This window comes from Folsomia candida, unplaced genomic scaffold (genome assembly GCF_002217175.1).
Source record: "Folsomia candida strain VU population unplaced genomic scaffold, ASM221717v1 Fcan01_Sc063, whole genome shotgun sequence".
Lineage (NCBI taxonomy): Eukaryota > Metazoa > Arthropoda > Collembola > Entomobryomorpha > Isotomidae > Folsomia > Folsomia candida.
This window is the reverse complement of record NW_019091255.1, coordinates 253-140,477: the sequence shown is the minus strand read 5'-3', so window position 1 is coordinate 140,477 and position 140,225 is coordinate 253. Positions and strand designations below refer to the sequence as shown.

Here is a 140,225-nt window from a genome sequence, read left to right as displayed (position 1 = left end):
TGGCTACTGCTTCGAAACCTTTGTGGACAATATTATGGATTTACACACTTATGAAATGGCGTTGGAGGGCTTGTTCACTGCTATGGTTCTCAAGCATTGGTGAGTAATTAACTCGCTAAATTACTAATAGTAAAATGCAACGCGTCTTAAATGCCAATTTGAAACCTTTTTTTTCAAGGCAAGTTCCCGTAACTTTAAAGCAAGACATATTTTGGAATAATGTCCTAAACACGAAAGACATTCAACAAACTATGAGAAGTTTGGACGCTTGTGTGATCGGTGGCACCAAAATGTCTCCATTTACTAAACGCTTAGATCGACCTTATGTTGGACAGTGAGTGAATATATGTAACCACATTTTGAATATGCCAATGTAATAATTTTGAATGCTGTTGTTATTTGCACATAATTTCAGGGAGGCCTCAGAGAATCCAAAACCCGACACGTCGACCAGCACAGTAGACTCGGGGGCAGAATCATCATCAAATGATACACAGAAAGGGTGGACCAAAGGTATCGAGGCTTACTGGGAGTGGTACGAGTCGAAAGGAGGATTCAAAGAAATTTCGAAAAATTTTGGATTCTGTATCAACAATGCAAATCTTGTTGGGAACAAGGATGAAATGGAAGATCATGTTCAGTCGTACAAGGAGATTGCGTGCCCTGATGCACAACCAGAAAGTGGTGGCACTGCCGCCCCTCCAGCTGCACCACCACCACCTTCAGACGCTTGAATTAGTTCATTTTTTTATAGAATTAAAAATTTATTAACAAGTTACATATACTAAATATTTACTTTCGTGGAACCATGCACAAGTTGAAGGGCTCATAATTATTTAAAAATACACGGCCAGGTTTCATCTTCAATTTTGCTCCTTCCGTGTCCTCAAATCGGAAACTCTTCAATATGGATGCCATCGTCATTTGAATTTCTTCCTTGGCAAACCTCATCCCGATGCAGTTGTGGGGACCTTGGCCGAAAGAAAGGAACGCGTATTGGTTCATGCTTTCCTTGTTTTCTGGAAGAAATCGCTCCGGTTTCCATTCGTACGGTTCGGGAAAGTTTTTCTCGTCGAAATGTACAGCAAAGGCAGACACTGGAAAAAAGTGAAAATATCCAGAATATTAATCTTTGCGGACAATGTAGGCCAAGTGGGGGGCAAGCCTCACTATTAGTGCTTCGCTGCTTACGGGTTTGTTAAATTTCAAAGTAATTAAGAAACGCAAGGTGCAAGAAATATGCGCTCTCCAGCCACGCGCCGTATAGCGGCAGGGCATAGTTTCTTAGCGCCTTGCATTTCTTGCAGGTCAAAATAGCTACAAGAAACCACTTTCTTGCACTTATTTCTTGCAATTATCACCTTGAATTGCAGTATCCTTCTTCACAGTCAAACCGCTTGGTGCATGTGTCCAATCCTTCTGACAGACGCGTTCAATTCGGATCAATGCCGGGTTCATTCTGAGCGTCTCGTTCATGCAGGCGGTCAAATAGACCAATTCACTGAGGTGGTCATGCTCTATTTTACCGTTGTGTCGCTTATAAAAATCATCAACTTCTTGAATAAGCCTGTCCTGAATTTCTGGGTGCTGCGAGAGTCTGAACGCCATTAAGGTCAAAGTTTCTGCAGTGGTTTGGAAGCCGGCTAGCAAAAATATCATGGCCTGGCACATCGCAGTATTTTCGTCTATGCCCAACCGTTTGTACTCTGGATCGGTTTTGCACTTATCAATCATGTCATTCATCACGTCGACAAAGTCGTTTGCACGCTGTTTGCTTTGTCTTCGGGTGGAGAGGATGTTTTTCAATAAATCGCCAAAAAAGTCCATAACTTCTTTGGGGAAAAATGGCTGAAGGGTTGCCAAAAATGGGAACATTTCTACGTATAAAAAAATAAATGCGTAAAAACATGTGAACAGGAAAAGCATTTCATTTTGACCACTTACGGATCGCACTAAACATCCAGTTGGGCTCTACATCATCAAATGACATTTTTCTCACATAGTTGAAAAAAGGATCGTTTGGGTCATCTAAAACGTTGATCTTTGTCCCAAAAGCACATCGCGCTATCACATCGACAGTCAGCGCCGTGAAATCGCTAAACAATAAATATTTATAACTTAAACCATAATTTCTCATATTTTGAACTAAGTTTATTTGAACACATACGTTCTGAGGTCAGCCGTATAACGCGTGCCATCCGCCTTCTTAATCATCTTCTTCATCCAATCATCAATTGTCTCATGCATTTGATAACTCATACTCTTAATCTTTCCAGTTGTGAGTTGAGGGGAAAAATAGTTTCGAACGACCTTCCATTTATCATCTGAAGGGTGTACACCAAGTTATAATTAAACAAGTTACGCAACTCTGAGATAACAAAATATATACGTATTTAGAGATAAGCAACACACATGGCAGAATGTCCATCATATCGTTGATTAATTCGTGTCCAGTTTCAAAAATTCGCTTGTTTTGGAAATGGTCAAAGTCTTTTATGAAAATCAATCGAATAAGTTCTGGGTCGGTGATGTAGATATGTGGAGCCCTACAAAAAATAATGTATTAGAGGTTATATTGGTCACAAACGCAAACCATTTGTACACAGTGGCCTCGGAAGTCGTGGGGACATCTGGGGACATTAACATTGTAGGATAGGGGAGGGAGGGGTTTGTATAACATGGGCAGATGATGGGGACATGAAATAACCATGGGGGCATTGTCCCTCCGTCCTCACACTTCCGCGGCCACTGATTTTACATATGTATGAACCTTTACCTGCCTTCGTACATCTGCAAATAATAAGTATATGTTTGTGAAGTGGCTGTTTTTTATCAAAAATAGCTCGGATGGATGGATAATAGCTTACCCCATAAATAGGACCGTACATCTTGGCACGTCTCATGTCATCCTCACAACAAATACTTTTGTAAAAGAAGGGATCACTTCCTCCCACAAAATATGGCTGTATCACTGCTGGAAGGCCTTTTGTGCTCTCCAAAACTCCATAATTCCACCGAGTATAAATAATCGCTGTTGTGACCACCCCCACCAAAAGGGTAACAAACAGGTATCCTGCCCAGGTTAACAATTCCAAAATCATGATGGATGATAGCAATATGCACAACCAGTGTTCACGATCTGTTGAATTAGATTGAAGTCGAGTATCGTTTGATCTGTATTTATATACCAGCAAACTCTGTAACTCCAATCAAATTAGCGAAGAAAAAATCTGCCAGTCGACCCATTCAGAAGATTACTTATTATGCAGCATTTGGTCAGCCTCTATATGCACTTAAAACCAGTGTCCAGTGTTCACGTTCTGTTGAATTGGATTGGGAGGTTGTTCTTTATTTATGTACCAGCAAACATGCAACTCAAATCAAATCAGCGAAAGAAAAAATCTGCCAGTTGACCCATTCAGATAAAGTTGAAGGAGAAGGGCTCATTTTTGTAGTACTTCGAAAGGTCCAAATTAGGTCCTTCGAGAGTGAATCTCACGGATCAACAACATGTGAAATTAATCCCTCGTCAAGAAGACCCCAGAGGTCGAAACGTTGAAAAAAGGTCTAATTTAGACCCTTCGAAGTACTAAAAAAAGTGACCTTCCCCTTACACTTTATCCTATTGTTATCCTCTATCCTCGCTGCACATTTTTTCATATTATGTACATATACCATTTAGAAGATTACTTGCATATTAGCATTTGGTCAGCACAAGCCACTCATCCTCAGTTCGGTGTCACCTTGAAAATCTCAAGCGTCATTTTTTGTGTATAATGCTGCATGAGCCCAAAATCCTCTGGTTGTTTTTGCATGATACTGCTTACTGCAATTTTCTAAATAAGTGATGTTACTGGATATGTTTTGTATGTACATACATAAATTAAATACATATGTATGTATGTATATGCACAAGGTCATACACATTACTGTACGGATTCATATTCAATGTGATCAAGTAGCTAAATTGTGCTTTATGAAGATAAATTGAAAATAAATTAATAGAATATTCCTTCATTGTCCATTTAAATGAAAGTAAATTGTATTTAAAACGTGACGCAGGAGTGAAAGTGAAAAGATGCTTATCCCTGGAGATGGTGTAAACCGTCTAAATAAATTGTGAAATTTGTACTTTCTTTATAAAAATTGTGTTATATATTTTACATGTCTTTACTAACCTAACCTAACTATTTATCATGCATTTATTATAATTTTTCTGACGCATGCAACATTTCTAATAAATTTAACTAACACAATTTCATCTACATATGTACTTCATGCATCCATTGCATTTCCAATTGTTACATAATATACTTACCTACACGATAGAAAACCATGTTCAGTCTTAATTTGGGTGACGTCATTTAAATATAACTATATTTAATGTGTTAAACTAGATAACTTTATTTCAATTTGAATTTTATTATACCTTCCAAACGTCATTGATAACTAATCTTGTAACATTTCACATTTTACCAAGAAGCGTCAGCTACTTATTGTGATCGCTTCGTTTTTAGTGATATACATGTCAGGTTACTTTCTTTACCTTTTGTATATTTGCAGTCTTTCAATCATCCAAAGATTCTCTTTGAATTAAAAAAAATTGCACAAGTTGATCTCAGGAAAATTAAATAAATATCTAAATAGCCAGAACCAGTTCACTACTCTTTTTGTGAATATTTCGAGCAGGAATATTTTACAACTTTCATTTATTCTGCATGGATGATTGTTGAGTTGATAATTAAGTTCATTTGAGATTTCATCAAGTGAGATAATCAGTATGATTTATAATTTCTTTAAATTAATTTATAACCCAGTGTTTGGGTCCGGTTACTTGTTGGGCCAGGGCTCCTATGCCCGATAACTCTCTTCAGACTTACTCAATTAACTTAAAATATGGTGCTACACTTATTTATTGCATAAATTGTGAGATTAAGTTTAAAGATGTCCAAAAAATCCCTCGATAAAGGTTACCTTGTATAAACAACCATTTCTATTTTTGTTCACCTTATTTACATATTTCGTTTTACAAGATTCACAGAGAAAGATCCATAATTGTTGATAAACAAGCGTCCTGGTTTAATCTTTAACTCTGCTCCAGGACACTCTTCAAATTGGAAATGCTTAAATATTGAAGCCATCGTGAGCTGTATTTCTTCTTTGGCAAACCGAGTTCCGATGCAGTTGTGAGGCCCTTGTCCGAATGCGAGAAAAGCATAAGGATTTAACTTATCCTTGTTTTCTGGGAGAAATCTGTCCGGCTTAAATTTGTATGGCTCTGAGTAATATTTTTCGTCATAATGGACAGCAAAACAGGGAACTGCAAAATAAAGAACAGGATAAAGTGTGATTCTGGACATAGGTCAACGCCGCCGACAAATATTATTTCCTAGGGGCTGTTCTTAAATTACGTAACGCTTGAAGGGGGAGGGGGTTTAGGCCCCAATGATATCGTGCCTATGTACGCCATGTTAAAGGGGGGAGGGGGGGGGGTCGAGAAAATCAATTTTTAACGTTACGTAATTTAAGAACGGCCCCCTATGGAACGCCATGCCGCCAACGCCGTCGAAAAATTGGGCCTGACGCCACCGCAAAATTGGTCGTCGTTGACCTCTGATTCAGGAAACAATTTCTAGAATATGTATGCAGTTTTACCTTGAACGGTTACACCCTCTTTAATATGCAGCCCAGTTTTTTCACAAATCCAGTCCTTCTGACAAACCCTTTCAATTCGAATCAGTGGGGGATGCATCCTCAAAGTTTCGTTCATTACCGCATTGACGAACACCAATTCACGTACCGTCTCGTGCTCAATTTTTCCATCGTGGCGTTCCAAATACTCATCCACTTCTTTGATAAGTTTGGCCTGCACTTCTGGAAATTTGGCGAGATGAAACGCCATCAAGGACAGAGTCGTCGACGTAGTTTCGAATCCTGCCAAGAGGAAAATCATCGCTTGGCCCATGATAGTAGATTCCTTAATGTTCAATTGAATATATTCCGGATCTGTGGAACATTTTTCTATCATGTCATTCATAGCATCGACGAAATCATTAATTCTTTCGCGACCACTGTCCCTCCTCTGCTTCAATATCCCTTTGAGAAGGTCGTCAAAAAATTGCATAACTTCGGAAGAAACGAATGGCTCTAATGATGCGATAAATGGAAATGTAACTGAAATTAAAAATGATAAGTGTCGACTTATATCTAAGAATCAGCCAATAATTATGGTACATATATCATTCTTACAAGTCCCCGTGAACAAAATATTAGCATCACCATCATCAAAGGACAATTTTTTAACATTTTTTACAAAAATATTGTCTGGATCGTCAAAAGTGTTGATCGTGGTACCGAACGCGCATCGAGCTATGACATCAGTCGTCAGCGTGGTAAATGCGCTGCGATAATAACAAAAGTTAAATAATTTGAGCGAATAAACAACAAGTGAAAAAAATAATTGTCACAATAAGAACTGAATAGTAACAAATAATATGTATGTTTATTATTACTGCTTGGGCGTAAAGGTGTAATCTTCCTCATCCATTTTGGCCTTGAGTTTATCGACCCAGTTATTAATCGCTTCCAGCATTTGATAACTCATCGCTTTTATTTTGCCCGTTGTTAACTGCGGAGACAGATAAGTCCGTACCACTTTCCATTTGTCGTCTGAAATTCCAACCACAACAACAAAATCCAGTAATACATACAAAAATATAAAACAGATTCATGTGTATGTATGTCATCTTCACGCGTGTCATATCATGCAGTGGATATAATTTTAGAGGAGAGTATGACATACAAGGTAGGACATCCATCATCTCTGAAATCAGAGGGTGACCATAATCCAGAATCCGTTTGTCATAAAAATGGTCAAAATCCTTGATGAATATTGATCGAATTAAGTCGGGATCAGCAACAAATACTTGCGGGCTTCTTCCCTCGTACATCTGTGTTTGGATTAGTAATTAATAAAAAATATTTCAAAATTTATAATTATATTTTCAAAAAATAAAACTTACCCCAAAAACACGACCATGTTTCTGCACGCGTTTAATATCTTCTTCACAGCACACACTTTTATAGAAAAATGGGTCACTTCCTCCAATAAACCAGGGTTTGATAACAGCCGGCATTCCAATGGAATTTTCCAATGAGCCGTAATGCCATCGGGCGTAGATTATACTCGCGCTAATTACCACGATTAAAAGACTTGTTGAAAAATATGCTAACCAAGTTAAAAATTCGACCAACATTTTTAAAAAGACGCGAAATACAGAGACTTGGAAAGTTTGTAATGTATGAATTAAATCTTGAAATGAATGTCACACTTTAAGTGAAATCTTCATATATTCGGTTTACTCGGCTCTACAAATACATAAAACAAATACACACAGTTGCAGACACAAACATTATGCAAGTCCTTATCAATTAGAATTCCTTCATAACACTTAAGAAAAAAATTAAAAGTGTAGGAATCATTCATTCAAAGTGCGTCAATCCCGAAAGGTCAGGTCACTCCTGCTCCACAAATTATCACGGATTGCATAAGGTGACAATAAATCAAGTCGTCCATATCCACTTTTTTTTAGAAATTCTTTACATGTTTAATTACATTGTGCATATGTAAATATGTATGAGATAAGCGTTTACATAGTTTTTAATAATTTTCCAATTTATAATTTTATTTATTTGTGCCTTATCGGGATTATTGATAAATACAATGCAGGTAGATATCACACTCAGAATGTATGCATTAAAGTGATTATCATTTTTATTCATATTCCAACAGGATGTGACATCAAGTCTCAAGTGTGAACGGTGTTAACAGTATTAATCGAGTCCCCATTTATCACAACACGTGGATTTTAGATAATAATGTGCGTTTAATGTCTCTTTTAGCGTTTGATTCAATGGCAGGACTGGGTAATATCGGACATTTAGAGGACAAGAGCTTATTTAGTCGCAAGTCGGATATTGATACCATTTTGGTTTTACCAGTTATCAAATTCGTATGGATTCACATTTATGTAGCGAAATAGGAAATTTCTGGCATTTAGCTTTCCATTCGAATCCTGCAGATACATAAATTAGACAACTCGCATTAAGAAATCGATAAATTTTACTTATGCATATCACATCAATGTCGCACATGTAACAACAAGGCCGTATTGATTAAGAAATGAGCAGGGCAACTTATTAGCTAAAGCTCATTAACACATTGACGTCATTTCCACAGGAAAAGGGAAGATAAGCACATTCTGAGCATCCACAAACTGCATTATTAACTGATGAACCGAACCATTAAAGTTATAATTTTCTCACTCACAGACACCACGATCTGTGAGATGAGCTGTCAACAAGTTGACATGTTTAGTAATAAATCACTGAAAACAAAATCGTCTTCTTATTGATTACAGGACCAAAAAGAGCTGCAAATTGAACCTGCAGCGTGGGCTTGATTGACTAAAATAAAACTCCAGCGTTGAGACGGATTGGTTTGAAAATTGCAATCTGCTGCGTGTAAAACGTGGTTGTCGCTGTTGTTAAAAAATTAAATTAGTTTAATTTGTAATTCTGAAAATGTGTTGTAATGCAACTGACAATGGAGGTGTCCCAGCATATGCTCTCAGATTTTGATCAAATAAGTCTCAATCGATCACAAATTTAATTAATATGAAATTAGCTAAAGACACGATCTCCCAATGGACACGTTTGGCAGAGATATTTGCATCTAGAGAGGAGAAAACGGGTCCTCACGTTGACAAATTTTACACTTTCTAAATTTACTGCGCGTTTTCTCCTCATCAGATGCAAATATCTCTGCTAAAGCGTATTGGGAGATCGTGTATTTTGCAAATTTCATATTAATCAAATTTGTGATCGATTGACACTAGTTTGACCAAAATCTGAGAGCATACGCTGAGAGACCCCCATTGTTAGTACAATTTGACAATTTTACCCATCGCTTTGCAAGCACTTTTTATCCCCAGTGTCATAAATGGCATAATACTGCGTCATGTTTTTAACAACTGAGAAGAACTGGACATGAGTTGGGAAATAAATGATAAACTCTCCACGAAGCTGGGCATTCAAGTCCCTATCCAAAAGCTGAGAGTAGAATGATCTCAGCTTATATTTCCTTTTAACACCGAACGAATCGCCTGAGAAAATTTCATACATGCACAAAGTGAGGATTATTTCAGACGCATATGATAACGCACTTATTCCCGTGATAACCCACTGCTGGTCATGACTATTTGTACAATTTGACGAAATTGTGAGACCTCGTTTAAAAAGTTCCACCTTTTCGCTGCTAAGTATTGGTCCAACTGTGATACACTGAAACATCGTAATTATTACAAGAATGCCAATGAATAACCAGCAAAATTATGCATGTACCAAATCGTCTTGTGCATTTCGTATGAAATACGCTGCATGGTCCGCCAATCCCAAGGAAGGTGGAAACTCGGTGTAAAATATTAATATCAAAAATAGGACACTGTGAAAGGGTGTCACTTTAGTCATGTTATATTATTAAACTTATTTCAAGCTAAAATATATTTCAATAGAATACTCAACACACACTGCGGCGTCTATCTCATTTTAAAGCAATTGGAAGTATGAAATTTCAGTAATTTCATTATCGCATGTTGGCCCACTTAGCAAGTTTGAACACGAACCTATGTACATACATACCAAGACAGATAGATACATTATTATTTCACCCGTATATGTACATGCATATTATTATATGGCCACCACAACCTACAAAATATTGTCGATAGTACACATTCATTTACGACAAATTGAGACGACTATAATTACGTATTATTGCATATTTTCTATACTTTGTCCAATTTAGGAAAAGCTCTCATCGAAAATTTTTCGGCATCAATGCATGCATATTTCAACCGAAATTATTTGACCATGCGGGTGTAAGTAAACAAATAAATAAATATTTCCTGGTGACAAAGATTTCATAAATCGATATCAAAATTTCTCCGTCAGGTCTTTGCACTAATAAATTCATACCGTTGAAAATGAAAGGTCAAGCAACCCAATAGTTTAATTTTGGAAATAAATAAAGACGATTCCTCCATCCAGACATACATGCACCATTTACAATAAAATATTCATATTGTCCAGCAAAACTGATGACAGTCTACGTACGTATGAATGTATAACTTTCTCCGGTGCTGTATGAATGTACATACTTTCCCCACGTTGTCAATTTATTTGAGCTAATAATTGGCTCCACGCTTTCCACATGCATATTTACATACTATCCAAATTTCCTCGGTCTGATATTTCATTTTTCTAATCTGCATCAGGGTTCGGAAAACCCCGGGGTTTTTCTAGAAAAACCCAACCCCGCGGGTTTTTCCGGGGTTTTTGGGGTTTTTGTGGGTTTTTGGGTTTTTGTGGGTTTTTGTAGATTTTGGGGCAGGTTGAACCAAAATTCTTTAAATTATATATTAGATAAAAAGTAATTTAATATACGATTTTGACATGCAATTTTAGGCGTTATCATTGAGTTGGACTGTTAAATCGAAAATTCATATTTCGCATGCAAACTTGGAAATATGCAATAAAACTTGGAAATTCAAGTCGCACATGAAAATTCTCAAAATTTTATGATGAATCCGTCAATTTAATTAGCATTGATTTAAGTTGTAGTTTAAGGGATTTTGTTTCAATCTGTCCCAAAATCTTACAAAAACCCCGGAAAAACCCACAAAAACCCCATTAAGCATTAGGGTTTTTCCGGAGATTTGATACCCCAAAAACCCACAAAAACCCCAAAAACCCCAACCCACAAAAACCCGGGGTAGCGAACCCTGATCTGCATGCAGAAAATGGGACGTTCACTTGAACCCGGTTATTGCCCACGTACTCGTACTCGTACCTAACCGCTGTACACAACTTGTGTAACACAATTGTGCATGCAAACTTTGCATCACGTCAAAATTAAAAAAAGAAAACTTTTAAAGTAGATCCTTCGGCATTTGCTGAATGATTTCGGCACAGAAATTTTCTACCATTCCTACGCCCTTGTTTGTCTTGAGAAATGCATAACTGCTCCAGATTAATTTCTGTGTCACCACAAGAATCGTGTAAGCGTTCGATATTGGAAAACGTCAACAAAGTGCAATGGATTGGCAGCAATGCAGGCGTCGCTCAGTATCAGGCTTATCAATAAAGTGTCTTAAGAGGACTTTATTTGCATTGAATAATGAAGAGGTATTGATTCACACTTTTGTACCAAACCATTAAACGGTTATCGGTTAATTCTCCTTAGTTTTAGTGCAAGTTCTGAATAGGCTAGACTGTCAACTGCAAGTAATAAAACCCAGCATTGGGAAAATTACTTTATTAGATGAGTTTTCTCTCTGAAGTTGAACATGTAACTTTCACACTATGCTTTTGACCTGGAATTAATCCTTAGCGTCAAACAGTTCCTCCAGTTTCTAAGAAATTCTCTCTGCAAGTGTTTTTGATGTCAAATAATCAAGGACATTGTGTGGCAAGCCTGACCGAATTGGATTCTTAATATCACGACTTTGGTGGCACGATTCCACGAAAGGTATGCAATTAATTTCTTCAAAAAACTTGCGTGCAAATATTGTCGCTGTTACATAATTATTTAAACATTTAGCCGGAATGTTCCCAATCACATCGGCTCGTGGCATTATTCACATAATTTCCCTACTTTCTCCGCTCATTTTTCTCTCAAATGTATCATCTGCAGATGAGACGGTGGGATTTGGTGAGCGTTGCACAACACCACAACGCAAATTGAGAGCAGTAAAAATACAACAGAGGCAAAGTCCCATCCTGAAAGTTCAAGTCCACTCTGATAATCATGCAAAGTTACAAAACTTGTTCAACAAGTTGCAATCTAATCGTGATGATAACCACGTGACGGATGAGAAAGTTGGAAATGTAAATATCAAGTATTTCGCAGAGGAACAGCTGGAACAAGCAGCTGATATAAGCCCATTGAAACAAAGGGATTCATATGATGAACCCAATTACTTGACTGATGATGAGACAAGGGCTGGGTCGTCGCAATCAGATTTTGATGATAATTTTGAACAAAGACCAATGCACCCAAGTTTATCGAGATCGTTGTATAATGGAGAAAATTTTGAAGCAAGGTTCGCCAGTAATGCTGCAAAAATGGAAGATTTAACCACAAATTCTTCTCAAGATTATACACCTTCGCCTCAAAATTCTTCCCCATTTGTTCAAATGTCACTTGCAGATCCAATTTCAGAAGAATTGACCACTAACGGTGATGCAGCCACTTTCACAACTTTGCCTCCTGATGTCACGCCTACTACGTCGTCCACTGATTCGACAGTGAGTGACACTTTTAAATTAATTTCTTTGACTCAAAACCAAAAGTCAACGGAGGAAACTAATCGCAACGCTGATGAGACTGGGAGTGACACTCAACCACAACAGGAGACTTTGACAACTGTGATGATGAGTCAAACTGAGACGACGACGAGTATTTCGAGAGAATTTAGTTCTCAAGTGAGTCTTTTTATTACCTATTTATTTACATGAATATATGCACAAAATTAGAAAATTGCCTAATTTTTGCATGCAGCAGCTTATGACTGATGGCATATCATCATCCACATGGATGGGACAAGATGGGACGACGTCTCAAATCATTAATACGACGCCCATGGAACTTGTCACATCGCCAAAAATGATGGAGACAACGGCACAAACTGTTTCTCAAGCGGGGGTGACAGCATCCGGAGAAAGTTCTAGCTACACGAGCAACGAGGCAGTGCTAAGTTCCACTACTCAATCCATGGGTACTGATCAATTTAGTTCAGCGTCTCAAATAACGACAACGATACCTACGACCTCACACATGCAAGATGACCCTGAAACAACAACCTCACCAATGCCAGACTTGGCTAGCATCACCACCACCGAATCAATTATGGGAACAACTCAGGTGCAAATGTCAACGTCTCCAAATTCTTTATCAACATTCGTCCCCGAAACTTTATCCACTACATTGCCAAGCATTACTACAAACACAAACAGGGCAGAACAGGATTCTGTATCCACCACTCGAGTAATGGAAACGACGACTTTTTTCAGCCCAAGTTCAACGATATCATCAACATCTGAGTCAGATTCGAGCGATTCGAGCCCAGAAACAAGCTTATCTGCAAAGTCAACAACAACTCCGCTGGCACCGGCGACGACTAATTCACAAAATACTGATAAGTCAACGACTGATTCATCCATAACGCATGATAACAACATCAATCCTACACAACTAACCACTTCATCAGAAATAGTTCCTGACCAAAAAACAAATTCTGATCATGATGATATGTCCACTACTCGAATGTCAATCATCACCACATGGCAGTCCTCATCACCACATGCTGCTTCCCATGCCCCCGAAACTTCAACCTTAAATCCGCCCCAATTTTATTGCAACGTAGCCCAGTGGTTGCACTGCGATACAACTAATTTCACTTGTAAATGCGGCGAGGGGATGAGATACGACGAGGAGATGGCGACATGCGTTAGCGAAGTGGGGAAAGAATGCCAAAACGGTGGTGAAAGCAAAAATAGCACCAAGTCGTGCATTCACACCATTTCACAATTACAAGCTTGCCACTTAATTTTGTATAAAATTCAATAATTATTCGCATCCGTACTTAAAAATGTTGAAGGTTTCGATTCTTCTACTGCTTGGCTGGCTGGGGTCAATCATCGAAATCATCGAAATCATCGAATCGACTCGAATATCACGCACGTACACATGCGAAAAATGATCTGTGTGATGTTTGATCTGAGTTCTACAATTGAGCTCGTCACTGCCATCCTAATTAATTCTGACAAGATTTATTAACTGAATGTGTAAAACTGCGATAATATCAATAAAGAAAATAAGCATCTTTACCTGGCAGTCAAAGTTATAACTTATTCAATGGTACATATAGTTATGCAAAAATTGAACAAAGATACATTTGTACTTTATAAATGAAAATGTGGTAAATTAAACAACTAATTCATATGTATACAACTATTGCTACATAATGGTTCATAGCTTAACCAAACAAACTAATAAGTCATATGCATTTTTTTATAACAAAGTTAGAATTATAATAACAGACTTAGAATTATAATACTTGGGATCCGACGTACTTCAAATTTTTATAATACCGTTTGGCGGATCCAGGACCGTTGTATTGGTGTCTTACTATTCCTATATTCGGGAAACATGTTTTAAGTTCCATATTAAAGAAGTTTATGCTTAAAGGTTTATCATGTCCGAAATTTTCAACGTACAACGGGTACACATCACTTTTTAACACTTCTTCGTTTTCCTCCATGGTAAAGTTGCGCAAGATCCAATCGTGTGTTAGAACAGTTGATGTTATTTGACGTGACGCACGAGATGATCGTTTGTCCATATCATCTCGCTGGACATATTGGCCATCCAAATCCGACAACATTGCAGTAGAGTCGGCTTGGTTTACCTCCACTTTTTCAATTCCCTTATGCTTGGATTTTCCATCCTTTGCTCTCGTCGCGTGTATCTCTTTAAAGGTTTTACCAACCTTCCTACCGAAAGCCATTTTACTAATCGTAGTCTGATTTCTTGTTGAATTCTTGTAATGAAAATACACGTCATTCTTATACACGAAATGATCTTTGGAAGCAATGTAGTTCGTCTTCAACCATTCTATAATGGCACAGTTTTCTTGATCGAGGAGGTTTTGTTCTTTTGTTTTGTTTTCCTTGATCGCCTGTAAGACTTGTCGATCTTCAAAATTATTCATATGCATTAATTGCTGGCTTGTCTTTGAAGCATCAAGTAGGATGTCACTGAGTTTGTCAAGATGGAAATTCCATGGGGTGTTTGGCGTCACTTCCGATCCACGAATAAACAAACCAAAGTTTGCGATCGAAGCGACGGTAAAACGTGAGAAGGGTACTTTTCGGTTGAGTTGGTCCAAAGTAGGGAGGATGACTCTGATTTCAGGGATGTTTTTCAAGACGTCCAATATGGGTGCGAAGTACGGCTTAATATCAAGAAATCTGCGACATGGTGAGTGAATACACACAGCATCTAGAGCGGCTATAAATTATTCATAAGCATTAGTTGGTTATATAAAATTAATGTACACCTGGGGAGTGTACCTCTTAAGCCCATTTTGAACGTCACAGCACCATGGTTGGATGTCATATACACGTTTAGAGGCTTCGAGTCATCACCAAAGTAGATCATCTTACCACTTTGTAGAAAATATCTACGTAAATACAATCAGGTAAAACTATGAGAATGAGGACTTGTGTTACTCTTATCATGATATACATAAACATGGAAATAGTCCCAAGAAATTGTTACCTAATGCCGCAACCTCTGGTTTTCCCCTGGCCGTGACCAAGTGACTGGTGCAAACATGCGGATGCTCCGTGGCATACAGATTCGTAGGTTGTGAAGCCAATCAGAAGATGACCGTTGTACTTTTTATCTTCTCCACGGAGGGGCGTGAAGTACAGCTTGTGTACTGCACATAAAAAAACATGTTTCGATGTAAGTTAAATTAATGCATATGAATTATTTCCCTCAAGCTTACTTTCGTCAAAGGAATCGCCTTCTTCATAAAATATTACACCATTTTCTCCCCATGGTTTATGCAAGATTTGTCTACATTTTTGCTCCTGGTACTCTGGATTCTCCATGCAAATGAATGATGTAGAGTTCACCGTGATCTGTTCGTTTGAATCTACGTAATACGATTAGCATGTAACACTTGAAACTAATTTCCTTCCATGTGTATACTACAATTTAATAATTACCGGAGGGTCGTTTCCAAAACCCGTAGTTAGAGATTGAAGCTACTGTGAACTTTGAGAACGGTTGCTTGGTTTGAACAAAGTCAGCAGTCGGAACAATTTTCGCAAGATTGGGGTTTTGGCCTAAAATATCCACGAGTTGTTTCGCAAAAGGCAGGCACAGCATATAGTCCTCAGATGGACAGTGGACGCAAACAGCGTCCAACATTCCTTTTAAATGAAAAGATTTATATTAATTTGAGATTAACCTATGGGTATTTAAATTCAAGAAATACCTCTGAGACCCATTTTAACATATGTAGCCACTGCATTCGTCGTCATGTAGATATCAACGTAGTAGGCTTCTTTAGGATTATAATCCATGCTCCCATTTCTTAGGAAATAGCTAAAGTGACAAAAACATTTCATAAGTATATCTTGCATTGCATAATATTAATCCACGGTAGTTTATGCAGGAATAATTCGTATGCATTATTTTTACCCAACGCCGCATCCGGATGAACTTTCATCATCGTCAAGATCGGCACTAGAGCGGGATTTTCTGCTGTTCGAAGCCATGAGACATGAAATACTTGTGTTCGAAAAATTTATTAGAATATGCCCATTTAGTTGCTTGTCCTTTCCTCGGAGTGGTTGGACAAAAATTCTTTGATCTGTAAATTCATAAAACATAGCATGTCATGTATGTCGAATCTGTGACACTTTTATACACATACTTGCAATAAGTTCATCCCCCTCCTGATAAAACAGGAGCCCATGCCTTCCATACTTCATACATTTGAGGGAGCGATCTGGAGCGATCTGGTTCGATCTGGAGCGATCTGGTTCGTTCTTGTCGGGGGACAATGTTTGTTGATTGATACATATAGATGATTGTTCTTCTTTCGGCAAGCGCTGAGTAACCTGTGGTTTTACTAAAGTACCTACGTCTGGTTTAATTTTGGAGTTTGCCGATTTTTTAGAACTTGCGTCATTGTTCTCCTCAGAACCTTTCTTCCGTTTAGCTCCAGACAGGGTGTGGGAGGTTCGATGTGGCATAAATTCAATCCTATTTGCTTTTGAACTTCCTCCAAAGTTAGGTTTGCCACCCTGGAATCAATATTACTTATTCTTATGCATGTTTCAATTAGTTTAATCTATCTTATAACCTGATTTGGGAGTTGGAAGTTTTTCTCCGGCTTAAAATCTTCCTCATCGTCGTAGCCTGTCTTTCTTGAATTTATTAGTGTTCGTTCAGCCTCCTATTTGCAATCAAACACTTGAAATACTTGTCCAATGGTCATATATTTTTAAACATTTCTCTCACCTCCGCTTCTTGCTCCCATTGTTGTAGATTCTTGAAATTCCATATATTGTCGTCGTTATCCTTATCCGTGAATTTTCGAGTCGACATTTCTTCTAGCTTAAACAATTAATTTTGTGGAGGAACAATTAAAAACATCCAGAGTGTTCGTGGTAGTGGGGCTGTGATTGGGAGCACTTGTTAAAAAATACTGCACAGCAGTTTGACAGGATACAACACGGAAAACCTGGTTGCTTGCTTTCGACTCACTTCTGGCGTCCATTTTAAGCAATCCGTCAAACGTTTTGTTATAATTTGGAAAATATATTTATGCATGTACAATGACCATACCTTTGACTGCGAAGTAAAAATGTTTATTTTCTATATTGATATTGTCGCAGTTTTACTTTTTGCAAACAAAGAACACATTCAGTTCATAAATCTTGTTTGAATTAATTAGGATGGCAGCGACGAACTCAATTGTACGGTTGGTAAGTTGGTAGAGCAATATATTTTCTTATTGGGTTATAAATTAACTGATTAGACGAATCTGAGACTTATACAATCTTATGCAAGTATTGTCATCGTGTCAAGTGGCGTCTGCGTCTGGTGCAATGAAACCATGAAAATGTTTGCAAAAGCACCAACTTTCGCATACATACATACATAAGCACAGTTTTGTAAATTACAAATGATATGTAAGTATTTTTTTTGCAAATTATTTATCATAATAAGCACCACAGCAGAGTATGAATTTCTTATGTACTTTGCCAACCAGGGGAAATATCCACATGTACGCATTCTCTTTATCATTAGTTGATGAAAGACTAATTAATACGCATTTTAATAACTGAAACTAGTTCAACAAAGTTCAAAATTCCTTGGCAAGCGCAAATGCATATACACTCATTCTTTTCATATTTTGTCATAACCCACCCCCTTAGGATGTGAATTTCGCATGGATGCCAGCATGGAGGATTTATGAGATATACATAAAAATGAAGAAGACTTGTACGATTTTTTAAAACAAATTCCACAAATCCTCCATGCCGGCAACATGGTAAAAATTCAGGCCACAGAAACACCTTTGTCCCTTAACAATCTTTCTTGGGCGACGCAGATGCATGCAAATTCATTTTTTTCATATGTACATGCATGATATTGCCTTCACTAATGAAAATATGTTATATAACTATTTTATAGTAATTTTTTTTTAATTAACAAAAGATTTGAGTCATTTATATTACTCAAATGGGTGTAACGTCATTAAGAATGCTGCCTGCATCGCCGAGAATATTGGTCAGGTGGGAATTTGCCAATGTAAGGAAGGATTTTTACCAGGGACGGGTGGAGATTGTTTGGTCGGGCTAGGGTTTCCTTGCGTAATTGTAAACGCGTCAAGTAGCCTGTCGTCACCCCCTTTGTCCTGCTATCCGGGAATGAAATGTACTAAATCCCACGAAAATGGTACTACTGGTCGTACATCTTGTTCTTGTGAGGAGGGCTATACCCCCGGAAAGCCAGGAGAGTTGAAATGCCTTCTGAATTATAATGCAAAGTGTGATTTTGATGATAATCCGTGTAACACTTTCACATTTCTAAATTGCTCAGCCGCCACGAACGAGTGTAAATGCCAGGATCCTTCTAATCAAATGTGGGACGAGGTGGGACAAACTTGCGTCGCAATTTCGGGTGCCAAATGCATGCTTCAAAACGACAGGGAAGGTAGACGGCTTAATTGTGTTAAAAATGCGGAATGTAAATTACAAGATGGAGGAGATGATACTAAGAAGGGCCCAATAATTGCAAGTTGTGAATGTGTCAAAGGCCATGAGAATGACTGGAAGGGAAATTGTCAAGCTAGAAATAGCGGAGAAAGTGGGGCAAGAATGGGAGGATTTTTTGCAATGTTACTTCTGAGTTTTACACAATTAATAATTATATTTAATGGAATGTGATCATGATTCAGTTAAAATATTTACTTATTTTTATCGTTAAAGCTTATTTATTTACCCTGCAAGCATGAGTAAGCGTTTTATTTTGCATTATAATGTAAATTATCAGACTGAATAAAATAAATCCTCATCGGACAAATGATTCATACTGTTTTATTTGTCGAATAATTATTGCGAATCGCAAAATGCGAATTTATGCTATTCCATCAATCCGAATATAATAATTTTCCAATTCCGCCCAAGTCCAAGCAGTGATAAGATAATTTGCTGCTTTATCTGATAAGTATGGATGGATGGCATAATTATGAAGCGAATTGACGCTCCTCACCTCAGTGATCGTTCACTACACATACGTTCAACAATATCCCGAAACGATTTTCATCATGGAGAAAAAAATCGCAAAATTTGTAAGCTAATATTTACTAGCAATAAGTACATTATTCCAATTTTAATAAATTTTAAAATACACATGGAAAAAATAATTGTTCTGTTAATTGTGATGAAGCGTTTTTGGCAGCTCAAGTTGCAATTTTCAAAAGAATAAATTATTCATAAACTCGCATTCATTTTTGAAGTAAAAAATAACTTACCCATTTTTTATAGGTTTTTGCAACAGCTTTGTTATTCATATTTGTAACATCCATCTCTGGCGTTGAGTTTGGAGAAATCTGCGATGCTGATGAGCTATGTAACGCCACAAAACCTTACAAATGTTCCCTCGAAGACCCACCCCCCGAGAACCCGGTAACAAAATGTGGTTGCCTTGATAAGGCTACTATGCGGTACAACAAGGATAGGCAGACGTGCCTCGTAAATGCGGAGGAACGCGGGTGTGCCGAACATATCAGTGGAGGACACCAAATTCACGTGCATTGTACAGAACATGCAATTTGCGATGCTCCCCCGTCACCACCGGATCAAATAGGAACTTGTCATTGTGACAATGGGTTCATAAAGGACGACCCTTATTGCAAACTTGGGAATGAGGCAGGACCTTGTACCAACAGTCAAGACTGTGCATCTTCAGCTTCCCTCGTATGCTTGGAATCTAAATGCGTATGCAATAGTACACACATTTGGGACAATGCAAAAACAAAATGTTTAGGATTAGTGGGAGGTAAATACATTGTTACATTGGTACCCTTACTTATTAAGGGGTGAAAGCCATTTATAAGATCGTTATGTCCGTCTGTCTGTCCGTTGGTCAGATAACTCTTGAATGCAATGATATAAGGTCAAAAACAGTCAAAAAGATTAAATTGTGCATAGATATATCAATTTGAACGGAAATTTAACCCAGAATTCAATGGCGACCTCCAAGGTCACGAAATGTGAACGAAGCTTTCAATCAACCTACCCCATATTCCGAGCCTTCACCCCTTTGTTATATGCGTTGAAACGGTTTATTTCATATTGACCTCAATTAAATCATAAATCTGATATCAATTCCGTACTGATTTTATACAGCAAGCTGCTTTAATGAGACCGAATGCTCTTCCAACATGGAATGCACCGATTCAGCGTGCAAGTGCTTGACTGGGTATAATCTATACAACGGAAGATGCGTGCATACTTACGACGGAGCCTGTCAAACTGAGGCCGACTGTCACCCTGACTTTCCTCGATGCGAGATCCTCCCTGAAGGACCACCAGGAAAATGCAGATGTGCCGAAGGTCAAGAACACAATGGGGGCAAGTGTCTCATCCTGATTGGCCAGACCTGCAACCCTGCCGACGACAAGTGCACCACGTATTCCCACTGCAACGAAACGTCTTCCCTTTGCGAATGCTTGGAAAGCTATACCGAGTCGAATGACCACCACTGCAAGGGGAAACATGGAGCAAATTGTACCCTGGCACCTGGCACTGATTGTTATGACGAATGGAATCTGCAATGCAACAACGACACGAAGGCGTGCACCTGTAAAAATGACTTCAAAGTCACCACTGAACTCAAATGCTTGAAGGATTATCAAAAAGAATGCGACACTGCGGCCGCCTGTCATCCAGATTTTCCAGTCTGTCCTGCCGCTCCTAATAATCAATGTAATTGTGACGAGGGTCTTCAGTACGACGACAAAAGTCTCAAATGTGGCATCATTCCGGGAAATAGTTGTACCTCGGGGGAAGGAGTGGAAGATCGTTGTTTTACTTATTCGCATTGCAACAGCGACACCCAAGTTTGCGAATGTGACACCAACTATGCGCACGTGGGGGATGCATGCGTCGGAAATCTGGGGGCTGCCTGCACAGTCAGTACGGATTGCAAGGCCGATTCGTTCCTGGTATGCAGCGAGGATACTAAAATATGCTCTTGCGAAGCTGAATACACTGAAAATGATGGGAAATGCAAAGGAGGATTAGATAAGCCTTGCATCGACGGTGATAACTGTCTGGTAGGGACTTGTCTTCCAAATAATGTTTGCGGTTGTCCCGATGGCACGGTCGCAGCAGGGAGTAAATGCGAATCTACGTATGGGAAAAGTTGCGACCTTGGCTGTTATGCCCCATTCTTTCTCGAATGTGACAACACAACTAATCAGTGTGGATGCATAGCAGAGAAGTATTACACGCCAGGTAAAAATTCGTCCATGTGTTTGACCGGGGTGGGCGGCAACTGTGTCGGGGAGCCTGATTGCATCGAAAATGCGTACTGCATGTCAGAAGGGAACAGTTTGTACGTGTGTAGATGCGGTAATAACTTTAGGCCGAGTGGGGGCCTGTGTGTGGCTGGGGGGGCGGATGCTATGGTAAAATTGCCGGCTTTCTTGACAATTATGGTGCCCATTTTTATCGCTATTTTTAATGTGAAGAATCAGTAATTTAGAGCATGAGGTATGATTTATTAGGTATACATAAATATTTAATACAATTATATTTACAACTTTCTTTTCAAATTATTGTATTTGATGTAACTTATTTACGTATCAATAAAATGTTTTCTAATAAAAAACCTTCGATTTTGTGCTTTATCTGCATGCACTAAGTGGCCGCGGAAGCTGTGGAGACATCTGGGGACATTGACATTATATGATAGGGGAAGGAAGGGTTTATATAACTTGAGCAGATGATGGGGACATTGTCCTTCTGTCCCTACGCTTCCGCGGCCACTGCATGCATTTATAACAATTCATATACATAAATATGAGAGATACATACATACAGATATACATTTGCAAGTCAAAGGTTACAAAGCATTCTTATAAAATATGGAACAATTGATTTAACGATTTATTGTTTACAGGAATGCGAAAGTCTTTCATAAAGTTTTCTATATTTAAATAAATAATTAGCTTATTCATTTTGTACAGGTCGTAAAACGAAGAATATCACCTCTAATCTACTAACAGGCCAAAAATTACTGGTTGCTACAAGTATTTTCTGTACAGTGTTCCTCCGATGTCTCCAAGTCCACGGAATTCACTAAGCTTTCATCCGATCGTTCCGTCAGGTCGGACAATGAGTCTGAAAAACAGCGCCTCCTTCTCGACCAAAGCGTTTGCGACGGATAATACTGCGGGTGTAGGAGGCTGAAGTTAAAACTGTGCTGGGCCAATCTAATCTTGTACTGATCAATCCCTTCCTTCTTCTTTTTATGCTTATTCTTCTGTGTATTATTGTTCTTGCTGGGCACACCCCGCGGAGCCTTTTCTGAGAAAAATGGGCACTTCTTATTCCGATTCGTGAAGAATGAGTAGCTCTTTTCTTCCTCAAAATCGGTAGAAAGGCAGCAAAATAACCGAATAAACCAGTTACAAATGATTTCCAGGGAGGATGACATGGTTTACATGTGTTTATCAAGGTTTGCTGAAATTGGAAAAATGATCTATAAGATATTTGCACAAATTGAACTTTGAAAAATGTTAACAGCATGAAAATTATTACCAAAACCCGAATTTTTGGTAATAATTCGAAATTTTATCAATAATTCTAAACTTTGTTAATAATTGGAAATTTTGTTAACAATTCTTTAAAAAACAATTCAACTTACCAGGATTAGTCAGTCAATTTCGTGCAGAAGGTTGTTTGTCTCGACCTCCTTTCAATCACACCATTTCGCCAGTAAAGTGCAACTTTAGAGAACTTTTCGTCTTTAATCGGATGACTCTTCTTCTTAACGTGACTTTGATAAGTCAAGTAGTGACAGCGGCACTCTAGACATTTGGACGACTAATGTTGCATGAGCTGGATTTGGAATTTATGTCTCATCACTAAAAATATGTTTCATTTTATGCGATAAAAGCTTATGTAGTTAACTGAACTCCTCAAATAAGTGAATTTCACTCTTTTACCTCCACACTATCTCATCATGCACTCCACAGGACGAAATGAACTTGAAGCTTATCAGCAAGATGGAATTGCTTGTGATCTCGTTAACTTTTTTCATACAACGGTTTATGAGTTGACTGAACCAGTATTTATTAATCCCGTGGTCAAATTATCATCGCTGTCATTTTTATAGATTCCAGCATGAGAGCGTGGAAGAGATGTATGTATGCAAGTGGTTTGAATAAATTGGTTAGACTATACATACATACGTACATATTGCAATATCCTACTTTAGTTATAATGACCAAACAATATACAAAATGCGAATAAAATGCATTGTAAATTAAATAGGAATAGTTACAATTAGTTTATGTAGAGTACACACTGTTAGAATCTGGTATAGTCACACAGTTATTGAATTCTCGGTATTAAGTTGCTACCACTTGGTATTAAAATTATACCGGACAGTAAAAATTCGCTACAGGTATGGTAAAACTTTAATACCGAGCTATTACTACACGGTATTACTTATCAATACCATATTTGATATGTAGGGTCATATATGAATGCCTGTTGGTATTATTTTAATACCAAATTTCTAAGAGAGCAGCTCTGAACATAAGTAAGCACCTAGTTTTCATACAAATCATGTTAAGTCGAGGCATAATATGAGTTATGAAATATGCATTTGACACACCTGCCTGCACAACCAGGTAGATGTTGCAGAATAATCCTTTTTTGAAAGGCCCGAAAGGCCAAGGTTAGATTAAAAGTATGGAAGTGTATTTTTTACTCGGCTCATTCCTTCTATTTTGTGTTTTATTTACCCTACTTAAGTGATCCCTGGATTCCAGTTTCTTTCTAATATTCCACTTCAGGGTCCATTCCAAAAAGGTGAAGGGTAAATATTTAAAACATGTAACAGAGTACTGGCAGTTGGAAAAAAAATATTAAAAAGAACGAGGACAAATGAAAAACACACCAGTCACTCGTTTGCATCCAGATACATTCATTCATTTCGGATTTTAGTAACTAAACAAAGTCTAAAATGCTTTCAAAATTCACAATTTTTTGCGTCCTCGTCGTATTTGCTCAACCAAGCCACGGATTAATCAAGGTGTACGAAGACATCAATTTTGGTGGTAATTATTACATTTTTTCTATTTTAACGCAACAAATTTATTTATTCTACTTACTAAATACTTGATAAACAGGTGCATCCCGAGTCTTACCACCGTTCAAAGCTTGTCTGGAAGTGAACAATCTGTGGAGAAATCGGATCTCATCCGTGAATACGGGGGGAGGCTGTGTCATCCTTTGCGAACAAGTCGGATGTCGTGGGCACTGCGAGAAATTGTATCCAGGAACTGCCAGTCACAATAATCTTGAAGTATTAGGTCTAAACGATAAGGTCTTATCGTACAAACAGTGCGAGAGTAGAAATGAGAACAGAATTCCAGCGTAAAGCCATATGTAATTTTATTAGAATTTTTATTGAGACTTGTTAAATCAGTTGTATCTCGTTTTTTTAGAAATTAAATAATTTTAGGTATTTATTTATTATGTTTTATTTACTTAAATAACAGGCAACATTAAGTACGCAGTGAATAAAAATGTTGAAATAAGCAGAACTGAGACAAATACTAAAATCGGTAACATGATGACGATAAAGTGATTATTATTCACATTTTGTCTCAAAAGCTTCGGATCCGACGGCTGACCGGCTCTCTTTGTGGAGAGTGTATTTTACTTTACATTCGCTATTTTACAACACATATAGTCAATTTCAGCCTTAATTAATGACAGGTATCGCCACCATGCATGTGTCGACCATCTATTATTTAACCACGAGTTTGACTTACATTTCGGACAACCTTCAAATGATCGATTCCTGTTCCTCCAACCCTGGTTTTGAAATCACCTTTGTTGCTTTAAACGTGTGTTGTGAAGCTCGTCTATGTTTTAATTTCTTCCTGCCACTCGTACCCGTGCTATTGCTGCATCTTTGACCGTCGTCGTCCTTTGTACTGGCGAAATCGTGATTGGAGTTGAGAGTAAATATGAAGCCGACCAGAATAGCCACCGTTACAAGGATGTTGCAAAAACCTTTCCATAGGAGTGACATTGATATCTGATTTTCACGACTAAAACTAAAACCACTCTCTGGAAAACCCACCCACACCCACACACACGAAACAAAATGAAATAAAATGATGGATGAGTCTAAATGACGTGTTGTATCGTATTTATTATCATTAAGTGTATAGAGTTGACAGTTAATTACAATCTCCAGGACGGACACGCAACAAAAATATGCCAGATTTTTATTAATAGTAAATATTCTTGCCAATCGTTGTGTGACCGTTTAATCTTGGTGTGGGGCACGTAAAAAAATTAATGCTCATTAAAATGTTGATGAAAAGTAAATAAGTAATTTTATATTATCAATTATAAAGTGGGAGGTTGTATCCGGTCGGTCGGACAGTTAAAAAATTATGTCATTAGTGCTGCCAACCACTTGTGGTAAAACTTATTTTTTTCAGATAACACCACCATTTGTGTCAGATAGCGTTTGCATTCATTTGAATTATTGGTTTTGTCAGGATATAAATACAAGTTGTACAGTAATACCCGTCTTAAGTTGCTCTCTTTCTTTGTGTTGTTGAACAGTGGCCGCGGAAGCATGGGGACAGAGGGACAACGTCCCCACAATTATTCCATGTCCCCATCATCTGCCCATGTTATATAAACCCCTCCCTCCCCTATCCCACAATGTTAATGTCCCCAGATGCCCCCACCGCTTCCGCAGCCCTTGTGATTGAGCATATATATTCATACATACAAACAATATCACATTTCTCGTCGAATCTCTCATATGCAGATACATAACATACAATAGAAAAATCTGCCTTTATCCATACATTTCTGCTAGATTACTTCCACCAGAGGAGATTAAATGTGCAGCGATGTAGACAAATTCGATCTTTCTTTAACACCGAGTAACTCACCCGGAACTTGTTCTCTTATTGCGTGGATCGAGGAACATTACAAAATTCTCTAAATATTTCTCCCAGTTTTACACATTTAGTATGTGCATAACAATAATGAAGCGGATGTACAATGAGTTGTTGCAACCGAGTCGTTGTTGCAATCGGAAACTAAAATAGTGCATTTCGCATTTCGCCATGAAGTGAGCATACATATATCAAGCTGACTTTTCGCATGAATGGTTCAACTCCCAAGACACTGCTCGTCGTCGTCGTCGTCGTCGTCGTCGACTGTTTTGGCCTTGGCCTTGCTTTGTGTATTTTGTAATTTCTTGCCAAATTCTTCTGACTTTCTTAGTACAAGAACGAGTAAATATCATTTTGTGGTATTTTGTCATCCCACACTCCTCCCTCGCTCCTCCCACGCCCCTTCCTCGCTCCTCTTGTTGCTATCTTCTTATCTCAACTTCACTTATTGATCGTTTAGTGAAAGGCTTTGTGAGAGACTTTCTCGGAGAGAAAGTACCAAAATAAATATGCCTGACGTACACGTATTCACGATGATCGCCTCCTTCATTCATTAGGCAAAAAAAATTTTAACTTACGAAACCATTTTTATAAAGATTTCGCAAAGTTGCAATTATAAATTAGTGCATCATTCAAATAAAATGTTGGGCAATAATTTGATGATGGTGATGATGTTGTAATCACTTTTACGTGTTTAATTCATTCAAAAGTTTACGAAATGCAAAAAGTGATATCAAATGATATTTATACAAATTATGAGGCAACTTTTTTGTAAAACTGAAATAAAATGTTGTCAAAACTTTTTGCATTTGCTGCATCGATAAATTTATTATTTACGAGATGCATTGAAGCAATTTTTGCATTCAGAACTTGACACGAAATCATCATTACTGATTTTGCGTCACTGTAAATAAAAATGACAAATAACATTAATTCCTCTCTCATCTCCAATTCCAAATATTGGCAAAAAATTGTGTCTCCTCAAGGCCAAGTGGACCATATCTCGTCCATTCTGAGTGACACCTTAACTCTTGGCTTAACTCTGTGTGTATGAATCTTAGAAAAACCCGAATCATCACAATCGTACACTCAGCCTCACTTCACTTCACTTGAGACTGGACAAAGAGAGATGTACATAAAAAGCCGAGTAAAGTAGTGCTGTCAAAAAACAATTGGATTAGTTGACAGCGCAGTAGATCCAACAAGTGTTACAGTTATTACTTAGGCTATCAAATTCAGAAGAAGAAAGTTGCTCTTGTCACTAGTAATGCATTCTTCGTGTGCATTCGAGTTACAGAGGTGTAGATGAAACTGGAGAGGAAAAAACTGACCCATATTCGTCTCTGATCAAAATGCAGTATCACATTGCCTCACATAGCAGAATAGACGTCAGCCTTAGGATGTGTTAAGGGGTGAAACCCGTTTATAAGATCGTTACAGATGTCCGTCTGTCTGTCCTTCTGTTAGTCTGATAACTCGTGAAAACAACGACAAACAGACTTAAAATTTCGAATGTAAGTTCCAAGGGACACCTCAACAACCGTGTGGATGAGGTTAAAGCTCATAAATCTCGAAGACACGTTCAAACGTGTCAATATGAAAAGATTTTTGACATGCAAAAACATTATGGTATTCATTTTGATGCATGAATGGCACTGTCTCACCCATTAGTTACACGCGTTGCAACAGTTTATTTGCGTCGATGACGATAACTCCACATTATTAATGAGTAATGACGCCTTGATTACAAAATATTGATTGCAACATATTTATCTTTTAGCAAGATTCGTCTGGATATTTAGTAGTGCTTATATATTTATAAATTTTTTGCACCAGTACTGCAATACTGTTTATTTTTAAGAATCACTCATCCATCCATCCACCTTAGCCCGCAGATTATGTATTCCCACCCTCCGTAGAAGGAAATGTTTATTCTTGATAACTCATAAATATTAATGCATACGTAATCCTTTTGAATAATGGCATTCAAAAATGTATGTAGCGTCGTCCAGCTGTCTCGCAGGGTTTAAAAAAATATGGCTGTTGTTACCACATCGTACACGAGGCTTGACTATGATGAAGTGGAGTTTGGAAACACCACAGACGAGGAAAAATTATGTATTTATTTACTCTTTGGACTGTTATTTCATTCGAATTTTGCCCAATTTACTCACCAATTCTGTCCTGATCAAATTTCAATTTATCAAATTTACACAAGATAAATAACTTGACTCATAATGTAAATTGTGGCAAACTCCGTCTTTACCCACTAAATCTCGTCGTGATGTCAGAGCGAAACCAAACCACATGAAATGCACCTACTATTTACTTACGTAAAACAACTCTTCCGAAATTGTGGGAATGATTAGGAACATGGTTTGTCCTTGAGTGCAGAAGAACAGCGGCGTGGCGTCTCGATTTGCACACTTTATAGCAAACCAAACACCACCAACTTGTTTAATCAATCTCACTACAAAGCTGGTTCACAGTGGAAGGAAATACAGATTTGTAGCTGAATATCAATTAACAAAATCAAATATTTTGACTTAATTATTACACACAAAGTATTTTCCAAAATCAATCAGCTCTATTGAATCGTCTCACAGGCTTTACATGAAGAACAACTTGTTGTTAAATCAAAACAGCAGTGTTTCGTTTCTGGCAGGTTTGTTACATTTCGTGCAGATTTGTTACATTTCGTGCGGATTTGTTACATTTCTTGCGGATTTGTTACATTTCTTGCGGATTTGTTACATTTCTTGCACTGCAAAGCAAGAAATGCAAGGTGCAAGAAACTGGGAGAAAGTGCAAGAAATAAGCGCCATTTCTTGCAGGTCAAAATACCTGCAAGAAACAACTTTCTTCCCGTTATTTCTCGCAATTGGTTACTTGCACCCGAAACACTGCAAAGCATTATATAGCATTTCAATGATGCGGCGTAGATGTACACATGATTTATTTCCGTACCATATTATTCTGGTTAGATTAGCTAGCACCGCACACCTTCCTTCCTTCAATTATTTGAACCTTAGGTTAAAACGGTTTTGGTTGAGGGAAATTTCGTTCTCTCAGCAAAGTTAAAACTTCTGCCCCAGACAGGGCAGAGTTTTGTCCTTGAATTTGACGGGTCTAATTTGTCGGGAGGTTTACATCCTGGGCCGAGTGGGTGGTGAAAATTGTAACGCGACACCTAAAAATCAACCGAGCAATTAAATTCAGGACGAGAAAATGAGAAAACTTTTGTTTCCTTCATTGTCTTTCGTTTCGTGGTTCAACCCACATCGTCTGCACGTTCCGGCATACCCTTAAAACTATAATGGAAGATAGGTGCGAAACTATTTTGAAACTGTAAATGAAGAATAATGATTGGACAAACGTGGTTAAAATGATCAAAACAATGGGCTAAATATATTTTCAGGAAGTAAAAATGTATACACGTGTCCCTGACTTTTTTCCATATTCTATTTTCGCCACGTCCAAATAAATAAAACTTAGGGTGCAGATTAAACCAGCCAAATTTGCATTTTATATACTTTCACCTTAATCTAAAACAAAAAGCCTGCCCTGATCAAAAAACTTATCGAATCTCCACCAGGTCGTGTATACACAAGTATTTATAAATCACCCCGTAATGACTTATGCCGTGTCACCACCATCCCCTGAACTTCTCGTCTTTGATAATTAAAACATGGTATACTTTAATGGATTATATTCCACTTGGAGATTACACAAGCGAGAAGTCTGCCACAACGTGATATCAAAAATCAGTTCCCGTCGGAAACATATTATCAACCACGAATTGTTGTCATTGTGTCGCCACGCACGTAGCGAGCAGTCCCACCCCGAAGATTTACTCAGATTTGTGCCCAAGAAAGAAAGCAAGTAGAATAAGAAATGGAGAAAATAACACAATAGAATTTATGTAAAGAGAAGTCTGATAAAAGATGCTAATTAATCCGAAGACAAACTTCATAAGCTCTGGAGCTTATTCAAATGAGCTAATTAATTTTCCTCTCCATCCTTGCTTTCGCTCCCTCAAACACAATCGAGCCCCAGTAGTTTAACTCTCTCCAAATCTTTTGTTCCTTGTTCCTTGGCGAAATGAACTTCTTCTCCTCGAGAGAAGAAGCAGCGTCAGAAAGCAATGATGGTTGGGTGGCAGTCCTCTCTCTCTCTCCTTGAACATTTCTTCTTCTTTTTTATTCACTAGAGAGAGACAAACATGCCACCACATTTTCCGTCCTTATAGCTTTCTCCCAATTCAAACAATCTATCTGTTCCTCCTCCGGTAGAGAATTTATACAAGTCAGTCGTCTCTCTCAACTAAGTAATCTCTGCATTCTGAAGCGTTCATTTGAATTTTTAGTTGTAAAAGTAATAAGAACTAATAAGAATTCCAGAAGGTAAATACCAAGTTGGAAGGGTTTCGTGGAAATTTCGCCGACTTGAAGGTTCAGTGGCGGCGGAAGGAAGGGGACAGGGGGCCATGGGCTTCCCAGAAATTCGGCAAAATTGGATCTTTGCCTTGTGTGGTTTGAAATGTAAGTGGTTTTTTGTGTGGAAAAAGCACATTCGTAATTCGATACCATATTTTTATGGAAAAATGTGGGTAAAAGTCCCTCCATCTCCAATCCCACAATGCTAATGTCCCCCTATGTCCCCCCAACTTCCGCCGTCAATGTGTCCAAATGTATAAAACTGTCTGGTGGATATGTATAATAGACACCGCGATGGAAAGGTGGGAAACCAACTAATGATGTTTTCCAACCGTCCTCGTCATCCGTATAATCATAATCATTATCACGACCAACTTTCACCGCAGTGCTAACTACATAACTCATCTCTCACCTTAATGTGTAATCCAATTAGTTGCATTGGCTAATTTTCAAAGGACGCGTGGAACCACAAATGGACAAATGGGGAAATATTTTTCTGTCTGTCGCAAGGTCCGTTTATGTCTCGATATCTTTTCTTCACTGGTCTGCTGGGCTGCAAATGAGCAAAACCCTTACAGAACTTTCCCCCGCACCAACGACGAGTGACATTTAGGATTTCGGAACAATAAGAAATAACAAGAAAGGCGAGTGACGAAGGAATAAAGCGGTCTTAACACTAGAGCAGAGACAGACAAACAATTAAACTCTGAATTCACCAAAAAGGTCAAATTCGCCGCCGTAATTCAATTAACCTTTGGGGTGGATATCGAATAAATATTTTTTTAATTGGATGATTATTTGCATAATTGTCAGTAATATTTTGTTTATGTGTAATATACCAACTTAAACCTGTAAAACTAACAAAATTGATTATACGACTTCTCAAGTAAAGAATGGGCACCTGATTGACACCCAACTTTGCATCTCCATCCTGCCGAATTTAATTAAATTCGCACAATCCCCAATAATTTCTCGGGAACGTTTGTTTTTGAACTTGTTTTTATAACTGTAGAGAATTTTACGCTTCATAGTGCAAGATGTCAACCCGGGGGATACGTAATATCGGGAAAAGTTTTTCGTCGCTCTATTTTCTATTCAGTATGCAATGCAATCGTTAACTATCAGAGGAGTGCATGCCTGTTTGTACACGTCAACTTGTGCACTCCATTAATCTTGCGAATGCAGAACAATCCCAACATTTGTAAAGAGAAAAAGTGAAATAGGAAAAATGTGTGTCACGAGAAACTCTGTTGTGCAACAACTGTTAGCAATGCGCTGTTTCACTCTCATGCATACATAAAAGTGAATCCTTGTTCGATTTTCAAAATTTTTAAAAGATCAGACACAATTTCTGTCCAGTGAAAATTACATACGCTGGCTGGGTCTGGCTTACCTTTACATACATACATACAACAGATACCTTTAGATGTTAAACCGTGTCATAATCAGTGGCCGCGGAAGCCGTGGGGATATCTGGGCCCCAGTAACATTATAGAATAAGGAGGGGTTTATACAACATGGGGGACATCGAATAACCTTGGGAACATTGCCCCTCTGTACCCACCCTTCTGCGGCCACTGAATGGTGATCGCTCATGTGAAGAGATGTTACTTAGGATTAGTTGGTAGCGCAAGAACAATACCGCGGAAGCCGTAGGGACATGTAGGGAGTGGGGACATTAATATTGCAGGATAGAGTAGGGAAGGGTTTATATAACATGGGAAGATAATGTGGATATCGAATAGATAACCGTGTGGAAATTGCCCCTCTATCCCCACACTTCCGCAGCCACTGACTCGTAATATCTGTCCAATAATAAATAGCGAGGTGAGCAAACATGACAAATGTTTACACAGTTTACTTTCACCTGATTCAGCAACACGCTCCGTATAAGAAATGTGTCTCTGTTGAATTTGCGAAGGGTCCAGCTCGCTTTGTGAGGTGTAGTATATACCGAGTGGTAAAAGTAAGGACGCACTCATATCGGAAATTGGTTCTTGTTTTAAGACAACATAAACAAATCCTCAGGGACACTTGTGTCTGTTTGCCGATGTATCCTTGCTGGTACATAGAATCGCATTTTTACACGATTTTACACGTTTAACCACTTCATCGCACCACTTTCATCCACCTCTCGCCGGGTTAAAACTGTTGGATGACAGCTTAAAGCACTTTCACTCCGAGCGAGCGAACCTAACCCTCCAAAGTCCCAAAAGTATCAAAGTAAATGCTGGTTAACGATTAGCCGCAAAAATTTAGGGATTGCAGAGAGGCTTTCATCCGCTTCAATGAGCTCAGTGCTGAGCAACACTTTAGCACCAACCAGAGTATGTAAAAGCTTAAAATGAAACTTTATGAGAAAAACAAGGGGGATAAATATTTAGAAAAAAAGTCTTGTTAAACCAGAACCACGAGATAAACACCTACCTCAAAATTATTGGCATTCTTGGTATCATTTTACCAATCTGCGAATTATTTCGGCTCATGCAAAAACAAAAAACACTTGACTATGATCAATTTTGCATAAAAACTTGAATATTTGCAAGTCGTACAGGTAAATTAACGCTGTATCTCACGTATGTATGGTGTTTAGGAACAATTCCATCCAGCATTTCCTATTGTTTTCACCAATGCATGCTTGCAAAAACTTTTACAACTGAGTGAGCTAGCTGCACGTGAAGTGAATCGTAGTAACCAGTAAGTTTTAGTAGTGTCATCCAGCCCAAAAAATCGGAGCTTTCACTCATAAAAGTGATTCCGTCCGTGGAATGATTGCATGTTTCCATTTGCATTATGTTACGTTTTTGTGCACGATATAACATGCAGATGGCCGAGACCAGTCTAAATATTTTGCTTTGAACATCAAGTGCACTTGCATTTGATAAGCACGCGATTGGGAATAAAGCATACATTTGATGCATGTAAACATTCGTGTCAATAATGTTTGCCTATTCATTTCACTTGAGCTATTTCTACGTTGTTACATAGTTCCACTTATTTCTAGAGGTCTGGTGGTATCGGTTCAAGGCATTAATTTACCGGTATACATAATTATTCAACCAAGGTTTAATATTGTGTAATATTTACGCTTGTCAAGATTGTATGATGGAAAACAACAAGAGAGGGTAAGGTTTAGGTTTATTAAGACGATAGAAACGTTATTCTCGATAATTTATCAAGATTGAAAGGAGAAATATTGAAGTGTGTATTATTTAACCAAAAACCAACAAAAACTACTTACATAAAGTGTTGAATGCAAAATATTATGGTCAACTACAAGAGAAATTGTTTCTCTAACGATAAGAGGAATGAATGATATTTATAGCATTCCAACTTTATAATGTGGTTAAAGGTGATCGCACATGTATGTGAAGAGATGTTATTTAGTTGGTAAAACAATAGTCAGTGGCCGCGGATGTGGGGACATCTGGGGACATTGCCATTATAGGATAAGGGAGGAAGGGTTTATATAACATGGGTAGACGATCGGGGCATCGAACAACCCTGGGAACCTTGTCTCTCTGTCCCCACACTTCCGCGGCCACTGAGGTGTAGTATTAATTACCAAGAATTTATGTTACGTATACCACTAATTAATTAAGATTACCATGCGGTTCAACACATTCTTCCAGAGATTCAAAATTCTCTGTAATAAAGCTGTTACTTTAACACCTCTAATTTGTAACACTCGACCAATTTGTCAACATCCTTTATATTAACGTTTGTCCCCAACTTTACCGCCCAACTAATTAACAACGCACGTAGGAGAAACTTCTAACTAAATACTACTCAGAAATGAATTATCGTCACCTCCTACGTATTTACATATCGCCTTAAGGTACCACAAGAGGTTGAATATTTCAATTTTTTATGGACTTAGCAACATGATTTTTTAGAGAACATGAGTCAAGACATGAAGTACAGCTCTGCATAGAAACAAGGGCATTGGGGTATTTTTAAGAGCTCCCCGAGATGGAGGGGGAGGACTTTGAGGTCATACTGGTTGTTATTTGGAGTCACTATATATTTCTGCAGGGTGTATAATCGGTTTGTGGGCTCATTTGTGTCGGGTAATGAGATGTGAACCATTTTGTCCTCAGAAACATAAAATAATAGGGAGGGGCAAGTGTAGAAATACTATTTCGAAAAGTATGGAGGGCAATATGGAAATGAGACCCATTATGCTCCCCATGTAAAACTATTTCGCACGATATGGGAATCGTCGCACATTTGTGCTCCGGATGGTTTTGACGCTAGGACGTTTTAAAAAAATTTCATCACTTTATACTATTTTGGCTATAAATACTTAAGTATAAGCAACAGCAGAAGGGGGCATTTACCAAAATTTAGAGCAGTATATTTTTTACAAAATTTCTATTTGAACCAAATTTCTACCTACCATAATTTCTGAGAAAATTACAATCAAAGTGAGTGGTATAATTCCTTGCCAACTCTCTTGTGGTACCTTAACCTCTTTCGTACTACTGATTTTTAAATAAAATTTCCCTTCGGTACGATTTTGATTTCATAATTATACCTGATAGCAACCAATTAAAATTTTCCACCAGTTTGCAATATTCGAGTTTTTGACCAAAAATACGAAAAAAACATTTTTTAACATTGGTCGGTATAGGGAAAATTCCAAAATTTTGGGTGAAAAATATCGAAAAAAATCCACTTTTCACCATCGAGTTTTCCACAAAATACCGAAGAAATATTCTTTTTTTAAAGAAATTTTGGTGTCAAGGAAATTTCTGCAGTACACACATTTGTGTATTTCGTCGTCAACGGAAAAATAAAATAACTACACAAATGTATGTACTTCGTCGTTAAGAGGTTAATTGCTAACATAAATCCAGGAATGAGTTAGTCACAGTCGAATTGTTATTTATGTACATATGTACGAATCTAGTAGCTTAACAAGTTTGGCTTTGATTTGAAATGCACACGTAAAGTAAGTAAACATCAATCTGACACGTTCAGCAGTTTCAAATTTCAAAACTTCACCAACCAAAATACAGAGATCACCCACACAATTGCTTCATCCTCCATCCCCAACGCCCACGAGGTTTGACCCGAATGATTCTAATTCAAATTAACCCGTCAAAAATATTAAATTAGAATTGCGAAACTTTAATAATACTACATACGATTTCCACATTTCCGCAGCATTTGTGTGTTTGTTAACTTTTTTGAAGTCATGCATCAAGCAAAAATCGTTGGTAAAGGACAGCACTAGTCATCAGAAACTGAAGGTTGGGTGGTAAAAGTGGCCTTGAAGTTATAAATGTACTACATTTCAATTTAGGCGTAGTTTGACAGTCAGATTTCATTTGATGTCTGCATTTAACCCAAATAAGCCCAGTTATGGGGAACGCTGCTGACGAATGGAAAATTAGTTTCTCCGTATGTAACGTAGATACGTGGTGAAAGTAATTTGTATTTGGCATGCACTACATACCTCCGTTTCATTTCATTTCATACTCGGTGCGCCATAAGTGTCAAAGACTTTCTTCCTGTTTCGGCACGGCTTTGAAGTTTTTGACTTGATGCGTGGAATTCTCGTGAATCGAAATATTTGAGTGAGTGAGAGCGTCTGCTGAGTCGAGAGAGAGAGAGGAACCCCGTGGCGATGGTAGGTGTTGGGTCGGTTTCATTGCGAAATGAAATTTTTGGTCATTTAGTCCATAAAACTTTCTCCGAGTGTGTGACTTTCAATCTCTTGCTCGACGACTTCATAATGAGACACATCATGAATACATAAGAAAGAGTACAAGAAAATGAGTGACAAGGGAACTTTGTAGGTTGGCAAAAAGTTTTATTGCACTTTTGAATTTTGGGCGACGGGGGGAGATGAGGCGGTTGAGAGAGAGAGATGACGTTAGGCCATGGTTTAGCATCATACATACCGCTCGACTGTCAAATGTGGTAAGTGTTCCAGGGCGGCCAGACCAAGCAGTCTGTGAATGTCTGGCCTGGGTGGTTTTAAATATGCAGAATTGAAATGAAATTGACAACCTTCTCACCACAGGAGTTTAGGGCGTGTGCATAATTATCAAGCCTGATTTGTCTGAGAAACCTTGCGTCATTCGTAGGTAGCAAAGTATTTTTGGTTAATTTGCCAATTTTTGCGAATGGTATGCGAATACTTACGTTGCATTAATTGTTTGATTGATAAGAAATTCTGGGACAATTTTCGTTTGTTCTTTTCCGCTAAGTTTCTTGTGTAAGATGTTCAAGGGCACGGCCAATTAATTACAATGACGTAAAATATAGGTAACTACTCCACGTGGCATATAATTAATACCTTTTTTGACAATTTCGCACTTCCGGACGTGAGTGGTATCAAATATCTGATAAAATATGACTATAATGTGCACGAAATATGGCCAATGCATTCTTTATTTTGCTTTATTTTTGTACTTGTTACATGATAAGTAGTCCCAAAAACCCATGAGACAATTACGGAATATTAATATCGCAGCTTTGACATTCCGTGGCTGCGTCGTCATTGTGTAATTTATAATTTGATGCCGGTTACCCACTCACTTATTTATTACTCTCTCCGAATATCACCAGCATAATCTGTGCAGATGTCCGGTTTTTGAAACGGCGAAGTTTCCTTTCTCCCAGTGAAAGCGAGACAGTCTGGCTTGCAAGGTTGTGCTGGAAGGTGAGGCGGATATTTGAGACTTCTGTAGGGGAAAATAGCGTCCGTGGAATGCAAATTCTGAAGCCCTGGTTTCTGCTTGAGTCTCACGGCTGGGATGAATTTTCCAAATCTCGGCGTATTGTGAGGTAGTTGCATCGGAGTTCGCTTCTTCGGATACTTCAACGCGTGTTCAATCGCATGGCAAATGCAGGCACAGCTGCAATCCGTGGTACAAGGTTCCACTTTGCATTTGGAACAAGGGTCTGGCGCCCTGATGAGCATCATGTCTTCATTCTCCCTCCGAATCTGTTTCGAGGCAGCTCTTCGACAGTGGACGTAATGGTCAGGGTAACGCGGAGGAGGAAATTCCACCTGATGGCTCGTCGGGTTGTTTGCATACACGTCCCAATCGTTCGGCAAGAGTGGGACTTGGGGTGCTTTGCGGTACCCGAGCTGAGTCAAATTTCCAAATGAGACGGCATTATCTCGCTCAGGGAACCAAGTAGCGTCCATTACGAGTTTCCACTTTCTCCAAGGTTTCGCCTTGCACCCGGCTCGACGAACCTCCCAGTTGTGCATGAGGTCAGAGGTGGTCGTATAGTTACGCAAGTAGTCGCAGTAGTCTTCAGTGTTTTTGAGGATGTCGGGGTCCGTGGGGCCTTTGTCTCGCATCTTTTGCGCGTAGACGCGAGGTGGGACAACATCCGAGGTGGTGTGACACCATGGCACGTAGTCCGTTTTGGTGATGGTTTGTCCGGTGAAGCGTGGGCAGAGGCGCATGTAAGCGCGGCGATCCTCGTACCAATTCCCGACCAACGCGGTGGGATTGTAGAGGGGTTCAGCCCCCCATTTTTGGGAGGGAGGGACAGGTTTTTCTAGAAAGGAGAGATCCGGTGGTTTCATCCCCAAGGCGCAGAAACGGTCTTCAGCCCCGTAGATTGCCATGTCGGATTTAGTGGGACTGGACGGATGGATGGGTGGATGTGGATTCGTGTAACTCAATAACGCGAATCTCACCAGGTTCGGAGAAGTGAAACCTGTAAGGATATCGTATGGTGATATTTTATCCAATTGAAATCAATACTGAGAGGACAGCCACTTCAAACAGAAGGAACGAGTACATAATATATTGCCACGACAATATAATCGTATTCGTTTCACTCAACTCTTTTGAGAAGAATTTGTTGCTCACATTTCGTGTAAATGTGTATGTAAGCCATTGCCATTTATGCAGCGGCTCATCCTCTCATCTCCTCTTGACTCCCTCCGCCAGCCCTACTTGAACAAGAAATGTTCCCCCGCAATATATTTTTTAAAGAAATTTGAACGTATATTCCCAACGTCACCAAACTTTGATGAGAAACCCACTCAAAATATAAATTGAAAATGGGCCCTTCTTTCCTGCATATTAACGCGGAAAGGTGTGATGATATATACCAACCAGTGGCCGCGGAAGTTGTGGGGACATTTACATTGTAGGATAGGGGAGGGAGGGGTTTGTATAACATGGGCAGACGATGGGGACATTGTCCCCACACTTCCGCGGCCCCTGTATCCACCAACCCAATTTTTTCCATCATTCTATTAAACCAAGGTGTTTTTTTCATCCTGCTTTCGAACGATAACTGCTGCTTTTTTTCCTCCGTACAATGTTCTTCCTCCACTTCGATACGGAAAGAATGGTGTGTCGTGGTCCGTTCGTGCCCGCACTCACCCTCTCGCAAAGTGCTTGGTGTGGTGATGTGATATGAATAAATTGATCTGAAATTTGAGCCATATTAAAGATTTTGGTTAAGACAGGCAGAAAATTCTCAGAAGAAGAATTTTCCTCCTCTCCCCTTCAAACCGGCCGACCGACATGACATACTCACTTACGTCTTCTTCTAGAGGAGAACACCATCCAATCTTTCAGACTGAATTCAATACGTTCTCTTCCCAATTCGGCTGGATGGATCAGAGCATTTTCGCATTTTGGTGGTGCTTGCTCTAGGTTTTTGCCGAAACTCCGACGTACATACTCAAGAAAGTACATACACTAAAACACGATGGTGTAGCTCCATTTTAGTTCTGGGACTGAATCAGCTCGGTCAGGAGGTTTTCTCGCTCGCTTTTCTCTCACATAAACGCGTTATCCCTTTTCCTCTTCTCATCCACCTTGAGTGCATTGGTGGTTTGGAAGCTAGTGCACCCTTCTCCTTGTCCCAGTCAGTGTCAAACACAAATCATAGTCAGGGTTAGCTTACCTACTACCTACCACTTCACTTTCCAATACGAGTAAATCAGTCACACCAAGATTATAATATATTAATACTTGAGGCAGCTCAAGACTGTGACTGCTTTCTTTATTTGGTCGCACCTTGATAAATTTCAGTAATCTTCTCTTTCGAGAGAAGAACTAAATTGAGACGAGAACATCTGTCAGTCTCAGAATTAGGAAGAGAGTCGAAAAGAGAGGAAAAAATATTCTCAAATTGCTCATTTTCGGGAAGTTGAGACGACATTGGAGGAGGACGAGTAGAAAGTTGCCCCAAACTCCTCAATCTTCATTCATCTTCAGAGAGCAAGGTTGCTGCTGCTTTCACTCTGCTGTTCAGATCAGCCCACTCTTTTTCAGCAAGATTTCCCACAACGCGACATAATTGTTACTAAATATTAGTATTATTATTTAGCATCGTTTTTCATCGAGATCTGACAATCTTCTATTTGATTGCATACATTCGTGTCCAAGTGTGGAATGAATAACAGTTTTGCAACTCTCGGTGGGTTTACTGTCAGGAAATTGTGGTCGGTGAATGAATAAAGTGGTGATTTATGGACAAAAATTATCACTGTAAATTATATAACCACCCAGAAAATCCATCCAAAGGAAAATCGTACTTTACACAGATCCTTGATTGCCGTTTAATTTGAAACAAGTGGTACACAGTTCAGTGACATTGTAAAAGTAGGACAAACAATATCCTTTTAAGAACAGGGAGTGAGAACGTGATAAAACAGTATGAAATCTCTTCCTGTGCGAATTTATCAGATAATTGCATTGTTTTATATGGACATAAATTATTTATCCGCGTCAACTCGTCATACAACTTGAGACTCTTTGTATTGCAAGATTATATTTGCATGCATAAGCATACCGGGTAAGTTTGATAAGACATTTGCAAAAAAAAAACATTTTGTGCAAAATCAACCATCCAGAATTAATCAAACGAGGTTCTCCACCCTTTCCGTCTATATGAATTGTTTATCCAGCATATAACTCTAATCCTAAGGATTTCTTCTTCTCATTTCACTCCATGATCGATTGAGGAAGAAGAACCTGATTGAAAGAAAATCACAGAATCCATCCCACCACAACTTGCTGACTCACTTTTCTTCTCATCACCAGGTAAGAAACTCACATCTTCCTTTTCATAAAAATTGAGTCATAAGATACATACATATGCGAACAATTGTAAAAACCGTTTATAGAGATTTAAGCATATTTTACCTCATAATCCACCAACACTGAGGACATTTTGCAAACATGTTGTTTGGCTTCCCAATGATAAACACTATTATAACGAGAAACCTCATTTATTTCATGCATCGTTAATTTCGCAGCATGTTGTAATAATTACATTTACCATAATCCAACTCTACACAACTTTCTCCACCAGAATTCACATGCAATGCTTAACTCATTTCCTCACTTTAACCACAACACATTTCCTCCGCATTTACTCTGAAGACGTTGCAAATATGTGTTTTGGTGGTGAGAGGGAGGAAACTATGTAGGACAGAAAATAAGGCAAGAAATGTTGTATGAATGATCACCCGGCAGACCCAAGATTCATTAATTTCTGCATTTTGTACAATGCCCACGTTTTCTGTAAGAGTCTCAAAGGAGGCTCCTTTCCTTCCGGACGGACAAAAACATAGCAACTCAACATCTCGACTCGTATACACATGATGATAAACGAGTAACCACTTCACACATGACTTGGCCTAAATTGAAATGCCTACTTGGGGGATGGTTGCTAAAATGGGTCCATCTTTTCACCTCGTTTGTCTCCATTTACTTTAGTAGGATTAATAGCTTGTTAGCTATTCGCCTCGAGTTATCAACTTTCCAGGTTATGTGAGAATCATGGATTGGGGCACGTTGAACTGTGTCGGACATGGCATTACACGATGGATTAACATTTCACTACGTAATAACAAGCTAGGTACTTTGTTTATTATGTAATACACCCACGAATTATGAAATTGCCTCGGAAATTTTGAAATAATTCGAAAAAATACCATCGATGGCCACTCCTACCTCTGAAATTCATAGATACTGCGTATAAATGACAGTGGATGAAAAAATTGCCAAGAAAACGGTAGTTTTTGACCAGAAAGAGAAGTGAAAGTAAAACCATGTTGGACATAAGTGCATGACATCACAGGATGGAGTAGCATTTCATTACGTTGCAACAAGCTAGACTGTTTCTTATGCAATAAACCCAGTAATTATGAAACTGGGTCGGAAATTGTTTAAAAAAAATACCGTCAATGGCCACTCTTGCCTTTGAAATGCATAATTTAATACGTTTAAATAAAACTCAATGAAAAAATTCCCAAGAAAACCGTAGTTTTGACCTGTAAGAAGGCGAAAGTGAAACTAAAAAAAACACGAAATGACAGGATCGACTTCCAAATGACACATAGTTTGCGGTTCCCAGTAATGACAAGATGATGAGATAAATATCATCATTGGGAAAGCAATTCATGTTTTTATAGTGAAAGGCCCGGTTCCGGATCAGTTACTTTATTTGCCTCCTTCCTTCCGTCCGTTCGTAATACATAGTTTGTGTTATGGCATGTGTAGCAGAATGGATCTGGCTGGATGATGCTACGCTAAGTGACGACTAATGACCTCCCCTTTTCTTACTTAATGTGTGATATATCTTGTTATTGCGGTTCTTCCCAGACAGACAGACCCACTGACCGACCAATACGTAATAGACATTGGGGATTGATACATAGTCCGTGTACGTACTTACTTTCTTCCTTTTCATCTCAAACGGAAGGATACACATAGATGAAAAATAAATGGTGGTCGTGATGCCCGTTTCTTTCTGAGATGGACGCGCAGGCAGAAAATATAGAAAACTTGAATTGCTGATGGTCGTACTTTCACTTTTGTGAGAGAACCTAAAGTGAAACTGATGATGATACCCAATAGCCCACAAAAGCTATTTTGGCCACAATATGGACTTGCATGAGGGTAATTTTCACGGGGAGTTAACCCTTTCTTTTCCTATTTCAATAACAATACAGCCCGTTTCAAAATAGAATTATATGTTCCAAACGAATATTTACGAACGTACATAAATGGTAGTTACTTATTTGGTATGAAATTGAATGAAGTGGGATTTTTTTCATGAACTGAACATTTTTTCTAAAAAAAATGATAAAAAACCACTCCACTTAACACTACGTAGAGCGAAGCAAAACAATAAACCCAACTTTTTCCCCGAATCCCTCAAGGTATTCAAAGCGCAGACATTGATATACTTTTTACACGGCGAGATATATTCTTATCCAAAAGTGTCTCCCAGTGGCCGCGGATGCGTGCGGGCAGAGGGGGACAATGTCCCCACGTTTATTCGATGTCCCCATCATCTGCCCATGTCATATAAGCCCCTCCCTTCCCTATCCTTCAATGTTAATATCCCCACATGTCCCTCCAACTTCCGCGGCCACTGGTGTCTCCCTTCCCGCAAGATGAAAACGTCCAAAGTCATCGTGGGTGGAGTAATAGTTTTGACCGTCATCATCCATTATCATCTAATCATTTATTCGTCTATATCATTTATTCGTGTGTTCACAGCCGTGTGTGTGTGTGGTCTTGTAATATTTCGCATTGGAGACACACGTGCACTTCCAATTTGCAAGGGCAGACGCGACACAACAGCAGGAAACGGGTCTGATCTGGTTCTAAAATAATATAACACCTCGGTCTGATCGATTTTCGAAAAGGTGAGGGGAACATGCAGGCTGGAAATTTTGGTTAAATTAAATTCTGTATGTGCAACAACGGGAGCTCACCCCACGCAGGGTAAACTACCGTCAGAACATGTCACTTGTTGTTGTTTTTTCAATTTGATGTCGGCGTGGGCGGGCGTAATGGGACTGGAACTAAAATACTTTTTAAACTTGCTTTAATTCACCCAAAGAGAAACAGTTTGACATAATTAAGATTTATCATTATTGGTTGTCAGCTCTGGGAGTAAACTAACAAGTCGAAAAGCGTGTAATGACCTAAATTTTTTTAGACCAAGAAGCAACACCACTTCGCTTCGGTCTGTCGGAGGAAATTCATATGAATGAGTGGATGATGATTTTGGGGGTTGGACCACTTTAAAAAAATGTTAGACTATACTTTCATAGTGACCGCGAAAGCTGTGGGGACGTTAATATTGCAGGATATGGGAGCGAGGGGTTTATATAACATGGGTAGACGATGGGGACATAGAATAACCGTGGGGACATTGCCATCTGTCCCCACACTTCCGCGGCCCCTGTACTTTTATGCCTCTGTAACATTTACGGCGTTGTTAGTCTGGGTCGAAAATTTGTTGGTCGTTAAGTTGAATTGGCGCACACACGTGACGGACATAAACATGACCATTTACAAATTTTATTTTGTTATGATTTTGATTTCAACACGGCATAAAATAATGCTATATTTAATACTAGATTCCAGGTCAAGTCTCGCCTTCATAAAACATGTGAAGGCTGACATCGTTGGAATGTCAATTTACGTAGATAACCCATACTCTAAACATAGTCTTATCTCAAGGTGACTACATACATGCATGCATACACACGTACATGACGAGACTTCTGAATGACTGAAGTAAGTGAAAGCTGAATTTCTAATTTTGGAGTGCGGACTGAACCCTCAAAATTCGTTCTCCATGCAACTTGTAGAGTCAGACAGAACGGAAACCAGGCTTCACCCACAAGTATTGAATACTAGTACAAGCCTGATTGGAACTGAAGATAACGCCTGATTCCAAGCTAGGCTGCATGGTTAGGTAGGTAGCAGTAATAGTAGTCTAACTTTCAAAGTTTGCTGAAGGCAGGGGAGACCCAAATCTGCATGGAAATTCAATGGCTTCTCCACCAAGTTAAGTAAGTACAGGATAGGATTCCTACTTCCCAAACTTTAGAATTCGTAGTAGTCTCAACTTTGCGATGGAAATGGGTTGGAATTGCAATTGAATTGAGAGCAGGAGACAGTTGTCCATACAAATTCTGAAATTTTGACGGCAACAATACTCGCACCGATTGGTAGTGACAGACCGGAAATTTTGTTTTGTACTTGAAGCATGCTCTCCAAACTGTGCTCGTACGTACATAAATAATTTCTGCTAAAATGCCAGCCAGCCAGCCAGCCAAATGACTAAAAAGAGAGAAAGCAGGATAGAGAAAGTATTCAGTATATAAGTATTTTTGGCTAGATTATCATTACGTAATCTTTCCAACGTAAAAGTTTTTCCGTGTAGAAATAATCCTAACAATGCGATAGGTCATAAAGGGATTTGATAATGTGGGCACAAGCAATAAGTGATTATTTTTTCTGCTGACTTCATGCCCTTTTCTACGCACTTTTACAAGGAGTTTGCTAAAACCCTGCGAGATGTGCAAAGTCAACCACAATCTGTACAACTCCAATCAACTAAATGAGTTTGGCAACAGTAGACATTTCCGACGACAACTTTTCCACAGAAGGAAGATGACGAGGGTGGATGTTCATGGTTGTCTCTTTCAGCTACATACGTACATCCGACCACGGCATTCTTTCTCCTCTTTTGTCTGTTGACTTTGACCCTGCCGCCGTCCACTCGTATTAATGGGGAGCGGAATTAGGTCTTTCAAATACAGACCCCACCACCCGGTTACCAATGACCAATAACTCAATTACTTCAAAATAATCGATAACACACAATCTGTCACACAATCACAGAGGCAGAGCGTGATTGGGTTGGCAGTAGCATAAGAAACCAAATCACATCCAGCTGCCAAACCGAGAATGGAACAGTGGAGAAGAAGATAGATACAAAATCCTCCTGCAAAACATGAAGAAGAACGCAGTTGAACAAAGAGAGAGACTTGTAAAATCCCTATTGACAAGGTCTGGAAAATCAGATCTGCTACGAGGCCATCACAAAATTGTAGTCGACTTTGAAATATGTAATCCACGCCAAGAAGAAAGATATGTATGCATCGAAATGTATCTTCAATTTGGTTATGCTGGATGGCTGAGCACATTTTTATGTATAAATTCCGTACGCATTTCGGGAGAAAAAAGAGATTTAAATTTAGAATTGTTAGTCGAATGCTACCTTCAATCAACGTGAGAACGTAGCTTCGTGGTAAATTCAAAAATAGAAAATTTTCCCTATTTCTGGCCTGGCTGCATGGTGACCAGATTACAACTTTCTCCCAGCAAGGCGGCACCATCTGCGCTTGTCATTTGCCAATCCGCGCGTGGTGGTGAAAGCGTCGAACTGCTTTCTCTTCGAAGCAATTACGATTACTTGTCTCATCATCACCGCTCACTCATCCGTCCGTCCCGCAATGTTGAATTGTTGTCATGTAGCTTCGAGTGTTGTATGTACAGCACTCGTGAACCTGGTAAAAAAAGTAGTGAAATGCAAGTCTGCACAACACATTTGCTCAAGACTTGAGTGTCATGTCGACTTGTTTGCTTGCTTCCTCCCCTGCTTTTACTCGTGGGTGGGTTGTTGGTTTGCAGATACAGACCTACACAAGCATCAGACGTACGGAGAATGCATGGGTGAAAGTTTCAACTAGTCTTAATTTAACGCCTCAACACTTTCTCGCAGACAGAAAAACTTACCCCTTCACTCAAAAGATTAAATTGGCAGGAGCCAGAGTCAATACCGGCTCAATAGTTGGAATAAAGTAGAAACTTTTCCAGGAACCTCTAAACTTTTTCCTTCTCACGTCCTGTTGTACCTCGCATGGAACTAAATTTATACCTGTGCTACTAAATTTAGAGAAAAAATAGACATTTCCGTCATAAGTTAGTCATTTGGTCAATTTCAATACTTTTTTTACCTGAAAAATGTGATGTTACAGTCTTAGCTAAATGGTGTCAAATCACTACCGAATGGAGTATAGATATGACTTTACCGGCACGGTAATAATTTGGTAATGAGAATTTACCAGTCAGAAATAAACTATTACTAATCGAAGAGGAATCACATATTCACAAATCTATACCACGGAGGTATATGCGACTCCACCACATTTTAACAGTGCAAATGTATGCAAGTTTTGGTATTCGACTAGCATCTGATAGTCTTAGAGTCGAACCTTTATCCCCGATTATTTTCAAATCCTCAAGTGTTACGCCTCCTGTTATTAGTATTTACTGGGAAATGGATGGAGTGTGGCTTATGCCAGGTCTTACGCTTCAATGCTTCACGTGGCATCTCATGCTTTCACCCAAACTGAATTACTGACACCTTGGCACGGAATAGGATTTTTAGATTTTATGGACTAGAGATTTCAAATCCGATCTAAGAGATGATAGATCCCGGAATACTAATGAACCATTCTAGCAGAGTTTTCATTCACGGTTCGCAGCCAGAATTTTTGGCACATTATGTTTCATCGGTGTCACATGGACGCCCAAGCTGTCTTAAGCTTTACCTGTTACAGGAGCAAAGGACATATTAAGAAAGTGAGAGTAGTCGTGACTCTGCATGCGAACCAAATTTTATCATTACTTTTTTATCCGTTTTTTAACCTTCGGGGCTGATCTAGCCAATAATTTAATCTCTCGCGTCCAAAATTACAATTTGTCTAACACGTTTTTCTACTTCAGGCTTTCGTAATAACCTTGGAGGCAGTGTTTCGAGTGTGAGTAACCACTTGCAAGAAATAACTGCAAAATAACCGCAAAAAAATCATCGCAGTTTAATTGTAAACCTTGGCTGTAATTTGTAATCTGCTAATACATTTTGTAATAGTAAAGAGAAAGCAGTGTACAAGTTACCACTTGCAAGAAATAACCGCAATACAGTGATTTCTGATTTATTGAAGGTATTTTAACCTGCAAGAAATTCAAGAAACTACTTCCTGCCACTATACTTCATATGTGATTAGATGTGATTAGATGGCACATATTTCTTGCACTTTCTCCCAGTTTGTTGCACTCGCATTTCTCGCATTTCTTGCTTCCCACTGCAAGAAATATAGCAAAACCGCAAAAAACGAAACCCTGCTTATTTATCGAGTACCTATAATGACCAGCTTTTTGCCACGTTAAGCCATCATCATCATTTTTTCATCAACCCGATCAACCAGACATACAAAAGTCATATATCGGGTATCGAATCCACACCGAAATCAGAGATCGAGAGATGAGTGGTCTGGTGTGTAACATACCTCGCGCAAAAGAAAACATATTAATAATCTGATATTATTTCCTCTTTAACGAGGCTCAAGTTGAATAAGCTTCTCCTCACAACAAAGGCTTCTTCCTGCCTTTCTCTCTCTCTCTTTCTCTCTCGGAGTGTGTGTAACTGAGTGAGTGAGATGATTTCGCAGTTACTGCAAAGATATACAATATCTCCGAGTGAGTATTAGTATTAGAAATATCGAAAGAGTTGATTGGTTGCAGTGCAGGTTTTTCCCATCACCAGCCAACGGCATCGGTGAAAGCTGTGCTTCTGACGTACTTACAAAAGGTTTCAGTTCCAGGAGACTGAAGGTCGCCGTAAGCCATCCGACTAACCGACTAACGAACTTTGAAGTAGATCAACTCGTGACTAGGTTATCAAAGTGAGTGAAGTATTATTCAAAGGCGCACTGCAGCAGCAGCTTTGTTTAAGTTTTTCATAACAGTATCATCACATGTCAGTCGAGTGCATACGTATAAATTTATCGAGTTTTGAGTGAAAGCAGGGATCAAATCAATGTGTAGTTCTTGTCAAATAAACCGTGTCCTTTGAATGTATGGGACATACATACGGCTAATTTTAGCAGGCACAAATGCAGTGTCGTTCACAAGTGTTTTGTCACTTTTTCAATGGAACTGTTCCAGAGTTGAAACATCAGAAGGACTTGGCAGGACAATAAAGTCGTGTCTTTGTCACAGAAACCGGGTTCTGTTTATGTATGCACCTATTTGCATAGCCTGGTCTTTACATTGTTGTTTGGACGATACAAGTAGCATTTCTCCAAATAATAGGAGGAGATAATCGAGCCCTGTAATTAAAGATGAAAGGCTGATAGGTCTTGGAGGAAGAATTTCGTTCTCAGACGGTTAGCTGTTCTTAATTTAATTGGCTTTGCAAATCCCTTTATGTGGGGGTTGCGCCCAATGTAATGACTTTCTCCGCCAGATATATACGTTGTAATCCACACCTTATAAATATAAAGAGGAATCTTCTCCTCCTGGTAATTAAGATCAGAAAAGGAATGGTTTTATATCTACTATCTGGAAGCTCGGCTTAGGCTCAAACTCTCAAACGTCCCACTCGTATAACATCCTTTTAAAATAGCAAACGTTACATCATACGTATTCAGAGGACTGCTTAAATATTGGTAGAAAATTATCCTCCTAGTTGATCATGTATAGTAAATATTTTCACTGTAAAACACAACAAGTATGGATTAGGTACTTACATTAAATTTCCTTGTTAAATGATGATGATGAGAATGTCTATCATTAGGACGACCTCGAAGTGAAGAAGTAAACACTTAAATCTTGCATGTAACAAGGTATCGTTAGGCATGAATTAATCCTAGGTACGCAATTTCAAGAATTTATTAGCCTGAAACATACTAAGCTATTTACAATGTAAACCGTTTTTTGCTTATTTATGTTTCAGATAATTATTCGACTTCCGAGATCAAATTCTCATTTAGCAATAATGATGCCTACATACGTTACAAACAGTTATCCACTAATGATTCAATTGGAAACATACCACTAATGAATCTGTCGGCTTCTGCTGTGGAATGACATTGACATTGCCAATCCCATTTCCACTCAACCGGAAAAAACCCCTTATAATTAGGGCCAAACCGTTTGTTTGTACCAACCAAACCGACGCTAGGTACAAGTTTAAACTGATAAATATGAGGATATGCAGTAACAAAGTACATATTTTAGGACGCACATACGTACTGCCAGATTTCATGAAATAAAGATAAGGCGGTATGTGTACTATTACAAAAAGTGCTGAGGGTGGTCAAACTGACAAGCAGGAAGGAACTCTCTCACTCTCAATTGTTACATAATTCATTCCTTACCGGAGCCAAAATCCCAGCCTCCCTGCATGTTTCCCATTCTGACCAGAATCCTTGAATGAAATCAACCACATTATCAATGGCCCTGTCAACTGGTAACGATCAAATTCCAGTCATCATCATACATACCACACCACAAGCAAAGTCTGCCAATTCAGCACCACCAACCAACCTCATCTGGTTGGTGCCTGCCATTTATTACAATTACTGGCTGAATGACTCTCCCGCTCGCGATAAGTCTTATCACCAAGTTAAGTTTAGCATAACAGAGTTCGTAGTGAAATGATGGCTGAAATCAATTAACGCTCTTTGGGTGAGAAATATTATCACTTGCAACCATACGGAGTGGCGTAGAGGACTGGGTGAGGTTGCCAAGATCGAGTGTAAAAGGACCGACAGGAAGATGAGGAGACGATCCAATCCAATCCTGCAACAGAGAACAATCGCGTTATCACCCCATCACGTAAACAATAGGGATTCCACTATTCTTCTCCACACACATGCGAACTTGTTCCTGGTGAGTGAAAGTAAGTGAAGCGATGATCTATACTGCCAGCCAGCCAACAAACAATTCGCACAGGGGCGGCGGACAGAGTGGCAATGTCCCCACGATTGTTCGATGTCCCTATCGTCTGCCCATGTTATATAAACCCCAGATGTGTCCCCAGAGGTCCCCAGGCTTCCGCGGCCCCTGAATTTCGCATCCAATCCCATGCAACCTCATCTCTAATCTACTCATCCACCCACCCACCCACTCACCCACTCCTCCAAAAACAGGCCTGCATTATACTACGTACTAATTCCTAAATCTTTAATGAAACTTGCAGCAGCAGTATCCGACAACAGGATTTTCTGTTAGATGCGTCTGAAAATGACTCTGGTGCACACATTGTTTACCTGGATCAAAGTTTCATTCATATTTTTAGCTGAGGAATTCATTCTGCATGAAGAAGCAAGCAGAATACTTTAATACTTTAGTACTACCGAATGAATGGAGTATTAATGCTCCAGCTTATCCATAGCTTGCACTGTTTTATTTGTTCATTGAATTACTTCTGGTCCAAAAATCTCCAATTTCATTCAAACTTAAGTATAAGCTCTTTTTTGTGAGTCAAAGGGAAATAATCGATTCCTTTTTATTTCGAGACGACCTGGGCTCCAGTTTTTGTCGTGTTTACGGATCACCGATCTTACTTACGGACATGAATTTCCCTTATTCCTCCCACCCACCCACTCGTTTCGAACAAGTTTTGACAACTGACATCTCTCTCGAGTAATTCTTCTTGGCTGGGTCGCTCCATTTAACTGATGGATAAGGTGGAAGAGAGAGAAATTGGGTGGACACTTTTCTATCCAACTAGCTCGAATACGTAAGACTATAAAACACGTGGATCTGAACGTGGACATACTTTTGTATCCAGGTTTTCCTTTCATTTAGTTGACAGGGGGAAATTCACTCGTATGGAGAGAGAGACATGATGTCGGATTATGGTTTGTGAGCAACAAAGGGAATCGTAATTTGTGTGTCATTACGACAGATAAATGTTACACATCGCATACTCATTAAAGGCACATGGTATAAAGATAGAAAGTAACAGTGGAGGTCTCCCAGAGGAGGCTCTCCGATTTTGAGAGTCTACTAGTGTCAATCGATTCCAAATTTAATTAGTATGAAATTTGCAATAGATACGACCTCCCAATACTCAGGTTTGGCAGAGATACTTGCACCCAAAGAGGAGAAAATACGTCATAAAATTGACAAATTTTATATTTCCCAAATTTACTGCGCATTTTCCCCTCTTCGGATGCAAACATCTCCGCCAAACCTGCGCATTGGGAGATCTTATCTTTTGAAAATTTCATACTAATTAAATTTGTGATCAATTAACACTAATTTTGTCAAAATCGGAGAGCATTCGCTGTGAGATCTCTATTGTAAGTCCATAAATATTCAACGTTACCCAGTAGCATGTTAGCTAGTACATATGTATGTATGTATGCATTAGTATAGCAATATTACTGCTCCACAAATTCCACAAAGCAAAAAAATGTGGTCGTCTCTACTGGATGAGCACCAAAATGAAGGAATTACGAATTTTCGCCTTCATTCCACGACACTTGAGGACAGATTTATAGGTTCTCTTAACCGGCAAAAACAAGCTTGAGAGATGACACGTAGAATAAATTATTTGTCGTTTGTCATTCCTCTGCTCCCCTTAACCTCTAACGCAGAATGGATAAGACTGTGAGTTCACTTAGGTTCAATTCAACCGTCTAGTGCACAGACAGATAGTGGCAATGGCAAGAGTACAGTATGTGCAAAAAGTCCAAGGTTAGGTTAGCATGATGATGCAAAGTGTACGAAAGATAGCGAAAAAGAGAGAGAGCCGAGAGGGTAAAAGCGTTTTAATAGAAAGTGGCAAAAGATGTGAAGAAGTATTTAAGGATTTCTTGGTTGATTTCGTGGAAGCAGATAACTTCCACAAAAGGAACCATTACAAGTATCTCTGAACAAGAAGAAAGCCTCCTAAAACATACAAAATTACTCTCAGAGTGGTAGTCTTATCTACCCATGAAAAAAGAGAGTAGCATTTTCAACTTTATGCAGACAGACATACGTACACTCTTAGAAATCTAGATAGTCAGGCAGGTCTAGAATTCTTCGGTATTAAAATTTCTACCGCTTGGTATTAAAATTATACCGGACCATAACAATTTGCTGTGTAAAACTTTAATACCGAGATATTACTACAAAGTATCACTTACTATTACAAAATGCTACCGCTTTGTATTAAAATTATCAGTATACCGGTATTAAACTGAGCGACTGCCGCACAGTATTACCGCACAGTATTACCAACCAATATCAACTTTTATAGAGTCACATATGATTATGATAACCGCTTGGTAATATTTTAATACTAGATTTCTAAGAGTGTAAGTTTAGATATATGCATGTATCGTCTTATACATACCAAAATAAGTTGACAGCTCTTCTCCTACTGCATGCTGCATCTGTTGTATTTCATTTCCTTGTCTAAAACAAAATGATTTATTTTTGTGGAAATTTTATGTACAAGCTTCTTTCCAACTTGAACACGTTCCTCAAACCAGTGAACATTTTGTTATCAAGGTAATCCACGCCTCTCCACAGTTCACATACTTATTCTCCCGGTTAATAAACCACTTTTCACGAAATGGTACAATATACATGTATGAATTTATTTATGACGTGCAGAACTAACGATGTATGATCCTTGATACAAATGCATGTATTATTTTAACCCTTCGTACATAGCAATAATTTAATATTTAGGACGGCAGTGAAATTAAATGCTACCACTAAAAATAAAACAACCCAATATGCATATGAATACATGTTTAGGTACATGTGCAAAATATGTGGAATAATGCGCTGAATCGGTAATTCTACTCTTTATTTTACGATTATAACTCTTTATCTAATAATTTAATTGAGCCAACGTTAAAGAAATGTAACCATCACCTTCTTTAATGCGGGGACATGAAGCGGAAATTTTTATTGGAGATGTGCCTATAAAGTCGAGAAATTCGAGACGACATTGATTGGCAGAGGACCAAAAGGAAGTGTGTGTTTCAACAATAACAATACGTCCAAAATGCCATCATAGCGGACTCAAGATGGTAAATATGTGGCTGGCTTTTAACCACTGGGAATAGCTTTGCTACCCGAACGGCAACATTATTTTTGCTTGTAGAGGTGTATCCAATTACACAAGTATTGCATTGTGTTATTGTTGTTGGGTTGTATGTCGATGCAAGTATTTCAATTAATTTTCCACCTCATTACCATTCCCTGACATATTTAAGTACATGCCATGATGAATGAGGCAGACCTAGCAGCCAACCAAATCATATAAACCATCTCGTAAAACACCGGCACAAATGGAGGATAAAAATACATAATTTTAAAATAACTATGAGGAAATTTCCCACAAAAGTTTTAATTTTTACTAAAATTATACATATTGATAAGGATCTTATCTATACAATATATAAGCAAATTTTGTCTGAATATGTTTCTGAGTACGATTCCATTAGCAGTGGCAGTTTCTAGAGGAATTAAAGTCGTTAAAATTCGTCTCAAATTTTTATGTGTTCCAAACCTAAGAAATTCCAAGTAAATTTACTAACTAACAAGGGAGGTCTCCGAGCGTATGCTCTCCGATTTTTGGCAAACTAGTGCCAATCGATCATAAATTTTATTAATAAGGAATTCGCAAGCGATACTATCTGTTAATTCACAGATTTTGCGAAAATATTTGCATTCGAAGAGAAGAAACAACACCCTAAAGTTGGCAAATATTACGATTTTAAAATTCACTGCACGTTTTCTCCTCTTTGGATGCAAATATCCCTGCCGAAAGTGCCGATTGGGAGATCGTGTCTTTTGCAAACTTCATATTAATCAAATTTGTCATCGATTGACACTAATTTGCTCAAAATCTGAGAGCATACGCTGAGATACCTCCCTTGTAAGTTAGTCAGTCTACCAATAAATACGCGACATATTCATACCCCAGTCTTGATTTATGTCCCATGTCACTACGATACTTACCAAACAATTAAACCGTTCAGTAATTAAGTTGATCATATTATTTATATCGAAGCAGTTTGATTTATTATTGTCGTCGCACACACAATGCCTCGGCAAAAAGGATGTGCAGAGTTATGTGTAGGTATGTCTCAATGAAATTAAAAGCACAGCAAACATTTTATTGCTAATAATACGTCGCAGTAGGTATTTAGAGAGTGCATGTATGTTATTTGACAAATAACTTAACATTGATTTTGACATTCTCGTCTTATAATAAGTCGTCTCTGGAATTTAATAACAATAATTCATTGTGTAAGGCTGCATATTCGTGCTCCTGTTTAGTCTCAACTCTTTGTTATTCAATTTCTGCAAAATATTGGCATTGTCAATCAAGCAACACTGATTTTCATGTTGTTCTCTGCTTGACAATGAATTTTTGCAAGGAATTTTCATGTTAAAATACCAGCCCACTTAAACTTGTGCAAAAAGGGTCAATCTCCCGATACGAGGTTTTGCCATTTGCCAATAATTGTGCTCGTGTTTAGCAAGGCTATCGAGTTATTGACACCAAAGTCAAGTCGAAAAGTAGATATTTTCTCCGACGCCAATTTAAAGTTTCATCACAGATACTGCACTCGTGCAAAAAGCGCTTTATTCGATGACTCAAAGGAATTGATTAGTTTTCTCTTACGAAATACTTCCATTGAAGTTCTTTTGAAATTTTATCAGCACTGCATGCACTGCATTTCTCAAAGCAAAGTGAAAATTCGAAAAGTGAAGTGACAGCAGGTTTTAAATACGTGTATTCAATTCAGAGGCAAATGTTTTGGATTTCAATTTTAACGAGTATGAAAAACTAGTCGTATTTCTATCAGTATTATTAGTTAACACTATTTTACATCGGTACGGGACACCTTTGTATCAATCGATATATGCAGTAACTGCTTAGTTCATTGTGTTTTTCATCAAAATAATTTTTGTCGTCGCGTGGCGCAACTGTAAATAAAAAAGGTAACAAGTGGCGTGAAGAAAGGAATGATGAGACTTCATACTTAAAAGGATTACTTAATTTCACTTCCAACGAACTAAAAAGTCAAGTGACAAAAAATACAAGTTTGTCACCGTTCGATTGCACAATGTGATTTGTTGAGAGAAAAACATCTAAAAAAAGCGAAGCTCAAAGTGAAACTCAAACTAGCAACCTCCTCCGCAGTGAAAGTTGATGAAGCCTTTTTTTACGTAAGTGATTTATACAAATTAAGTTTTTAAAAGTTCAAAGTGTGGGAGGCCTTTTAAGTAATTTAATTCGGGAGTAAATAAATTGTAGCGTGCAACAAACGACCAACTAAAAATGTTTCACAACATATAAATTCGATTGTACGACTATTTTAGAAATGCAAATTAAATTAAAGTACCGTGGGCTGCGTGATTGTATTAATTTGGTTCATTGTACAGAGTTGTGAAATGCCACGACCCTTATTTCTAGGGGTGAATATCTACGTCACAAAAGTAGCATGATTTTCGCAACATGCTACAAATCTAATAATGAATATGATACCTTGATAAATATGCCGGAGAAATATCGTGGTCGGATTTTTTTTGTACAAATGAGATTACAAACTTAAAGTGACAAGTTTCTAGAATCCGTTGAGTTGAAGGATTTTCGGGGATGACAAATTCCCCGATTCGTGACAGGATTACTAGGATTAACTCGTAGGTTTTCGCACCCGTTTATTTGAAAAATTGCAGAAATGTTAATCTAAAGATATGACGTCTCATTTGTTGCTAACTATCAAAAAAATTGGAATATTGGGATTTAGAAAAAAAGATTTGGGGAATAAGGTTTGACGTCAACCACACATTTTTTGCATATGTAAGAACATTGTATAAACAGTAATCCCCAAAATTCCAGCAAGTCCCATGCGAATCACTGCTTTAACAAGATCATAAACAAAATAATTGTGTATATCACAGAGTCGAAAGTTTTCTTAAAAAATCAGCAGCACAAATCACTTCATCTCGCCCCAAACTGCATAATTATTGTTTTTTAATTTTCTTTTCGCTGGCAAATGTGCAATTACTCTGGACAAGAAGGCGTTATGCAGACGTTTAGAAATACGGCCGAATGGTTATTGCCTACTTGCCTGGCAATGGCAGTTAAAGAAAATTGGATCTTTAGAGCACACTAACAAGAAAATATTGTGCATTTGTGTCGGAAACCGTGGTCTGGGTGGCATTTCCTTGCTCCTAATGTTGTATGCATGTTCTGCTACATTAAGAATTAGTATTCATTCACAGTGAAAGAGTTTACTTTACAGGGCAGAAAAGTCATAGTGCGCTCAATGTGGGAACCATTTATTCACTTTTCCCCCTTCACAATCCTGTCTTTTTGAGCAGTGGCCGCGGAAGCGGTGGGGACATGTGGGGACGCTAACATTGTAGGATAGGGGAGGGAGGGGTTCACATAACATGGGGAGATGATGGGGACATCTAATAACCGTCGGGACATTGTCCCTCTGTCCGCGGCCACTGCAGTTTTGATGAGAAACACACAGAGTCGAGTGAAACGGAAGAGTGACATCAAAAAATCTAATTACATTTATGTCAAAAGACGGATTGACATTAAACTTGAGGGATGACGACAAAGTGACAATTTATTCATACTCTCATGCCCTTTCTAACCAGTAAACAACCATGCAAAATAGGATTGTGGGTGACTGCTGACATAATCGAGGTTGCGAGATGACTACCCCAGTCAGATTATTGCATTCAAGTGTAAAATTATTGGTTGAAAAATATTGGAAAATTTGGATATTTTCGAACAAAAAATGGGTAAAAACGGGTCCAATGGGTACATAGTGCATATGTGCAATGACGTTGTACAGTGTGGCTAAAAAAATAGAGAGCTATGCACAAGTTTGATTGACCTTAAATATATAGCACACTTTTTATAATTGATTAATTTCCAACAAAACATAATTGCAAGAGTGTTTCGCAACTTGGAAAATTAAATATTCAGTAGCGCATAGAGCTTTTAGTTTGCAAGCTTTTTGCAATGACATTCTATTGTGTGTGGATATGTACATACGTAGAAACCGGTTCGGTCAGAAGAAGAACCGAGGTCTCAATTATTATATTTAACAAACCACCACCAACCAGTGGGGAAATTGGTTGTTAGGAGGAGTAGGTGCATACATGTGTCTATTTAATATGGCAACAACGAAAATTAATAATAAGCCAGACCAATTTGGCTTTCGTTAGTAATTACGTATGATGGTCCAAGATGTATGTATCTACAGTGGCCGTGGAAGCCGTGGGGACATTAACATTGTAGGATAGGGGAGGGAGGGGTTTATATAACATGGACAGACGATGAGGACATCGATCAACCGTGGGGACATTGTCCTCCTGTCCCGCAGCCACTGAACACGAGAAATTAAAGTCCAAAAAATATAAGAACAATGTAATAAGTCATGTTTTCCGATTGCTTGGCTTCATGGAGAGTAAATTCCTCTTCAAAATTAACTCTGTAAATTAACCCTCTTCAAATAAATACCTTAAGACAAACATTAATTAACTCAACAGTTGAAACCTGATAAATTATACCTAAACATTTAACTCATTCAGCTTAAATCGTCGTGTCCATGAAGAAGTAATAAATAGGCTTCCTTCCGCCATTTGCAGTGCGATTCATTCTCTCCTCGAGCAAAATTCGATCCATTTATTTTCTTGTCACAATATACAAAACATATCTGAGCCACCACGCTTGTCGTAAAGTTTTAAATTAGTATCCAATTCAACTTTAGTGATCATCGTTGATTCTGGTAATAAAATTGGGAGGCTACAACAGGGACGGATTACGATTACGCAGTGGTACAAGCGATTTGCAACTTTACTGTGTTGTAAACCTGCTAGGCCGATTCTCCTAGACCACAAATCGGTCGTAAATAACTCTGTCTCAGTGTGCCAGCGTCAACTGGAGTGAATTACGTTTTTACGCGTACGCAGGTTGTCTAAATATAAATAGATTGCAATTTATCTCGGCGAAAAATGTAATGTAAAATGTGTGGAAAGAATCCAAAAAAGCTGTAAAAGTCGAAATTACTTGGTGAGAGAGGGACGGAGAGCTCACGAGATTATTATGATGATCGGTATACACACTGGAATATGTACAGAATAACGTCACTTCATTCATTCAGCTAGGTAATAAAAATATCTTGTCATAGGAAATATTTAAAAACAGTGGCCGCAGAAGTAGTGGGGACATTAATATTGTTGGATAGGGGAGGGAGGGGTTTGTATAAGATAGGCAGATGATGGGGACATCGAAAAACCGTGGGGACCTTGCCCCCACGTTTCCGCGGCCACTGTTTAAAAATTCCACAAATGGGAATTTTTGGTTCAATGTCTGAGGAAATCGAAATCCGTCGCGAAATTCATGCCGAAAGTTTCCATTAAAATGCACTGGATTGACTTTCATGATAGTTTTTTGAGTAGATTTATTCAATACGTACGCCATCCTCGTTTTTTGTTCTTTTCTCACCACCACAAAAAAAACCAATAACATAAGTCGCAGGGTTACATAGGTCCACAATTTGCATAAAACTCTACACTGAAGAAAGTGGTTTTTCATTGCATTTCTTCTCGAAAGTAGCAGCAGTTTTATTCTTTGATGTCTTATTTTTGACTTTATTGTGCGGAAAGGTTTCGCTGAGACATGATGATCTAACAAAGTCGACCGAGTTTTCATACATGTCTGAGAAGGAAATTTACGGGAAAATTGGGGGAAATAGGTGCAGCAGAAAGAGACTGATTCCATTCTAGATATGTATTCCAGGAAACATATTACATATTCCATTATTTGTTCTATGTAAGCTCACTTAATTCCCCTTTCACGTGATCAAATGCATCAACAATAAATAGCCCATCGTCTTTTAGGTACACACTTTCCATAAATAATGATATCAGACAACTCCAACTGCAAAATACTAATCGATACAACATACAAGTTATAAATCAATTCAGTTCAGACATACAAAAGATGTTCCCCAGAAGCCAGTGATGCAATACATGAAAATATTTACTAGTTCAAGCCCACTTTCCTTCTCCCAACAATAACAATATAAAAAAATAATTTCCACTGTCGGCCAAAGAATGGTTTTCAGAAAACCCACAAAAACGAATTTATTCATGGCAAGTACACATTCAAAATGATAGGTGTTGCCCAACATGTTTACCGTATAACAAACATGTCCATAAAAACTTGCCATTTATAATTTATTATCTCCTCCGACACGATCAGATAGACAGGTCAAGTCAATCATCACAGTCTAAAAAACACCTTAGGAAAAAAATACTATGCATTTTTAGGAAATTTAAGCTTCAAAATGTCAACACATGCACTATATAAAACCATAAAGCCAAGCCACACAGGGTCATAAATTCGAAATAACATTTTCCTATTATTTATTCCAGACTGTCGAGCGACGACAAGCCCATCATCATCATCATTCGGGTCTAGTCATCTTGCAAATTTAAGCCCAAAAGGAAAACAACGAAGCACATGGAGTGGGAGGAATCCGCGCATCGAAACATCTCACAAACCCATCATCGTGTAAAATTGTTTTGTATTCTGAAAAAAGACAGTCGTACCACGACCACCTTATTTCTTGAACCAATATTTCCATAACTTTGAGTTATGCAGTACATATGGACGATTTGGCAAATCTGATTTGACACATTTGGGTTTCTCTCCAGTGAGTCAGAAATAAAACTTTCGTGATTTTTTTTGTTGTTCAAAAATTGAGTCTTTGATCTCAATGTCAACATTGCCGCGACCAAGTTTCGACACGAAGTAGGAGAGAAATTGACACTAACGAGTATCCAATCTGGTGTTTCGTAGAGGGAATGCATCCCAGCCGTACAGATTCCGAACAGTATTGACTCAACCCATCATCATCATCATCACCATCACCATCCGTCGCGGTGACGAGGAGACTTTACATCTTGTGGAGTTTACAAGGCTTTCAACACCTTGAGAGTAAGTAAAGATACACACAATTTACTTTAAACTTTTCATGCGACAAGGAGAAAAGGTAGGTAAATAACACGGCAAACTAAAAAGTTACATCATCGTCCATCCATCTTTAGTCTTGGGCTGGGGTTCGGAAAAAAAACAACAATAAAAGTGAAAAGTTTCGATGTTTACGGCCTCATTGTGGGGTGATGTTTGTTCTTTGGAGATAACAACACTCTGATGACTTTGCTTTGCGTTGGATGCAGTACTTATCGGCGCTGTTCGTGCAAAAGTTGTCGGTTGAGAAATCAGTTGGTAACAGAAGTCGTCGGGTGAAAATTGGGGGACAACGTGACACCATGTTATAGTTACGGTGTCTCATATTTCCCAAAAATTGAACCAATGATTCCCTTAACCAACAGCTTTTGCACGAACAGCGACAATATGTATGCATACCCAAAGTCAGTATTACGTAACTCACACGGCATACATTATATGATTCCGATACGTGGTTCAAGTTTAAGTTGATTCACTCACCAACTTATTACTTTGGGAAGAAAAAAAAGACGCCACGCCACGGCTCCAGGTTTTTCTTCTTTTCTTACTTAAAATTCTTTCCCGCAATCCAATAAGGGAGCCAAGAAACCATGTTCAGAACTGCGGGGTGCGTCTTTGTAATTTGAAATTTGCACCAATAACGATTGAAGGACAGATCAAGAAAGATTCGACCCTCTTTTTTTGTGGAGTGTTTTACTTATAAAGCTCACCGAAGCGGAGCAATGTTGCTTGTGGATTTCGTTGGGTGTAGACATTTTAAATCCAACCTTGTCCCAACACCTTAGAATTCTAGTCAGGAGAGACACATCCTTCGGCTCAGATTGGCATGGTTTTGAACGCATTATAGCAGAAGAAAACTCATTCGCCTCTCATCGTCATTGTCACATTTTCTCCGGTCTGGACAGAGAAGAAAAACTGCTTCGAGATGTGACTGCTCTTTCTCCCGAATGAAATGCGGCGACAATGGTGAAAGTGAAAGCATATACTTTTTCATGGAAGTGGGACCCAGTTCAAGAGGCAAAGTGAGAAAGGAGAGCAGAGATTGACGGTCCACTAAATTTCTACACGTAGCCGGTACATAGTTCTCGACAGGAGCGGCGGAATCTGGGGGGACATTAACATTGTACGATAGGGGAGGGAGGGGTTTATTTAACATGGGGAGATGATGGGGACATCGAATAACCGTGGGGACATTGTCCCCACCCTTCCGCGGCCACTGTTTCTCCAGCTTCGAGTAATAATATATGTAGTAGTGCCACTTCAGCTCCTTTCATTTCCTCCCCATAGTGAAAGTCACAGAAGAAGCCCCAATTGTCCGGAAGACACAATTCATTCGACACATAACTTGTGTGTGTGCCATAATTTTTTGCTTTTGAAAAATATGAAAGTTTTTGTGATTCAAGTTTTTTTTTCTTCTTCCCCACTTCCGAGGCAAGGTTTATAGTACAAGTGCAAATTTTGGCAAGCAGAGAGATTATTTGATTCGAGTGAAATATGCTGTTTATATTGAGGCTGGATTCTTTTTTTTTGCGGCTGGCAATTGATTATCTGTCAATGGATCATTGTATAAGAAGAGTAATGCGAGAAACGAATTAATTGCAAGCGTCAATCCGAATCCTCGTTGCTTTATTCAGTATTTTAGTTCGTTCATTTCTGTGAGAAGTGAAGCAATTATAAAAATTAAGGACAATCATGATACACGATTTTGCTGTATGTATGAAGCCGTCATCATTCATCAGAGATATCAACTTTCAGTTCCGTGTCATACGAGATGTTGCATATTTATTATGATCCAGTCTTGGTCTATTTGTTGTGCATAAGTAGCACAAAATATGAAACTTTGCGCCGGCCATTAATAATAATTACTTACTTGAAGGTAGATATGGACGGCCGTTGATGTTTTCCTTTGTCTAATTACGCAGACCTTGTTTTCTCTGCCGGATAACGTGTTGATGGTGCGAATGACAATATGGCTATTGAATTAAGTAATTAAGCACCGATGTTGACTGATGAGAGAATGGATGGAAACTTGATCCATGTCGTTGTAATGGGGGAACCTATAATAAAATCCAATAAAACAAAGAGTACCAGGCCGTACGGACGGTATCTGGTGACCAGTGGCCGCGGAAGCTGTGGGGACATTAACATTGTAGGATAGGGAAGGGAGGTGTTTATATAACATGGGCAGATGATGAGGACATCGAACAACCGTGGGGACATTGCCCCTCTGTCCGCCGCCACTGAAGAAGACGATAGATTTTCCTGAATTTTCATTATCTTTATGAAGACATAATAATATATAAACTCTTCAATTCTCCTACGTATTTTCTCCCTGTGTGGGAAATATTTGGTTCGAATTCGTCGCAGACGGGACAGCAATAAACCCACTTTGTTTGGCCTTAGCCTCCAGCACAGATGCGTATGAAGGGTTATAAAAAAAGTGGTCTGCTGCTGCTGCTGACCCTGCAAATGCCAAAGTTTTTCAATAACCCGACGACTCCCAGTGATGAAATGGCCAGTGCTACGAACGGATAGTATTGTACAACTATGTTCGTAATAAGAATGTTGCTTAACGATGAATGCAACGCACTTGTCCTAATTCTGTACCCACTTTTATGACGAAGCACAAACGAAGTGCCAAGGAAAAGGATATCCCATTTGGGAATCAGACGAATTTCCCAAAAGATGCAGACAGCCAGGCCCCAATTTTGGGATGGGAAACATGACAATTTCAAATTAGCATAAAATCTGCCACAGCGAGATTTTGCTAGCAAGGATGTAAGGAGGTCGATTTGATCCGTGTAAAAAAAAACTCGTGACATCGTAGAATCCTTTGTCGGATCATATCACTCTGCTTGACGTCCCGATTTTTTTCCAGTATTTGCAACAATACTCCAAATATTTTACAAGTAGGATTCGCAATAATTGTCAAAGCCGTTGTTTGAGCAGGGAACTTTCTTTGTATGGATTTATTTTTTCCCAGATCCGCGAATTACGTACTTACTTACTTACCTATCTCCTTGCACAGGATGTTACAATGAACCAGTTTCTTTCCCCATTCCGTCCATAAGTAGGGTAAGTATCAGAATAAGTCATTTTCAGAACGTGTCTTATCAAGAACATGTGTCCGTATTGGAGGAGGAAGAAAAAGCAATTTCCGCTTCATTTTAGCCAAATGTATTTTATTACAACTTGACAGTGCAAATGACAGTGCAAATGCATGTGAAGCAATAGGCATGAGGAAATTGACAGGTGAAATCTCACGATTATAGGACAGAGGAAGGTCAGTTCTGAGAAAAACGGGGCTTACATTCTTCTTATCGTGGAGCCTTCATTTTGGTGAAAGTCTGTCATTTCGTTGTCCTAATGTTCTTTCATTACTTGCACTCTTTCTGTTCTGTCTTCTGCAGCTGCACGAATTTGATAGGTTTTGTGTATATAGGAACATTGCATTACAAACTGCACCGCAAAACCTGTAAGGCTTTAATTGTCCGTTATATTCCTTTATCCTTGACAATTCCATCCCGAGGAAAAACTGTTAAGCAAACCAAATGGCCAGTTCAATTGAATCGAGGCTTGTTGTCTTGTCTATCGCCACAAATTCAATCGCTTTGAAGATTGTGGACCAATAACAGACACAGGCTCTAAATGACAGGGCAAATGGACACATTCCCATTGAACACAAATGAAATACTTTGTTGTTATTTTATCTCGATAAAAAAAACAAGTCGAGCGAAATCTTGGGCATTTAATCTTTCCTAGAATTTAGAAATGGACAATAGTCTATGAAGAAAGGAAGGTATTTACATACATTGGGAGAAATAAGCAATAAAACATGACCATGGATTCAAGGTTAGTTTGGCGAAGGTCAAATTGGCGAAAATAAATTTTAAAATTGTGATAAAAAATATTATGAAAGTACCGTGAATGAGCGAATTTGTGCAAAATGAGCGATTTTTTTTCGCCAAATGGGGTTATTTTGTGGTGAAAGTTTTTCGCCAAAAGCGTTTTCGCCTTTTCGCCAAACTGAATGTCTTCCTGCAAAACCATAAATATTCGAAGCATCCTCTTCCCCCAATATTATAATATTTGTGTTCTTATTACTCAAACCAGATCAAAGGTTGAGGTTGCACAGCACAGCTTGAAATTAATATCTGACTTTATTGAATTCTACTACTATGCAGATTCCGATAATAATACCGATAGAATAATATCAGACCACAAAGGTGCATTTTGATGAAAGGTCGTCGTCAGGCATTATTATTATTATTACACCATTAGTTTTCAGGTATGGTAATTTGTGTGAAGTGAGTTATATTAGTCACGATCTCTCCACCCTACCTTCATTGATGGCGAAATGTTTACTTTTCATCAGGCAATTCTCATTTTCTACTTTATTTAGTCTTCAAACAACAGGAAAATCGTATGTGAATTGAATAAATGTGTACCTATATATTCTTCATGAATCGATACCTTCATGAAGAAGTGACGCAGGCATACATAAATCTAAAAATAGAGGATGCAACTGCTTATTGACTGCAGTGGCCGAGGAAGCCGTGGGGACATTAACATTGTAGGATAGGGGAGGGAGGGGTTTATATAACATGGGGAGATGATGGGGACATCGAACAACCGTGGGGACATTGTCCCTCTGTCCCTACACTTCCGCGGCCACTGCTTGACTGATCTCCCTACATACACACATAACTGACTGAATGTGATGAACTTTCACTAATGACTGTACAACTATGTACATTCGACATGCCCAGGTTTTTACAGAATAGGAGAAAGTCATCCCTTTTTTCCACGATGGTAATTTGATTAACCATCAAAATTACTTCTCGTTCAAAACTTTTTACTTATTTATTAGAATTGTACGTCACAAAATGATAAAATAAAATGGGCGAAAGTTTTGCACAACGACATTAAGATTATTATAGCTCGAGTTGGGCCTCCAGAAGAGTTTTAGCAGAGGCGGAAAAATATCTCGCGGAAATCTTTCCCCTCCTTCGGGTATGCCTCCAGTTTTGCTTTATAGAGCCATGTGCCCAAGAAGTGATGTGATGATGTCATTGAATTTTCCACCGTATTTTTTTTTATATGCGAGAATAATAATTTTGCACACGTACGTTTTGTACCCAATTCGACATGGTGTGCATAACGAAATTAAATTTACAGCAGTGTGAGGCTGAAGCAGCACTTTATGTTTATTTCGTCTCAGGGTTTTTAGAGAGTTGTTGCTCGCTTTTAGTAAATTTATCCTTGATCATTCTCACAATTTGGAGTTCAGCATAAAAAGAAAGCCAAGGAGAGGAAAACGTTCCGTCTTTTGCACTTTCCTTTCCATTAGGCTTTCTCCACCAAGTTTTGCTTAAACTTTAGAGTCAGGAAATAAGTATATAAATTCGTTATAGGTAGGAATCTGATATTTTGTAAACCTTATAATATATAAGGCTCGTAGAAAAGTAAGTTCATTAGTCGATACGATCCCATTTCTTCGATCTATATTGTGAAAATTCATGAATCGCGAAAACATGTATTGTGCGAAAAAAAACTAGAGCAATCTTTTCCATTCGCCAGTGTTTCGTTTTTTGCGGGTTTGCTAAATTTCTTGCAGTGCAAAGCAAAAAACGCGAGAAATTCTAGGTGCAAGAAACCACTTTCTTGCAAGTGGAGATTTGCACCCGAAACCTGCCATTCGCTTTTTGGTCACTATTTTACCAAGCATCTTGAAGTTAAATCTAAAGACTCTGAATAAAATAACTTGCAGCAGCAAAAGGTAATGTAAATGCTCGAATGATTACATTTTAAGGATTCGAAAAATTCCAAATAAAAGTATCAAATTAAGTATAAGCGGAACAAATTTGTCCTTTGTTCCATCAAGTAGTCAACAGTATCACATCCATTCCGAAACTGCGTAGGCACAAATCGCTGCACTGTAAACATGCAAAAGACAAAAGTGAAAGTAGGACAACGTAGCAAGACGAGAGGAGATCTGCTAATTGGATTATTTTCTTTCCATGCTTTCTAAAGTGCTTAAGTATACCAGCGAAAATAATAGCAGTTGATACATCCAAGAAATTCAAGTTATTAGAGAAAATATTCTCTCGAAATATTGTAAAAGATCGGATTCCATCACGAACCGGACTAACAATAAGAAACATAAACTGACTGGTGGAGGAATGAGACGTGACATTGTGCTGGGAAACCTTTTTTCTACATTATTATGTACAAAAAAACCCTTTCCTCCGTAATTCGGTCTTTCTTAATCTATCTCGTTGCAGCTTTCACCGCCCTGAGTATGAGGCCATCCATCCAATAATTCGATAATGTAGCCTTATTGATTTTTCTGAAAAAAATATGGAAATTTGATACGTTCGTGTTATCTTATTTCTCTTATGTAATCGACAAACACTCATCGTCAGACTAATCCTAAGGAGGTATCTATTTAGACCGGGGATTTGCAGGTGGCCAAGTTCCCAACTTCTTCATGGGTGCCTACGTACGTACATACTTATGTACACATATTCTTGGTTTATGTAGATAATGCATGCATGAAGCAGATTATCCGTCATTTTTGCAATGTCATCAAAGTCAAAAGAAATATGAAGCCCAATTCGTTTCAACAAATTTGTGTGACTCGGCTGCACTTTGAGTCAACACGGACTCCGAGGTCGAGCCACGAGTTCGTCGCTCGTGTCGTTAGAACACATCTAATTCAAGACTAACCAGCTTTCACTTTCATTTAGCATTATTATTTTACTGCAAGATTAGCACGTACGTACATGCATACAGAAGATCCTGTTCCCTATATACATACACACCAAGACTTTATATCATCCCTGCTAGTCAGCGTTTTAAGTGTACAATAAATTTTCCTTTGGACATTGTAAATGGAGAAAGTAGAAACTAGACTACTTTTGGTCACGTTATGGGACGAAATAGCTCGTTTTGGCTACGATTTCAGCCGATGGACCAAGACTTGACTTCTTTCAAGTAAACTTTCACTTTTCCAACTTTCCACAATCACCACCACCATCCTTATACGTACCATTGTAGAATCAGATCCATCCTGTTGTACAAAATGGAACGACGAGGGGGGGATGATTGTGAACGTACTTACTTGAGCATAAAGTTAAGGTTAAGTTAAATTGCTGATTTGCTTAGAAAAGTAAAGTAAAGTTTTAGACGGAATAAAGTTCCACCACCAGTAGCGGTTGAAAGTTGAAACCGTATCCAAATTTGGAAAATTCAACACGGATCAATGTTACACAATCAAATGACAAGCATCATGAACCCGGCAGATTTGGTGGTCTGGTCTGGTCTTTTGCGGTGAGGTTTGGTTTGTGGTGAGGTTTCAACTCTTCAAGTCTCCATTTGATCTGGGCATCACGGTCATCCATTCCATTTATAGTCGTCCTCTCCATCCATAAACTTGATTTACAAAGTGGTGATGTTCACATTTGTCTCTTTCTCCCTTTCTCCGGGGCATAATGCAGCAAAGGACGTAATGTAATAATTCCTTAGATCCCGTCATCATCGTCCCGGCCGCATTATTTGTGGTTCATGGAATCAGATTGCACAACAACAACACTCACTGCTCTTCTGTGTGTATATATAGCCTTTGAAATTGTGTGATTCACAAAAGGAAATCAACTTCGCAGCTGGAAACGGCACTTGGAAGCAATTTCAGTATCAAAGACAGCGTCACACGGGCATAACACCAAAGGAGAGATTGCGTTTAGGTAGGTATTTAGGAATGAAGCAGAGATACGTAATGTGTTGTGTATTTGGAAATACGCTTGGTTTATGGAGATACATTTGTAGATACATAATTGCGTTTTATGTAAAGCGAATAAAATTGGAATGTAGCGACTTCCGTTCTCGATTATGTTTAGAAATAGGCAATTAAGCCACGTACACTGGAGGTTCATTCAGGTGTTGAATTTCCGATTTAGGTTAGGCTCCAGTGACCTGGTGCTAATACAGCCTACGTATTTCTATACATGTAAATACATAGGTGTACTGTACCCCATGTAATTCATTCACTATTCAATATTCAGTAGTGCATAGGTCAGACGAGAGACAAAAGGCAATAAAGTGCTTCATAATAGACCTTGATATTTCGTCTCGTCATTTGAAATCGAAAATTGTATAACTGAATGACGTCAATTTTGCATTCATACTTAAAAGTATTGCATACATGCAATACCGACGATGGATGGATGTCTGGAAAATGTTCAAGTTATGACTTTTCACATCGTGCTAAAAACAAAATGAGAATCTTGCCCAGATTTAGAGTTAGATTACATACAAGAAGTACGTAAAAATTTTATGGAACACTTTGGAATGTTTCATTAAGTCTTGAAGTTTGAATTAAAATGCATGCAAATAGAGCATCACATTACAATGCGCATATTTAAAACCCATTTTGAAAGTATAATTAAAAGAACAGTTGCATTATTACTGTACATATATTCTTAATCTCTCCTTAGTAATTACATATTTAGATGTAGGGCGACTTCAGGTTTCATCACGGTACGAAATTTATTAGGCTACGAAAAATGAAATATTCGAGTCACAGTTCGTGTGCCTCCCATTATGCATGTGCCACTAGAGAAAGCAAAATCCTTTATGCATTATACAGCAAGATAATAAGAAGAAGAGTGTCTGAATCCAGTGGCCGCGGAAGCCGTCGTGGGACATAAATATTGTAAGATAGGGGAGGGCGGGGTTTATATAACATGGGGAGATGATGGGGACATCGAACAACCGTGGGGACATTGTCCCCCTGTCCTCACCCTTCCGCGGCGGTCACTGTCTAAATCCGTCGACCTTGTACACACTTTCTCCTTCTTCTTCCTTACTTATGACGACGACTATATACACACGGTGACCTATTAATTAGCCGTAAGACATCCTCTTGTCAGAGTGTGAAGGGCAGCAGGCAAAAGGCAAAAGGATATTAGAATTTTGTTCATCATGGGATGAGACGTGTGAGAGAGTTCGCCTTTCATCCCGACGACGACGATGATGATGACTGTTCTTTGAAATTTCGTATAATAAAGAGAGTGAACGACTGGAATAGTATGGATGAGGCTGATGAAAAGGATTCTGCTCAACTGTCTCTACCGGAGGCAATCAATTCAACAATCTGCATTTACTGGAATATCGGTCATATCAAAATCAGGATAATATTTGGATCAGACTTTCTCTACGTCTGAGGCCTTGAAGGAAGAAAGCTTCCCGATAGATTTGGATATTATGTAGCCTACATCACACAAAATTTCATCAATTTCAGAGGAAAGCCACCAATCAACCATCAACCACCTGTCGTATCAAAGTCTCGACAGTTTTATATATTCAAATTCTCCGAAATATTCAAACCCGGACTACGGGATTGAATTTATTAAGTTCAGCTAACCCCTTTGGACTGTATCCATTACGCTCTAAATTGATTTGTGATTTACCTTAACCCACCGTAATTTATGTCTGTTTGAAGTTAATTATCAAGGTTATGTATTCCATACACTCGTCAGAAGAAGTTGGATCCACGACGGCGTCTGTTGTTAACATTTGACATTTAAGTTACTCTTCTTATATTCTACATGTATTTATATGTATTTACATAAGTATACTCTAAGCTGTATGGAAAAGTGAATGCATTCCTTGCAAGTCTTAATCACAGTCAGTCAGTCAGTAGTAATTTGACCCAAATACCGAAATGAAACCACTAATGTTGAATGAAGGAATTCTTCCAGAACTACAATACCACACGTTTCGAGCACATTGTTGATTCTTCAAATTCATTAAATCCCTCAGACGTAGTAAGTATGAGAAGAATTTATTATTTTAACCCAAGAAAAAACCAGATGGGATGATATGTCACGTATGTGTATGATTTCGTCTTCTTGTAAATATGATGCGGTACTACTGTTAAGCGACCAAATAGGGAATATATCTAGCTATCCGTCGTACATACAAGGAAGGAAGATTTATACCTGAAAGGGAACCAAATTGAGAATTAATGGGATTAAATTGATTCCAACAATGTGAAACTTTCCTTCTGGAGTAGTTGGGAAAACAAAAGTTGGAGGAATTCGTGCGTACTTGCATTACTATCACTATTCGTCGTAATTCGTGTATACCTCAACGAATGCCAGCCAGGCTCCTATGCACGTAGGTGAGGAGGATGGATACGTTATTATCTAGGAAACCTTGATTGAAACCGTAGCACGCTAGTTCCTGACAATGAAGCAGTGGTTTCAGTTTGTGCTTGGAAAAACCGTGCCAGCTTTGGCTCCGTATTCGATTAAAGAGAGAAAGTACTGATGGCTGGGAATGAGGACAAACAAGGGTTGGGATTTATGAGAAAATCCTTCAAAGATCATGGGCATGCACAAAGTCGGTATAAGAAGCAGTATGAATAATGCAGTGCAGCACGGTAATTTGTGCATGGACTGCAGCACGACTATTAAATAATGACCTATCTATTATCGACCGCATTGAGTCAGCATCATTATTGATTTCAATAATGTGCACAAATTTGTATGCAGCCAGAATAATAAATAAGAACAAAAGCATCTTCAAATATTTTGGTTTAAACCATTTTCATTTATTAAAATATTTCAAACATAACAAATGAAGTAAAAATTGGTTAGTGGAGTTAGTAGTTAGTGGCTGAATGACTATGGTTGGTTGTTACTGGTTGAAAAACATTGGTCAGTAAATTATTAGATTTAAGGTCATGGGTAACTTTCACTGGTAAAAACAATCAGTCTAATAAAAAAGCTTATATGTATAATGGTAATGGCACAATGGTGATATTAAATATTTGGCAGTTCAAAGTTTACGTAGATCAGAGATTATTGACAATAGTTGCGTGTATTTATAGAGAGATTCTCATAACGGGAGATTTCCTCATGGATGAAAGCTCTGATTGAGTTCACATATTCAAATTTTTAAAGCTCATCTCTTTTGAGAGTGCAGTTTGGTTGGAAAAGAATCGATGATCGTTCAGTGTCAGAAATATAACCGGGCTCATTCGTATAGTGAGTGGGATACATCAACAAGGGTTCTACCGAGAATGCTTTCAAATCTCTCTTCTCGTATGCCATTTTCCACGTCATGCTGAAATAAACGGAAAATAGAACCACAATTTATAAGGATTTCACCGGATTATTAAAAGCGATAAATATGCTAAACTGTATGATTTAATCTTATTTATGGTGACTTACTTGTTTGATTTATCAAACATGATGGGAAAGTATTCATCAACTGGGACTAGTTTTTCCAAGGGGTTAGCTGCCAAAAGTTTTTTTGCCCCTCGTAAGGTCAGAGCGTAACCCAATGTCCAGTACGAGTAGTCGACATGGACGAGATACTGCAAACCCAGAATTTTCTTAGCTTAAGTTACAATGCTTAGATTATGAATGACGTTAAATTATGACATTTTATGAAAGAAAGTTCTATTCTATTATTCAGATAATGTAAATACTAGCTAAAATCCTTTACCTGACTATTTTCTACCCAAGGCTCCTTTGCATTTTGGGACCTTTTTCGTCCAAGATAACTAAAAACATATATAACAACGTGAATAAATTTAGAGTAAGTAAATTGAAAAAGTTGTAGTAGTTGACAAAAGAATGATGACGGCAAAATCTTGTCGTCAGCTTTTTGAGATAAAGAAATGGAAATCAATATTACGATGCAGCAGTGAAGGTTCAATTAGAAAAGATTCAATTAACACTTGCATCAAATCCCAGTCGAGGAAAATGTTGGAAGTTTCTTCAAATACGCGTTGTACTTGGTACACAAAATAGGGTTCGAATCGAACATCGTCTTCCAGAATCAGGGCAGTATTCACGTGAAATTTCACCATCTGAAAGGAATATATGTATACTCAACTTGTGCTATGTAGGTGTCCGTATATTCTGCGTTTCCTATTATCAGCAAAAGCAGGCGGCAACAACAATGGGGACATTCCAGAAAAGCTGTTGCAAAGCTGGTAAATGCAAATTAGAAATGCAAACGGTATAGGGCTATGTAAGTCCTTTTAAGCCTTTACAAACTTTAGAGAGAAAGAGCTAGAAAGCCACTAAAACCACGGAGCGATGCGAGCACAAGCAAATTATTTCTAGATTTAAGTCGCAAGTCGATGCATCAAGCACACCAGTGGCTTATGTACATACTTACGTGTTCCCAAATTTTATAATGACTCAAGAAGCATCCTATTTCTCCCGAGGTCATCAAGCGTTGTGAGAACGGGTCTCGATACCCTTCTAATTGTTTGATACCTAATTGTTCCAAGGTCTCCTCGGTCAGTTCTCTGAAAAGAAAAACTTGAACTTAATATATAAATCAAAATAAATCTCCTGATTGGAACATTTGAAAATTTTTATGACATATTTCATTTTACGACAGTTTTATGGAAAGCCGACAAATATTCTAACGACGACGACGTTGAAAATCCCAAGTACTTGGTTTGACATTCAATAGCGGACAACAGATAGGAAATCGTATTTTTCTTAAAATCAGGTCATCATTCTCAATAACATGATATTTTCATCTTTCTCTGAGCTTCTTAAAGGTTTAGTGAGTCGGTGAAAGCAAAGCACTGTCCAGACTCGGTTCCCTTTCACCACCCCGTGTATGACACGACCCAATAACAAATATAAGACTTATTGGAGAGTCACAAAACCTTTCTCCGTATAAACCTGAGAGCAAAATGGCTTTGCAAAAGAAACAGGAAAGGCCACATAAAAATGAAATATTAGAGCAACTTTCATAATATTGCTAATACATATAACTAGCCAAAAAGTCAAGAAGGGATCTACCCCAATCCACTAAAATCCTGTACCTTCACGGTTACCTACGTACGTACTTGCATGTAAAGTACAACCACTTTCACTCTACCAACTTTCACTTCTTGAAATTGAATTGAATCAAAAGGGATGGTTGAAAAGATTACATATTTTAAAACTTTACGCATTCTTCGTCCTACTTGACAAGTTATTTACCCACGAAAAACTGCTTTAACTTTTTTTTTTACATAGTTTTTTGTCTTTATTACACAGGGTTGAAGGAAAGAAAGTCAGTCAGTCAGTCAGTCTCACTCAACATGGCAGCGTACATAGGACCACAACAACCCCATCAGCACTCTGCTTCGTCTCACCATCGCCCCACAGAAGCACTTTCTTCATCACCACTTCACCAATTCCATCCAGAATTGCACCAAAAATTTCATCATCAACACGACCAAACCATGGCCGCACCACATTTAAGACATGGTCATCACCTTCACCACCCAAATAGCTCTGGGCCAGGAAACTTTACATTTCTCCAACATTCTCTGATGGAAGCACTAGGGTCCAACAATTCTCATAATCCTCCTCCTTCTGCTGCTGAGCAGTATTTCTCCTCCACAAGCAACTCGACCACCTCCAATTTCACTTTCCCCTTCCCATTCAGAAACAATGGGAATTTCTCCTCGTCCACTGCGGCTGCAACGTTCATGACCAAGGCTGGAGATGGGTTGAAATCTCAGTCGTCGGATCTGGTCAAACTGATGTTGAAGCCATCAGACCCACCTTTCCCATTAAATATGTCAATATCAGACATAGAGGAAGACTTTTCAAGTTACGACAACTCGACTACTTTTTTACTGACAAACACCACTTCAATTATTGGCAATGCCACTGGGACTACTGGGACGAGTGGACCACCATCATTTATTGCGTCGCTATACGCGATTATCGTCCCAGTTATGATTTTCTTTTGTGTTCTTACATGTATTGTGAATCTGGTCATTGTCATCTCAGCCAGGTGGTGTCGTAAACCGATGTCACCCACGTTATATTACTCAATATCACTTGCGTTAGCGGATGCATGTAAGTGTATAAAGTATACAAATCTTTCTTCTCCATAAATGCAACCATGTATGTAGACACATATCTTTACACTCAGATTCATCCTTTATCCTTGGGGTGGGTCTTACAATCAATTCTCTGCTGCCAACCGTTTACAAAATTAAACTTACGGAATGTCTCTCTCTAACTGTTGAAGCGTTCAGGTAAATTTGCCAACCTTGTGTTTGGATAATTATATGCACAACCTAAATACATATGCATCCATGTATGCTGCAAGATTACAAATAATCCGTTTCTTGCCTTCCAGGTCGGGTGGAGTGTTGGTAACTGGTGAGTTGCATATTTTCAGCATAAGTATTTCACATCTTCCACATTTTGCATATGTATGTAACTCGTATGTTTTTTGACAGTTTGTCACCTGCTTGCGCTTGGTGTCAACCACTGGGTATGAAAAATTATTTTAGTCACGAATTCATTTATTCGTTTCAAGAGTCATGACCAAAGAGGTAAATGTGTTTTCTCTGCATGTTTTGTTTCTAGATTGGAATTGCTCGTCCGCTCCACTATGCGTCAACGATGACAAGGAGGACAGCTTGGATCGTTATAATTCTTTCATGGAGTTGTGAGTGTTCACTTTATGTATACAGGACGATTGTGCTATTATTATTTACAATATTTTTAAATATTTTTCCAGGTCCAATTCTCATGCTCCTAGTTTATTACTCTAGCATTTCTAACCAAGGTTATCTTAGCCCAGATTGCAGTAATAATCATTTCATGAAGAGATGGACGTACCGAGTTTTTTATGCGTCTTGCTTCTTTGCCCCCTTGGTAAGAAACGAGATGAGGCAACGTTTCTTGGAATATTCAGTCATTAGACTATTTAATAATTTTTCTTTTTTCACAGTTCTTGCTATCTCTGATTTACATTCACATTTTTCTCATCGTCCGAAGTCATCAAACTAATCGACTGAGATATCAAGTAAAAAAGAAAGTAAATATAGAACGGATTATGATTTTGTTTTATGCGTGGTATATCCTATCCAATAATATAGCCCTAACCTTAATAACCTATCTAACTCTAATTTTCCCTGTACAAACATTTCAATTTCTAAATTCATCAGCCATCACTTAACGTTATGTAAACCAGAATAGAAAATGACGGCAAGTCTAATATCTGAATTCAAACGAGTTAATCAGTACATGCACACAACATGCATTCATTATTGAAAAAGTTTTCTCTTTGATCCATGCATGTACAGAGAAATTTTGCAATCATAAATACTTACAGGAATATTTTGTAATGACGCAAATCGTATGAATGCCATTTTCTTTGAACACTTGACAAATCCAAGAATTTTGAGACACTTACTTACATATTACTCGTTTAGGTACTAATAAATAATCCCCCTGTAGAGCTTTTTCTTTTCAGTTTCCCTTGATCGAATTCCTACTTGTAGAGACTTTAAATTACTAACAAATGTTCCCTTAATGATATTTGTCAAATGTAAATATATTAATATGTTTTCTTTTTAAAATCATGTCGCTTTCAGAGCAGTCAAGCGCTTCGAAAAAATGTCAAAGCTGCCCTGACCACCGTTCTTATTTTGGGAACGTACATAGTCGGCTGGATGCCTGCCACACTTTACAACATTATTGCATGTGAAGATTGCATCATTTCGTTGAGCGATGTACGTGGTCACCATAAAAAATGCTATTAATTGGTGCACACCTTAATGAAAACTGAATATTTAGGTCCCCCCAAAATATCGCTACGCTATTGGTATCACGGTCAACGTTCTCGTCATTCTGAAAACTTTTGTGGATCCCATAATTTACGCAGCTAGAATGTCCGACATTCAGGTGCATATTTATTATTGAAGCGATTCGTGATATGAGAACTATTAGTCAAGTAACATGTGGCGTTTTTTTACTTACAGCTCAGCCTGAGAAAGATGAAGTACGACTTTCTCCAGCTGTTTTGCAAGGCGTGTGTCCATTCGATACCACCTCCGGAGAATGATCGAGGGTACTTTGCTTCAACAACAAGAACGTATAAGCAAACACATTTTGTGAAAAAAAATCCACTGATTAATATTCTTTTTGTGTGTAACAATTCTAGTTTCTCAAAATTCAACAGATCTCTGTACGACACCAAGTCTATCAGAATGTCGAGCTTTGGTTCCAGCTCGAGTTCTCGTAGAACTGCAGCGTCAGCAGCAGCAGCTAACCTGATTAATAACTCCCCAGGATCTCAAAGTAATCATAATCACGGTGACAGTACGAGCAGTGGAGGGTTTGGTAATTCGTTCAACTACAAGAACCATAATGGAAATAATTCGTCGCCAAAACCCAACCAGCTTCTTTCGTCTCATCCAACAACAAAGTCTCAACTTTTGCACACTAAAAGTGCATTCGAAATGACTGAAATGCGATAAGAAATTTTGTTTTAAAAAAATTGGGTATTTTTTGATGTAAGAAATATTCGTATTTTACCGAATTCCATTATATATATGTAATCAGAGAGAAGTATATATATATATATGTCATTATGACGAAAATATTTAGCAGAGTAAGTAAATAACTTTGTACCTTCTTCCTACACACACTACATGCATACATACAAACAAACAAACAAATTTTAAATTTTGGGATCCTGTAGAGTTTTTGTTTTACAAAAGCAGGACCAATTCTCTATTCAATCAAACGGAAGATGTAAACCGACCAGCAGCAGACCATATAAAAATATATACCTAAATACCTATCCAACAGTACAGAGTTAATAATATGTAACCACAATATTTAGCATGTCATCATAATATTTACGTACATGATGTCTTTATCTAGTATGCTAGTTCATTAGTTATATGTGCACTCTATAAAATATAATATATGAAGATTTCAAAAATAATAAAAATTTTGTTGATAAGAAGAGAATGAACAGTGAGAAAGAGGGATTTTTTTTTCATTGGGTTCATTCGTTGTTAAATATATGCTCGAACGTGATGCATATTATGGAGAATGATAAATGCATGATGGAGAAGATATAATACACTCACGTTCCATCTACAGCTTCGATTAAAGTGTAGTCAATTCCCAAAATCTCAAGAGCATGATCCATTTTCTGCAATCTATCAGGTCGTCTTTGTAAGTTGATCAGATATGTCTGATCAAATCCAATTGTTGAAGGCGGATTTTGCTGTTGAACAAACTGCTTCAACAGATCACTTACTGGAAGTCCGTCGGGCCAGTAAACTTGACACGAAGAGAAAGTAGTATGTAGATGGTTTGATTTAAACTGCAACAAACCATGTAAATACATGTCGGTAGTACATACCAGCAATTTCTACCCGTAAATTTTGCAAGCGTATGTTATCCGCATTGAAACTGCTTTCATCCTCCATTGGCGACAAAACATAGCCATACTCCATGTCATTGCATACTTCCATCGTAAATCCCTTGGCTTTAGCACTAACAGCAAATCGAATAATGTCATCCTCGGGTTCGTCGCTTACAGGGTGATAGTTTGGGAGATTCTTTTTCCGAATATTCATAAGAACGGCGCTATGAATCAAAGGGACATCGAAACATCCTGTTATCTTGGAGTCGAGGATGTCTTTGTAGTTATCTGATCGAACGTAATAGTAGTCTTTCATCCCACCCCAAAAGTTACTAAAATAAGTGAAATAAAGAAATTAACAGGATGAAATTTAGGTCAACAACAAACCTAAGGACAGGATTAGGATTAATACTAACCTGTACATTCCACCAGATAAAAGCATCGGAGCAACCAAGTCCTTTTGTTTTGCAACCAAATTCTTTAAGGTTTGATTATTGACGAGAAAAACATCTGCATCAATGAACTGGTGAAATATATAGAAAGAATATAAAATGTGTATTAAAACAAACAAATAATGTAATTGTGTCTTGTGTCAGTTTGTATGTAATGCAACTTACAAAAATATAATCTGCCCAAATCTTTTTGGCCACTTTGACGGCTTCCTCTTTCAGCCTCATAATTAATTGAAATCGTTTAGAAGACCATGTAAATGCAGTTTCCTGATCTGATTGTCGAAATGGTGGGCCATCAATAATTTCAATTGATACGGAATGATACAATCCCCAGTCTTGAACTTCCTGTCCCCAGGTCCTCAGAATTTGAGTGGTGTTGTCCTCATTGTGGTCACTTTTAATCCTACATCAAAAATTAATATGATCAAGCAAGCACTTTCTATTTATCATTACGAGTTGTAAAACCATGTGTATGCTAATTGCTATGTAATTTTAATTAAACTTACCAAATTGCAATTCTATCTTGAGGATAGTCAAGATTTTCCAATGTTGTCAAAAAGTATGGAAGTGTGTGAGCTTTATTTCTAACAAGGCATGCCTGACAAAGAAACAAACTGTATAAAATACGAATCACGTCGCTGGAACAAGGAACAAGGCCCTCTAGTAACCGGTTTCCTCCTAATGTGTATAAGCTTAGTCCTAAATTCAATACTGAAGAATTAGCAGAAGGCGTGAAAAAACTAAAGCAGTATGAGGAATCATTTGGCAGTTCAATTGAAAAACATTAATCAATAAATGAAAGTAAACTGTATAGAGGCTCACAATTAAAATTGTTGGAAGTGTGGATCGATCTGCATCATCATCCTTAATTGGGACAAGATTTCCGCTTTTTTGTCCAAAACCTCGATTGATTAATGTGGAGCATAGAATGGCGACTAGTGCAAATTTGACCGAGGATAAAACGGATGAGTGAGTCATTATTTGGCTATTTTTCAGTCTTGATTGTCTAACACAATTAATATAACACAATTAATTGCGCTTCTACATATGATACAATATTTTCATCAATAATACCATGCATGCATCCGGAGTGTTAGAGATTAAGCGACTCGTCCTCGGTACCGGTAATTGATTAGCGTTTGGCTTCCTACGTAAACCGAATCAAATCATGCAAAAAAAATCACGTTAGTACAAGTATTTAATCGCTAATTTTCAAACTGACAATTAGTAAACTGTCTCACAACATCTCTACACAAGACTAATAGACAACATGACATAGAATTTGAACATTTGCATCATATACATAGTTCCTTCCGCATACAAGAGATACATACATTCTCTGCATAAATAAGACGATTAGAGCTGAGCATGGTTACGTATGTATCTGTCTTATCGCAGTTTATAACACAAGTTGTCAGAAAACGAGTGTATGGAATGGAGTAAGTATCCATCCGCCTTCACAATGATTGAAATGAAAGAGTCAAGTCAATGCACTCTCTTAAATTACCATGTTAAAATTAGTAGATCCAATAATTGATTTGATATAACAAGTAATAAATAATCCTTAATTCATTCCACACTCACAAAAAATTACTATTTAATCTAAAATACAAATATCCATGTAAAACACTGCGAAACCAGCAGAGGCAGACCAATTAACAATTTATATAAATTGTAATTCAGCTAAAATATAATAGTAAAATTAATATTACAAATATTTAAACAGAAGAACTTACCAAAATAAATTAAAAATCTCAATATTCCGGATCTGAACGCATCCTCATCGTCTCCTTATTACCGCACCCAATTTATAATGTAGCAGATCCTTTAATTAACTCGGCTCATCTCCAATTTCACATTTTGTACATAATTTCTTGATGATGAGAAGAACAGAGTCAGCAATCCAGCCGATAAAAAGTTGAGACTATTTTTTGTTTTGGTGAGAGATTTGGGATGAGACGGATTATTTGAAGTTGTCCAGCATCATCAGGCCGAGGAGTGAAATGAGACGAGTGAGAGGAGCTAAATAAACGCCTAGCGTCGTTTGCGCTGGCAATTCAATCTCCTTTTTCTCTGTATTCCGGTGCGTGCATTTTGTTCTTGCTCCCTCCGGTCTTTTAGATTTATTTGGCCGGAATTAATATTAAATATTAATTAAATCCGTCTATATTTAGTTGATTGATCAGTCTTAGAGTTAAAGGGGTCAAGTGGTTTAATCCGAGAAGATAATATGTAAGTTTGTGCATTAGATTTGGTTTTTATTTACTTTGTTTTGCATTTGTTATTTAATAATTAAATGGTTATTTACATTTTATACTTCTTGTATGTAGGGCGCGTCCCAGTAAAGGTGACGACCGAAAGAGGCAGAGATCTTCATCTACATCGTCATCTTCAAGCTCGTCAAGTACTAGTTCATCTAGTTCGTCGGGATCTTCCAGTTCTGGCTCGAGCAGTTCTAGTTCCAGTTCGTCGTCAAGTGGTGGGTCAAAATCGCATGGACGACGAGGCCGAGATGCAAAAGCAGCAGATAAGGGAAAATCAAGTCCTAAAGTAGGGACAGTGACCAGGTGTGTATGTTTAACTAGTTTGAATATAAGCAATATTAAATGCGATATATGATAAAATATGACATTTTCTTGTGTTAAAAGGTCCCCAAAACTTGAACCCGAAAAGAGGGGGGAGAGGGAGAGGGAAAGACCAAAGTCTCCAATCCAGCGACGAACTTCACCGTTGAGAAGAGCGGGGTCAAGATCGCCAAGGCGTGTATCTCCTCCTCGAAAGGGCTCATCAAAGTCACCACCTCCACGACGTAGTGGTGGAGCAAGATCGCCGAAACCGTCTCCTTCTACAAGGAGAGGACGATCCAGGTCACGATCGCCAAGGGGAAGGTCAAAGTCTCCAATTAAGAAGGAAATTAGTAAGTCAAAAGTTTTATATTTATCCATATATTTAATTTAAATAAAGTTGTTTGAGTAACATTATTGCCGTCATCAGGAAAGAAAGAAAGAAGTCCTACGCCTCGACCAACCAAAATTCATGTTGGCAGAATAACAAGGAATGTGACGAGGGAACACTTACAAGAAATATTTACTTCTTTTGGCACAATTAAGGTAAAAGTGTGAATTAACTAATTTACGATATTATTATTATGTGCTTTAATTCTTCAATTTGTTTCATCCATTCAGGCAATAGAATTTCATCAAGATAAGGTTCATCCTCATCTTGGCAAGGGATTTGCTTACATTGAGTTTACCAACGCCGACGAAGCTGAAGTCGCTATGAAACACATGGACGGTGGTCAGATTGATGGACAAGTAAGTTTCGTATAATGATACATGATGTGCAAGTATTTATATTAGAAATGTGTTTTTGGTTTTAATAATTACTGTCAATTGTGTATTAATTAGGAGATTACTGCTGCTCCTGTGCTAAATGTCCCTCGTCCACAACCTATGATGGGATTCGGAGGAGGAGGCAGAATGGGAAGAAGGTCTCCGCCACCCCATAATCGACGAAGAGGTGCGAACATTGATTAATTCAATCATTTTAATGTTTGTTTTTAAACTTTTTTACTGATAAATTGTAATTCATTGTAGGATGGTCTCCACCCCAGCGACGTTCGCCATTCCGTGGAGGCGGAGGTGGACGCTTTGGTGGGGGTGGTGGTGGTGGCGGCGGTGGATATGGCCGCAGATCACCCCCACCACGTCAACGACGAGTTTCTCCACCAAGACGTCGTCGTTATGAGGCAAGGTCATCCTCGTCATCATCCAGATAGATGCAAAATGATTAGAACACGTACATTATAGAATGTTTATCATGCATGTTTTGGTAATTTCACCTCCTAAGAATATCTATTTAGAAATAGAACAATTTGAATGTTAAAAACAGTTTTACATTTGTATCCTTACACATGATTCTGGCAAAATTCTACTCGTATTCCACCCTAAAATTAAAGTAAATTAACTAGGTACATACATACAATAGAGTACTTTCCGATTTCACTGTTGTAGATTATTTAATCAAGTGTTTTATGTTGTACAGTCTTGTCGTTGTTGTTAATTTTATATTATGAAGGTATTTTTCGATTAAATAAATAATCTAACATGATAACGGTTAGCATGGATCGCCCACCCATTCTTCCACCTATGCATTTTAAAATATATTTATAATTACGTAATAATGACGAACCCAATTTTCTTGATCAAGATTTTTTTATTATTTTAAAATAACATCACAAAGCGTAATTATTATATTACAAAAATTAAGTACATTCCTTTGGTTTAGGTAACATAGTATTTAATAAAACTCTACAATAATGTTAGGTAAAGTCTGTTAGTTTTATCAAAAGTCAGAAATGGCAGTGCATATTAAACAGGCAGACTTATTTTGGCAGTGTTCGTTTGCGGATCATCATTACTAATATTATTAAAAAAACAACTCGTTATACAAACTACTATAGACTTTTGAAATACAATTTGTGTATGTTTGAATCAACAAAAGACATTTTGGTGTGAGAAATTGATCACATATTCTAACAAAAATGGCACAATCTGACTTAGAATCATATATATATTCTTCAATCTTATATATGTATAATGACAACTTTTTTATATGTATTTCTAGTAAAAGTACATTTACATGTATAATTACAAAATTTCAATTCATTCAATTTTTAGTCATTTTTTACATTATTTTTACATTATTAAATTAGCACCAGAACCTAATTAATTAAGTACAAGCTCCTTATTTTCACTGGTATCATGCTGGTATCCTGATATATAAATATAATAATAACTGGTAAAACATGTTCAGAATAAAATTACAACAGGCTCCTATAGCGCATTACGAGCTTTTAATACAAACTTGACATCTAGAAATTCTCGTACGAAGATAACCACTCTTGAGCGTTTCACTCTTTGGTGTCGCAAATTGGTCCCGATCTTCAATAGTTGCCAACCAGAAGGAATATCTGAAAAAGGGTTAGTACCATTATTAAATGTTACCTATTTAAGATAAAAAATTTAATTGTTATAAAACCCACTTGTTGGCAAAATAATGACAGGTCCCCCTTGCTCCGTTACACTCGATGAAGGGCGTGGCTCTGAAATGTTCCAGACAAGAACCAGGGCTGGCTAGTGATTGTCCTCCTCCTTCTGCTCCAGCCGCAGTGTACTATAATAAATTTAAGAATTTAGATTTCCAGATTACTTTGGGTAGTCTTATTTCCAAAACTATAATTATGCACCATGACAAAACTGTATCCAATCCAAAGACTACTCCACCCTCTTGGACAATTTGGAATGTCAATGGTTTGCGAATGGACAGCAATGACATTGGTTGGGGCTTCACAAACCACGCATCTAGAAATGTGTTGGCGAATGCCGTCTTCCCCGACTAAAATTTTTTTTAAAATCATAAATTACATTGTGTTTTAAAATTTTGAAAAGAAACAATTTTAATATTAGCTAACCTGGCATCATAGGAATGGGGCCGTTTGTGGATAACCAGTATGATTTATCGTTTCTACTGGCATAGTTGCAGACATCGTTAATGTCACAAAATAGGAAGGGCATAGTACTAAATTTACGAATACATGAACCAGCAAAGCCAAGATCTTGATGATGAGATTTTTCATTTCCTTCAATATAAAGTAAACTGTATCCATCCCACAAAGCAACTTGACCTGAAATGTAGAAATGAAAATGTGAAAAAGAATGTAGAAATAAAATAAAATAATCGACTTGACCTCCGGGACATGTGGGAACCATTGTCGACTGGCTGTGTTTGACTAAAAGAATGCCAGACAAATAATCTCCAGCCTCTGTGCAAGATTGACCCTGTAATCCTTTGGGGCCAGGAGGTCCAACCTTTCCGTCCAATCCGGGGGGACCATCAAACCCACGGTCGCCTTTCGGACCTAAATATATATTCAATTTTCGTTAGAATTGAATAATTAAAAATATGCATATCTTTAGTTGTACGTAATGTAAATTATTTACCTGGGAATCCAGGGCTTCCAGGCAATCCATTTGCACCAGCTCGACCAGGTTCGCCACGAACGCCTGATAAGACAGAGATCATGTTGTATTGTGCATCTTATCTGTGATAAAGTATTCTAAATATTTATAAAGTCTTTTAATTACCATTTAAGCCAGGGGCCCCAGGGGGACCAATTCTTCCGTCAATTCCAGGGGGTCCGTTTTCACCTATGGTATAAGTAATCACGCTTAGTTATTACATCGATATTGACGCGTTTCGTAAATTTAATAAGTCTGTATGCTTACCTCTGGGGCCTGATTCGCAAGGCAAGCCAGGCTCGCCTCGGTCACCCTTCATTCCACGTTGTCCATCAAGTGCAGGCAACGCGTCCAAACCACGATCTCCCTTCATTCCCATTTTCCCCTCCAAACCAGGTTGACCTTGAAATGTAGTTTCGAACAGATTAGATAATTGTATATTTAATGTAATTATAATGGGATCTGGTATCTGAGACATATTTCATGTCGGCAAATAACTTTGGCTAAAGAAGTGAGAAATTGGGAAATTTGTATGGTGTTACCTGGAAATCCGGCATCTCCCTTTAGTCCTGGTGGTCCTGTAATGAGATGCACATTAATATCAGTAATTGTTGTTTATATTGAATTCACTTATTAAACCTTTTATGTTTGCAAAATCTAAATTATCTATTTGTACGTACCCGTTAAGCCAGGCTCTCCAGGGGCTCCCTTATCACCACGTAATGACGGAATGCCAGGAGGTCCACTTGGCCCACGATCCCCCTAAAATAGAAATACGCCTTAATAGTAAAATTATAATTACTCATAATTTTAAAATGGGGACTCTTAAAAGAATGAAATTGAACTAATTTAAATGTGTAAATAGTTTAATTAAGTGTACACAATTAATTATGCAATGTGGTCTTTCAAGTCGCCACTTTTTGGTATAAACGAAGAAAGTACTTACCTTTTCGCCTGGTAATCCATCAAATCCATTTGGACCAGGTCGACCGTCCACGCCCGGAAGCCCTAAATAAGCATACGTGCATTAATCCAAACTTTTATGTAGAAACGATAACCGTAGTTAGTCATTAGCAAATTAGTCATTTCTCGAAACGAATAAGTGTTAGAAGCTGTCAATTATCTACTCGGGATCTACTGGCTTACTGCATATTGCGTATTATTAGCTCACCTGGTGACCCACTGAAACCTCGGTCTCCTTTGTCTCCTGGGGGTCCAATTGGACCTGGTTCTCCGACACCGGGGGCACCTATAAATTTGTTGATTAGCATGTATTCAAGTTAACCCTATCTGCGTAATAATTGTCACCATTTTCTTATAGTTATGCAATAATTTTTACCAGGCAAGCCAGGTATTCCAGCATCTCCTTTCGGCCCACTCAACCCAGGCAATCCATCACGCCCAGCAGGACCTTTTTAACAAATTAATAATAATTTACTAAATTTAGTCTGGAAAACCAACAGTCAAAGGTGTGCTATACAACTTTCAATGGGTTTTGAGTATGACGCTATAAATTAATGCCAAATAAACGCACCTGGATGACCTGGCAAGCCCTTTTCACCCTTTGCAGTCAATGAAGAAGGTCCCGGAGGACCTTGAAGACCTGGATCACCTATAATTTACATACATACAAACATCAATACATGAAAATACTTGCAGTTTAGGAACAAAATTATTTAGGCAAATTCCCGTCACTTTTGTCTCATTAACGGGATTTGTAAATCTGTTTACACAAAAAATAATCTATTACGATTTTATCAAACAGTTTTCAAAGAGGACCTTTGTCAAATTAAACGATCCCTGTCATAATGAATGGAATTATTGCACATTGGAATTTTAAATACACAAATATCTATATGTATAAATAAATAGATATGTGTGCAAAAGTTCTTATAGGGGGTTCCATTTCCATTTGTTATTACCTAATAATTACACAAGTATGTACCTAACATGTACATAATAATAATTGATAAACTTGAGATTCCTCAAATCTACATATATGTAATGGCATGTTTTGTTTGAGACATGTATGAATAAGGGCAAGGGTCATTTGCAAAATTTAAAGCTCCGAGAAATCTGATCATTCAAGTATATATAAAAGCGCATTGACTTGAACAAGATCAAGGTTTTTTCAACCTTTTTATATCAGTACAGTAATATTAAAGTAGGAAATTCCTACTAGGAATTATACCTAGTTTTCTGTACATTAGTGGAATTCGTTCAATCAGATACGGAAATCATGCGAAGTACTGCATTAACATAAAAATAAGTCACGTTATAAATACACCAGATACATAGCCAACCTTTGACATTATGCCAACAAGGAAAATTCACTAATTTATTTACTGTAAAAAAATGGTTTTGATTACGAATTAATAAAAGAGTTTGGTCAGTCTAACATAAAAATCTCGAGAAAATTATTCTGCATGAAAATGATTTCAAGAACGGGGCCTTTACAACTTCTAATTTCCCTTATTTTGTTACCCCTGTCTTATTCAGTCCATTTTCTCATATTCCTAATTAACGAATGCATACGCTTGATCGTTCGAGTAATCGCATATGTCCGGTTTGGTGAAGAAGTTACCTGGATTGAAAATGGGTCCGACGCTTGCTTTACGCGTTTGCCCCTCAAAGGGCAAACGCGTAACGCGATTGCTCTATTTACCGTCCCACAGGTGCGTCAACTCTCAATCTTGTGTAACAATTTGTCAGTATTTCTTGTTTTTTTTATTACAGGGAACTCTGACACTTGAAAAGGTTGCGCAATTTTTCGAAGAAAAAGTCCAATATTACATGGACAAAAGCGATAAACGAGCTTACGCCAATCTCGAGAATATACTTTCTTCAATTTGTGGCTACAATTGCTGGCGTCGTGATCCAAATTTTAATGTTCGAAATCACATTGAGCAGCTCGATATAAATGTCACATATACAAAGGAAAAACTTGAAAACTATTTTTCGGAAAATTCTGCCAGTCATAATGCATTTCCAGATTCAAAACCCCAATGGCAAATAACCATCGTTCCAAAATATGACGGTAAAGTGAAATTTTCAAAATGCTTAAATATTTACTTCAACATTTTACAACCTAATTGAACTTGCAGATCGAAGTGGAGTTATAAAATCTAAATTAATTCTGAACTATCACCACGCCTATTTTGACGCGCTTTGTGCAGCCATAATGTGGCGGAACTGTCTCTCCCCAGGGGCCGAGTTATTAATCGACCCCATGAAATCCAGGATTCCAACGCTAAAAAACATTTTAATGCATATCATAACTTTCACCTACTTTCCCTTGCTCTTTGTCCTAATCAATTTTGAGCGAATTATGCTGACAACGTGGATTCCAAACCCGATCAAAATCTGCCCAAGAACAAAATACTATTCTCTCACTGAGAATCCAACTTTTACCACGGACTTGAAGAAAATTAAAAAATGGGCGTCCTCCGTAGAGGGTGGAGTATCCGTTTCACTCACAAATATACTTATCACAGGGGTGTGGAGGGGGCTTTTGGCAACTTTCCCGAGGGAACGTTTAGTAAAGAAGTTGGCGTTCTCTGAAGGTACATACATTTTGGCCCAGTTATCCAGTCCTACTTTAGCCTCAGTCATTAGTGCATGTAGATAGTGTATATTAATTTAAGCGATGTATTTACATCGCTTAAATCAGCACATTTTAAATCATTTGAAGGCTCTGGGAATTTATTTTAAAAATCGAGACTACAAATTTGTAGAGCATGTCGTTGCCAATTTTTTAGAAATACACTCCAGATTTTGATAGTTTTTGAAGATAAGATCTCAAGCTTAAGAAGCAGAAAAACGGAAACTCTAAATAAATTAGCTTAAACAAATTATCGTCATTCTATTAATAAACTTCCTGACTACAATATTTGTCATCCAGAATTCTAAAAGAAATTCCCAGAGCCGACAAATTATTTAAGATGTTTTGATTATGGTGATGAATCATCAACGTTAATAAACTGATGTTTAATTGGGATTTTTCATTTCACAGTGGCTGTGATTCTGCCATATCCTGATGAATCGTTGAGAAACCGTCTCACTTCTTTTAGTTATCCAATGCCGTCAAGTGACAATAAAGGAACTTCTCTTTCTGAAGGGAGTAGGCTATTGAGAGACCTCAAGCTAACCAGAAAAAAATCGACGAAGGCAATCATGGGACCCGAAATGTTGGCAACGTATTATTATCAAAAATTTTGTGCAAGATTGCCAAACATCATGAGTTGGATGTGGTTAAAAGGGACGTATAGCTCTATTTACATTTCTCCTCTGCCCTGGTCGAAAAATAAGGGTGCTTACACTTCGCCCCGTTGTTCTGTTCCGGTCGAAAGACTTGAAGCTTTTACGCCGCATCTCAACGATATTGGTGAGAACCTTGGGTTATTTAACAGTTTGTTAATCTGGATTTTATTCTGTGAAAGTTTAACTATTTTGCATGATAGGTCTCTCCGTAGCTTGCCTGACTTATGGGAACGAGGTCATGTTTGGTGGTTGTGGAGACTCTGATTGGATGTCTAGACAAGAGTTGGACAATTTTGTGCAGAATATTTCTCGAGAAATAGCAAAAATGGCAGAAATTGTGGACAATTGTGAAATGGATGGGCTTAAAATGGTTGATTTAAATGTATAATTTAAATTTCGATGTAATTAATCTTAGTCTGTAGTGTCAACATCTTGCTACATAATGCACATGATGTACACACCTGGTGGTATGACGAGTGACACGAATTGCCCGAATTATTTGTTATGCATATTTATGTAGGAATTGTATAATTTTTATTACCTCGGGGTCCCTCTAAACCTGGTCTTCCTGGAAAGCCTTGGGGTCCAATGAGTCCTAAGAATACCATGAAAAATAAAATATAACTTTAGGGCCGAAAGAATTTTTTAAAATCTTTGCTTTGCACAATGAAAAACTCATGTTTCAGAAACTTTCGGCATGCGTACAATTAAGCAGATATTTTCATACCATAGTCTCCCTTTTCGCCAGGGAGTCCATCCAAGCCACGTAATCCTGAAATTGAGAACTTTAGTTAAAATCTATTAAGCATTAGTTTCACAAGAAATTTGGTATTATCCTTATTTTAAATTATGGAAGAAATTTTCGAATGTAAATTATACCTTGATCTCCCTTTGATCCTATTGGACCTGGTTGACCTTTAGGACCCCGTTCACCGAAAGAAGAAGGACCAGCCTGATGAAGAATAATGTTTTAAATTATGATGATTTATTACTGGTTGCATATTTCCTTCTGCAACCAAAATTTACAACGCCTATAAATTAAACTCTACAATTACCTCTCCTTTTGCTCCCTTTTCTCCAGGAAATCCGGGTAACCCTTCTGGACCCTAAAATTTCAATTAATTGCATATAATATATTTCATTTTGCTTCAAAATGGACAGCTATGTTATGTACAATGTACATACGAATAAACACTTTCAATAAATAAATAAATAATGTCGTACTCCAAGCTAATACGCTATTAATTGTCTACATTTTTGGAAAATGAGAGGGTTAGTTGAAAAATATTGAAAAGTCAGTAAAAAAAGATTTTGAAACGATTATTTTGTAACATAATTTCGAATTAATTAATTAAAAAATCGCATAAGTGCGCAAATATAAATTTGCATACACTTTGTATATAAATCCGAAAAACAATAAATGCTTACAATTGGACCACGTTCTCCTTTGTTTCCGTCGTATCCACTCTTTCCAGGCTCTCCCTTATCTCCCTAATAATTGCGTAATTGAAAATAGAAATCCAGTTAGCAATTACATAATGAATGATAAGTTTGACTAATCAACAAAACAAACCTTTGGTCCGTACGGTCCTGAACCTGGAGGTCCAACGTCGCCCCTTTCGCCAGGAATGCCATCCAAACAAGGAGAGCCAGGTATACCTGGTAAGCCGATACCACCCTAATGGAAAAATACGAATAAAATGCCATAAAACTGTAACGAAACATTATTATTGTGCATTTGACAATAATTTGATATCGCTTTGGTACTTTTCGATCATTCAAAATGGTTACGAAGGATCCCACGAAACTATATAATCTAAATGAGTTGATGGCTTTGGTTCAAGCCATGCAAGTCAAATTCTACCATTTTGAACAATACAGAGCTCTAAAAACTGCAGAATTGTGAATACTGGCAATTTGAATGTGCAACAATAGTAATAATACCTTTTACTTACCTTTGCGCCAGGAATGCCAGGAAATCCAGCTAAGCCAGTGGAACCCTGCGTTTTTATTTATATTTACATACATTTTCGTTTATTTTAGTATAAATCAATTGATAAAACTACCTTCATTCCTTGAAGTCCTGGGGGGCCGATGTCTCCCTAATTGAAATATTATAAGGTTATTAATTTTAGTGCTTGTACATATTTTTACATATTTTTACATTCATGTTCAATCTGCTAGTCTGTTAGTACCTTGGGTCCAACGGGGCCTGGGGGTCCGTAACCCGGAAGTCCTTGATCACCCTTAATCCCGATTAATCCATCAAGACCCGGATTTCCTAAAATCAAGTTCATTATACGGATTAGCATACATTTTCGTATTGTGTACCTAGGTATACACACATCTACTTAATTGTAGTAGGTAGTTACCTGGTGCACCACGTGGGCCTTCCAAACCTCGATCACCCTTGTTTCCTTTTTCAGAAGCACGACCAGTTTCTCCTTTAGGACCCTAAGATAACACCAATAATAATAGCAAACGACTTTGAAAAAATCTTGAATAAATACCGTCATGCGAAGCTTAATTGAAATTTGTAATAGATATCAAACAGTGGGTTTGACCTATATATTATTTTAATTATGTATGGTTAATTATTTTTACGCACATCCAACCCAGGTAAACCCCTTTCTCCCTTGAATCCTGGTAAACCAATTAATCCGCTTAATCCAGGGGGTCCAACAGGTCCACGATCGCCCTAAATAGGATGATGTTACATGTCACAATATTCTTGTTGGATTCAAGCCATGATTGCAGTAAGTTTTTGGCCTGCATACCTTTTCACCTTGTAATCCTCCCAATCCTGGTTCTCCTCTCTCTCCTAAAAAGAAACAGGGTTGCAGTTTTGATAAAATGCCCGATTGGGCAAAAAAATCATACCTGGAAAGCCAGGAGGTCCCTCAAAGCCTCGATCTCCCTTTTCTCCCTTTGCTGCAGGTAACCCATCAAGTCCAGGAACCTACGATTACAGCCATGTTTAGCCAAGCTAATTGGGGTACTTTGGGATTCAAAATTGAAAATATGAAGGACTAGTTTGGTAATTTTATTGATAATGGATTTATAATCTATAGATCGCACCCCTGGACTTCCTGGTAAACCTCGTGGTCCAATAAAGCCCTTTTGTCCATCAAAACCAGGCAAACCAACATCTCCCTTGGGTCCTGCAGCATTAATGTTAATTTTAAGCCGTTAAGTAATAATTATTCTATAATATATATGCCAATTATGAAATTACTTACCTGGGAAGCCAGGCAAACCTGCTGGTCCTAATTCTCCTTGTAAGCCCCGTTCTCCTTTTGCACCATCAAAACCAGCAGGCCCTGCGCAATTACAGAAACAGATTAGCAGAAATTTATCAACAGGATTTTAATTATCATATAATTTAAGTGCGAATTCAAGGCTTTGGGGTATAATTTAAGATAATATTGATCGTATAGACATGATGGGAAAAATGGGACAATTACACTGGATTTAGCAGACTTTTGTACATGTAACAGCTTACCTGGAGGACCCCTTGGGCCGCTGAGACCTGGCTGACCAGGAAATCCTGGATCTCCCTTTTGTCCACCTGGGATGATGCATAATCAATATATTTTAATTACAATATTTCATGTCAACGTATTAGCATGTACATACATATCCTGAACAATGCCAACATGCTTAATTAGTATATCAATCAAGAGACGTCGCATAAAACAGCTATTTAATTACATTACATTACCTAATCCATTCAAGCCAATTTCTCCCTTTTCTCCTTTATCACCCCCAAACCCAGGGGCCCCTTGTAAACCTGTCAAACACAAAAGACACACTTTAGTTTAGTAAAGATCATAAAATCGTATAAAAAACTATAAAATTGACGTGATTTTTATATCTATGACACGATTTATTGAGCGATTATACTTCATCAATTGTTGCACAACCCACCTGGTAAACCTGGCCTTCCAGGTAATCCGATCAAGCCTGGTTCACCCTTTTCCCCAGGAATGCCGTGTGGTCCAGGTGGTCCGATTCCAGGAATTCCACTTTCACCCTTAAATTTTTATTGTTACAGATTAGATTACAAATTACAAATTTCGACCAGTGTTCCTAAACCTACTAAAAGACAACTTAAAAAATAGACATGTGAAGACCGTGAAAAATTCTTGACGTTTGTAATAATTAAAATTAAGCTGTACGCAAATATATAGATGTACATTTACATAGGATCACTTTATCTTATTGAACTATAGGTACATAGAATTAAGCATATGCTGGACCATACCTTTAAACCAATTAATCCAGGCCGGCCAGGTAGACCTAAAATAAACAGCGATTATAAGCCATAAGTTAATGCATAACCATACATTTCAAAATTTGCATAAATTAGATAGAGAGTCGACAAAATGACTAAGATATCTGTTTTTTTACACGCAAAAAATTTAAAAATATTCTTAAAAATTGGCTGAAAAATGATCGAACTAGCGAGCAAACAACATACGTAAACATAATAATACAATATTTAATGTTAAGCCAAAAGCATGCAATTAGTTCTACCTGGTCTGCCGTTGTCTCCTGGTTCTCCAGGGAAGCCGAGGGGTCCACTATCTCCTTTGTCTCCGCGTGGTCCAGGCAAACCTCTAAAAATTAAAAAAACGCATCATTGAACAATGGGAGTATTCATTCTGAGTTCCCATCGTTAACAATGCAAGTTCTTCGCAAAAAATTCTGGATTGAAAATTCACTTGCGCATTTATGTATAAGAAAATAACAGTTTTTATTTAAAATTGAGCAGGAATGAAAGCTGTTATTTTGAATAATCTTATTCACAAAAATGGCGATTTCATAATGTCCATTAGCTTTAAAACTACAAGGATATAAATTCTAACCTTGGTCCGACAGGTCCGGGTGGTCCGAATTCTCCCTTAATGCCCCTCTCTCCCTAAAAATGCATGAAATATATGTAATACTTTTATTTAAAAAAGCATGACCACATGCTTCATTTTCGATGATTATTACTGCATAATAAATGTCTAAATTACACCATAAAAACAATAGGACATACATACTTGTTAAAATTGGCGTAACTCATGAGTTTTACACAACACGTACCTTTCTTCCTGCTTCTCCTGGATAACCAACCGGCCCTGAATCTCCCTTCAACCCCGGAGGTCCTGGGGGTCCAGTTAACCCCTTTGGTCCCTTTGTTAAGTTTTCCATTTCCGGACACTTTCCAGCATCACCTGTGACAGCATAGAAACATTATTTACTGGGGATTACCCGATAAAACATATTTTTATTGTGGATTGCTCCTGAATAGGGGCCGGGCAAATGAAAAAATGTGTTCAAGCTTGTTCAAACAGATTCAGAAAGAACTATGACTCAAGAAATTCGATAAAATATTGTACCTTTAGGTCCGTAAGGCCCTGGATCTCCTTTGTAACCCCGTTCACCGTCACGTCCAGGATAACCCCTTTCACCCTATTTAAGAAATAAGCCTGGTTTTATCGTACCAAAATTTTGTGGGTCGATTAGTAGCAGACATACAGTGGATTATTTTGAAAAATTCTATTTTCATAATGCAGAAACCTTGACCTGTGTGAATTACATGCATGCAAAAATGTGGCTTAAAGTCAGATCAAACCTTGACACTTTCTCCTTTCTCTCCCTTTAAGCCAGGACCTCCGCTTATTCCAGGAATTCCATCGAACCCAGGTTGACCACGATCTCCCTGTATGCGATGAATTAGGACAGAAATGTACATGAATATATTTACAATTAATACAATACCTTGTCTCCAATTTGGCCAGTTAAACCAACCCAGCCTGGCAAACCTAAATTTTTGGTAATACAAACAAATTAAGATGATTGTATACTTGAGAAAAAATTGCGAACAGGGAACGGTTAAAGTTGAAAAAGAATTTCAGTGTGTTTTTTTAATCGTGTAATTTTTACAAATTTTTTATAAAGGAATCTAAGGAAAATCTGATGCTTTCACTTACCTTTTTGTCCTTCAGGTCCTGGTGGTCCAGGAAAACCTATTTTAAACATTGAAAAATTAATCTCACTTCCATAATAATGGTTACAAAGTACGAACATACGTGGAGATATTCATATTATGCAATAACGATCATCATATTGCTTATTCTTTAATCTCACCTGGACGACCTGGCTCTCCACGATCTCCCTTTACACCTACGGGTCCTTCGATTACAGGAGCAATTGCTGACACTCCTTTGTCTCCTTTTAATCCGGGTGCACCCTGCGTTCCTATAAACATTTAGATGGATTAGTAATACCTTATTTTAATATATTTGCTACTTTCTCCAAAAAATTAACCAACCGAATTGGCCAAGAGGTCATCCTATATAATTTAAGAGTGTATTGACCTACCTGGAAGTCCATCAAGTCCTGGAGGTCCCCCAACGCCTGGTAATCCGTCTTCTCCTCTATCTCCAGGATGGCCTCTTTCACCTATTGTATGCACAATCATCAATTTATTACGCATGTATGTACATAAGCATTATGGATCAACTGTATAACTGCATAATTTCATTATTTAAAAAATCATTGCCATTCATTCGATGATGATTTACGTTATCTTACTCACCATTGGGGCCCCGAGGTCCAGGGATTCCACTCACGCCCTAATTTCAGTAATTTGGGTTTGATTATTATAAAAATGTGATATTACATATACGCATTAACCGTTCTGTATGTAATTAACTGTGCCGAACTCTGACCAACTAATTTTGCGGAAAATTGATACACGACATTATAAAGATATTTACTATGTATTGCAAAATAGTTTTCTCCGAGATTCATAGTTGATCAAATTGGGGTACAAAGAATCAGTGATTATTTGAAACCCTACCGGATTTCCGCGATCTCCCTTAATTCCAGGTTCTCCAGGTCGACAATCAGGACAAGAACCACCGGGATCTCCCTTCTGACCAGGCGTCCCTTAAAAGTAACATTCAATTCATTTTTATATACAATGATGATAGTAAATAAGTTGGTAAGTTGGTCCATATCAGAATTGTATCCCGATTACGTAGTCACCAAGACTTTTCAAAGTTATAATATGGTTTTTTACCTGGAAAACCAGCTCGTCCAGGATTTCCATCTCGTCCGCTAAAACCCTTCAATCCAGGCGGACCTTTACACCAAATCAGTGATCAATTATTGAACGTAACTGAGGAGGACAACCCTTCACCGACAGAATCACCGATCTTAACGCCCTTTGGATATGTTGTAGTCCTAGGTGAGTCTAGCAAAAGTGAAGAAGGATTTCATTCAATGGCCCCATTTGCGCCCGCCACACCCACTCAAAGGTGCGAAAAACACGAAAAATACCCTGTTTTCGTTCATTCAAAAAATCACCAAAAATCCAATTTTGATCGGATTTTCACAATTTAAGCATTTTTGTGATCCTAGATAGTTGCTTTATCATATCCAATAGCTAACTCAATTTTTTTGAAATTTTGATTTTTTCGAAGGCATACCCCTGGTCAGGAAAGTTTCGAAAATACTCAAAAAATTAAAAAAATTGAGTTTGCTATTGGATATGATAAAGCAACTATCTAGGATCACAAAAATGCTTAAATTATGAAAATCCGATCAAAATTGGATTTTTGGTGATTTTTTGAATGAACGAAAACAGGGTATTTTTCGTGTTTTTCGCACCTTTGAGTGGGTGTGGCGGGCGCAAATGGGGCCATTGAATGAAATCCTTCTTCACTTTTGCTAGACCCACCTAGGACTACAACATATCCAAAGGGCGTTAAGATCGGTGATTCTGTCGGTGAAGGGTTGTCCTCCTGAGTCGATCATTCCGTTTCTGGTCTCGAAATGATTTAATTTGTATGCAAGCTGTGAGAGGTTATCAATTTTATTAACCTTGAGGGCCTGGACGGCCATCCTTGGAGTCTCCAGGTATGCCAGGCGCACCTGAAATATATGGGCAATATTTTTTTTACTTGTTTAGAATAAATGTCTTACAAACTAAATTTAATTGCTTAATAGATTTAATTTAATTACGAACTGATCTACCGAACTTTTACCAAAATATTTATCCAAATATCTTAATATATACCAAATATTTTAGTATGAATTGGTCCTTGCATATAGTTTATTTAGTTTACATACTCATGATAATAACTGCGTTGTTTAATTAAGTAATTCAATATCAGGCATGTGATAAAAAATTGTCCTTGGGCTAATCATGCTGCTTAGAATGTTGAATAAATATACGCAAGTTACTAACCTGGGAACCCCCTTTCCCCTTTGATTCCTGGATAACCATCTCTTCCGGGAGCACCATCCATTCCTTTGGGACCTTGAATTGACATTCCCTTGTCTCCTGGAACACCTTGGGGACCACTGGCACCTGGATTTCCTGGAATTCCACTTAAACAACAATAACTTCGCTATAATATATGCATATTATTACATATAAAAGGGTCATTTTGCAAGGAAAAATATACACAGAGGGACGATATGCAAATTACTTATTAATGCTAATAAAACCTATGCATTTACGCTAATCACGTGTACCTTTGTCCTCGTTCGCCTGGCAAACCCGGAAAGCCACCATCTCCTTTTTCACCTTTCTGAGCAGGACGTCCCTCCAAACCATCTCTTCCGGGTGCTCCCGGACCTAATTGCATATTGATTAATAAATTAATAAGTTATTAATATATTACGCATTTAATTGGCTGTAATCCTATGATTTTTTATTAGTTCCAATGACCAATTTACTTATGAAGTAAATTATAAAAAATACTGAATCAAACGCCGTTATTAATTTTTCAAAATATATTTTGGCGAGCATGGAATAAAAATTGTTTAAATTTTGGTGATTTTGGTCAATAATGTTACAAAGAATCACCTCCAACTGGTCCGGGTGATCCAGTCAATCCAGGCAACCCTAGAAAATGCATTAGTAATTTAAATAAAAATGAATTTCTGACTAAATACATATTTTTACTAATAATCTAAAGGTACATATTATCCCATTGTTATGCATGAAACTGTTCTTGTAACGCCACAAAAACAGATAACTTTTTTGGCACATTTGGTCACAAGCAGGCATTTCTCCCCGAGAAATACAATTGTCATTTTTTATACATAGTCTTACCATAAGAAGTGATAGTAGAGCGTAGTTTTTGAACCGGTCAACATAAAATTAAAAGGTCAATTGCGGTTTGTGCATACATTCAGTTCATACATTCGTTCAATGCCTATCATTGGTGTTGACCGCTTTTACTTGACATCACTAGGTCAAAAGTTAGAGAAGCTTTGCTACACGCGCGCGGCAATAATTTTTCACTTTTTGCACGAGAAAAAAATGCACGATGTTTGATGTAGTGTAGCAGTCCAAGTACAACTACGATCTGGTTGCCCAAACTATTAAAGTAATCCTAGAGACAGTGCCTATCTTTGGTATAAAGGTTTCGGTGGTCCAAGGTCAAGAAAGACTACAGTTATGTCCGAAGCTTTAAATACCAGAATAGCACAAAATCTCTATCTGACGCCCGAGATTTTGGCCACACAAATGACCTTTCAACTTTTGAGATCAGATTAGCACTGAAAAGTGACCCTACGATGAAGGTCTTTTAGATTAGAAAACGCCACATGCTACAGATTTCCAAGGCCTAAGCTAGGGTCAAAAAATCGACCTCTCTCCCTAAACGGTACGGTGAAAAAACCAAAAAAAATAACCCGTTTACCGATGACAATTTCTTTACGACAGAAACATATTTCTAGAAAAAAACTAACACGTTTTATGTCAAATATTCTAAGGGTTAGCTGATTACAAAATAAAGGTCAAAATGTTATCTTATCAGGTTCCATTCATGGTTTTGGTGGGAATCGGCGTAATTGCGCAAAAACAGCCCAATTTCCTTGATTAAGGAGAGGAGATACTTTAAAAAAATATTTGATCAACGTCCTGATGAAACTAGAGCACCCCCTCAACTAGTCCATATCGGGTGAAAAGCCACCGACCTTTGTGAAGGCGTCCACAGTAGCATTTACAGCGAAATTCGTGAAAAACCGGATTAAAATCCATATTTCTGACTTCATTGGCACTTTAGGCTTAACGTTGGAATTTTCGAACCGCAGACAACTTCATCACCAAATATTGATTAAAATTGAGGAAAAGGTCTGTTCTGAGCCACATATAAATGTCAGGGTCATAAAAAAATTTCTGACCCGGGAATGATACCGTTTGTCAATTAATTTCGTGCGTATTTTTGATGGAGCTTTCTCTTTCGTGACCAATTTTTCATGGTCACAGGAGGAATATATTTTCAAGTTTAATACATGTTTTCTACTTTAAATTTAACTGGCTTTTCAATGGAATAAGAATAAATTTGAAATTTCTTAAAACTAACCTAATATAGTCGTCTACTCTACTATCGCTTTTTAAGTTGAGACTATGTATTAACAAAAAATATAATTTTCATACCTGGAATTCCGTCTTCGCCTTTTGGGCCTGGTAAGCCAGTATGACCCCTTGGACCTAAATTAGATCAGATTATTACCCAGGGATATATGCATACGATTATCTATTGATGAATTATAAATACCTTCTGGACCTGGGGGGCCTGCCCACCCTTGTTCGCACTGTAAATAATTAATTCATATTATTATTATTCATACTTTATTTGGTAAAAAAAGTCAAAATTTCTCTGCTCAAAAAAGTGGCAAGTTTTACGTATGTTAAATTTTGTAATAATGTAGAAATGTACTTACACCTGCTGGTCCTCGAGGGCCTGGTAATCCAGTAAATCCCTTATCTCCATCCCTTCCTGATTCCCCCTTTAAGTAGAATAATTAATTATTAATTCTTATTTGGCCAAACCTGCTGTAATTGATAAGTAATTTGTAAAATTAAAAACACGTGCCTTTTGACCTTTAAGTCCCCCTAAACCTGGTAAGCCTGCTTCACCTCTGTCTCCCTTCAATCCACCTGCAGAAATATATTGATGAATTAAAGACTCAATTAAGCAATCAATTCATTTCGTAAATAGTTTTAGATTGCATAAATATTTACATAATTAATGTATGTAATTATTCATATCGGATCGGATCAAACAAACGCAATTATAATTGTGTTATGAAATGCTTAAAGGCATTTAGCCTTCATTCTATCGTAGCGATCTTCATTACATCATTTTCGAAATTGTTAGGAAATATGTATGAATTAATAAAGTATGTAACCCTTACCTGGCCCAACTGGTCCGGGATACCCATCTCTACCCTACGCCAAAGCATAATAATTAATTCATACAAGTAAACCAGTGGGAATGTTTTGCACGTCTAAACGATAAAAATCTCATCATTTTATTATGTATGCATCGACATACTCTCGGTCCCGCAGGTCCAGGCAAGCCCTTTTCTCCCTTCATTCCAGGTAATCCTGTATAGACAAGCATAATTATTAGCAAATTAATTTTTGTTGGTAATCCATAAGTTAATTCAGATTAAGTCCGTTACTTAATTCAGATTAAGTCAAATAAGTACGTGGTAAACTTGAATACATTATGATGTTTAGTTTTTAAGAGCTATCGGTAAATTGCGTAATGCGCCTTGTCATAATGTATGCATGATGCATAATGCATCTACATAATCTGGACCAATTGACTTATCCGGACCCAATTACTTGGATCAGTACTTACCTGGGCCTCCACTTAAACCGGGGGGTCCACTTGACCCAGGCACCCCAGCGCTTCCCAAGTCACCCCTTTCTCCCTTCATCCCTGTTTCACCTTTGGGGCCAATGTATACCTAAAGTAAAGCGAAAAACATCAAATGCTATCCTGTTTTCTTTCAAACTTACAAACCAAACTATTATCCAAATTTTTGCGATAACAATATTTTTGGGGAAAAGAATTTGCAGTAAAATGTCAAGGGATTATTTGAAATTATTAGAAATATTCAAGCCTATATTAAATTGGGATTATTCTTGAGATAAAATTATATCCCTATTATTTGTTGACATCTCCTCATATTAATGTCATGACCTTAAAAAATAATTCGTCACTCAATTGGCCAAGTATGTACATACGTTATGAATATACATATGTACTTGGCGAATCTATTTTTTGATACAACTATACATATGAGGGTCAACAAATGACCTGTGACCTCGACCAAGGTTATATGGTAACCTAGACCTAATTATGTGTATTTTCGCGACCAAGTTCTATGGTTGGGCCTTTTACATGAGGCTACATACTTATGACCATATACAAATTTGATTATCTTACCGTTTCATTTCCTCCAGCAAATGTATAGTTGTTTCCAGCCGGCCCTGGAGGACCATGCATTCCCTTAAAAAATAAAGCAACCATTTATTACCACAACTGCCCAATATCATAAAAGGCCATTAATTTACATCATAGCTGTGTTTGGTAAATGGTTTCTAGTTTCAAGTGTTACTTAATCTAAATTTAATTTAAAGTTGCTTAATTCTCGAAAATTTATGAGAACGGAGTTCAAGTTGCACAACTTTAAAAAGCTTTTTATTTTTGAGTTAAAGTTAGGAAAATGTGGTTTAACAAAATGAATTTAAGTTTCAGTTCAAGCATCCATGCAAATATGAGTCAACTGATAATGTGGTGATGGAGTTACAGGGAAACAATACGCAATTATTATCAATTTATATTAAAATGAAAGATTCTGTCCTTACCTTGTCTCCTTTTTCACCCTTGTCTCCAACAAATGCGACGCCCATTTCTCCCTTCAAGCCTGGTGGGCCTGGAAATCCAGGGGCTCCCTTAAACAGCATAAAATATATTAATGTTTAATAAATTCAAATCATTTTAGAATGGATATTTGCTTAATGATTACGAAAAGATTTTATAGTGGAATACCTGTGAAAATTGGTATTTGAAAAGCAAGTACAATTTAAGAATACAAAACCTCCAGCCTTACATTTAATCCTCCATCTCCTTTCGGTCCCTTGGCTCCATCAAAACCCTGCGTTCCTATAAAAATAATATTAGGATCAATGCATATTTAAGACTTAATCACTTTAAACGCTGGTATTTTTTACCTGGTGGACCAACTGGACCACTTTGACCGGTCAAGCCAGGTTCTCCCTTTTGTCCCTTTCCTCCTGGTCGGGCGAATGCAGGCTCTCCTTTGAGACCTACAGACACAGATTTTTTTAACTGGCTTGTTAACTTTTTTAGCAAGTTTTTAAAAACGTGCGTAAAGTTTTACTTGTCTATACGCCATGTATACAGTTTTTCGTTTCTTACGGGTTTGCTATATTTTTTGCACTACAAAGCATGAAACGCAAGAAATGCGAGATGCAAGAAAGTGTAAGAAATATGCAATTCCAGGTCAAAATAGCTGCAAGAAATCACTTTCTTGAGGTTATTTCTTGCAACTGGTTACTTGCATTCGAAATACTGCATGTGCATATATGCATACTAAACCTCTTTATTCAAGATGATAAATGCAAGATAAATTTTAAGAAGAAATATATCCCTACCCTTTTCTCCTAGCGTTCCTGGAAATCCCCGTGGTCCAGGGGGTCCGCTTAAACCGGGCAGCCCAGGTAGCCCCTAAAAGTAATACATGGATTGAATAGCTTGAATGCCTTACATAAAATGTAGGTGGTGTTATTATAAATTAAAAAAGTTGGACAGATTTTCTGTTCAGATTTTTGTTGTATTTACGTACATCTGTTCCATTGCATCCGTCCATTCCAGGAAGTCCACTTGGTCCCTGTATACCTAATTACATGCAATAAATAAGAGTTTATAATTACTTAATTAATCATGCTACCGAACTAACCACACCACAATCGTGGAATGCCACTAATGTTGTAAAATTCAGAGATTATAGTGGTGAAAGTTGATGGTGAAAGTTGATGGTGAAAGGGCTTTCAGTTTCTTCCCAATTATACCCATTTAAATATAAAGAAAGCCAATTTTTGCATTAAATGTAGAGAAAAAAGATGTCACAAATTCCATACAGACTTAAAACTGCGTGGATGCGATTTTGCAAATTCTCTGAATTTTTTGGGCTTACATTATTCTGCGAGAATGTTTATTAAAATGAATGTGAATTAAAGTTAGTTTACGATTGGCTTATAAAGTTCAATATAACTCACCTGCCAATCCAGGTATTCCAGGAATTCCTAAAAAATAAAGCATAAAATTAACAATGAATCTACAATAACTCGACTTTACATGTTTTTAATGCTTACCCGGAAATCCAGGCATTCCTAAAAAATAAAACATAAAATTAACAAGGAATCTACAATAACTTATCTTTACATGTTTTTAAAGCTTACCCATTTTGCCCTATGATCAGTTCAACCATGACATTAATAAAGATTTAGTTATGTTTAGTTGCAGATTTATCAAGTAGAATCGTTGCTGTAATATCCTTACGCGATCTCCCTTAGGCCCTCGTGGTCCATGTAACCCAGTGTCTCCTCGGTCCCCCTTGCCACCTGTATTTATTGTACGTGACTTTATTCAAAATTCAGTCACAGTCTTAATACAAGTCCATAAAGTGTAAAACTTGTATTTTGAGGTATGTACCAATTTTATTAGACTCGCATCGAAAAATAAATCATTATTGAATTTATTGCAATTCCTTAATTTAAGATGTTCCATTTTCAAAATGATATTTTTGGAGTGAATTACAAAATTCGAATGCAAACATGCACCTGATTTTTAGCAATTTTTTTAATTAGTGAATTTTGCATCAGCATTTAGATAATCCTAAGACAAAGCAAGATTTTAAATTCTCACCAAAATAATTCTTGTTTATTTTTGAATTTTTAATCGATACAAAAATTCTTAAATTCTGAAGTGTTAAAATCTTTGTTCATTAAAGCAACTTCGACAGTATAGCTTGTCCCATAAAAGTCGAGTTTTACACTTGTAAGACTTGCATTTTCAGGAGATAAAACTAGTTTTCAAATTATGTACATCTTTACCTGGAAGGCCTTCCATTCCGGGAAACCCCTGAAAAAAATTGTTGGAAAGTTTAAGAGGATGATTTTAACTATTTGCTAATTAGAATGTGTCACATGATCTTTGAGATTAATTAATTTTGAATAAATAAAACAGTTTACATTTAGATTAATAAAATAGAGGAGTTAAAATTAAACAACTAAAATTTAATCGACACACATTAAGCGAAATTCGAATTATCTTTTTGACATGATTGACCATGTTTAATGTATACGGTGAATTTAAACAGACACAGAATATGAAATATTATAGAATACAATACCTGCTGTCCCTTGTCTCCCTGAAGTCCAGGCGCACCATGTGGTCCCTAAAATTACATGCATTACAAGTATCAAATTAGCAAATTATTATATATTCACTGTGTAAACATGAAAAGCATCTGCATATCAATTTCATATGACAATGGTGGTCTATAGGTAAAAGCCATAAATTACGCTGTTAATATCATGATAATGATCATTTTACTGGAAGGAACCACGTGTGAATTCGAGTTGTGGTCAATCCTGTATATTTTCTTTGCATGTAAATACAATCTCTCTTCCTTGAACCTACCCGTGATCCTTTCTCTGCCAAACAACGCGTCGCACAACATCCCGAGCACTGCACGCTTGAGTTGCCATTAAGATATCCTCTCGAATATGGAATCCTTTGTCCCGAAGTGGTCGACGATGGATAAGGACTATACGCTCCACCCCCATTCCCAGCAGTGGCACCATACGGATCGGAAATTGCTGGAAGTCCGTACGGATCCCTGTAACTGCTGCCCCCACCACCACCATTGCTCGAATCATTATTGTCCTGTCTTCTAGAAGCCGCGTAGGGGTCCGTGCCACCACCACCACCGTTTCCATTACCGTAGCGGTCATACGTTCTGTCGTAACCTCCTCGTCCCCCAGAATCCGAACCATACCCACTTTCATAACCTCCTCCTGCACCATGTTGTCCTCCTTCAGATGTGTATCTATCATCCCCTCGAAGTCCGGCGTACGGGTCTCTGTCATCATTTCTCGTCCTTGCGTACGGATCTTCTTCACCACCTTCGTTTCTTATTCGGGAGTATGGATCCTCGTCTTCCTCCCCCGGGCGAAGTCTACTGTTGTGACCGTAGGGGTCGTTTTCGTCGTAAGGTGCGTCAGGATCATTGTAGTCGGTGTCATGCTGCCTTGTTCTTCTACTACTTCCTTTCCCAGTTTTCCCAAAGTAGGAGTTATCGAAACTGGGAACTTTCTGAAAATTTGGAACAAAGAATGCGTTACATTTTCAATCGTTTAGAGGAGAGTTTCGTGTCTTGGTGATTTTCTATATTTTTTGCACTGCAAATTGCCGTTATTTCTCGCAATTGGTTACAATACTTGCACCCAAAGCATAGGTCCACTTTCATACACACTTTGTCCATTAAAATATGTACACAATTGAATCGTAATAGCTATGCGTTTATTTATTTATTGCAACCCAAATTCACGTATGCAATATTATTATTCTACAAGCAAATATTGTCCATGGCAGTTTATACAAGCATATGAATTTGACAGGAAAAGCGCTTCCTCTTTGAGATAGTTTATTTATACGGAATTTATAGCTTTATAAACTCTCACTCACTCACTCATCATCATCATCACCACTTTCCATGCAAGATTCATTCATTAAAATAACAACAAGGAACTTGCCTAATTCTTGACTAAAAATTGACCTTATATGTATTTACATATGTGCATATCTGTATAGAGTCATGGTGTCATCCATCATCGTCAAGTCAGATAAAAATGTCTGGAACGTCTTCGAGTGAGTGCAAGAGTAGCGAATAAAAATATGCATGCAACACGAGATGATGATTTAATTTGCAATTTCATATCCGTTAAGTAAACTCAAATACGTTATTTAATTTTTGTTTCATGAAAATTGTTAGCATTTGCTAAAATTATAATTATGCATCATGCAAGTTGATGTCATTCAAGAATTATTGCAGAGGATATAATTCACTTATACTACTTATTGCAGATTAATGACCACTGAATAATTCGACCAGTCAAGGAAAATTTTCCCTTTATATACATCTTTTATTAAAAGTGTGGGATATCTTCAGACTGACGTAATTTAATGATTACTACTGGAAGAGGTTTGAATGAGTTGACAGTTAAATTATTATATGTAACTGCCAAATTGCACATTCATATTGCTAACCATTTTTATTTTTAATTCGAGTGAAATATGCACTGTCCTGGAAATTCCGCACCTTCTTCAATCGTCCACCAAATACCACCAATCTTTGCACAGACTTTTGTAATTAATGTATTGTATGTGCATGCATATTAGCAATTTCATGTTTAAATTCCGGCCGGGATCAGTTTGGTCTTTTGTAAAACCATGCATAAGTCAAAAAAGAGTGAAAGTTACAAGTGTAAAGTTTAAATTAAACGTTCAATGTCAAAATGGTAAAAGAAGTGCTTTTATTGGACATTCCAGTTAGAGAAGTTCAGATTTCAAATAAATATTATTTTCTACTATTTGTGCTTGCATTACATACACATTTCACATATACACGTATGCATGTATTTTTTATCTACACATATTTCATAATTGTATCTTATCATGATACCCAAAAAGACCCATTCATCCAACAATCTCACACTACTACACAGTGATCCTCCTAGTTTTAAGCAGTTGTTAAAACAAAGCTTTTGTAAACAGTAGGGCATCCGCCAAGCAAGGGCTGCTCCTCAGACAGACGTACAGACAAATTCTTTCAACCGAAATTACTAAAAGGCTTCTTACACGCGTATTATGAAGACGTAAAGAAGAAGTTTTAGTCAAGTGAAGCCTTTTTATGGGTACAAAGTTAAATAACTTTGAGAACGGGGGGATGATTTATGAAGTGCCATAGCCTGACTACTGCTGAAGTTGAAGGTACTGCACGTCCAATGAATGGTCCAGCGAAGCAGCATGCGGGATTGGAATTAGAAAACCTTTTTGGAAACTGACGGAGCCCAATTTCACGGCCAACTTCCTCTTCATCTTTACTAACTAGACATGTGCATGTCTTAAATACGGTGTCAAATCTCTATTAATTATGGACTCGTTATTTGTCTTTATTTCCAGAAAATAGCACATTCATGCACCAAATCACGTTTTTACCATCCTAATCTCAAGTTTGCCCCAATAAAACTATGTATGAACTGCACATATGTAATCTAATAAATAAGGGAAAACTATACATGGGAAGCGTCATTTCATTATTCGCCTCTGGATAAAATTGTACACACAAAAAACTATTTTTATCCAGGTGACTACCTACCAGCTTGACAAGGTAATGTACATCTTAACATTAAATTTAATAAACTTTTGGAGACGTTACAACAAACATAACCATTATTAAGTAGCGTCAGCTACTTATTGTGATCGTTTTGTCCGTCCGTCTGTCCGTCCGTCAGCAGGATATCTCCAGAACGAGTCAAGATAATCAAACGCGGTTTTCACCATTGTGCTTCTAATTTTTAGTTCTCGGTCGAGTTCGAAAATGGGGTCAATCGGACCACCCCCCACAGCGCCAGGGGGTGTGGTCCAAAATTAAATTCACGTTAATTTTCATATGGGGTATCGTTTTAAAGGAAATTTCGCCACGAATTCAATGACGCCAATATTTTTGACCTTTGACCTCGTCGCTAAGGTCATGGGGTCAAAAAACACTTAATTTTCATATGGGGTATCATTTTAAAGGAAATTCCACCGCGAATTCAAAGACGTTAATATTTTTGACCTTATGACCATGAGGACGAGGTCAAAGGTCAAAAGATTCATAATTTTCATATGGGGTATCATTTTAAAGGAAATCCCACCACGAATTTGAAGACGTTAATATTTTGGACCTCATGACCTTGAGTACGAGGTCGAAGGTCAAAATATTCACATTGGTCATATGGGGTGTCATTTTAGAGGAAATTTTACTGCAATTTCAAGGACGTTAATATTTTTGACCTCATATACGGAAACGTTAAAGGAAACTTGAATCGGTCTGACGCTACTTATTTACATTCGTTTGGAGGGTTTATTTATACATACAAAACTGTTAAGAGAAGATGAAGGGGTGGTCGTGGTCGTGGTTGCCCGTTTAGCTGGATGGATATTTGTGTATGCATGTATATAATACTAATAATCATAAAAAACTCGGAGGTGGAGGAGAAGGTGGGTACGCATGTTTAAAGATTTTTTAAACATGTTAAAGAGAAGAAGAAATGTACATATACAACGCTCCTCGTTGTCGGAAGAGAAGTTGTACGCATTTGTAAATGAAGAAGAAGAAGGTGGCAAAAAATCTTCCATCCAAGGAATTTAAAGAGTTAAGAAAATAAACGCACGGTGACAGCCAGAGTCAAATGCAGCCATGAAACCGAGAGAGAGACTTGAAGGAAGAAATTAAAACAAGACAGGTTAATATTATGCCTACAAATTATTCAGAGTCCTCAAGTCCTATCTTTGTTGTGTACCTGCTCAACCTTAATTTTCAAGTGAGAGTATCTTACGTATTTTTACCGGCAGTGTACATACGCTTATATTCAAAATAATTCCTAGAGTCTTGAGGAACAATCAATGTACGTACATGTGTTTATGCATGAAGTACAGTTTTTTAAGGCTCCATGTACATACAATCAAAAGGCGACTTCCTTTGCATCGTGGAACGCATTAATTTTTAAAATTGAATCAAGGGACACCTCTCTCTCTCTGACAATATATCATTAAATATTCATTCATTTTTATCATGATTTGTCATTCCAGAATAACTTCTCATATTCGGTATCCATACAATAAATCTAACTAAACAAAGGTTCCAAATATGGATAAAAATACAGGGATGAGAATCAAATAAATCGGGATGATGATAACTTAATTTGGGATTCGACTAGCAAGTAATGCACATTGTTCAATTCTTCAGGGACGGGCATGCATGTATGTACTTGGTTTTAAGATGTTAAAAGAAATTGGACAAATATTTGAAAGCCAAGCCACGGCTTAAAAGTAAATCTGTGTAGCTAGCAAAAGTTTTTTTTTCATATCACTAAATTACCGAGATATGTCTGCAATAGTGAAAAATTCATATGCGAATTGTACCAAGATTTACAGTTGATTCAGCCATCTTCAACACCCACGCTTTTCAAACAATCGAGTTTTGAAGATGACATATCAATTGCAACCACTCTCTAACCTGCCATTGAATAAAATATGTCTGATAAAATATTATTGCAGTACGGAAAAATTGCTCAAATCTCGTTTTAATGCAGCTCTTACTTATATTGCATTCGCTATTGCCACTAAACGAACCAACCAAGCACCATTAAAAATGCAGGTAGTCTTCCATCCATTATTGACATTTAACAAACTCTTCTCTATTTACAAACGACCCCTCCTCCTCCTCCGAACAAAATTCCATTAGATCTGATTACACAGCATAATATGAGCTAAAACTGCTGCAAAGAACTTGAAATATGAAATTTGACGCGTCTTGAATTTCACATTTTGATCAATTTTACATATTTGATTTAGTGAGACGTATCAGCAAATATTTTAAGTCGTAATAATGCATAAAACGTGAATATGCATACATATTTGCAAGAAAAATGTCAACTTGTGCAAATATCTGTATTCCGAATGGCAACAAATCACACATATTTATCCATTTGAATGAAAAAAAAATCTCGAGATTTTATAGCCCAGGGAAAATCTCGTAAAGTTAAAATAATAATAATACGAATACATGAACCGGTGGAATAAGTATTGCGATATGAATCCTTCCTCTCCTTCTCTGGATTTAAAGAAACGCATTTACTGTACTCTCATCTCATGTAATGCAAGTTGCACATGTGTATCTTTCTTTCTTCGCAAGTGCGTGGCGTGACTGGATATATGTGAAAGTTTTATTTTTAGGTTTTAAACAGAGTCGATGATTTTACAACCTTCCGACGTTGTGCATCCTTGCGATGCAATCTTATTCCGAGATAGACGCACTTTTTCTCGGATGATGAATGCAATCGGGATGATAACTTCGGGTCGGAATGAATCAAGAAAATTGAAATGTTTAAAAATTTTCTTAACCTAAAGACGACTTATTTTAAGGAACAGTGCATCTACAAAAATACATCTTTGAACTTGGTGTTTGCATAAATATTAGTCTTTCTATCCCACCTTTAACTTTCTACATATAAGGTATTTAAGAGCAGAGATGAGATGAAAATGTTAAGCTAAACAGAAAAGTTCCCCTCGTAATATTTACTGTGCTTATGCCTCCCCTTTATTTTAGAATTTAAGGCACCATTCAAATTCATGGCTCCTGCTACCCTATTCTCTTCAAACTCGGTGATTACGTCTGATTGGAGTCTGATTTAAAGTTTTCGTGTCAGTTTGGAGGAATGCTGCTGCTGCTGTTTGGTGTGTATTTATAATTTGGTACATCTTTACAGATTCAGTTGGTTAATTTTGGGGTCTAATAAAGTGAGAAACACAGGCACATACACATTCTCACTAAATTAATGTGTACCTTGTTGAAATAACGGTGAAACTGCTATTAACTGCATCCTCCGTCCTTATACGGCGTTTATTAAGGCGGATGACAATTGCCTGGCCTTCTTTCTCCCTTTCTCTACCATATTAAATGGAACTTTTTTTACGATATAGTGATTTAGTGAGTGGGTAACTAACTGCACTCAACTGCATTAAATATTGACTATAGATACATATGCACACAAACTCTAATAAATATTAATGCCATGCAATGTCATGTCATGCCTTAAACATTTTACAAACACTTAACCGGTTAAACTCATCTCCACCACACGAGAGTAATAAGTAAAAAGTGCATTGAGTGCATTACAAACACAACCCACGTTGATCTTATTTACCAACATCACACATATCCAAATGCATACATACAATAGCCAGCCAACACAAACTTGTTCCGCTTAATTGGATGGAAGACCGCAACTTAATCTAATCCTACGTAATCGCTTTTAATGAACTGATCAAAAGTTATTTATGTTTTCTGATAAGAGAGAGAGAGCTTATGTCGAGTGTTACTACACTAAACTACCGCAAGAATCCTGAATACGAGAATGAAATGAATAGTCAAAGCATAGTTGTCGTCTTCATGTCACGTATTATCGACCCGGTAATAAATTAGCTTATCGAAATCGAACCCTTTTGACAAGTTTTTATAATTACAAATAGTCCCCAATTCCAAGGTTTTAAATAAAAGTTACTGCTTACCCCGACCGATTGAGCCGGACTTATTAACAGGGCGTCCAAGATTATCCAAAATATTAGCCTGAAAGTTATACAACAAGTACGTATTAAATTTAGGTACATCCTTGAATGTTTTGCTGAAATTTTGCCCTCATTTTTCCGCAAGGTTTGGCGAGACACATTATTATTTGGTTTTTGTGATTCGATAGGATTGGGTGGAGGAGGGACGTATGTACGCAGCGTCACACTTTTATTAGGCTCATCAATTCTTGAATATTTTGCATTTGATAAAATAATTCATTCAAAATGAATGTATAAAATCGTTTGGGACGTTTCAGACCAATAGCAATACTTCTGCTGACTGGTTCATCTCTCCATCCAATCCAACATCAACTTGACCTGTGGCCTTTATGTGGAGAAATTCATAACCAAAATTCAACATTTATTATTGACCTGAATATCCGATTTGATAATAATTACGTATTGTAGAAACTTTGAATAGTCAAATATGTAAATAATCATGGTCAAATTCATGGCTTAGAAAAAATAATATTTACCAATTCCACGCCATCGAGGTGCACATTTTCCATCTAACTTTCATAAAGCAAGGGATACTATCACAGTTTCCATTCATTCTTCTCTCCAGTCTCCCTTACACGAAGGGAATAAGGCCGGATTTACACAGAATTTGTAGGTAATAGTACCAATTGGTAGAAACTATCCCACAAGGCTTCACTCCTTATGAAATACTTCATTCATGGAACTGCTGCTGGTGAACAAACATCACTTCCGCCCTCGGATTTTTATGTAGTTATACAAGTCCGAGCCCTGTGTTGGTAAGTATTGGTCGCCTTATCACCTTCAAACGAACGAGATTCTCACTTCCTTCTGACACTTTTCTCTGATAATCCAGCACTACATGCAACCAGCACTTTAATATTATGTAGTCCTTCTCTGTAAAAAATACTCTTCCTCCTTCCTTCGTTTCAGCAAATGACTAGGAATGAGATGGGCACATGCAAATTTCTACATCACATTTTTATTATATGACAACTATACATTCACTCGAATTAAAGTCCATCCCTTCTCGTAATCATCCATGATTATGAAATTGATGATTTATTTATGATTGTTTTATGATCGATCATAAAACAAAAAGTTTAAGTCCAGTAAGATTTCTGACGGTAGTTTTCAGTGCGAACCACACTGCACCACACCCACAACAGTCAAAATTAATCCATCACTTTAAAAAAATGAGAGAATTTTCCAGATTTTTTTTCTCACTCACACACAACACTGATTCTTTCATACATACAACAATGCCGTGGTGCTGATCAACAATGGTGTAGAAAATACTGTGGTGGGCACTTTTTTATTGTTGTGCTGTGGCCATAGGGTCTCAACTCTCGTATTATATCCTCAGATTCGAAATGCGTGTCGGCCAAACACTGAAATCTTACTGACTTGGTCTCATAAAGGAACTCTTGTTCTTGGCCACGACGACTGAACCTCTCTCTTCCTGAAGAATTCTCCAGCAGTTACATACATTTTCTTGAGAATACGACGAGATTGCATTGGGAGGAAGATGTGGAAGAAGTAAGTAGGACTTTTAATATGTTCGTTTGCGTCTCAACTTTTACTCTTCGTTCGTATACGCGACGAAGCCATTGCTAACTTGTAATAATAATGAATATAACAGTGCAAGCTTGTCTATCCATCCATCCGTAAGTAATAGATGTGGAAGGAAGGGATCATCTTGGCTTGGGGAAACTTATGAACGAGTAAGTAACATTTATTCAATCACGCTTTGTGTTGGCGTGAAAAAGATAAAGTGAAGATTTCATTTTTTTATTAGATACAAAAGTGTGTAATGTAATGTACATAAAGGTGAATGGTGTGTACACATAAATGCGGACTAAGGTAAAGTTAGTCTCAACTTTCTTCAAAATATGTGCAACAATCGATTGTTGGAAACTTTAATATTGGGAGATTTGTATGAAATTTTGTAATCTTGCAACCTGTATCTAATGAGATGTGCGATTCATATGACTTTGAAGTGATCTTCAACAGTGTAGCATTTTTATGTATTATTCTCGGAGACTCATTCATCAAAGGAGTATTTACTCTAATATTTAATTGACAATTGCCTAATAAACCTCATTAGGTGAATATAAACTTGAAAAACTTCTCAAAACACTTTGTGTCACCAAAATCAAGCAAACATTATGCGACCGATACGACAGCATGAAATTGAAAAACTAAACCGATAGTTTTTTATGCTTTATAAATTTATCAGAAATCCTGCTCGTCATTTTTTCCAAACGCATTTCAAATTTCGGTTATAATTACTAAATTGAGTCCTAATTTTGAGCATCAATTACCAAGTACACACGTTTGGTGTTCAACAAAGGAATGAATTCGCACAGTTCTCCCAATCTTTGATCACCCACGCCACATAATCGCTTTAAAAAATTGCTTGCATTCAGAGGGCTGGTCTAAGCTATTGATGATGCCAAGTAAGATGCATGCATATGTACATTACGGAGCTTGACCTCATTTGACGAGGGGTCTGCGTCATCATCATCATCATAATCATCATGCCGGGTGTGAGTGGTGCCGGCCGTGTTAACTCCAATTCTTCAATTTCTTCATTCATCACCAAATCATCTTTCACTCTCCTAAAAACATATTTGATAAGATTCGTTTTGGTGGTAGTGCCCCACAAAAATTTATGAGAATGTCGTTCAATTAATCAACCACAACCTTTAGAAAAAAGTGTCTAAAGCTAGCTCAAAATATTATTATTTTGTATGCATGTAACTTGACCTGGAGTCCTGGATGAGCATGTATGCAACAATGAGAGAAAAGACCTTCAAGAATTACCTGAAATCCAACACCAGCTTTGTGCATCAACGAAGAACGAATGCAAGTGTTGTGTGTAAACATAACACATTTTTTTATTTACAAATTTAAGCTTGACCTTTTTGGCGTGATCTGCCCATCAGCAAATAATAGTGCAGGTGTCAGGTAATCGGTGCATGTTGAAATATCACGATTTTTCTCCACCCATCACATTACAGATAGATAGATATCCATACATCAACCTTTCTTTCTCGCCCACAAGATTTATAGAGATTCTTTTATAAGTAAAATTAATATGTGCATGTGCATATGTAAAGAGCATCCACTAAGGTTTTTGACTGACGCAATAAAATGCTCAGAACTTTTTACACATTTAATGTAATTTCAAAAAAATTGCATATGTTTACTACCAAAGGGTTTGGATTGCCATACAGTTCAAATTTTAATGATTCAATTCCGCTGTCTGCTACAGATTGCATTTTCTTCTTCCGATTTCGCGTCAAATTCCTCCCATAGACTGCACCTACTTTCAAGCTGATTTTCTTCCATCTGTTCTTAAATTTTCGTAAGGTGTCTGGCGTTTCTGAAAGCTTAGAATATTTGTACTTAGTCAGCGCTCAAAATTTCTCAATTGGTCGCAGTTGAGGAAAATTAGGTGGGTTTCCATTTTTTGGCACAAATTCAATTTTTTTCAGATGTCAGTACTGAGTGACCTTTTTGGTGTCATAGGACCTTGCGAGGTCAGGCCAAAACAAAACTTTATTTTTTTATGATCTTTAGTAATAAAAGATTCCAATCCACCTTTAATGCATGATTTAAGATAAACCCCCTGGTTTACAGTGCCCTCCAAAATAACGGGATCGGAAACATGACCAATGCTAGACATGCGTTGCCAAATTCTTCATTTTTTTGTGAATTGGTCTTTCTTTTGGACTTTGTCTTCATATTTTGCTTCACAGGGGTTGGAACTATGGAAAAAATGCCTTCCTGGAAGATTTGAAGTGTCATCTGTGACGTGGGGCTCATCGCCCATAATGACCACTTTTCCCCGAATCTTCTTCAACAATTTCTTCCAGCACGCATGAATCCTTTCCTGTTGTGTTGGTTTGTAATTTGATGCTGGTTTTTTTGCCTTGGCTATAATCCCTAGTTTATGGACTTTGATTTTGCACTGATAGCTTTTTGAAATCTTGACCTTACTTGCGGCGCCAGCCGTTGTCGTTGATGGATGATTTTTGAAGATTTTTTTAATCCGATTTTTGGCTTTCGTCGTCGCTAGCTTTGCAGATCGACCAGTGGGGACTTTGAATTTGAGTTCATTGGATTCCTCGTACTTTTTTATGTAAGAGTTGACATTTGAAAGAGGAATACCTTCTTGCTTGAAAAAGTGCCAAGTGATTTTACAACAATTGTTTGTTCGATTTTTGTGAAACTCAATCACTCTTTTTTTCAACTCTTGCCTTTCAACCCAAGTTTTTCTAGTCTTAGCCATGACTCAATAATTGGTGACATATATCAATGGAAAGCTTATAACTTGGCCTATTCAAAAATAATTTTTTCGAAATTTAATTTCGCTGTGTTCCCGCCTAGCGCGCCTTTTATGGGGCAGTCAAAAACCTTAGTGGATGCTCTTTATTCCCAGCTTCCAGGTAAAAATGATTGATGTAGAATTAAAATTCGTTTGAAATCAGTTTGGTTAGTATTCATTTGAAATGCACGTTTCATATTATTATTATTACTATTATTATTATCAGTATAATTACTATTGGTAGTATACATCATTACATTTAGTTTATCTTCTAAAAGACTATTATCCACATATTATCCTGGTTGGGATGTCTATTTGCATAATATATATTTTCTTGTATAGCAAAAACCAACTCATATATAAATAAATATAAGCTGCAGAGCGACTATTATTATCATCATTATTATAATTCAACTATTTATATCAAATCTCTCAATTAAATTGCGTTGCATTTGTCAAACGAAATTCGTTTGTTTTGTTAGTTGTAATTGTAAAAAATAACTAGTAGTATGTATGTATAATAATAATAATTAATAGTACAATGTATGTACATCTATTGAAACTTTGGTTCTCTAAAAAAATGTTTTTTGACTACTACTGATTGTTTGCGTGTACCGTGCGGTTTGTAATATAGGTTTTTGTTCTATGTATGTATTATGACACTAGCAACACTATTCGGTCGATGCGATGAGCGGAATTTCAGGGTTGATTGATTATCGACAACATTGAAAGCGTGGAATTTTTATGATGATGTATGTACTAATGTACTAAGTAGGTAATCCATTATTAACACGAGAATCCAATGACTTCGAGCACAGAGACTTCAAAATCTTTCTCCACGGCCAACGGTGGGTTTTGAAATGTTGAACATGTTTCAGATTTTCCAAAGCGCAAGTCTTCATCCAAACAAATTCCTTGGCCCTCCCTGATAAAGTAATTTAATGATTTAATTTATCTAAACACCAAATTCTGGAATAATTCTCGTAATTCGGTATATATTTATGCATGTACTTACCCTCCTCCTATTGAGATCATATGAGTATCAGCATGCATAAAAAGTTCTTCCCCTCTCCCCTTTCGTTTAGCATTGTTCTGTAAAGATGGGTCTTCATTTTCAATGTCTTCGTCAACCGGTATTGGTTTTATTCCGACCCATGGATATTTTTTTCGTTCAGGCCACAAACTAAATAGAAACGTTTCTCCAGTTCCAAAATATCGTTGTCGATCACCTTTTTCATCCTTTTCGTTCCTTGCACCCCAATGAGATGAGCAATAAGCTCCAAACACCTGCAACATACAATATAGAATTATTTCATAACATGATAATGCGCAATTCTACGATTAGTGCGATTTGACATTTGGCCAGATGCAGAAATTGTGCAATACCATTAAATGCAATGGACGATTAACTAATATTATAATTAGTTAAATCAAAAGTCTGGTTATTATCATCAATTGCATTAATGAAACTTGACAAGTTACCTCATCAGTCGTTGTCTTGATTATTAAGATTGTTGGCTCGTGATTTTCCACCCGTTTAAAAAATGTTGTCAAAGAACATCCATGTTCTTCCGTAGTGTAGAGCAGAACGGGTTGGTACATTGTGATCCTGATGGGAAGCCATTGCCACAGTGCTAGCAACTGTAACAGTAAAACAAAAGATCAACTTATATATTAATATATGATAGACAATTTAGTGAAACATGGTTTTGTTACGATTATATCAATAGCAATCAGAGAATATACATAGGAAAAATGACGCGACTTTGACTTACGGACTCTCTAGAAGCGACAGAATTGATATTGTTAAGAGGATATGAACCCATAGAAGGGCTTCTATGCTCTGGGGAACTTTTCCCCTGTGATGGTGTTTGTAGTTGATCATTATTCCGAACAGATTTATTGTTAGTGTTATTATTCCGAGATTTTGCGAGCAATTGTCCCATTACAAATTGCGACAAGCACAATAACACGTAACCAGACGTGGGTTATTGGTGTAGGGACACATTTTCCAGATAATGGACACAGGCAGCATGAAAAGATTGTTTTTGAAAGATTGAGCCAATATTCAATACCAATCAACATATCCAACAATATGGTAGAGATTAAGAGATCAAATGCAAAAGAAACAATTGGGCATGCATAATAAGGATAAAGTAGACAATGTACAGGAATTCAACTACAATAATGTACATAAAAACTGAAAACAGAAACTAATGTCAAATCTGCATTCTTAATGAACTACATGCAAAAGCAGAAACCAATATTTGCGTAAATACCGATAGAATGAGTAATGTTATGCAAAACATTAGCGAGTAAAACCGTGCAAAATGAAGCACACACAAAATATTTCCTTAATGTGCATACAACATAAAATGTACCTATTGAACATCAAGTAAGATATAGCTCACCCTCACCTCTTTAATAGCCAGCGTATGTGACATCATCTGAATATCCATCTGAGACTGACTCGAAGGAAGATTTTCGTTGGATTTCGATTTTTGCATTTTATTGCCTCCTCCTCCCCCTCCGACTCCGCCTCCTCCGGCTCCAGGACCACGGCTTTTTAGCACCAATTCCACTTTTGTAGAAATTTTCCGAATCTCTGCTCCCCTGAAGGCTCTGATTGAAAAGGCCGATTTCAGAAGCCTTTGAGGCGTGAACTGAAAGTTAATGCACATACTTTCTAACACAGAAACAGTATCCTTTATTTTATTCATGTGTAAATTGGTTTGGGCAAATTAACTTTAACTTGATTAGGGGTTTTCTTAAATTCTGAATTTATCTCGTTCTTAAGAATTTTAACACGACACGTATTTGTTGATCTATGTACTGCACAAGCTTGACTGGGTCAACTGATTATGTCACCAAAGAAGTAGCGATTGAACCAAATACGAGATGGTGGTAAACAAGTGGGAAAAAATGTTGTTATCGATAAGAACCATAATTTCATGTTGCATCAAGTGAAGGATTGCAAAATGAAATTGGAATTTGTGGGACAGATAAATTTATGGCAAGTTTCTTTACAAAATAAATACACAGGGAAGGAATAATTTAAGAGTGGGACTAACGATGGTTGCAATATCACTGCAAAATTTTGATATCCCAATCTCAAGTCCAGAGGATTCGACGAGATTAGACCATTTGGAATCAGAGCCACAGGCCTTGGTGAAGGAAAGAAGTAGTGCTAATGCCACACGGTACAAAACTTTAACTCCCTCCATCAGAAAGCAGTCGATTATACGGACCTGGAAATTATTAACGAAATACATTAAATGATGACATCAACACATTGCAATTCAAGATCAGTTAAAATATGCAAATCTCAAGAAATCGACCAAACCACCTGCGCTTAAAAGATATTGAGATTTGCCAACAGTATTTTTTTTTCTTTGGCTCGTATTGATTTACGATCAAAACACTAAACCAATTAAACTAACCAAGCTGTGTCAAGTTCTTTGATACGCTCATACATATAACCACATTAATCAGATATATGTAGCGACTAATATCAAAGACACAGCTTTCTTGGTTGGCTTAATGAATGGATTGGTTAAGGTATTAAAAAGGATAAATTATTATTGTTATTGTTAATTTTTTTAATGCGTATAAGACGTACCGTATGAGAAAGGGGTAGATCTCTGAATATCCACCATATCCATCCTTGGAAAACACTTTCAATCCTTTCTCCAGGTTGGAGATTTCGCTGAATTGTAAAAGAAAATATTATTTACAACTGTCTTTCTTTATATGTTCACCCAGAAATCAATCACTTGAATCAAAAAATCACCTACCTGAATGAATGTGAAGGCCGGCTTCTGTGGATTGTACATACATAAGCGGAAAATTATTATCAATTAGGTTACTAAATAATTTAGTCTCATATTTTCTTACGGAAAACTTTTTGGTGAGATTCATTGCAGTCTGGAAGAAAATAAATAAACGCTATGACATGATGACACCAATACATAATATTATGATTGGTATCTCTTACAGTATAAGTCACTTCCCATTGTAGCTTCGTTTGTGTTAGAAAGACTTTGTGTTTGGCTGACAAAAGAGTGCACATTGAGTTATATGTTTTCTCTTCCTGTTCAGAACCAACAAAAAATAAAAATTACACAATAATTCGAATATATACATATTTAATTTAAATGTATTACTACCTGAACGTAGTGCAAAAACAGGGAAGTCAATGGAAGCAAAAGAGGACAATAAGTGATTTCTGGATAAGCATAGCCCACAACTGACACGATTCGATCCGTAAATTTTCTCCCTTCGGCCGACAATCCATAGTAAAGATGATAGTGAGTATCCGTAAATGGTGGGAGGTGCAAATTTCCTGATGGCAGCTCTAAATACAAAAATTATACTTGTTAAATACAGCAAAATACTTCATATTTTTCTATATAATCCACCTTGAGATCCATAAATTTGACTGACAGAGTCCCAATAGAGACCATCCAAACTTGTTCGAGTGGCTTCATGAATTGAGGAGAGGTGTGGCCAAAGTCGAGATCTAATTTCCTCGTTAAGTTCCCAATCGCTATCTCGCACATTAATTTTTGCCTCCTTCACTTTCCCCGCAGTCAATTGTTCTTTAATCTCTTCGTATGCAGCTTTCTTTTTCCGGGTGATCGGAAGTGCAGAAACGACGGCAAGTTGCTTATTCTGGTCTCCATCATCCTTGTTGGAAGGGGACGATGAAGAGGAGGAACCTGCCGTCGCCTTCAAATCAACCCACGCTTGGAGACCTTGATTCATCGGAACACTGCTTTCCCTTCGAGTCTTTCTCCGCTCCGCCAACTCCCACCCGAGCTCAGTGTCACTGTCTGCAAGGTACAAAATAGAGTTACAATTACACTCGAGTATTGGCAACATTTGCAAATTTTTTAAGAGATTAATGTTGATTGAAAAGCCAGGACAATGAAATTATAATGAGCAAAAAAAACTTGAAGTCATAAATGAATTCATTCACCATTATATAAAAAAGATTCTGCAAGCTGTCCATAATTGTGGGCATAATAATTACAATCCATAAATAGCCGATTATTTGGATCCGTCGCAACTGCTTCGAATAGCTGCCACCAACCCATTTTTATTTCCGTTGTTTAAAAACAGATAAAGTCAGGTGTCGTGTATTTATGACACTTTTAATAGATTTTTTTGCTGATCTAATTAAGGCCGATGACAGTACGTGTGACGGTGAATTTTAATATTTTACTGTAATACTGAGAGATTTTTTGACAACTGTTCAACTATTTAATAGCTTAAAAAATTTTTCATATCTAAATATACTTTTGGAAATAGATATTATTTTCTATGAATTTATGTAACAAGAGATAAAAATTAAAAACTAAAATTAACAAAAAATAGCAAGTTCATCTAATGTAATACAATTCCTAGTGCATTTGTCTCAACATGGGAAAACATGACATTACACATCCAATTTCATGAAACTATATATTTAATATCCATGAAGGAGTAGGATTTTAGCACTTTAGCACGAATGAAACTTGACGGGCGAGAAGATGCATTTCACTTAATCAATAACTTATTCATGAACGTTTCCAACCAATTCTCGTACATTTATTGAGTCAACAAAAACACTTTGTTTGTTATATATTATGATAATTCACACTAACAGAAACAAAAGCACTATTCTGAGCAAACTGATCGTACGTATATGAATCACATATTGTACTAGGAATAGGAACCATTTAAATCTTTTATGATCACAGTAAGAAATTGTTGACAGAATCTGCGTCTTAAACTCGGAATAATTTAAAGTACATAGTCGCTCCTGGATAATCAGGTAGTCAGTCGTTAAAAATATAATATTTAAACTTTAATCACATTCTTTAAAAATTTTACCACATGTGCAATGCTAAAACTTGTAATATTTGCAACAAAATAACGCTGAATTCAATGAACCAGTTGTCAGTCAGTGTAAATAAATAACAAAAACAGCCCAGCAGCCGCGTGGAAATTGTCGAAATGCAGCAGCAAGTATACACGGTGGAAGGAAGTTTAGGAGGTTTGCATTGTATGTATTTGTATAATAGGAGGTAAAATAATTTACACATTTGTTACGCAACCAATTCAAACTGCACAGAACAAGATGATACACATATACATACGCAAGAGAGGAATTACCTATGTGTAGCATCATAATACCGTCTAATACCTAAATTTGCATGGCTTACAGCTTGCATTGCATAGTTGCATGTTCCTGCCCCCAACACTTCCAAAGCTCATGTGTTAAATACGCTCTGCATTCATGATGATCAACAAAAAATATATTTTTGCATTGCAGTGATATATTTAAAACTGTTTAGCATTTGCATTTTAAAAGTATGCAGATATTTTGTTGTCCATAATTTTACGAATGTTAGAAGTATGCACTGACTGCAATTTAGTTGTGTATGTGTATGTATGCATGATGCAACTTTCCATGTTCTCGCTAATAAGGATGTAATTTAAAGCTAAGGATAAATTTAACACGATTAGATTTGAAGGTTTTCTAAAGGGAATTTTAAACCTGAAATGAATTTATTGTGCATTTTCTGTGAGAGATGACGCTCATATGAATTGTTTAAAATAAATTGCAAGGGAAATTTGCTCATTTAGTGAGTCCACCGAATTTCTTACCTAAACTGGAATTTGAATCATACACGAACGGGACAGAAGACCTCCTTCGTAAAAGTTTACTCTTGGTTGGAACTTCATCATCGTCAGAATCAAACTCATTGTAATGCTCGGAATCTTCATCCGTCCCTTCGCCAATAGTAAAGAAAGCACTCGGCCTGCGCCAAGCTCGGGCAAACTTGGGATTGTCTGAAAATTAAAGAAAATTAAAGAAAACATTAGGTAATTGCAATATTATCAACTAAAATTTTTCAAAAAATCAATCATGTTTAATTTAAATAATCGTACTTGGTTTAGCCATCATGACAATTGTTTTTTATTAGCTGGATTGGTATAGAAGAATCTTCTTGTGGATTTTATATCGTACTTTACATGCACTTCACATATACTTGTTTAAATAACTTAAACAATTTTTTTTAAGTTTCTAAAAACTTTATAGAAACTTGACTCGTTAGAGCACGGATGCTATCACTGCCTAACGTTGACTAGAACTGTATCTATCGTCTTAAGATTTGCAGACACAAATACTCTCGGTATGTGTGAACAAAATGTTTTGTTTACAAAGTCTTTGCACTTTGTTACCTGACTATATATATGCTTTTACTAAACGTTTAGTATGATAGACAAACAACTCGTTCATGGAGAGTTGTTAATAAGCAAGGAATATTATAAACTGAATATGGTTTAGTCTTGTTTTTTTTTATTTGTTGATACAAAAACTTGGATCAGTTGAAGAAAAAAACAATTATTTTGAAAACTTTGTGAATACAATCTCATTTTGTTTATTTCAAGTTGCGTATTTATGTATGGCGTTGATCTCATACGAATGAAATTTCAACGACCTGAAAAGCACCAGGCTGGTGAAAGACTAAACTCATAAAACTGGAGACTGTCGACTTGATCTAATAAGTAATATGTACATATACCCTTCCTTCTTGTTATTAGAGGTGCAACACTTATGTAGGAGTGTGTTAAATAGGTTGACTAAAAGCATCCTACATAAAATCTACCTATCCCATCCCCACAGGTTTCTATCTTCCTGTATATGCTACCAGAGATACATAATAGGTGAGGAATAATATAGGGAAACCTGACAATGAGTGAGTAAAGTCTGCAGCAGAGTTAACTATTTACAATTGGTTGTATAATTTAATAAATCACTGACTGAGCTATTTAGTCTCCGTGGTTCGTGTTACCTTTCAACGACTTTGTGTCGTCGTATGTACATGGATACATAGATGAGAAAGTAATTTGACAATAGCTTTACTTTACTGTTGCAAGTGTACCATTTTAAGAAAATACATAACAACGTGATGCTGCTCACATATATTTATTACATGAGTGAGATTTCACAGATTGTGTGAAAAGGAACCTTAATTTTGACAAGATTTTTCTGGAATATTATCACTTCTTCTTATCATCAAGCGAGTAACATAAAGTCTAAATAAACATTTATGTACCACAAGCAATGAACTCATAAAGGAGCAAAATCTGTTTCAATTCTTGACAAGAATTATTTTAGAATAGCATTTTATCTCGGTTGTAACTCTCTCTAAATATATTTTATTTATAGCTTTGCATGTGCACAATTCCATTCCAGTGAATATACTGATAAGAAAATGGATGCAACTTTCCAGTTCCCATTTTCATATTCAATTCACTCACAGATTTCTAATCACATTTATTTTTAAACTTCACAGAACCGTTTAAGAAGATGCGATTACTACATCACCCTTCTCATGAATCTTAATGAACGTAAATAAACGTTTGCTTAAACAACTATTACGAACTACATAATTATTATTCTAATTTTACGGAACAACGCCACACACTAAAATGCAATGAGATGAATCAGTTATTTATTTAGACACTGATCTGCTTAAAATATATCCGGTGTACTTTTTCCATTAGATCACTGACGAAATTTCACCGTATAGTAGATAAAAAGTATGAGTAATCCATGTTCAATCTGTTCTTCGTTGAGGTCAAAGGTGGTCATTGCCTGATCTGTTTAAAAACTAAATGTGAAACACGACGTGTTCGGGTGAGGATACTATTATGTGTATGCTGGCCATTATTCAGTGCTAAATGCAATGACTGCATAATAATAAATAACGTGCTACTGATTTAACCATTTACAGGTAAAGGTGACGTGACGATGGAGTTTGATTACTATGATTTACTGTGCAAAATCCACGTACTAAATTGCAATTTAAAAGGATTATTTGTATGTATGTATGAATGAAGACAGGAACTCGCTATATTTTATTTTGCTTAAACTGCATAGTTTTGATCTGTATAAATTGTGGATGCCAAACAAGGAGGGGGTGAGGAAGAAAAGTTGTAATAATTTTGTGCGTGATTATTTTATTTCATTTACGATGGGGTTTCATACATACATTTTGCACATATGCATATATGCGCCACGCGTTCATTTATCTGTGGCAAAAAATAATGCCTTAGTTTTGTTTTTGCACGGTTCACACACTTTTAATAAGCGTTTTTCCATTATTTGCACCTATATGTACGTATACGTATTTTAGCAGCAACTTACAACTGCGTAGATTGTTTATTATTGTAGTAAATGATTATTTAATTGAACTAAAAATGACATGACAAATAAATCTGCAGCTGAATAAGTATAATGAACCAGGTAAACAAATTTCACTTATTGACAAAATATAATGGGAATCAGTGTTTGATTTTATTTTTAAACTTCAAGCGCATCAAATATTTAACCTTAATCATAATACTGCTTGTGGGAAATTTGGAAGAAGGTTAAACCATCTCTATTTATACGATGATCAATTATTATTGGGGGAAACTGTTGTGGAGTTATTTAAAAAATACTAATATTTTATCGGAACATACATCAACAGAATGAATACAAATATTGTTGTTCAATCAAGCTCATCATCCTTCCAAATTTCATTACTCACAGATCGCATCGCGCCGTAGATCAGATTTTTATAACAATTGGTAAATCATTACATATTCTGACGAGTATGTAGACACGTATTTATTTCTACGCAGGAATTACTTCAAAATCAAATATCGATGTTTTGATCATGTTGAGCCAAATTCCGGTCGGCATTTCCATAAGAAAAGAGTAAAGAATTGATTGAAGCCAAACACCGTGTAAAATTAAACGCATAAACACATAAACCCATTGACTATCTGGAAGTCGAACCTAACGACTTTCTCTCCACTGTACTAAAGATATTGTTATTGGTGTACATGGATCTTTTGCATTATGCATGCATTTTAAGAACAAAATAATGTCTACGTGTCATGTCATTGCTAAAGTCGACTCCCAAATGACTTCAGACATCAATTAGCATCTCATCAACCCAAATTTGAAAATATACACATATCTTTGTACAGTGTACACAGGTGTAAACATGCAAACAACTCTACCCAATCATGAAATTCATATCGATAGTTTTCTACTATTCGTACTACGACGGTCGACGACAGACATGAAACCAATTCTCTCTCCAGCAAATAAGGAACCATTTTTGTGGTTCACAACTATTAGTTAAATACATCGATTCATGTACTGACGTGTTATAATTAAAAAAACCCACGAGTGAATCGAGTACATTTTGGAATTTACTCAAATGCAGCCGGTGAGAATAAATATAATTTCAATTGTTGATATAAAACAATTTACTATCTCATACTTTTCGTTGTATTTATGCAGCCATGAAATACGAAACCTTTCCGCTACCAAGATATCTCATGAATAAGATTGAATTGAGTCTTGTGTTGTGTAATTTACAATTATCACCAGGTGCGGAGTACTCAACCTTAATAATAAAAGCATAAAACCGTAATCTTCATTAGTTACTCAAAATGAACAGTTATGAGAATGCTAAAACAATTATGAACTCATAGTTCACTCGTAATTCGTACTCTTGGCCATTTCTTTGGCACCTTCTCCGTTGTTTGTTGCCTGAATCTAAATTGGCTATATTCTTACAAATATTATGATGTAATAGTACCACTGACCCTACCTAAACCGTAATTATAGTTATCTTAACAAAATACTTGAACAGCTATCAAGTGCAAAAATTGAATAACAATATTATAGGTGCCAGTAGTAAATACTAATGTCGTGAAACAGCTAATAAACAACAAAACCTTCTGCAGGACGTCATTTATGTATAAGCTAAGCGACACAACCATCATATTTTGCCATTTTTAACCTATTTTATCATATTTACGTACAGTGGTATGCATATTAACATGAAATTATTTAAATGGTCCAATAACAATGAACACCAGGCAAAACCACAACACATATAATTGCATTGTGCACCAACATTAATGTTCATTACTTCATTCATGAATACTAAATGTAAATATTCAACAACCTATTCAATTATAATTGTATAAAGACACGTGAGAATTTACAAAATATAATCCTTACCTCAAATCAAATCAGCCTGTGGTTTGGCTTCACCTTTGTATGAGTGATTTGCCAAATATACTTTCACTACACTGATTTTAGGTATTATTGTCCTAATTTTATTGCCAAAAGATGTTCCTTTTATCAAAACACGTGTAGTCTCTTTATTATTAGAAGATAATCATTTGTTCTGTTTTCCTCAGCCAATCAATTATCTATATTTGGAAGAAATCGTCAAATTTGCTTTCTTACTTTCGATTAGAAATCGTCAAAAATGTCAATTAACTAAATTGTTTTTCTTCTCCAGTATAATAATTGAGTCAAGTCGAATAATAATTTAATTATTTTTCTACGTCCAACTAAATTCTCCACCGCCCATAATTTTCCACTCCAGTCAGTACAATTTGTACCCAAGTCAAATGAATATATGTACAAATGATGGCAATGATCTTAGGCAGATATCAGTTAATTAATTAATTAGCCGTTATTGGAATTTATTTTTAAAATATTGGGTAAATTGGTGGAATTGAGGAGTATTATGGCCTTGACGTTTGCCGTCATCCTGTGCTGGTGGTGGTGAAAGTGGGTGGGTGGGCACCGCTTGCTCGGTGAAAGAGAAAGATACAGAAAGTAGAAACTAAACGAAAGTCAGGTGAAAGTCCTTCCTTCTCTCCAACTGCGAAAAAGTTACGAGATGATGATGATGCAGGCGGGGATCGTCCATGTGTAGTTCAATAATTTTAAATTTAAATTTAATTTTTCAGAAACATACATTTCGAAAAGTATAATTGTAATTCATAAAATTTTATGACAAGTTGAAACGTCGTTTGATTTTTTAATTCTTGGACATTATTTGTATGAGATCGGTTGTGAGATGAGATGACGTCATTATTTTAATAAAATTTATTTTATGTGATTGTAAATCATTAAATAAAAGTTAATTAAATATTTCTTGACATTTTCATACATTTATTAAATAAAATTTTGTTAGACTCTGACGACGGAGCTGAATTTACCCAGACCCTCTTCCCCTCCATCTATTGCAACATAGAATTTCCTCAACTGTGCAGAGAGGGATAGTCAATTGGTTCATATTACACGCAGAATAAAATAAACTACTTTTTCATCATTACACATTAATTAATTATTATTAGCTGGAATTTTCCTCTAGCATTGATAGTAAGGATAGCAGTATTATTTTATGGTCAGAATATTCTAGACTTTTTCGTTTCCTTGATAAAATTCGTATCTGTTGTTATTATTTTTATTTAGTACATTTTAATCGAAAGTGGAAGTTTATAAAATCAGAAAATCTCCTTTGTTTCTTCGCAATTGTCAAATCCCACCCATGTCGATGTTGACGTCTTGACACTCGTCCAACAAGTCACACCCACCGTATCAGAAAGTATTTCGCCATGGCGGACGAAGGAGGAGGAGATAATCCTCAAATACCAAAGTCATATATATACATTTTTATCATCCTTATTCTATTTGTGGCTCGAGATTTCATGAACACACCGATGAGCTCGACGACCAAGGGGGACGGAAGTGGGGGTGGTTCCGAGAGAGAGGAGGATAAGATGCTGGTGGATATGGGAGGACCAGGGTCGAGATTATCGGGGAAGATGCCCATGGGACCATCGATGAAGTTTATGTATTGGTATGGACTAAAATTATTGTATGAATTTAAAAATTAGTGTGAGAGAGAATTTAAATATTTGTCTAATCCAATAGCTCCTCCTGAGGGTATCAGAACGTCTTTCAACAGTTTAGCCAATTACTGTTGCAAAGACATCCTGAAATTCTTATCGAGGGTGAGATATCATATCGACTTATCAATTACTAAGTAGTTTTCAATGCAACAATTTTTGTATGTTTATATTTCATTCCGTTTTAAGGTGAAAACTATCCTCCTCTACCAATTAAGAAGCTTGGTGCTCAAATTATGGTAAGAAAAGATGCATAATAAAAAGGAATTGCATTTGTAGTAATAAATAATAACTGAAAATGTCAATTTACAGTCAATTGCTAAGTTTGCTTTCCTTGGCTGCTTGTTTATGGGGACAAATCCGTTCCAAATTCTGGGATTGGGAGGTTACGCATTTTGCCTTAATTTGTGGACGTGGATGCAGTCAAATAAAATTTACGCTTCATTAATGATTTTTTTCCTGAGTAATTTCGTTGAAAATCAACTAATATCTACCGGCGCGTTCGAAATATACTTTAATGGTGAGTAATTAACAAGTAATTGTTTAACCAGGCCAATATTATGACAACGTTAATACTGTTGTATGTTTGTAGATGTCCCTGTTTGGTCCAAACTTCAGACGGGCCGTATTCCTAGTCCTGGAGAGCTATTTCAAATTGTAGATAACCACATGAAACTTGTAAGCACGATGGATGGGCTACATTTATAGAGTAATTTAAGCTAGATCACCAACAAAATATAGAAATTAAGTTTCCCGTGTTGTGATAGTATACTGAACCAAATCAACTGATAATAGTTTTACCTTATCGTAAAATTTTATATTGAATCAATGTGAAGATTTATCCACTGTAATATGTTTTTCTTTATGTACTATTTTTTGTAAAGCTTTGGAAACTTGTAATGTAGGGAAGATAGTGTTTTGTGATGCTCATTTTATTGTGACTGCCCTACTTTGACGAAATTAAGGTCAATACAATTTCTATCTCATGACAGTAAATCCCAAAATCATCTGCGGATGAAGGGTTTTACTCGATTTACTTTTGGTAGAAATTCTTAAACCTCTATTTCAGTATGCAGGCGGTTTTAATAATTTGTAATTGGGTTGCAATTTGTCATCTGAACAACCCAAATTCACAAACTAACTACTTGTTTTAGTGCTGAGTGGAACATGTGTATCAATGGGCTTAAACTGATAATAATTGTTATTGTGAAATTATGGTAGGATCAAATTATGTAAATGAATGAATAAAAAAATGGAGGAAAGGTGTGTATAAACCTTCCCATGAACGAACAAGAAATAATCACCTATTTACGTTAAAATTTTCCTCGTAGTGAATATTGACGACGTATGACATAAGGTTAGCAAAAGTATGTAGTTGAATTTGCTGAAATAGCGTAACAATTATTAGCGTCTTTCCCATGAATCACCCCAACATTACAAATCTTGGGACAGGGAGTGAAAAGTCATTATGGACATGTTTTGCAAATACTGCTGAAGAAACTCCTTGAGAAATATTAACCGGAGTGAGAATTCTGAAGTCCTACTTTCTTTCAACAATATTCTTCTATTGTCATTATTATGTCGAAAATTTGACAAAAATGTGAACCCCAATGGTGCTTATAGAAGTTGGGCTTTTCATAAAATGTGTGTCACACATATGTATGACATATTTGTACACAAATGGAGGAAGTTATTAAGTTGATTGATTTTATCTGCTAGCAAAAAATAAATATAAATATCTACGCACTCCCGTATAGAAAAACTTTCCTAACAAATACATTCATAAAATATGTATTTCCACCCGTCACCCGTATCAATCCAAGCTATATTATAATGTATTGGAAAAATTATCCTACGCTCCACGCAAATGGCAAAATTGAAGCAAATCTACCAAACTTTAACCAGTTTCGGAATGGAGACGCTCCTTCAAGTTGCGAATTAGTACGCGTGAAATAATCGGTATATGCATTTACATTTCTTTGTTCTGTTTCACAAAATTATCGAATATTTACAACTGATACATAATTCTCCATTTTTATAATTTCTAATGCATGCACTTAAATTACTTCATGTTCCCTATTACTGTTCATTAGTACATTAACAATCAAAACCAGTTAATCCAATTTATATATTGTTTTAACTTCAACTTTCCTAAGTACATGGCTAAATCTAAAAGGCTGACATTTATTGATCATTTTGAAGTGATTGACAGGCCTCAGCAATGGAGAAAAGTTGTTCAGTCTGACTCATCCAGTGCAAATGAACAAGCCAAAAATTCCCTCTTTTCCGGACCTCGTTAACAAAAGTCCTAAATAGGTGGACTTTTCCCTCTCCTAATAAACGACATACAGATGCATATTATTTGTGCCTGATTTGCTTTGACTGTTCTGCTTTAAGCAAAGTCAACATATTTAGTTGGTGGGTGGACTGGAAAAGAATGAGTAAATGAATGGAAATGCGATCCGCATGTCGGACCTTGTTGTTGGCTTTTCCATGTTGGTTTAGTTTAGTTTGTCTCAAAGTCAAATAAATAAATGCAAACTTAGGAAGAAAAAGCCGTAAAATTCTGGAATACCAGAAAGAAATATATAACGTCTGCATACGTACGTACGTATAAAATAAACCTCATCTTTCTTCTTTTGGACGGACTTTGTGATACTGCTCAAATGCTTTGCCTTCGTTAACGAGATGTGCCCCATGCTAAGTGCTTGTGGGGAAAGGAATGGCTGAACCGTCGGGAAAATTAACAAAGCAATTAAGTATACCAACATTTGTACGCCGTGTCAGTTTCCAATATACTCAAACATTTCATTTCGAAATGTAGGAGACGACATAGCAGAAAAATTCTGAAGGCTTAATGAATAGCGGATGTTTAATGTTTTCTACTAGTGTATGGAGGATACTGATGGTGATATCTTGGGTGAAATTGATATATGCATGCTTTTAAATTTAGGTTCTAGTACAAGTATGGCAAATATCGTAAGCAAAATTTCGAAAATATTTCTATTTTTCGTAAAATCGTTGAAAACGAAAAAGCCGGAGAAAATATAGTCCAACTTTGCCTTCGAATTTCCACTAAATACTCCATGCATGCATATTGTCCTTAACGGGGCATTATAGTTTGCTCTGGCCGCTCTATCAGCCAATACCCAACAAGAACAAAATCATGATTTCACGCCGATCCCATGCGGGAAATCACAATAGAAACTACGCTACAAATGAAAATACGTCCGCCGTCAATTCGAACTGGGGATCCCACATGGGTGCCCACCTCTTTCCCATTCAGATTCGACTAGCTTTTCGTAGGTATTTTATGCAACAAATGCGCAATTTTAGCGTGGGACACTAATCCCTTCCCCACCATATTCCCACTCGCTATCGCATCTAAAATAATTGTTACAAAACTTCAATTTTCAATTAAGATTTTATTTTAATTTCATTTGAACCATTGGCGTACAAATACAAATGTTTGGATTATTAGTTTTAAATGGTAATACAACGCATTTGGAAACAATAGTGTTCACGTTTACATTTTGCAATCCTTTAAAGTTATTTAGATTAATTTCTAATATTGCTAAGCTAGAACTAGCAATGGGATAATATTTCACCACCTTTTTACAACTTAAAATTCTACAACTAAATGAGTCGTGGGCTAAAATTCGAACCACTTGAATTATTTCTCCTGTATTAAGTAAAAAGTAGCAATCGCGTCTGGAGGGCGATACTTTTATATCATCTTTAGTAAATATTTTGACAATTATTTTTTTGTGCGTAGGATTAGAAACAACGGTAGGAAAAACTACAACTTTCTTTTTCTACCACACGTTTAGCAACTTAATCTCACACCTTTTTCCACGAATCATACGCTTCATGTCACCTAAAAAATTCTCAAATGGAAATGCACTTACGTTATCTAAATTTCCGCAATAAATACTGTCATCTGCTACATGGAGTAGCGAGTGCACATTGTAGCTCATAAATGTGCTGCCATACAAATCATTACTTTTATCAACAAATTTCCTTAATATTATTTTAGCAACATTATTGAACTCCGGAATATGAGCCTTGTCAGACAATAAAATAAATGTCGCAGTGCAGTGTGTAGCATAAGAAAATGTCTGTACAAATTGGCTGGTAAAATATTTTTCAAAGCTACAGTTCCGAGATACAGAAGAAATTGACGGAATTCTGTAGCTTTAAAACGATGCAAATCATCAAACGACCTCGGCTTACGCGTAAATTCAGACGGGACAAATGCAGAGATACTTACTAAGAAACACGAAATATTTTTGAACAACCTATTCGGAAGTCGAGTAGCAAGATCGCCAGATTCCCAAGTGTAAAGTAATTTACGCACTACCCCCAAATTAGGTGCATGTAGTCAAGCACCACATTAGATACCAAACCTACATCTAAGGCTAAAAGAGGAGAATTACCAAGATGGTGATCAGGATCGCATTTTGATCGAAACCCGGTATCATTTCTTAATCTAGAATTAGAGTTTACAAAAACTAGCCTATTTCGATAGTGGTCACCTTCTTCCTTACAACGCTCACACCCATGATATCCCGTGTGACCTTTGATAACTTTTATCATACTACGGGCTGGGGCATCAGCAATGACACAACTAATTCTTACGAAATATTTAATAGCGTTTACTACAAATCCATCATTTTGTAACATTTTGACCTCTTCTACAAATTTGCTAAAAAAACTCCTGTATATCAGACGGCTTAGTCCTTCCACTGTAAGGCGCTACTAGTTTAATTTTCTTAATTTTTGCTTGGTCTAATCTAACTAAAATTGGCCACATTTGCCGACCACTACTTTTTGCAATTGGAATTCCATCACTGGAGATACTTGTTGTAAGAAGCTTTTTCTGATCAGTATTAAAATTGGTCGCCCAGTTAGCTACTAAAGGAAGCTGGGACTCGACCAAGCCATTAGTAATTTCTTGCTTTAGAAAATTTATGATACCAAAATAAACAAACTTTCCGTCCCCCAAGGAATTAACAAAGATACGCCTAGGAGTTGAAAGAAGAGTCTTGGAAGATCTAGGAAGTTTAGAATCTACATATGGATCTAAAATTTTAAGCAAATCTGAAGTAGCAGTATGTGTAATATTATGTTGTACCGCCCATCCAGCTAATTTACTTACTAAACTAGGTTCACCTATATCGCTAACTTGAGAAGTAACAAAAGCGTCCTCTGATTGACTAATAAGATTTATACTATTTATATTAAGATTAGTAGAACCACTGTAACTATTTTCTTCAGGATTAGTTTCTTCCATTTCTTGTTCACGGATTTCCACCAGCGATAGAAGTCGTCGAACCTCCTGCCGTATCAATCGTCGTCTTCTTTGATACATGTCGAGGGCGAACTCGGGCGCCTGGTCCCTTCTTATCCCGCGTATCTCTAAAATAATTGAGAATTACTCTCTCAATTTGTGAAATCTCTGTGTTTTTTGCGACGTCGCACTCCCGTGCAGCAGCTAAAAATTCAAACAAAGCAAAAACTCAAATATGTGGGAAGACAAATAAACCGTAGTAACGTTAGAAGTAGCTCACCCTGCAGCAATGGTTTGATATAACTATGCACCAAAGGTGCTCAATAAGCGTAGATAGTGGGTATAAAATTTCTGTAATTTTGTGCCAATGGTGACTTATAATCGGACAGAACAGGTATAGAATTTTGACATAATTCTACACCAATAGTGCAGACCAAGGCTACAAAACAAATATCTAATTTTGACACAATATCGGATTTTTGTCAGGACGGAAAGAAACTGCACCAAAGGCGCAAAATTAAGGGAGAAAGTAGGCACAAGTTTGATATTATTTTGCAGCATAGGTGCAGAATAAGCGGACAACGGAGATACATAATTTTGATATAATTTGGCACTAATGGTGCAGGAGAAATGGGGAAAATTGATACACAATTTTGACATGATTTAAAGAATTTGTAGACGCCACATAAAGTTCATGGTGGATCGATTTGTTCAAATGATTCGCACCATTTGCATCACTGAATGTTCGATACCAATGGTGCTACGAAGTTTAGCGATAATGGACGGGGGAGTTTTTAATTTGCATCAATTGATGCAAAAAACTCATCAACAGACGGACGGACGGACGGACAAGAGGAATTCAATAGCTCCCGTGCTACGCAGGGTGAGCTAATAAGCTAAACAATTTGGAAATGTTTGTAAATCTCTTCATTTCATACCGACAACTATATTGTGAAGTTCTAATGCAGAAAATGAGTGTTTCTCCAATTTACCACCTCCCGTATAATTAAATTGTCGAGCGAGAACCGGTCCAAAAATTTCCCATAAAATTCTACGAGTGACTTTCTCTGGTGTTTCACCTCCCCACTGTGACAAATGCTCCACCTGGAATTTTTAAAGCGATGTAATTTCTAATCAGGGATATAAAATACAGTGAGTATAAGTAATAAGCAGTAATTATTCTTACCAAATCTGAAGAGTTTTTCTGGTCGGCCAGAATCCAAGCCTCCAGCTTGTCTAGGTCACTTTTTAAACTCAACGGAAGTTTAAACGGGATGCTTACAATTTTTCTAGCTGGGTTATTCACCTTTGACCGTCTCAAAAGTTCGGCAACGTCCGTCTTCAACTCTGTCAGCAAATTTATCACCACCTCCTCAAATCCTCCTGTACAGTATGAATAATGTGAATAAATAAGTACAAATGTTATCAAAGTGTTTAATTGAAAAAATCATAACAATTATCACCTTTTTGTCTTGGGTTGACCTCCGAAAACAATTGGCGGCCAGCTTTTTGTGTCCGAGGCGTAGAATTCCTTAGTGCTGAGGTAGGCAAGGGTTCATTTACATTTTGCGATGATCCATAAGTTGAGTTTTGAAGATTAGAAATCGTCGGCGTATTCTGATCATCCGGCACTAATACGAGTGAAGAGGAATAATTGCTCGAAGAAGAGGTTGGTGCAAAATTTGGGCTGGTCTGCACTGCATCTACATCTGGATAGAACTTTTTAGGAATAAGGACACGAGGGATAATTTGTAAAAGAGACAAAGATTATTGCGGTTACCATCCTGGGAAAATATATTTCCGCTAAAACCGGCTAAATCCAAATCATCGTCAATCTCAGCAACCTAGTCGTCGTCTTCAGAGGACGAAGTTGTTGGTGGTTGAATTTTCCTGGCCTTCTTGCTACGTGATTCCAATACTCTGCCAGCAACCCTTTTTAGATTTGAAAACTCTTCAGCGTCACTCGTGTCCAATGCTTCCGCTTTTTCAGCCTCTTTTTCTATAGATTTTGCGGCCAATAGCGTATCTATTTATAAATAGATACAATTTAGCAATTAATTATTCGTATGCAATTTTACAAGTAGATTGAACCGAAGCTGTACTAAACCAAAGCTGTAGTGTAAAATTAACGGGGAATTAATATTATTCTAACAGCAACTAAAATTCCTCACCTGCGGTCTTGTAGAATTTGATGGGATGAGCCGCCCAAGACTGTATACAGTCTCTCGCTCAATATTTCTCCGTATGTTGACAACATGCATAATTTTTTGCACAGCTTTTTTACCTTGTCATTCTTATACCGAGACTAAATGTGCACTCAAAAATGTGGAATTTGTTGAATTACAACTAGTGATAGTTGCGCAACAAGAAAATAAGGCCCTTTGAGGAATTGATATGCTACTTTTATTTATATTAAATGCCGAAAATCAATTTCCATCAAAATTTTGTTTTTCTCGAGATTAATTGATTAATATAAATAAAAGTAGCATATCAATTCCTCAAAGGGCCTTATTTTCTTGTTGCGCAACTATCACTAGTTGTAATTCAACAAATTCCACATTTTTGAGTGCACATTTAATCTCGGAATTAGAATGACCAGGTCAAGATTTTGCATTTTTTCATGATTCGTCTCAACTTGTCATAGAGTATGCGTGGTGGGAAGCCACCACCACACATACTCTTCCCACTGGAAACCACTAAAAACATAAACAATGCCAGATGATATTTGCAGTTTTTTGCAAAAAATTCAAAATTCCCACCGAAACTTGTGAACTTTTTACCCCACCGAGTTCATCAGTTTCGCCACTATGTGATTTATGAGGATTGGTTTAACATAAAATATAGTCAACTCTTAAATAAGTATGGTTCCAGTCTTTAAGATACCTAGTTGTATAGGCTCAAGTGTCAGTAATTTAGAGGGCTACAACTTTTTTAATTTTAGCAATACAAATTTCTGATGTATTGCATTTAAAAGCCAGTTAAATTTCAAGTTGGAAACAATTTTTAGTCTTAAAAATTTCCTCCTCCTACGGCAATGCCACGCTGAAGACGAGACGGCCACTCCTCGATGGAATTACGCACATTCCAGGGACATTTTGTGGCATTCCGGGGTCAGAAAATTTTTCCAAGCCTCCGCACTTCTACAGGGCTTAGAACACACCTTTGCCTCTAACTTTTACCATTTTTCATATTCCGGTGATTCAAATCCAGCAAGGATGATGACCATTTCTGATTGGAGATAAAGACCGGAATTTGTTTTATTAGTGACGCTTGGGTCATTTTTTGCACTATAAGTTCGTGCTGAGTCCTCCTGAGAGGTCCCATCGATTCCATTGAATTTGAGAACTTATGAGAATTTGTACTTAGTGGGGGCAGGCTAAGTGTTAATAGAATGAAACGCCATAGCTTCAACAGTTTTTGTGCTACAAGGTTCTAGTTAGTTTTATTGGAAAGCCAGTTAATTTCTGAGTAGAAAACAATTTTTAGTTTTCGAAATTTCCTCCCCCAGCATTAATGCAGTGCTGAAAAAGCCGCCTGCAGTCCTCCGCTGAAGCACCCACTGATTCCTGGACAAAGTGTTCCATTCCGTGGTCAAAAAATTTTTTCAAGCCTCCACACTTCTATGGGACTTAGAACACGCCTTTGTCCCTAAGTTTGACCACATTTCATATTTTGGAGATTCAAATTCAGCAGGGAGGATGACCATTTTAAAGAGGAGGTTAAGTCCTGAACTTCTTTTTTTACCCACGCTAGGGTCATTTTTTGCACTATAACCTCGTGCCGAGCCTTTCTGAGAGGTCCAATCGATTCCATTGAATTGGATCTCACTTAGGGGATGTACAACGGACTCGAAAACATATTTTAAGAAATTTGATTCCCCCACCTCCCCCCAATTTTCAGCAAAATGTAGAGAAATTACCCCAATTATCTCCCACCAGCAAAAATCATCAAAAAACCTGGATTATGTGACTTTCTGACCTTTTGTCTATATCGGGGGATGTCTTTGACCGATTTTGCGTAGATTAGGACAACTGGCTTGTTAAAAGATTTTTCCGATGTGAAAATCTCCTCATCTGTAAAAATAATCCTGCTCACTTTTTTGGAGCGTACCGCTTGAGGTGACTGCTGCATTTCTTTAATCTGGCTTTCCTTTGGGGTAAGATCAGGCTGTGGCAAGTACCACATTTTAAAGCCTGAAGCCCAAGCTTCAATTTGAGCTATCATTGGATAATTTGCGTTGACACTGTCAGCAGCGGGCCCGGTTTCCGTTGGAATTTCTTGAATTTCTTCGGATTCCAGGCTTGAGAGGCTTAACGATGGGTGTGGTCCTTGGAGGTTTTCAAAAAATTCTTCTTCGACTGTTCTTTGTTGATTCGGTCCCCATGAACGTTTTTATAGTCCGTTGGGCTAAATTAAAGTACACCTCTGAATTTTTCAACACATGTCAAATTCACTATTTTTCTTGGATTTTTTTTGTGAAAAACTATCGCCGCCCGCTTCTCTTCAATTTCCTATATGTTTATCCAGATGTTCAAAAATTACAAAGTCCATAGTGAATCATAATGTAAATCGCATGGGCTTTCCAATGCACATATCCGTTTTTAATTCTGACAGGTAGTTTTCGAGAAATTAGCTGGTGACACTTGAGCCTTTACAACTAGGTAGATCTCTCAGATGAAAATTTTCTCTCGCATAACTCAATTAACGAAAAATTACGAATATATATTTGACAAGATTAAAAGCCATGTTTCAAGCGCAACGCAAAGCTCAGAGAGATATCTGAATAGAAAAATTAAAACAAAACCATCACAAACTTAGAAAACTTTTATAATCGTCGACTAAATAACACGAACTTAGGAAGTTGTATATTTCGCCTATGTAAGTAAAAGCATCAAAATAAGTCTGATCCTAGATGAGATTGGCAATTCGAGATTAATCAGCCGAACCACCCGAAAAAACACTCAACAACAACTACAATCTTGCGTTTAATCTTTCATTATTGTCTTTAAACAATTGTTCATTTATTTTCCCAAGGTGCTAACGCCATCAGAAGTACAAATAGGAAAGGTGGTTCATTTTCATTGTATTAACACAACCTTCTAATTCATCTCATTTGTGGCGTACAGAACTATTTCCTCTCCAAAAACAGAAAATTCTGTCCAATCTGTTTGTCATCCATGAAGTGCTTTCTACAAGAAAATCAGCAGCATTGCTACGTTTTGAACACGGTTGCAGTGATAAGATCCCCCTTTCTCCTTCCCTTCCGCCACCACAATAAAAGCCATGCCTGGGACTACGCATTTACATTTGTGGGTCCAGGAATTTACAGATTCTGGGGCCGAACTCGGATTGGATTAAAGAGATAAAACTATTAAATTAAGCCCTTGGACCAGACTGTCTTCACACTATGCACGCTACGCCAATCCAACAATCCCACATTATTCCGGAAGGCGAAACAATATGCACAATTTCAGAACGTATGTTCATCCCTCTTATCACATTTTCATCTCATTACTCTCCATCTATCTCCTCTTATTCATGACATGCGATGTCAATGCCAAGTCAAACCCATGAAAATGCAAGAGACTCGAAAATCGCCAGTACCGAAGGAAGAACTTGGCAAGTGTCACTTTTGTCTCCGTGTTGTATGCGCTTTTATCCAGCAAACTGTCACGGTTTGGGCAAAAAAATGTATAATATGAGATGCACGAACGAACAATAGTGGACTGGACTGGACATTGTTTGGCGTTGCAGTGCTGCGTGCCACGCATAATATTGCCGGACTGACAGTAATTTCGTCTAATCTTGGTTTTGGGGAGGAAAAAGCAAATCATGGAGGGTTGAATAAATTGGATGGACAATGTCACGTCTAGGTTGAGAAGACTTATCAAGATTTTGCTGGCGTGGAGTGGAGTGGTTCTTCAATTTTTTTTGTTCTCTGGACCCTGAAACTACATACGCAAGGGGATGAGTTTGGTGGTATTGCATTTACCTTAATTAATGAAAGACATGAATTTTCAGAGAGGAAAGAGATATAGAATTACAAGAAATGTGGATTTCGTATGTACATAAGTTGCCCTTTCAGATGCGATTAGCTCAATAGTAATTACGTTAATCGACTCATAACAGTCAGATTTTTGTGTAGCATAAGGAATACGGGAACGCCATATGGATATGACTCGACTTATTACAGTTGCGTCTGGTGGTCAAGGGAGGACCGACGAGATATTCCATTAGTTTAGTGTCATCATAGATGTGCATTAGGGATGGGTTTGCTAGTACATAAAGTCAAGTCTGGCAGTCCCCTCTGTGTCAGATCCAGATGCGAAAGTGAAGAAGGTCATTTATTTTATGACGATAATAATTTAAAAATTTCTGAAATGATCTGTTCCAAGATAAATTATATACATTTCTAACATTCATTTTAATGCACTTCCTCAAGGACAATAAAAATATTGCAACTAATCAAAAAGAATGCATCGCATATTATGAAATTGTTTAAATTGATTAGTAGCAAGTGTATTTTGAGACTAAATGTTTTTAAAACTAGTGTATGCATACATGATATTTAACACTTCTTTCTCCCAGTTTTTTTACAACTTCTATTATAAACGTACAAAGTGACACATGTTGTACATACAAATGGAGATCAAAATGTTTTGATTTCACTTTCCTGTTTGTTTATGAGTATGTGTTATCTTTTGAATCTAGTTGCATCTCAAGTTAAAAAATGGTATCACTGGTTCCAATTTTTATTTGTGCTGTCTTTCTCTCCAACATACTTAGTGGGGGCAGGCTAAGTGTTAATAGCTAAAAACTTTAAAACCACTGGAGATAATGATAATCTGATAAGTGCATTGGATTCCTCGTGCGATTTTACATAAATAGCATATATCACTTTTTAACTGCTTGCAAAGAATGCCAGCAGGGAAAATACTGAAAGGACGAGGGTGGCAATAATTTTTCACTAATAAAATGGAAAAAGAAATAGCGAACTTTAAAAGTGTGACAGCAATCGAACGTGCACTTTAATTTAATCCAGCGGGCTATAAAAACGTTCATAGGGACCGGATCGACCAAGAACAGTCGAAGACAAATTTTTGGAAAACCTACAGGGACCACGCCCATCGTGAAGGCACTGAAGGACAGAATCCGAAGAAATCTACGAAATTCCAACGGAAAATAGCCTCGCAGCTGAC

The 140,225-nt window shown here is 37.3% G+C and overlaps 14 protein-coding genes and 5 long non-coding RNA genes across 32 annotated transcripts in view; 10 read left to right on the top strand and 9 right to left on the bottom strand.

The window, feature by feature from the left end:
- The window catches only part of LOC118433610, a 1,607-nt gene extending 823 nt beyond the window's left edge, over nt 1-784 (top strand). The window contains exons 4-6 of the mRNA XM_035845700.1: nt 1-99; nt 179-334; nt 416-784. The exon at nt 1-99 is cut by the window's left edge and continues 136 nt beyond it. Coding sequence (XP_035701593.1) covers nt 1-99; nt 179-334; nt 416-734 — 574 coding nt within the window. The 3' untranslated portion in view covers nt 735-784. The remainder of the gene's footprint in view (nt 100-178; nt 335-415) is intronic.
- Nucleotides 740-3,186, bottom strand: LOC110862621 (cytochrome P450 3A56). Its single transcript, XM_022111838.2, has 7 exons — nt 2,868-3,186; nt 2,777-2,790; nt 2,413-2,546; nt 2,168-2,324; nt 1,945-2,096; nt 1,362-1,877; nt 740-1,097 (listed from the first exon to the last, which is right to left on the bottom strand). Exons 1-7 carry the CDS (start codon nt 3,099-3,101, stop codon nt 793-795), a joined length of 1,512 nt encoding a protein of 503 aa, XP_021967530.1. The 5' UTR covers nt 3,102-3,186; the 3' UTR covers nt 740-792.
- Nucleotides 3,187-4,379: 1,193 nt separating this feature from the next.
- Nucleotides 4,380-7,361, bottom strand: LOC110862622 (cytochrome P450 3A4). Its single transcript, XM_022111840.2, has 6 exons — nt 7,023-7,361; nt 6,803-6,950; nt 6,513-6,669; nt 6,250-6,401; nt 5,656-6,174; nt 4,380-5,320 (listed from the first exon to the last, which is right to left on the bottom strand). The coding sequence occupies exons 1-6, from the start codon at nt 7,254-7,256 to the stop codon at nt 5,013-5,015; spliced, it is 1,518 nt and encodes a 505-aa protein (XP_021967532.1). The 5' UTR covers nt 7,257-7,361; the 3' UTR covers nt 4,380-5,012.
- A 292-nt stretch (nt 7,362-7,653) lies between these two features.
- On the bottom strand, nt 7,654-10,004 carry LOC118433607. 2 transcript variants are annotated; one of them, XM_035845695.1, is made up of 4 exons: nt 9,403-9,995; nt 9,225-9,342; nt 8,963-9,164; nt 7,654-8,540 (listed from the first exon to the last, which is right to left on the bottom strand). In XM_035845695.1, the coding sequence occupies exons 1-4, from the start codon at nt 9,526-9,528 to the stop codon at nt 8,408-8,410; spliced, it is 579 nt and encodes a 192-aa protein (XP_035701588.1). In that variant the 5' UTR covers nt 9,529-9,995; the 3' UTR covers nt 7,654-8,407. The 2 variants fall into 2 exon arrangements, with proteins under 2 accessions (XP_035701588.1, XP_035701587.1); XM_035845694.1 differs by having other exon boundaries at nt 8,963-9,342; nt 9,403-10,004.
- Nucleotides 10,005-11,325: 1,321 nt separating this feature from the next.
- Nucleotides 11,326-13,947, top strand: LOC110862610 (uncharacterized protein PB18E9.04c). Of its 2 annotated transcripts, none has more exons than XM_035845715.1 (3): nt 11,326-11,587; nt 11,660-12,543; nt 12,623-13,947. In XM_035845715.1, exons 2-3 carry the CDS (start codon nt 11,665-11,667, stop codon nt 13,685-13,687), a joined length of 1,944 nt encoding a protein of 647 aa, XP_035701608.1. In that variant the 5' UTR covers nt 11,326-11,587; nt 11,660-11,664; the 3' UTR covers nt 13,688-13,947. The 2 variants fall into 2 exon arrangements, with proteins under 2 accessions (XP_035701608.1, XP_021967519.1); XM_022111827.2 differs by having other exon boundaries at nt 12,620-13,947.
- Nucleotides 13,874-18,803, bottom strand: LOC110862647. 2 transcript variants are annotated; one of them, XM_022111826.2, is made up of 11 exons: nt 17,159-18,803; nt 17,001-17,093; nt 16,569-16,941; nt 16,334-16,505; nt 16,128-16,237; nt 15,856-16,062; nt 15,633-15,782; nt 15,401-15,563; nt 15,193-15,302; nt 14,338-15,130; nt 13,874-14,254 (listed from the first exon to the last, which is right to left on the bottom strand). In XM_022111826.2, the coding sequence occupies exons 1-11, from the start codon at nt 17,243-17,245 to the stop codon at nt 14,203-14,205; spliced, it is 2,310 nt and encodes a 769-aa protein (XP_021967518.2). In that variant the 5' UTR covers nt 17,246-18,803; the 3' UTR covers nt 13,874-14,202. The 2 variants fall into 2 exon arrangements, with proteins under 2 accessions (XP_021967518.2, XP_035701607.1); XM_035845714.1 differs by having other exon boundaries at nt 13,874-15,130.
- A 540-nt stretch (nt 18,804-19,343) lies between these two features.
- On the top strand, nt 19,344-22,042 carry LOC110862626 (cell death abnormality protein 1). Its single transcript, XM_022111847.2, has 3 exons — nt 19,344-19,496; nt 19,693-20,206; nt 20,557-22,042. Exons 1-3 carry the CDS (start codon nt 19,473-19,475, stop codon nt 21,909-21,911), a joined length of 1,893 nt encoding a protein of 630 aa, XP_021967539.1. The 5' UTR covers nt 19,344-19,472; the 3' UTR covers nt 21,912-22,042.
- A 250-nt stretch (nt 22,043-22,292) lies between these two features.
- LOC110862627 lies at nt 22,293-23,486 on the bottom strand. The gene is made up of 2 exons (XR_002549200.2): nt 23,081-23,486; nt 22,293-22,896 (listed from the first exon to the last, which is right to left on the bottom strand). It is a non-coding gene; the product is annotated as an uncharacterized LOC110862627 (long non-coding RNA).
- Nucleotides 23,487-23,731: 245 nt separating this feature from the next.
- Nucleotides 23,732-25,001, top strand: LOC110862632. Of its 2 annotated transcripts, XR_004833468.1 has the most exons (3): nt 23,732-23,842; nt 23,913-24,500; nt 24,573-25,001. XR_004833468.1 is itself a non-coding variant. In XM_022111851.2 (2 exons), exons 1-2 carry the CDS (start codon nt 24,407-24,409, stop codon nt 24,821-24,823), a joined length of 345 nt encoding a protein of 114 aa, XP_021967543.1. In that variant the 5' UTR covers nt 24,217-24,406; the 3' UTR covers nt 24,824-25,001. The 2 variants fall into 2 exon arrangements, 1 of the variants encoding a protein (XP_021967543.1); XM_022111851.2 differs by lacking the exon at nt 23,732-23,842 and having other exon boundaries at nt 24,217-24,500.
- On the bottom strand, nt 24,899-25,939 carry LOC110862633. The gene is made up of 2 exons (XR_002549202.2): nt 25,221-25,939; nt 24,899-25,118 (listed from the first exon to the last, which is right to left on the bottom strand). It is a non-coding gene; the product is annotated as an uncharacterized LOC110862633 (long non-coding RNA).
- A 13,580-nt stretch (nt 25,940-39,519) lies between these two features.
- LOC118433617 lies at nt 39,520-77,232 on the top strand. Of its 6 annotated transcripts, XM_035845719.1 has the most exons (15): nt 39,520-40,597; nt 40,710-40,845; nt 59,830-60,110; nt 60,257-60,394; nt 73,504-74,316; nt 74,393-74,498; nt 74,603-74,625; nt 74,706-74,740; nt 74,836-74,917; nt 74,990-75,126; nt 75,203-75,289; nt 75,849-75,986; nt 76,051-76,158; nt 76,236-76,348; nt 76,418-77,232. In XM_035845719.1, the coding sequence occupies exons 5-15, from the start codon at nt 73,548-73,550 to the stop codon at nt 76,731-76,733; spliced, it is 1,914 nt and encodes a 637-aa protein (XP_035701612.1). In that variant the 5' UTR covers nt 39,520-40,597; nt 40,710-40,845; nt 59,830-60,110; nt 60,257-60,394; nt 73,504-73,547; the 3' UTR covers nt 76,734-77,232. The 6 variants fall into 6 exon arrangements, with proteins under 6 accessions (XP_035701612.1, XP_035701614.1, XP_035701616.1 ...); XM_035845721.1 differs by having other exon boundaries at nt 39,520-40,845; nt 75,203-75,277; XM_035845723.1 differs by having other exon boundaries at nt 39,520-40,845; nt 76,236-76,324.
- On the bottom strand, nt 71,019-80,006 carry LOC110862634 (glycosyltransferase 25 family member). The gene is made up of 13 exons (XM_022111852.2): nt 79,824-80,006; nt 79,162-79,234; nt 78,910-79,093; nt 78,594-78,685; nt 78,253-78,490; nt 78,052-78,158; nt 77,633-77,967; nt 77,355-77,550; nt 72,623-72,755; nt 72,181-72,308; nt 71,942-71,999; nt 71,665-71,810; nt 71,019-71,557 (listed from the first exon to the last, which is right to left on the bottom strand). The coding sequence occupies exons 3-13, from the start codon at nt 79,063-79,065 to the stop codon at nt 71,389-71,391; spliced, it is 1,758 nt and encodes a 585-aa protein (XP_021967544.1). The 5' UTR covers nt 79,066-79,093; nt 79,162-79,234; nt 79,824-80,006; the 3' UTR covers nt 71,019-71,388.
- A 159-nt stretch (nt 80,007-80,165) lies between these two features.
- LOC110862624 (RNA-binding protein with serine-rich domain 1-B) lies at nt 80,166-82,200 on the top strand. The gene is made up of 7 exons (XM_022111843.2): nt 80,166-80,319; nt 80,418-80,654; nt 80,736-81,004; nt 81,082-81,197; nt 81,273-81,401; nt 81,495-81,606; nt 81,684-82,200. Coding segments are annotated over exons 1-7 (1,047 nt in total). The 5' UTR covers nt 80,166-80,317; the 3' UTR covers nt 81,866-82,200.
- Nucleotides 82,201-82,369: 169 nt separating this feature from the next.
- LOC110862601 (collagen alpha-2(IV) chain) lies at nt 82,370-112,014 on the bottom strand. The gene is made up of 71 exons (XM_022111820.2): nt 111,136-112,014; nt 110,603-110,660; nt 103,904-104,578; nt 103,614-103,658; nt 103,315-103,342; nt 102,761-102,822; nt 102,661-102,670; nt 102,574-102,591; nt 102,478-102,504; nt 102,045-102,097; nt 101,854-101,926; nt 101,410-101,505; nt 101,289-101,341; nt 101,044-101,130; nt 100,622-100,684; nt 100,031-100,139; nt 99,719-99,771; nt 99,579-99,612; nt 99,257-99,321; nt 99,105-99,170; nt 98,939-98,975; nt 98,818-98,871; nt 97,237-97,275; nt 96,903-97,005; nt 96,613-96,755; nt 96,246-96,296; nt 95,443-95,505; nt 95,221-95,309; nt 94,957-94,993; nt 94,740-94,820; nt 94,506-94,616; nt 94,349-94,384; nt 94,137-94,180; nt 93,991-94,077; nt 93,755-93,827; nt 93,459-93,589; nt 93,236-93,288; nt 92,904-92,986; nt 92,632-92,666; nt 92,295-92,400; nt 92,089-92,157; nt 91,870-91,935; nt 91,607-91,687; nt 91,446-91,528; nt 91,248-91,326; nt 91,145-91,188; nt 90,976-91,065; nt 90,740-90,821; nt 90,563-90,648; nt 90,434-90,469; nt 90,323-90,367; nt 89,941-90,045; nt 89,796-89,858; nt 89,423-89,473; nt 89,247-89,319; nt 89,095-89,139; nt 88,909-88,962; nt 85,642-85,719; nt 85,447-85,518; nt 85,279-85,356; nt 85,054-85,115; nt 84,788-84,869; nt 84,650-84,685; nt 84,375-84,509; nt 84,234-84,296; nt 84,090-84,152; nt 83,837-84,007; nt 83,561-83,773; nt 83,336-83,484; nt 83,132-83,262; nt 82,370-83,059 (listed from the first exon to the last, which is right to left on the bottom strand). Exons 1-71 carry the CDS (start codon nt 111,210-111,212, stop codon nt 82,933-82,935), a joined length of 5,820 nt encoding a protein of 1,939 aa, XP_021967512.1. The 5' UTR covers nt 111,213-112,014; the 3' UTR covers nt 82,370-82,932.
- Nucleotides 110,566-112,753, top strand: LOC110862602. 2 transcript variants are annotated; one of them, XR_004833469.1, is made up of 4 exons: nt 110,566-110,678; nt 112,002-112,174; nt 112,278-112,359; nt 112,434-112,753. It is a non-coding gene; the product is annotated as an uncharacterized LOC110862602 (long non-coding RNA). The 2 variants fall into 2 exon arrangements; XR_002549199.2 differs by lacking the exon at nt 110,566-110,678 and adding an exon at nt 111,286-111,414.
- Nucleotides 112,754-115,131: 2,378 nt separating this feature from the next.
- Nucleotides 115,132-126,700, bottom strand: LOC110862644 (GTPase-activating protein skywalker). 4 transcript variants are annotated; one of them, XM_035845699.1, is made up of 14 exons: nt 126,049-126,700; nt 121,620-121,805; nt 119,387-119,800; nt 119,135-119,322; nt 118,963-119,058; nt 118,863-118,892; nt 118,763-118,786; nt 118,588-118,674; nt 118,040-118,216; nt 117,386-117,631; nt 116,744-116,827; nt 116,451-116,609; nt 115,984-116,255; nt 115,132-115,893 (listed from the first exon to the last, which is right to left on the bottom strand). In XM_035845699.1, the coding sequence occupies exons 3-14, from the start codon at nt 119,730-119,732 to the stop codon at nt 115,755-115,757; spliced, it is 1,848 nt and encodes a 615-aa protein (XP_035701592.1). In that variant the 5' UTR covers nt 119,733-119,800; nt 121,620-121,805; nt 126,049-126,700; the 3' UTR covers nt 115,132-115,754. The 4 variants fall into 4 exon arrangements, with proteins under 4 accessions (XP_035701592.1, XP_035701589.1, XP_021967552.1 ...); XM_035845696.1 differs by lacking the exon at nt 126,049-126,700 and adding an exon at nt 121,905-122,479; XM_022111860.2 differs by lacking the exons at nt 116,744-116,827; nt 126,049-126,700 and adding an exon at nt 121,905-122,474.
- Nucleotides 121,724-123,928, top strand: LOC118433608. Its single transcript, XR_004833466.1, has 4 exons — nt 121,724-121,838; nt 123,317-123,371; nt 123,528-123,660; nt 123,758-123,928. It is a non-coding gene; the product is annotated as an uncharacterized LOC118433608 (long non-coding RNA).
- Nucleotides 125,084-126,958, top strand: LOC110862645. Its single transcript, XR_002549205.2, has 2 exons — nt 125,084-125,245; nt 125,320-126,958. It is a non-coding gene; the product is annotated as an uncharacterized LOC110862645 (long non-coding RNA).
- A 484-nt stretch (nt 126,959-127,442) lies between these two features.
- On the top strand, nt 127,443-129,036 carry LOC110862608 (thioredoxin reductase-like selenoprotein T1a). Its single transcript, XM_022111825.2, has 5 exons — nt 127,443-127,575; nt 127,773-127,841; nt 127,926-127,975; nt 128,049-128,256; nt 128,329-129,036. Exons 1-5 carry the CDS (start codon nt 127,443-127,445, stop codon nt 128,442-128,444), a joined length of 576 nt encoding a protein of 191 aa, XP_021967517.1. The 3' UTR covers nt 128,445-129,036.
- The last annotated feature ends 11,189 nt before the right edge of the window (nt 129,037-140,225 follow it).

Bases quoted from the DNA above. Each gene is read 5' to 3' on its own strand.
- LOC110862647 (XM_035845714.1), bottom strand. From the start codon at position 17,245: ATGTCGACTCGAAAATTCACGGATAAGGATAACGACGACAATATATGG. The intron at 16,942-17,000 runs GTTATAAGATAG...TATTGATTCCAG, and splicing joins ACTTCCAACTCCCAAATCAG to GGTGGCAAACCTAACTTTGG. The intron at 16,063-16,127 runs GTATTTCTTGAA...TTCATTTAAAAG, and splicing joins TGTTAAAATGGGTCTCAGAG to GAATGTTGGACGCTGTTTGC.
- LOC110862608 (XM_022111825.2), top strand. From the start codon at position 127,443: ATGGCGGACGAAGGAGGAGGAGATAATCCTCAAATACCAAAGTCATAT. The intron at 127,576-127,772 runs GTGGGGGTGGTT...GCTCCTCCTGAG, and splicing joins GACGACCAAGGGGGACGGAA to GGTATCAGAACGTCTTTCAA. The intron at 127,842-127,925 runs GTGAGATATCAT...TTCCGTTTTAAG, and splicing joins TCCTGAAATTCTTATCGAGG to GTGAAAACTATCCTCCTCTA.
- LOC110862610 (XM_022111827.2), top strand. From the start codon at position 11,665: ATGTTCCCAATCACATCGGCTCGTGGCATTATTCACATAATTTCCCTA. The intron at 12,544-12,619 runs GTGAGTCTTTTT...TTTTGCATGCAG, and splicing joins CGAGAGAATTTAGTTCTCAA to CAGCTTATGACTGATGGCAT.
- LOC110862624 (XM_022111843.2), top strand. The intron at 80,655-80,735 runs GTGTGTATGTTT...TTGTGTTAAAAG, and splicing joins AAAGTAGGGACAGTGACCAG to GTCCCCAAAACTTGAACCCG. The intron at 81,005-81,081 runs GTAAGTCAAAAG...TGCCGTCATCAG, and splicing joins TCCAATTAAGAAGGAAATTA to GAAAGAAAGAAAGAAGTCCT.
- LOC110862621 (XM_022111838.2), bottom strand. From the start codon at position 3,101: ATGATTTTGGAATTGTTAACCTGGGCAGGATACCTGTTTGTTACCCTT. The intron at 1,878-1,944 runs GTAAGTGGTCAA...TTTTATACGTAG, and splicing joins CTGGATGTTTAGTGCGATCC to AAATGTTCCCATTTTTGGCA. The intron at 1,098-1,361 runs GTGATAATTGCA...ACTTTTTTCCAG, and splicing joins GAAGGATACTGCAATTCAAG to TGTCTGCCTTTGCTGTACAT.
- LOC110862644 (XM_035845696.1), bottom strand. The intron at 118,217-118,587 runs GTACGTCTTATA...AATAATTTCCAG, and splicing joins ATCTACCCCTTTCTCATACG to GTCCGTATAATCGACTGCTT. The intron at 117,632-118,039 runs GTTAGTCCCACT...ATTAACTTTCAG, and splicing joins GCAGTGATATTGCAACCATC to TTCACGCCTCAAAGGCTTCT.
- LOC118433617 (XM_035845719.1), top strand. From the start codon at position 73,548: ATGGCAGCGTACATAGGACCACAACAACCCCATCAGCACTCTGCTTCG. The intron at 75,987-76,050 runs GTACGTGGTCAC...CTGAATATTTAG, and splicing joins GCATCATTTCGTTGAGCGAT to GTCCCCCCAAAATATCGCTA. The intron at 76,159-76,235 runs GTGCATATTTAT...TTTTACTTACAG, and splicing joins CTAGAATGTCCGACATTCAG to CTCAGCCTGAGAAAGATGAA.
- LOC110862601 (XM_022111820.2), bottom strand. From the start codon at position 111,212: ATGAATGGAAACTGTGATAGTATCCCTTGCTTTATGAAAGTTAGATGG. The intron at 99,322-99,578 runs GTAAGGGTTACA...ATATTTCTGCAG, and splicing joins TCCCGGACCAGTTGGGCCAG to GTGGATTGAAGGGAGACAGA. The intron at 84,297-84,374 runs GTAAGCATACAG...CTTATACCATAG, and splicing joins TTGCGAATCAGGCCCCAGAG to GTGAAAACGGACCCCCTGGA.
- LOC110862634 (XM_022111852.2), bottom strand. From the start codon at position 79,065: ATGACTCACTCATCCGTTTTATCCTCGGTCAAATTTGCACTAGTCGCC. The intron at 78,686-78,909 runs GTGAGCCTCTAT...TTTCTTTGTCAG, and splicing joins CACTTCCAACAATTTTAATT to GCATGCCTTGTTAGAAATAA. The intron at 78,491-78,593 runs GTAAGTTTAATT...TTTTTGATGTAG, and splicing joins CAAGATAGAATTGCAATTTG to GATTAAAAGTGACCACAATG.
- LOC110862622 (XM_022111840.2), bottom strand. From the start codon at position 7,256: ATGTTGGTCGAATTTTTAACTTGGTTAGCATATTTTTCAACAAGTCTT. The intron at 6,402-6,512 runs GTAATAATAAAC...TTATTATCGCAG, and splicing joins TACACCTTTACGCCCAAGCA to CGCATTTACCACGCTGACGA. The intron at 6,175-6,249 runs GTAAGAATGATA...TTTTAATTTCAG, and splicing joins TATTTTGTTCACGGGGACTT to TTACATTTCCATTTATCGCA.
- LOC118433607 (XM_035845694.1), bottom strand. From the start codon at position 9,528: ATGACTAAAGTGACACCCTTTCACAGTGTCCTATTTTTGATATTAATA. The intron at 9,343-9,402 runs GTACATGCATAA...ACGATGTTTCAG, and splicing joins GAAATGCACAAGACGATTTG to TGTATCACAGTTGGACCAAT. The intron at 8,541-8,962 runs GTAAAATTGTCA...TTTTAACAACAG, and splicing joins AAGTGCTTGCAAAGCGATGG to CGACAACCACGTTTTACACG.
- LOC110862632 (XM_022111851.2), top strand. From the start codon at position 24,407: ATGCTTTCAAAATTCACAATTTTTTGCGTCCTCGTCGTATTTGCTCAA. The intron at 24,501-24,572 runs GTAATTATTACA...CTTGATAAACAG, and splicing joins CGAAGACATCAATTTTGGTG to GTGCATCCCGAGTCTTACCA.
- LOC110862626 (XM_022111847.2), top strand. From the start codon at position 19,473: ATGGAGAAAAAAATCGCAAAATTT. The intron at 19,497-19,692 runs GTAAGCTAATAT...CATTTTTTATAG, and splicing joins AGAAAAAAATCGCAAAATTT to GTTTTTGCAACAGCTTTGTT. The intron at 20,207-20,556 runs GTAAATACATTG...GATTTTATACAG, and splicing joins ATGTTTAGGATTAGTGGGAG to CAAGCTGCTTTAATGAGACC.